This window comes from Barbus barbus, assembly GCF_936440315.1.
Source record: "Barbus barbus genome assembly, chromosome: 46".
NCBI lineage: Eukaryota > Metazoa > Chordata > Actinopteri > Cypriniformes > Cyprinidae > Barbus > Barbus barbus.
The window spans coordinates 19698087-19842265 of NC_136724.1; the positions used below are offsets into that span (position 1 = coordinate 19698087).

Sequence of the window (144179 nt, forward strand, 5' to 3'; positions counted from 1 at the left end):
ACCATAGTAGTATCATGGTATCATGATCAAATGCCATGGTAAAATGTAAAAAATACCATAGTAGATTCCATAGTACCATGGTGCCATGTTCAAAATACCATAGTAGTATCATGGTACTTACTATGTTCAAATGCCATGGCAAAATGTCCAAAATACCGTATTACCCCAGTTCTATGTTCAGAACACCATCGTAGTATCATGGTACCTCAAATACCATTGTAGTACTATGATAAAATGTCAAAAATAACATGGTACATTTTTTTGTTAGTGAAAGAAAGGCAGAAAAATACTGTGGCAGTACCATGGTAATACTATAGTGTTTTGATATATTGTGTGGCACTAAATGATTACCCTACTAAAATACTATGGTATTACCATGGTATTTGTGTTAGTTGAAAGAGTAGATGTTTATATTTTCCCAGACTGAATATGTATGTATAATAAATGTGAACAAATCGCTAAAAGGCATTTTAATCATATACTGATTAATTTATTAAGTCTGTCAGGACGGTTCGTCCCAAACCGAGTCATGAAATACATGAATTTGAAGAATGTCCCATTTTTTTTCCATTTTTTTCTTAAAACAATGAAAAAAGAAAGAAAATCTAGCATCAATACAGACACACATTCAAACACTGCTTGCCAGAAACACGCATATGGTTTCCTTTAGATCACGTACGTTTTTTTTTCTTTCTCGCATCTAAGGGAAACGTGCCGGATGACAGCTTAGCACTTAAAGTACCACTTTAAAGTTGAGGTTGAGACCATTTGATTTCAAATGTACCAAAAAAAAAGAAAAACAAACTTAAAAAATGCTAATCCAAGCAAATAACTATGTTCAAACATCCGTTCGATGCAAAGGACCGATCTAGAGTCAGACTGCAAGACATGAACTGAACCGAAAGTTCTGACTCCGTAAAAAAAAAATCATCTGATCCTTTCGCAGAAAATTCCGATCACAAGCAATGGTGAAACGTTACATGATATATCCTTGATTTTCTTCTCGGTTGATAGTAAAGACACAGGACTGGATGTGAAGGCTTGCATACACTTTGAATCAAGCGCTGTCCTGAGTTGCTCTGGTGATTCTGGTTCAAACGTCAAGGTTCTCGGATCCCATCCAGACCAAAAAACAAGGCAGTCCGAAGGAGATGACATGCTCTGTCTCGAACAGCAACCTTTCGGAAAAAGGGAAGAAACGAATTCGCAAATCTTTTTCCGTGTAAACACGACCAAACAAGTGAGCGTTAAGCACGATAAACGGTTCAAGCACTTCCTTTGCGTTGCAATTCTACCGTCGGACGGAAAAAACGCGATAAAGTATTTGTCGTTGCAGTGGCTTGGTCTTCCCTCTGCTTTGACTGATATGTTAGGCAGAGGTTAAGGAGTCCCGCCCCGTTGTAGTGCGGCCCCTGGCAAAAATGAGGTCTCAAATCGATCTCAAAGGGAGCAAAGCAATATTGCACTGCTGTTCCGACAGGACAAACGAAGCGGTGCATAAAAAAAACAAACGAATAAATGAAAACAAAAGAAACAACACAATCCATAATTAAGGCTATTAAAAATATTGCAGAATATTTTGGCCCCTGTTTTTGAGACAGACTGCCACAACAGTCAAAACTTCCCCCACTACATATCACTGCAAAATATTTAGAGCAGGGAGGGAAAAATAATAATAATAATAAAAATGTAAAAAGAAGAAAAAAGATCCTCTTTGGAGTCTTTATTTGGTTTGGGGTGCTTTAAAGGGAATCGTAAATATTTCTGTTTGAAAATAAATAGATCGGAGTCAAGCGAAAATTGGGAAAGTAAAAAAAAACGCGACTCCTGCAACATTTTCGTAAATTTTTTTCATGTTTTCAGCGTGCACTTGTAAAACCTAAAGGTATAGCAATCAGCGATTTCCACGTCGAGCGGTGGCACTGGATGGCGCAATGCACCATGGGATCCTTGCAATCCCGCAAGCCTCCCGCAAGTCCTACAGCGGGTGCACCGGGGCCAATGGGACAAGAGAAGGGAGTTTTAGAGGGAAATGCACCCCTCGTCTCCTAGAGGGGGGAGTCAAAGCAAAGGCCCTCGCTGTTCTTCTGGAGCGAGAAAGGTCAAGAGCCAAAGTCCGCAAGTTTAGGGTGTTTACGCAACCGTGTCTTGTGGCTGTGTGACTCACACCCACTCCTGCATGGAGCGTTTGCAGTACAGTATGTGTCGGGGCGTCCCCTTCCTCTTGAACTGAAAGACGGTGTAGATCAACACCACCAGGCAGAGCGCCAGGACGCAGGGAATGACGATGGCGACGGCTTTGACCGTGCTTGCTTCGTTGTCCAGTTTAATCACCACGTCCTCATCCTCCGTCGGCTGCATGTCAGGGTCGATGGGCGTGAGGTCGCATCCCATGAAGTCTTTGAGGATGGAGCGAGGGTAGCCGGGCTCCACCCGCAGTCTGTGGTTGTTGAACTTCCAGTACTCTCTGTCCTTGTAGAAGTAAGTGAAACCTGCAAAGCATCGACACGGGAAACATTTGTAAGTTGTTTTTGTATTTATATTGGATATTTAATTGTGCATGTGCGTTTCCACCTATATTTACATTTTTGATGTCTTTTGCAGTCATCTAAAACTCACTTAATCAAGTAAGTCTTGTTAAGTATAAACTTTAGCAAACCTCAAAGTGGATATCTGTTTTATAATATAATGATGCCTAAATTCACTTGTAGCATTTAAATTGATTCAGGGTTGTTAACTAAAATTAAAAACTTTTGTTACTTGAAATAAAACTTTGTTATCTGAAAAAAAAACTTTATCTGAAATATAATAATTTGAAAAAAGTTAAACATAATTTATATCAGCAACATATTCATTCTCATTTTCATTTAGTTTAACGTCACATACTAAAATAACTAAAACTAAAACTGCTATAAAAATTAATAAAAACTATACAGACATTTAAAAAGCTAATAAAAATGTCAAAAGCACACAGCAAAATTACTAAAATGAGAACAGAAAAACGATACAGACCTATTTAAAGGCTAATAAAAATGACAAAACACAACTACACAATTACTAAAACTAACTAAAATTAACATGAGAACAGAAAATATAAAAACAAAAATTAATTAAAAATATATTATAAAATTAAAAAATATATGTATTTTAGCTTTTTATATTTTATAATATCCCTATTATATTTTTATTAAATATAATATACACAATTTGTTGTTTTTTATTTAAAATCTAAAAATATATATTTTTATATAATTTAACATTTTTGTATTATTATTTTTCTATTCATTTTTCATATTTAGTATATTTGTATATACTATATATATGTAAAATGTATTTAAAATGTTTTTTCAATTACCAAAAAAAGTGACAAATAAATTTTGTTTGGTTTTGTAGTCCAAAGTGTCATCAGACTTGTCATCTATTTTTGGGTTGTTCAGGCCAACTGGCATTGACATTGAGCCATGGTGCACACGTGGGTGATGCAAGTTCCAGTCTGAGATTAATCCTGATCTCACATCTCCCTGCTAATTTCCTGTCACTCTCCACTAAATCTGTTGAACAAAGATTCTAAATTTGTTATTTATAAAACATATATAACATTTATAAAAATGTTCCAGACTGGAAGAGGGGCTAAGTGTGATCTAAAAAGTGTGATCTGAAAGGCTTATCATAAGACCACGGGTTATTGTAACATCGATACTTGCAGGACTAGAGCGCAGGAAAAAAAATATGCTATCCTTTCCCATCTCCCCATGATCGGCTGGCCATGATGACACATAATTAGGGTCAATTTTCTCAACTCAGTCTCGCCCACAGAAGCCTTTTGGGTAACGTGCAGAGACAGGGCTGAAAGAAAGCCCACAATCACTTTCAAAGTGTGGTTAGCCAAACAATTTCCCTGGAATATCAATCCACCCTTCACGCTCAGATGAGCGCCTGCGTCCACGGGCAAACCTGGCAGCGGGGCTGGGTACAGATGGCATGTGCGTGGCTGTCGACCTGCGCGCCTGAAGCTACGGACTGAACTCATGCAAGACGTCCCCACCCCGAGAACTCCTGCCAGCGACGTTCACACTCGCCCCGAAACACACAACCTTTCAGAACTGTGCTCTTGAGCAGAATGAAAATAGGCCAGTGTAAACGAGAATGACACTGCTTCTTAATGCACAGAAAAGATTCGGGGTCAAATGCAAGATAATTTCAGCTGCTGCATGGTCTGTTTGTAGTTTAAATTAGTTCACTAATGAGTCTTTATAAGTTTTGTATATGTTTAGAATCTTTACTTTTTCTGAAGTGCTTTTTATGTTGGTTCCGAATTGGGTTCAAAATTCCTTCTCTGCCATTGTTGCCTTTTTTATTCAGAATGTAGTAGAGAAACAACAGGAAATTATGGGAAGATGGTGAGGACATGAGGTTTGGAAATGTTGCGAGCGGGATTCAAACTTGTGTCGCCTGCATGAGCACCACAGCACTAACAACTAGCTGAAAAAAATTCTACTGAAAATACCAAGTTATGATCTAATTAAGGAGTTAGTTGGCTTAATATGACTGTTTTGCCACCATAAAAGTGGTCTATGTATAAAATTATTGTAAAGTAAAAAATTATTATAATAAAATTACCGTTAGCTTTGTCCACAAATGCTCCTTGTGGAGAATCTGGAACACCCTTCCATACAGTGATGGACTTGGGATAACCAGGATCTATCATCTTCAAGTCTTCATTATATCTCCAATACCTGCATATAGATAAAGAGAGAAAGTTAAAACACACACATGGCCAAGCGCACACACACACACACACGCGTGCTGTGCACATACCTGTCTCCTTTGAAGAAGTAGGTCTTGGCCACGTCCTCCCACCAGACGGCTGTCTCTATACTCTGCGCCGGCATGCCGTTTCCAAACATCGAGATGTCCTGCGGGTAGCCAGGCTGTAGCATTGTGTCCTTGAACACCCAGAACTGCTTGCCTAGAAAAAGCACAAGAACAAAGGAGAAATCAGGAGATTACAGTATTCAGCCCAAGGTAGATTTTGAGAACTTTCAGTCATTCAGCTCAGTCAAAGAGTGAAAATGTAAATCATGGTTTCTATAAATTCTTTAAGACTTGCTGATTTGTTCAAGTGTGGCTCCACATATTGCTGAGGGATTTGCTGACTTTGGACAATTTATTGATTATATATTGTGATGATTTCAATGCGATTTTTCGGCTGTTACATTCCCTAAAGTTTGTGTTATCAATGGCATAGTGATTTGTTGCATACTTTATGAATCATAATGGCTGTTTGGTTGAAATATTTTAATCCATTTAACAGCAAATACATAAATACATGAACATTATAAAATAAAAAAAGATTTTAAAAATCTATTGCAAACATTAAAGTAAACATTTATTTATTTTTATTTATTTATTTCTAAAATTAAATGCACTACTAGCTTAATATATAAATACTTTATATTATAATATATATAATACTTATATTAAAATAATTATTATAAGTATTAATATAAATTATTATAAATAAAATACATTTTATACATATTACAGTAAATACAGTCTTGCAGCAAATACATGTATATATATATATAGTATTCACTTATAAATACATTCTAAAATATTAAAATAAAATATTTTTTAAAATGATATATAGTATTATTTATTAATAATTATAATAATTATAATTTAGTAATTATTTATTTAATTTTATTGTTATTATATTTCCAATGCAGTAATGATTACTAAATATTATAATTAAATTAATTAATTAATTAAAATATAATATATATAGCCCTACTCCCACCGTATGCACATTTATCCAATGGAAAAAGTAACCATAATCACATTTCCTGTTTCTACCAGTGAAATTTACCTCAAATCACTGATAATCTGACACTGAGGTTATTGATACGGAATCCCCAATATTTACATCATTTCCAGATAAATGTCTGTTTCAGCAAAACCAAACATTGAATTTCACAGTTCAGGCACTTCCTGTTTGCCTTTAATTACCGTGAGCAGGCTTTTGGCCGCGTCTGCTACTGTTACTCAGACCTGACATGTTAATGCCTTCACTTTAAAATGTCAGTGTGCTTTAGGAGAACAGGGGCGCAGCGGGCCGGGTTAAAGGCTGTTGTGGTTTGTTTGGAGTCCGAGGGGTCAGAGGAGGACAGGTCTGTCATTCTTCCTCTGTAGGAGGAAATGCCTGTCACGTCACCTGCATCTTTCTCATGGCCCTCTCAGCGGGGTCAGGTCGGGGCCAAAGAGTGCGCGAGAGATCGCTGCAGACCCCTGGAGCATAGTGTGTGTGTGTTTGCTCATTTATGTCTGTGTTTTGTCAGTGATTGTGCGAGTATGTTTGTGAAAGTGAAATTGCAGGATGGTTTTATTATAAATGTTGGCTGGAGGTCAACGTTATCCAGAGCAACACATTTTAACATCCAGATTTGGCCATGCTTTCTGACCTACTTAACTGCTCAGAGGTCAGTGTAAGCGATCTTTCCACCAGCAATGAGTGTGAAAAAAAAGTGTTTATTTGCCTCCACATGGACCACACACACTGTGTACGAGCCCATGGGAAGAAATCACAAATGTGATGAGTTTATAAGCTCAATCATAATGAGCTCAGTGTGATTTCAAACATTTCTCATCAAAAAACACATTATATGAGAGTTATTTTATTCACATTCATTCATTATTTTACTTTGTGTTTCATATAATATATATATATTTTTATTTACATAATTTATTTTAGCATATTTATTCATCAGACCTAATAATTATTTTTATTTTGATAATATGTTATGTATAGAATTTAATAATAATAATAATTAGTATTATTATTGTTGTTGTTGTTATATTGTTAAAATATAGTATGTAATAATTATTTATTACATTAAATGTAGTAATAATTATTTATTATTATTATTATTTATAATGGCAATATAAAAATTCTATACATATATATATATATATATATATATATATATATATATATATATAATGACATACTGTAATATTAATATTAGATGTATTAATATTAATGTTTAAATTCTATTTCAATTAAATAATTCATTATCATAACTTTGTCTATAAAGTATTATTTAAATATATTATTTTAAAATATGCACAGCTGTGAGACCCCTTATATATATTTTTTTACCATATATTTATTCATGAGACCTAATAAGTATTATTTTTAGTTTGATAATACTACATCATTTATAATATGTTTATTATAATGTGATACCCCTTACTATACTGTATGTCAACTATTGCTTCATTTGTGTCTCATGTTTTTTTTCCTCCTAAAGAATTTTAGAAGAAAACTATTGAAGCCCATTTCTGCCTCAGAGTACAAAATCAAAAGGTAATTTTGACTTTATTTCTCACAGTTTAAGGAATTTTAGGAGAGCAATCTGAGACTAAGTTGATGCACAAAGTGCACAATCACACACCGATACACAGAAGCAACCTGTAATTGTTCCATCCATCCATAATTCAGTCATCCCTCCTGCTCTCTGATCTGATAGTGGAGATGTGAGGTGTGCAGGCAAATAAATAATTAAGATGACAGTGGTGGGCTAAAAAGGTTAATTAGGCTCTCTGAACACAGGAGACCATTTTGTCTAGTTGTTGAGGAACAAAATCATGTAAAACTGCTGTGTGTGTGTGTGTGTGTGTGTGTGTGTGTGTGTGTGTGTGTTTGTCATGATCTCATTTGGCCCAGCCTCTTCTTTTCCTCTTTAGCGATTTTCAACTCTCTCTTTCTCACACACACACAAACACTCTTTCTCCCCCATACGAATAATATAGCTAAATTACTTTTTTTCCCCTACATCAATCTACACTCCATACACCATAATGACAAAGCAAAGACAGAACTGTCACAACTTTGTAAATGTATTAAAAATAAAAATAACTGAAATAAGTGCATTGCATAAGTATTCAGTACTTAGCTGAAGCACCTTTACAGCCTCAAGTATTTTGGGGTATGATGCGACAAGCTTTGCACATCATAATTTGCCATTCTTCCCCTGCCTTTTTCACCTCTCAAGCTCTGTCAGGTTGGATGGGGCAGACACACATTTTCGAGTTTCTCCAGAAATATTTGACTGGGTTCAATCCCAGGCTGTGGCTGGGCCACTCAAGGACATCCACAGAGTTGTCTATAAGCCACTCTTGCTGTGTGCTTTGTCACTTAGTGCAAATAGCCGCTGCCAAAAAGTAACTGGCGTTACTTTTTTGAAAAAGTAACTCTGATATTTTCTTGTAAATTAAAAAGTAATGCGTTACTTTACTAGTTACTTGAAAAAAGTAATATTTTTCGTAACTCGCGTTACTTGTAATGCGTTACCCCCAACACTGATTAAGACTATCTCAATATTTTGGTACACTGAGCTTTTCTTCTACTCTGACGAGTCCCTCAGTCCCTGCTGCTGAAAAACAGCCCCACAGCATGAGGCTGCTACCACCACAATTTACTTTTGGGATGGTACTCTGCAGGTGATGAGCAGAGCCAGGTTTCCTTCAAACATTATGCTTGGAATTGAGGTTCATCAGACCAGAGAATATTGTTTCTCAGCGTCTAAGGGTCCTTTAGGTGCTTTTTTTTTTTGTTGCAAATTCCAAGTGGGTTTTCGTGTGTCTTCACTGAGGAGAAGTCTGGCCAATCTGCCATGAAACCCAGATCAGTGGAGTGTTGCAGTGATGTTTGTCCTTCTGTAAGTTTCTTCCATCTGCATATATGATCATGAAGCTCAACTAGAGTGACCATCAGCTTCTTGGTCACCAGTCTAGACAAGGCCCTTCTCCATCAATTGCTCAGTTTGGCCAGGAGGCCAGCTCTAGGAAGAGTCCTGGTTGTTTCAAACTTCTTCCATTATGGATAATGAAGGCTACATGATTCTGTGAACCTTCAATGAAGCAGATTTTTTTCTGAACTCTTCCCCAGATGTGTGGCTTGACGCAAACCTGTTTCTGAGCTCTACAGGCAGTTATTTTGACCTCAGGGCTTGGTTTTTGCTCTGATATGCATTATCAGCTGTTAGACCTTTTATTAAGATGTGTGAGCCTTTCCAAATCCTACCCATTCAATTTAATTTGCCACAGGTTAACTTCAGTTGAAATATAGTAACATCTACAAGCAATATGAATGCTCCTGAGCTAAATTTCAACTGTCCCAGAAAAGGGTATGAATACTTATGCAATGTAATCAATTAAGGTTTTTATTTTTAATAAATTTGCAAAGATGTTAAAAAACAGTTTTTTTGCTTTGCCATTATGGTGCATGGAGTGTAGAATGATATGGGAAAAAAGTAATTTAAAGCAATTTAACATAAGGCAGCAACATAAAACGTGAAAGAAATGAAGGGGTATGAATACTTTCGCAAGGCACTGTATATATATATATATATATGAAAAAAGCCTCTATTCTTTTTGTATTCTATCTATTCCTCTTCTTTTTACTTGTACAAATAACAAAAGCAAAAAAAGGCCTCTAGCACTAGCTTGCTCTATTCTTTTTCTGTTCTATCAGTTTTCTTTTTAGTTATTATATAATAAAAAAAAACCTTGCTACGTTTACGGCGTTAAGCTAACTGAGACTTGTTATAGCACTTGCGTATCATTGCTCTTTTGTTGATTTTGATTGCTTCCATTATCCTCATTTGTAAGTTGCTTTTGGATAAACTAAATGTAAATAAGATTAGCAATAAATACATCTTAGAGGCTCTCACACACATGCATTCTCTCACAGTCACTAGATGAACTCCTAACAGTGTTATATTCAGCGGCAAACTGCCACCCGCTCCATTAAAGCAGCGTAGATAAACCTGTGAGAGCCCTACAGCAGTTGACCTCTCTGTAGAAACAAGGTGAAGTCTCATCTTCATGCTGTTCCCTCACTACCTCTGAACTCAACTCTCCTCAAACTGTGCCGAGGGACGTCGAGCTGATGTGTAGAAATCTTACCTTTGAAGAACACAAATTTGCCCTTGCTGTTCTCATAGACGGCATCGATCTTGGGTGGCAGACCTCTCCAGAAGACATTGATGAGCATGGGGTAACCGGGCATAACAGTGTTATCTCTGACCCTCCAAAACCAGTGGTCCTTCATAGAGAGAAGATACAGACAAAGTATCCCATAAGGCTTTGCATGTTGTTTTTTGGAGCACATAGTGGTCAATACAAAGCTTTAGAATTTTAGTCTTATAAACAGCAGCTATTCTGTTGTTTGCAAGTCAATTTTTTAGGCCAAAAAAGTATATTTTATAAATAACTCAAACCCAAATGGGAATAGTTTGAGTTGTGGCATCCTGGCCTTCACCTACTGTTTGGCCGCAGCTGCTCTCACTTCCAGCTCTGGAAAATCCCATGTCACACATCTACAGCTTTGATGCCACTGCTTTGATGTCTCCAAAGCTTGTTTAAACATTGGTGGCAAAAACAGACAATCTCTCCGTCATCGCTCTGTGGTGGCCATAACAATCGTTCCCTCCTGGGAAGCTGTTACTTATGAGTCCAGAAATTTTAATTTATAAATTTGATTCATAAAATTCTCTCTTTTTTTAGTCGTAGTGAAGAGCAAAGGATGCACTTTAAGTGTGTAATTGATGTTTATCTGTGTGTTTTTATCATTCTTGTGCTCAAATCAAGCTTGTCGCCTCATAAACTGGATAAACTAGTAACATTTTCTGCCAAGCTTTATCTCCATTCGTTCCGAACCTGTATGACTTTTTTCTTCATTGAACTTAAAGTACTATTTTTGCAATGCTGCGATGATAATGGATCTCATATGTGTGCATATTTTAAATAGTATAAAATATTATTTATAACAATTTAAACTATATTTATTTATATACAAGTAGTAATATATATTACATTTAAATTTGAATAATTTCAATATAATTGAAAAAAGTGCAATATTTAATCTCTTCATTCCAAACCTGCATGACTTTTTTCCATATGCTGAACATAAAATGTTCAAAAATAACGTTGCTAAATATTTGCACTGTAGTAATGAAAATGGATCAGTAGCATTTTAAATAGAATGTAAATATTCTAAATTAATAATTCAATAATTAAAATTAAATATTTAATTGTTGATTTTTTAATTGTTAATTAATTAAATACTATAACGTTTGTGCATGATTATTAGTAAATGAGACCTAATGCATTTTTTGTACATTACAATAATAAACCTTGGGAAGTAAAATAACCTTAACGTCAGGAAAAAACTTTTAATGAGATTCTCAGAATGGTTCTCATGTTTGTGCATAATTTAAATAATATGTTATGTAATTAATATATCATATTAATTATTATATGTAATATTACATGATTTACTTTAAATACCTTATGTACATTTATTTATATAATAATAATTATTATTAAAATATGCAGTGCTGTCAAAGCAATGTTAATCGCGATTAATCGCATCCAAAATAAAGTTTGTGTTTAGAATAATATGTGTGTGTGTACTGATACATATTTCTATTTAAGAAATGGTGTGTGTGTGTGTGTATGTATATATATATATATATATATATATATATATATTATATTTTATATTAAATTGACCAATCAGCATCCAGAAGCACATCTCTTTTTTATGCAGTTCATTTGCTGTGCACCGTACGTCTGTTTCACCAGGACTGAATCTCTCAGAATGCAATTTAACAGCAAGTTTGAGCATAACATATGGTTCAAAGATGACAACTCAATTATTCTTCAAGCACACATTTGCTTCTCCTGACTAATCTTATGTAGCAAATTGAAGACTGTAATTTGACCATCATTATCTGTAAAACTGAAGACGTCTTTCATTTTATCCTGCAGTAAGGCGCTCAGATGACACTTCTTCAGCCTGCTCCTCGCTGACAGTATTTTGTACTCAATTATAGAGACGTCACTCCTCAGATTTTGCTTCACTACTTTAATTCCTTTTGTCCCTCATTGTAGCTAAAAATGTATCAAACAGAGCACAGGTATTTTGTTTATTAGTATTGTTTGCTAAATCCGACATCATTAATATTTGTACAGTAGAATTAACTTTGTTGTATAACTTGCCCATACTCACTTAAATAATACCTCAAATTTGATTGGGTCCTGTGAGCAGCCACCTAGCAACATTCTAGCAACCACTCAGAACACCTTAGCAACTGCATAACAATGCAAAAACAACACTCCAGTATTGTTGCTGTTTTTCTTCGCTTTTATACACACTCCTACTCCTCCTCATTCTTCTCTTACCAGCCTCTTCTATCCCAAAACCAGAGAAAGACAAACACATTTGCCTGCTACTCTGTAATCACAGGGAAGCCTACAGATACAACTATGCCCAACTAGCAAACGCCTGGTCCCTAGACGCACCGCATTCATCTGCGTTTCATTAGTGTCTGGCTATGAGAGAAGACACACTGTTGTGTCTGAATGAGTGAGAAATGACAGCCTCAGCATAGCTTGATTCCTTAGGGTCCTAAGTTGATATGATTCCTTAGGGTCTTAATAAAAACTCTATAACATACTTTGGTTAAAATGTCTCAATGGTAGTGTAAAAAACACCTTTTTTACCATGTCAAAATCGGCTCTGTTTTTAGCAAGCCATTCTAGTCCATGTTGCTTTAAATGCTAATGAGCTCTGCTGACCGCGCCCCTCTCTTCCGTGGGGTGAGAGCAGTACTGTTTACTTTAGCCGCGAAACTGGCTAATCAACACATTATTATGAAAGGTGATTTGCAAAGATTCATAAAAAACCCTTATACTCAATTCTTCTGTAGGTGAGGCTGGATCACGAATGATTTACGCGAACATAGACACATTTAGGCAGATCGGGGTCGCTCATTCCCTTCAAAAACGAAATTAACGTTAATCCTCTGTATCTTCAGCGGCTCAGATGTCGGGAGTAAAAGACGACTGCTATATTCATTATTACATCCAACAACTAAACACCTCAATCGCTTAATCGGAGACATTCTTGTCTTCCCCAGCACCAGAGTCGACACAATGGCGGACAGCTCACAGCTCACTCAGGGCTCACAGCTCACTCAGGGCGGGTCTAAGGTAAGACAGGCTTGTCAATCAAGGCTGGGAGGGGCCTGTACATTCTCAGAAATAAAGGTACAAAAGCTGTCACTGGGGCTTTTGTACCTAATAGGTTCAAATATGTACACTTTTAAGTACTAATAGGTACCTTTAAGGTGCCAAAAATGGACCCTTTAGGTACAAACATGTACCTTTTGAAAAGGCACCTCCCCAGTGACAGCCTTTGTACCTTTATTTCTGAGAGTGTACAGAACTACGTCATTCTGACAGGAATCTCAGAACGGCCTGATTTGAGAAAGGGGATTTTAAAATAGGGATTTAAAAAAAAAAAAAAACACTGGGTGGATTTTTATAATTATAGGATGGATGTGTACACACACTTTCAACACGCATTTATGTTCAAACAACTTGTAAAGTGAATTTTTCATCCGATGACCACTTTAAAATGGACTCATCACATTGAATTTTTAAATGATACTTTTAAAACTTTATTTTTTAATTTACTATTAATATAATTCTATTCTATTCTTTCATTCATTCATCCATTCATTCTTTTTTATTTCATCTTAAAACTAGGAGATAATAATCATTTAATAAAAAGGATCATAATTAATATTTGACAACCAACAATAATTGATGATAATTGATAATAAAATCATTTGGGGAAGTCGTGGCCTAATGGTTAGAGAGTCAGACTCGTAATCGAAAGGTTGCGGGTTCGAGTCCCCGGCCGGCAGGAATTGTAGGTGGGGGGAGTGAATGTCCAGCGCTCTCTCCACCCTCAATACCACGACTGAGGTGCCCTTGAGCAAGGCACCGAACCCCCAACTGCTCCCCGGGCGCCGCAGCATGGCTGCCCACTGCTCCGGGTGTGTGTTCACGGTGTGTGTGTGTGTGTGTGCGTTTGTTCACTACTCACTGCTGTGTGTGTGCACTTGGATGGGTTAAACGTAGAGCACCAATTTCGAGTATGGGTCACCATACTTGACAATACGTCACGACTTTACTTTACTTATCAGCATGATATAATTTATTTATTAATTTAATCTTAAAACTGGCAGATAATAATCATTTAATGAAAAGGAACACTATTAATATTTGACAACTAATAATATTTGATGATAATTGAGCAGCAAATCAGCATGTTAGAATGATTTCTGATCATGTGACACCAGAAACTGGAGTAATGCCTTCTGAAAATTCAGCTTTGCATCACAGATATAAATTTTATTTTAAAATATATAGAAATAAAAAAAACTTTACTTTAAATTGTAATAATATTTAACTTTTTTTTATTAATTTTACAGTATTTTTTATTAAATATATGCAGCCTTAGTGTGCCGAGGAGACTTTTTATAATTAATTATAATTATACTGTATATATAATTAAGGGCTGCCCGAATTATTTGCTAGTTCTTGTTACTCAGCAGCAATAAAATAAATTAAATATTGAATATCTCCACAAGACCTTAAAGTGAAGGCTATTTTTATTATATAGGTGGTGGTGTGGGGTTGCAAACATTTTGGAGCTTAAAAAATGGGTCACAGAGCAAAAATGTATTCTGCTTTATTCTGTAAGAAAGAGTGTCTTATGTGACCCTCCGTACTGCATTTTTGGGAACAGTCACTCTCAGAGAGACCATTATCTGGTACAAGTTGGACTGTCTTCAATTTAAAATATCTCTAATTTAGCTGTGTAACACAGAGGAGTGAAATGTTAAATATAATGTTATAGTACAGGAAGCAGCGGTAGGATTAAAGTAATTGAAGCTCACGCTGTTCTCTTATTAGGATCAGAGCTTCAGAACTTGTTCTGATGCCATTTAAAGAGCTTATAAAAACTTCTATATGTGCTTGTTTAAAATGTAATATTTCTTGTTTAAATATATATACACATGCACATTTATATTTATTTAAGGGTCATTAATTGTTAATGGAATCATTAAGGAAAAAGGAATGCAAATGGAAGCAAAATCTCGACATTTCTTATATTTCCCGACCCTACAGCTACATATCGATTCATTCAGATGTCAGAAAACAATCAATGAAAAATGATTTGATTTCACTAGTTTGTTTGATTTTGTAGGACGAAGCAGTAAGTTACGAGAGTTCAGATCCATGCAGAGGTTTAGATCACACTGTATCAGCCAGCCAGTACCGGACTCAGGGATGTGTGCGGGGAGATGCACTGGAAAGATGAAAGCACCGCGAGCAGTGTGGTGCTGGGCAGGTTGAGAACTCACTGCTGGGAGATCGGCCTCTATCTCTCTGTTTCACAGTCTACAGATCCCTCACTGGACTGGGCGGAAGAGATCTGTCACCGGGCACAGACATAAACCGCATCAAACAGCAGCGCTCAGGAGACGGCCAGTCAGTTGAGTGAGTGAGACACACTCTCAGACACACATACTTACTATAGAGAGAGGGAGAAGCGGCCTGACTGTTTCTATTACTGGAGAAATGATAGAGAACAAAGCATGCTTTTATTTACAACTGCAGAAAATGTACCTACGGGGTTTAGAGAATTTTCTTTTGAGAATTAAAAAACAACTTTAAAAAGATATAATTTTGTATTTTTACACTGTCAATTATTTACATTGCATTTTTATTATGAATACAATATATAATAAATATTAAACATTTACATATTTTTATATATTTATTTATTCATAGATTTATCATACATTATACAATATATATACAACTGTAAAATACTATATTTATATTATTGTTTATCTTATATAATATTTATATTATATGATTTGTTATAAATTATTTATATTGCATTTTTAATAAATAATATAAATATATTTTTTTAGTGCTGTCAAGGGATTAATCGCGATTAATCACATCCAAAATAAAAGTTTAGTTCACATAATATATGTGTATATTTATTATGTATATATAAATACACACACACACACATGCATGCATACATTTAAGAAAAATATGTCATGTTTATATATTAAATATATTTATATATAATATAAATTTATACATAAAAGTACATGTAAATATTTTCAAAATATATACAGTATTTGTGTGTATTTATATATACATAACAAATATATAGAGTACATATACATATATTGTGTAAACAAAAAAAATATTTTGAATGCGATTAATCGCGATTAATCATTTGACAGCACTACATTTTTTATATATTAATTTATTCATACATTTATCATGCATTTTAAAATATATAATTTAGTTGATATGTAGGTCAGTTATATATTTAATGGTACAGAAACTAAACAAATGTTTGGTATTTTAAGATATTTAATGGCCACAATAGTAAATTTGTGTCATTATCATTTGGGTTGTCTCAGCAAATAAATGTGATTATTAATCAGCATATCATGTAATTAATTTGATTGTTTTTCACATGATTGACAGCCCTAGTAATTATATTTTTAAGTGGCTGGAAGATTCTGTTCTCATATCAAACTTTCCTTAATGATCACGTGTCCCTCTGTAATTCTGATTGGTTGTCTGCAGATGAATATCTCTCCTCATCTCTCAGTCAATCAGCTGCCAGTTGCATAAACATAGCCACTATGTCAGCTTCTCAGATTTAAAATAGACCAGTCTACATCTCTATATAACTGACTTAAAGTTATGACCAGTCTTAAAGAAAAAATTCAATGACTAACATGTATAAACAGTCACAGGTTTTCCGTCCATAACCGTGAGCCGCCAATATGAGGATCTGACACTGATATTACTCTGGATACACTTCTGAGCTCAGATGGCAGACTTTAAGCATTTTACTGCACAGAAATATGTTTGTGTTATTGTCTAGCTGTGATGATAGACTGCTCCAGTTTACAGCATGCGAGAGAGCGAATAAATCTACACGTCAGCATGAGTTTGGCGAATTCAGAGAAAAGACACTTTCTGTAAAGTCTGACAAATTAATTCCATCTATTTTTACACAGAGAAAAATATACAGAAAACACTGGCTGTGTGTAAAGTAAGAGCACAGTAATTCTGTGCTGTAGCCTTCAGAGATGCAAGCTGTGCTTCACAAACACACACAGATCACAACTACTGGACCCGGTCTTTATTTATATCTGAACAAATATATCCATAAGTGAGCAAACTATACTTTCAGAGAGAATCAACTTTTTAAAGAGTTTCCGGTCCCACTTTATATTAAGTGGCCTTAACGTCTATGTACTTGCATCAAAAAATAAGTACAATGTACTTATTGTGGTCATATTGTATTGCAAAACACTTTTGCTGCTATTGAGGTGGGATACAGGTAAGGTTAGGGGCAGGTTTGGTGGTATGGGTAGGTTTAAGAGTGGGTTGAGGTGTAAGGGATGGGTCAACAGTGTAATTATAAATGTAATTACAGAAATTAATTACAGATGTATTTACATGCAGGTATTTTAAAAATATAAGTACAGTGTAATGTACACAATAAGTGCATTGTATTAAACGATTCATTTAAATGTAAGTGCATAGTCGTTAAGGCCACTTAATATAAAGTGGGACCGAGCTTCCATTGCTAATCTGTTGACGTTTTCTCACCAGCAAACCTCAAGTTTGTCAACTTTTTTACAGTTGGTGCACTTGCCATATGTCATTTTTGTATTTGTATTTATTTATTTATTGAGTCATGGATTTTGGAGTCATCGCCTCTTTGAAAACCTGAAATAATAAAAAACCTAAAATATTTATAAATTTTTCATACATTATATTTTATTTATATTGATAGTATATATAGATTAAAAATAATTCAAAAATAGTAAAAATTTTAAACAATGTATTTGTCATTTATATTTACCATTCAAAAGTATAGGGCTGGTAAGATTATTTCAATATTATTTATTTTCAATCATTTTGAAACAAGTGTCTTAATCTCATCAAGACTGCATTTACTTGATAAAAAAAGTATCAGTAAAAAAGTAAAATACAGTAAATAAACAGGCATATTATGAAATATTATTACATTTTAAAATGTAATTTATTCCTGTGATGCAAAGCTGAATTTTCAGCATCATTACTTCAGTCTTCAGTGTTACGTGATCCTTCAGAAATCATTCTAATATGCTGATTTGCTGCTGCTCAATAAACATTGCTATTATTATTAAAGTTGAAAACAGTTGTGCTGCTTAATATTTTTGTGAAAATGACATTTTTTGAATAGAAAGTTGAAACAACTGCATTTGTTATATTTTTTTTTTCAAAGTTAAATGTTTTTACTGTAACTTTTGACCAATATAATATTGACACCTGTTTTCACCACTGAATGAAAAATAAAAAAAACTTTTATTTAGACTTTTTATCTCACGATTCACTTTTTTTTTCTCTCAGAATTGTGAGTTATAAACTCGCAATTCTGAGACCATATCAGTCTTTTTTTATTCTCAGAATTGGACTTTATAAATTGCAATTGAGAAAAAAGTCAGAATTGCGAGTTTACATCTCACAGTTCTGAGGTGAAAAAAAGTCAGAATTGTGAGATAAAAATTCACAATTACCTTTTTTATTTTTTACTCACTGGCAGAAACGGGCTTCCATAATTTAATGTATCCTTGCTGAATAAAATCATGAATTTCTTTAAAAAAATAAAATAAAATACTGATCCCAAACTGTCAGTACTGCATATGTATGTATTTTAAAGTAATATTTAAAATACATTAAGCAATATTTGTTCATTTTTATAGATCCATAGGAGATGCAAATCTAACAGTAGACCTGTAATACTAACACTAATGCTTTGTCAATGTTCTTCAATACTGATCCTCGAGAAAAACACGTAAGAAGCCTTCTGTTGCTATGGCAACTTAAGAGTATAATTGGCACCATGTGTGTTCTGATTGACTTTTGATTACATAATATTACACAACATTACACAAAACTGCTGTTTCCTACGTTATAAGTAGAACTAAACCATGTAGTTTATCTCCTTTCCATGAGCCTCCCTTTATCTTTCTCTCACTGGTGAGGTTGAAGCTTTCATTAGCAGGGTCAGAGCTCTATAATCCGCACCCTGCCATCCTTACAGTGATTGCTAACGCTCAGCTATCCTGATACACTCGACTATCACACTAGAGGGTTACAGACTCGTTGAAGGCAGCTCTCAGGTTCAGCGAGCAAAGAAAAGCTCATTGGCTCTGTCTAATAGGTCACTTTCCTTCAGTACAAGCGCTGAGAGAACAAAGAGAAAACACCCACAGACAGGGAGGCGTAACGCTGGCTGAAACGCTTCCTGCGGCCGCCACGTGTGTGTGTGTGTTTGTCAGCTGAAGCTGCCAGCGCTCTAAACACAGCATTGAAGAGTGGCAGTTATGAGACCATAAGCTTGAAATGAGCTCGTTTCATATTGTAATCAAGACACATGAATCTGTTTGTTTTGTGTATTTCTGACAGGCACTGAATGTCTCATTCGTTGGCTTACCTTGAAGACAAACATCTCCCTCCTGAGGATGGCTAGCGTGTTGAAGCCACCGCCACAGATGTCTGGCTTGGCGTTGGGGTGCATTGGTTTGTCGCCGGTCGGTATTCGTGGGGGTCGCGTCTGCCTGTCGTTTTTGCGTGGATCTGCGGGAGGGTGCGAGCGGGCCGGTGGGACTGTCGGTAGAGGTCTCGTGGGCTGGTGAAGTTTATCTGGAGGTCCTGAAGAGAAGGAGAGAGAGAGACGAGGGTTATCAAAATGTTTTCCAGTTTTAGTGATTTTTATCATAATTAAGGGCGGTTGTAGTTAAAACCTCCTCATAAATGGCAAAATCTTGTCTCATAATACATACAGTCTAAATTCAATATTAATGTGCCATTAGCTTTGCAATAGTAAACAGCCTACAGTTAAGCTAATGCACTACACTACTTTGTGGAATAATACATTTTTAGGAATAATACATTTAATGATTCTATAAATATTGTGTTTTATCATGATGCGGTTTTATTATATTTTATAAAAGCAAGCTTAAAGGGGTTTTAGAGGTTAAATGCATTGTGTACAAACGCCCCTATTTCCGTTGACACTTTTACAAAGACATATAAAATAAATAATTCAGTAAGTATGTAAATTAAATAAATGATAATAATAAATAAATAAAATAATAAAATAATTCATAATTACATTGAAAAAATATTATTATTATTATAAATTGTATATTATAAAAATAATTTGTATTATTTATATATTTTTTATTTTAATTTAATTTCATTTTTTTTTTTGTAGCATATGTATATATCACAATTATTTCACCAAGTAATATATGTCATTAGCCTAACCTTATATTAGTTTATGATTATTGTGTTTATATAAAATTTATGAATACCCCTTACCCATTGTAAACTGGAATTCTAATTCATCATATTTCTGTTGTCACTTTTGTAAAGACATATAAATAAATCATTCAATAAGTGTCATTTAAATTTTTTTTTTTAAGATTACTTTTTATAAATTATTTATATTATATATTTAATGTATATATGTATATATATTTTTTTTTTTTTTTTTTTTTTTTTTTAAATCATACATTTGTCAGGAGTATGGACTGTTTTGTGTTCCCCATGTGTTCCCTGTGACCCAGTTTCTCCCTCATGTTGATTGTTAATTTGATTCCAGGTGTGTCTCATCTTCCTCCCTGATTACCCTGTGTTTATAAGCCCCAGTCCTTTCAGTTAGTGTTTGTCAGTTCTGAACGTCTCTCCATGTGTTCCTGTGTCTCCTATGTTCCCTGAGTACCCTGTTGGACATTAAACACTCTCGTTTTGAAGTACTCCTCGTTCCTTGCTCCCTAGTGAACTGTGACAACATTGTATAACATTTATTATAATATATATATTATTTTTATTGTATTAATTTGAAAATAAAGGTAAAAGAAGCTAGACAATTTTGTTGACCAAATAAATCGGTTTTATAATATTCATCTGGACTGTGGTATAAAAAAAGTGCTATCATGTGCTCTCCCATCAATTACAGTCCAGCATACACCTCGATTATCTGTGGACTCATTATCACAGCACAGCAGACGGCTGACCCACGCTGAAGAGTTCAAGCTGTTAGCACAATGAACTAAGATGTCAGATTTTTGGAAGAGCCGACAGAACGCTACGAGCCTGCAGATCAAGAGGTCAAGAAATCCTCTGTGATAATGAAAGGATAGGGGATTAAATAGCGAAAATAATGAATGATTTTAAGTATGAATCAGGCAGGAGGGCGGCCTGACAGGATTAGCCCTTTGGAGATGCAAGCAGCCCACAGAACCACAGAGAGGAGTGACCGTCTGAAATCAAATCTCCTGAAATAGAGCGAGGATTACAGCCCTTCATGTTACATAACACAGGGCTAACGAAACAGAGATCTGCTCTGGAGAGAGTGATGGATATTGAGAGAACGTTGTTGGGAATGTGTGCATGATACATAAGATGTATGAGTATCTCCACCCTCAGCGGTCTCATCCTGTGTCAGGAGGAGGAAAGAGGAAGACCAAAGGGTCGGATGTTGGACGGGGTCCAGGAAAGAGGATATGAACATCTCAGGAACGTGCATTTTAGTGTTTTTCTGGATGGGGGTGAAGGAGCAGAGGGAAACACAAAGCAGTAGATTTTTATATTTTATAAGAAAAGCATGAATGGTTGCCAGGGTGTTGCTATGTGGTTGCTAAGGGGGTTCTGATTTGAGCTACACACTGAGGTTTAATATTTAGTGTTACACTGTTAAAAAAAAAAAAAAAAAAAAAAAAAAAAAATTGGTGTAGGGTTTCCTTTTAAACATTTTACTAGACAATTTCACAAATAACTACAAAAAAACAAAACAAGTAAAGGCCACTGCACACCGAGTCCGAAATTTTCGTATGTGTTTTTCCGTTTTTTTCGTATTCGTCATCCTTCCCAATCAAAATGTTTGCTATGAAAATCGAACCTTATCCGAATTTTTTTATGACGGATGAAAGTTTTGGAGGCAGTGTGTAAACGTGATTGACACAACATGAGGTCATATTTATTTTTCAACGTGTGAAAATTTAGGACGAAAATTTTAGACTCAGTGTGCATTGACCTTAACTATAAAAACTTGTTTCCGCAATGGAATAAAAAAAGAAATAAGGTAACTGCAACTTTTTAAAATGTATTTTAACTTGACTCTTTTTTTAATCCAGAGTTTATATCTCAAAATTTACTTTTGTTTTTTTTAATAGGTTGCCACTTACAAATTCTTGGTCGCACAACTAAACAACATAAGACTGATGTCTTCACTTCCAGGTCAAGACGCTATCAATCAAAAACTCACCAGCCAATGAGAACTCACCGCTGCTAGCCCCACCCCATGAGGAATTTATGCCAGAATGGCGAACATAAACTCAGGTAACGTAAATGAAGACTTAGCAAAGCATGCAGCTTATTTGAATGCAAAGTCAAAAATTTTGCCTGCGATTCCTTTTTTTTTTTTTTTTGCAGTTTCAAAGATTCATTCGTTTCTTGAGAAGTTGCAGTCAGAATTAAATACCAAAATCTGATTCCATAAATAATTGTGACATGTAAACTCTGAGAAAGAAGTCTCAGTTGTCAGATGCAATTCTCAGAATTGCGACTTCAAGTCAGAATTGTAAGATTAAAAAGTTGAATTGACCTATTTTTATTCTGTGGTGGAAACAAACTTTCATGAGCAACACATGAAATTAAACAATACAAAAGACTGAAATAGCATTTTATTGTAAAATGTACTTCAATAATCCATCCCATCCGCACTTCAAGTTTTACTTACGTTGAAAAAAATAGTTTTTTTTCCCAGTGTAGAAAAAGTATGTTATGAATTGAATTATTCTGTGTGAATCTTACCGTAGATCTTCTGGATGCCCTGCAGATCATCATGTGGCAGTCTGAAGTTCTCTGTGTCCATGTACTGGTAGAAGGGGGCCATGATGGCAGTGGGGTCGTTGGAGTGCTCCAGGCCTAGCGCGTGACCCAGCTCATGTACCGCCACCAGGAAGAGGTCATTCCCTGTACACACAAAACACACACATATCACTGAGTCATACTGCAGCACACATAAACCCATTTATATCACTGTAAATTATTACGATGAAAGTACCATATCTTGGTTAAGATGTCGTTAAAATTCTCTGATGTCCCTTTATTGAGTTGTTGGAGCTTTTTTCTCAAAAACATGACATGTAACCATGCGGTCTGATTCCCAAATCAATTATTCTTATGAGTTGATTCATTTGAATGAATCAAAACACATTGACTCTTGTGAGCCATTTCATCTTTTAGTGAATCAAAATAAACAAATGATTCTTACGAGCGAGTTCTTTTTCAGTGTATCAAAACAAACAATTTCTACAAGCTGGTTCGTTTTTAGTGAGCTAAAAACATACAGTATGACCACTGTAGTCCCATTCCCAAATAAACAACTCTTAAAAGCTATTTATTATGTGAATTAAACTGTACCAAGGACACTTGAAAGCTATTTTTTCTTGTATGTTAATTTTTGTGAATCAAAACAAACACGATTCTTATGAGCTGGTTCTTTTTTTTTATCTAAAGTCACTTTTATCCAAAGTTGCTAAATGAATGTGAATGAAAGCAAACTAATTACTCTTATGAGTTGGTTTTAGCGAATTAAGAGTGAGTCCAGTAGTACAATTCTAAAATGATCAACTCAAATGAGTGTTTTTTTTTCAAAGCAGACATATCATTCTTATGAAATAGTTGGTACCAAATTGAAACTACAGAAATGAGACAAAACTACAGAATGTCACATTTTATTATTGGGTGATTCAACACATACATGTTTTACCAGCTAAGAAGTTCAGCACTTTTAGAGTTTCATCCCTCTATCTGATGTGAGCATAAGTATTGGAACAGTTGGCTCACAGGTCTTTCTAAGTGATCAGCTGTGTCCTGTTGCATTAATTCTTCAGATATTAAAAGCAGGGAATGTGTCGTATCAGTTATATCCATTACTTCTGTATTGTGAATCTTGCATTCGATGATGATACACACAAACCAGGATGAAGATGAGGGAGCTGACTTTGAGAGAAAAGCAAGCAATGTGGATGCTAAAAGAAAAGAGGAAGTCAGTTAGAGCTCTAGCAAAAACAAAGGGCATGGAGAAATCAAGAGTTTGGAAACCACCAGCAACCAACAACTACCTGATCGGCTGAGAAAACAACAGTAGTTGATGACAGACAAATCATAAAAGCTGTGAAAATTAATCCTAAAAGACGTGTCTGTAAAATCACCAACAACTACCAGAAAGCTGGGGTGATGCTCTGACAATCTACTGTCCTCAGGAGACTTTGACACAGAATTACAGATGCTACACAGCAAGATGCAAACCTCTGACCAGCACCAAAAATAGAAAGGCAAGATTAGAGTTTGCAAAAAAGCACAAATGTGAACCAGAAGAGATTTGGAACTGTGTTTATGGACCGATGAGACAAAGATGAACCTCTATCTAAGTGATAGGAAAGCAAAAATGTGGAGAAAAAAAGGGAACTGCAAATGATCCCAAGCATACAGCCTCATCTGTAAAGCATGGTGGAGGTGATGTCATGGCATGGGCATGCATGGCTGTCTCTGGAACAGGCCCTCTCAACTTTACTGATGACTTAATGTATGATGACAGTAGCAGAATGAATTTGGAAGGGTACAAAACCATCTTGCCTACCAATATTCAAGAAAATGTCTGGTGATGTCTATGGGTCACAGACTCACTGCTGTAATTGTGTGCAAGGGATATGCAACTAAATAATAGCTTTTAATATTTTATATCTGCCTTATGTTCAACTGTCCCAATACTTATGCTCACATCAATGAGTGGGATGAACTCTAAAAGTGCTGTTCTTTTTATTTGGTAAAACATGTATGTGTTGAAACGGCTAATAATAAAATGTGACATTCTGTAGTTTTGTCTCATATTCATCTTTTAATCATATTTGCAAATGTCTTGACTCCACAACCAACAGAGCAATTTTGTCTTTACTGTTCCAATACTTATGGAGGGCACTGTATGCAGTCAGAGCTAGTTCACACATGAGCTCTAAAAGAAAAAAAATTCCACAAAATTTACAGCAAATGTGACAGAGTGCATAAAGATATGTCAAAATCAAAGCTGCTGTCTGCCTGTGTGCGTGTGGTTGTTTGTGTGCATAATTGTTATCCATCTCTGTTTCCACTCCAGAATAACTCATCTGGAGTAACCACAGCTACTGCTGGGATTCATTACAGTATGAACCCTGTCACTACACACCCTCACATCAAACATCCACGCAGAGCATCTTCCCTCTGTGCACAAATGGAAAACCCCACCCTGCTCGCCCCGTGATGGTTTGGAGCGGGACTTTACGCCACAGGCCAGAAAACAGTCCAAACACCAAAGTAAGGCAGACGTTATGCGACGCTAAATGAGAACCGCAGAGGACAGAGCGGCCATGACGGCCACATCAGCAGCTACAGACCGACATCTGTCTTTTCTATTCTCCTTCAGTTGTGACTCGCTCTGTCTCGCTATCTTTCCCTCTTTTCTCTGCTGACACCAATGAATCTGACACATTTTTTATTCAGTCAACTTGTGTTTTATTTAAACTGCTCGGCTAAGGAGACGCAGATCAAATGACGCTTTTTGCATTCCTGGATATTTCGGTCTATTTCTGCGCATGGAACATCACCCTGGAGAATTTGCCGGCATCAAAGCTGACGGCTTTGAAACGCTGCAAAATACACAATTGACCAAACGCTACTGAGCGAACAAAACCCACAAGACCAATTTCAGTTCTGTTATCAGAGAAAAATATTAGTTTGGTAGGGTATTAGAAGGAAACAAACTGTACGTACAGTACACAACACAACACAAGTGATATTAAGAATTTAGGAGTAACGGGACAGCGGGAGTGCGAGATCTAAAGAGACTTTGTTGTAAGATAGAAAGTGGGCTGCATTGGAACTGTCTGAAATTAGGGAGATCACTAGTAGTATTTTTCAAAACTTTTCTGCATAAATCATCCCTCGCTGTTTACGCCACGGCCATAAATGACACTGAAATCCTAGACTTAAATATAAGCATGGATCTAAGCAATATACAGCCATCTGGGCTCTTTTGATTAAAGAGATTAGATCACCCATAAACTGTTTTCCAAGTAAATGATTTTTTTTGGGTGAACTGTCCTGTCCCTTTAAGGCAGGGTGTAACTACCCAGCAACCACATAGCAACATGCTAGTATCCACATAGCCATGGCCACCCCAAAGCAGGCAAAACACCATTTATATTTTGTGATAAAATGTAAAAATGTAGTTCATTTATGCTCTCTCCACAGAAAAATGAAAAACACAGCGCAGGCAGTGTATTTGAGAGAAAGAGCGGTATTTAAATTCCCAAGTGAATGACTCTGGTTTGAATGAGCCAGTTTCTTTTAGTGAATCAAAGAGTGCAACCAGTGTTGTCTGATTCACAAATGAACAACACAATTGATTCTTAGGAACTAGTTGTTCTTTTAGTGAATCAAAACAAGCAAATGATTCCTATGAACCAGTTCTTTTCCTAGTGAATCAAAACAAACAAATACCCCAAAATGAAAGTACACAGAAAATAGTAAGTGCATGAATTTAGAACAACTTGAGACTAAATGGTGACAATTTTTATTTCCAGGTAAACTGACCCTTTAAAGGGTTACTCCATGGAAAATCTCCAAAAACATGGTAGTACCATGGTGTTTGGATATATGCCTTGATTACATTGGTATTTCACGAGTTCACACTTACATATATTTAGCACGAGTTACGTAATGCGTATTTGGCGAGTATGGTAATACGTAGTTGGCGTGCTGTCCTGGGGAAGGGCTCTGAGCTCGGGAAGGGCCCGAACCCAGAGTATCCCCCCGTGGTATGGTGAGAACTTAGTGATATTGGTGGAGAAGGGGTGGTGGAGGGATGCTGATAGACCGTCAAATGAGTGGAGGTATGTCAGCTGTATTTATGTCCGTGAGTTGATTGACTGATTGCGTACCACTTGTGTTTAATTAGGCTAAGTATCTGACGTGCTCCTCCCGAACTTTGTTAATAAAACATCATTTAAATACCATTGTATTTATATGGTACTCAAAGGAACTTAAAATAATACTGGTATTACCATGGTGAATGTCCAATAAAACATGGTGACGCTATATGGTACATTGATATATACCAAGATGCTGAATGATTTCCATAATAATATATCATGGCACTCTAAGGTGCGGTAAAAATACTTAAAATATTACTATGATTTTACCACGGTAAATGCTTGCAAAAAGCACAAAGGCATTTTTTGGACATTTAGCATAACTGGACCATGCTATTCTTGGAAGTACCTTGGAGTATCATGTAAAAACCATGATACTTGCATTTCAGAATTTAGGCAAATTTCCAAGTACCATAGTATTATCATCTCTGCACCATGGTAAAATGAAAATGCAAAAATGCACTAGCATAGCATAGCAAAAAAACATTGCATTATCAATACCATGGTACACATTTTTGTTGAGATAGAAACACAAAAGTTGGTACATGTGTCCCATCATGCAGGAGAGACTAAGTAAAATGTTCCTCTCTCTCTCACACACACACACCTTCTTTCTAATGTCAGTTTCGCTTGTAGTCAAATGAGTGATGAATTTTTAATCCGCGTGATGAACTTCCTACTCGCACGGCCTCACACACACACACACAAACACATGACTCCAGAGACCTGGGCTCTGATTACAGATGATGGATCCATCCGCTTAATTCCAAACGCGAGATGGGAAATGTCGAAGTGGATCATCCCACACCACTGAATGACTGACAAGCGTTTCTGCCACGTGCACTGCCAGGAAATTATTTCCATAACAGCGAACGGCTTGATGAACTTTCAGGGATTCATTAGCCTTCAAAGGATATGACATCACTCGAGTGTTTCTGAAGGGAACGGGGAGCAATTCAGAAGGCAAGAACGTGTGAATGCGTGTGAACCTTTGTGACGCGGAGGCACCAGGCGTCTTCTAAACACAAAGACATCAGTCAGGATACCCTCGGGGCACGTTACACCCTTTTTATATCCCATTCGGATTTCCTCTCTGCTGGAGGACAAACGTCCTGTTCAACTAAAGATGGAAGCACTGGTATAAGAGGACAAGAACTCTATTTGATTAAATTACCTTCGTTATACTGTCTTCCTCTTTATAGTCTGGCTAGTACAATGCTAAATCTGTTTCTGCACTGGTGTAAAGCTATTGGTGGCCCACACTTACAGCCTTGTCAACAGGATTTCAGAGAAAATAGTAAACGCCCGAGGCATAACAGGTCTCTTTGAGAGAAATGCTTTTCCCGTCTTTTAAAGTGAACTGTGTTCAATTTTTTTTCCTTCTGCGCATTAAGTAGTATCTATTATATCATCACCATCACATGGAGATCATGAACAAAGCTGTGTGTAACAGTTATACAGGTGTGAATGTTTGACTAGTTTCAGCCAGTGTGCCAGTTTGTTGTGTTGCTGTTTTAGCAAATTCAGCCTTTCTACTAGGCTACATAAGGAAATTAAGTATATTTTTGACATTATGTGTAGCAGAAAGGCTAAATTATAGTACAAAATAGCACAGACCAGTGGTTCTCAACCATATACCCAGTTAACAGGGAACGGTATACACTATGCACCTATATTTACACTTACACTTATTTACACAATGCAATGTACTCAGCTGTGTAGTGTATGAATTTTATAAGGTTATTTTGTCATTTATTATAGGTATCTGACAGCCCCTCCCCTCTGCTACATAATTAAAGCTGTGATAGTAGAGTACATGAAGTGTCCAACATTTCACACTTCCATTGTTTTTTTGTTTTTTTTTGGTAAATTAACTGCATCATCCGGGTAAATTTAAATTGCACTATTTCTATTTGGAGTTTTCAGTGTGAACCCATTACTCGCACTATTTATACTACAAAATGGCATAGAATGCCCATTCTAATTTATCTTGTCTTAAATAATGTTCTAAAATATTAGCACAAAAACTTTAGAACGTGTTTTTATCTGAAACGTTTTAGTTGGATGTTCGTCTGACATCTTTTAAATGTTACTACTTGTTTTAGAATATTCAAAGAACATTCAAAAGTAACATTCTGATAATCTTTGCACTAGTCATGTTCCCTTAAACTTTGCATAGCTATTTACAAAACTGGATTTTTGTATGTTTAGAGAACTTTCAGAAATAATGTTTTCATGGGAACCATTTTGAATAGCAACACGTTCTTATTTTTTTGAATAGCAACACGTTCTTATTTTGTTAGCTGGTTGGCCGGGACCTACAAGGGAGCCTAAAAATGACTAAACAATATTTAATATATTAATATTAATATATTAAAATAATTATACATATATTTAAAAAATAAGGAAAATATTATTTTTTTTTCCACCTCAATAAGTATTGGTTTTAATGAAAGAACATATAATTTGAGAAACTTCTGAAATCACAAAATGAATCGTGGTTAATTACATAAATTGTAGAGAGAAATGCTTATAAGCCAGCTGGGATTTCTCCATGTTTTAACATTTAAAAATGTAAAAATAAAATAAAATAAATAATTGCATATTAATATATTATTTTTTATTAATTGTATTTTTTTATTATAATATTAGTTTTTTATACAAAATGTTACTTTATAATTATTTTATTTTGCTGTGAAATATTATATATCATTATATATAAGTTATATATCATGTTTTCTTTAATAATTTTACAAGTAATAATTATTATATATTTATAGGTATTATATTATACATTTGTGGTTAGTAACATATATCGAAACTCTCATTTTATGTAAAAAAAAATAGTCGAAAACAAGCAGTTATGTAATTAATGTTAAGAATCACTGGCACAGACAAGCGCAGCACTCTCTTTATTTTTTACCCAGCTTATAACTGCCTATATTCTGATCAGCGATGAGAAAAGTAGCATTCCGCAATGCTTGCTATGTGCTACTTTAGCAGCTGCATAGAAAATAATTTACACCTAAATAATTCAATTGAGAAAACACCGAATTGAAAAGACACAGCAACTATAAAGGCGTTCCACTAACTGAGACTCAAACAATAATGCATACAGAAACACAATAGCAACACTTAGCTTTGCAGGTGCAGTGTTAGCATTTGATTTGCAGGTGTACTATTAACAACAAAGAGTCTAATTTCTTACACAGCTGACTCTGAAAATGTTTGCTAAATGAGTTTAAGCAGCATATAAAGTAAGAAATTTGACTAATTGCTGTATTGTATTAGCTTAAAGTACATCGCTAACTGTTTGTTAGGTGTTGCTAGGTGTCATACATGTGCATCTCACACAAACTTTTGAAAGGTTTTCAAGTTGAATCGCTCTCATGCCTGTTCCGTTCCTCAGAAACAGTTTCATGCTAATCACTACTTTGTTGCTCTAGTTCTCTTCTTTACACCCTGCTAACACAAGTCATTACACCCTGCTAGCAAACCCTACAAATAGACCAGCTTAATGCTATTCTCTGCTAGCCAAATCCATTAGAGTTTGCTCGCATAACATTGCTATCGCACCTCACAAACAAACCATTGCTGATTCTGTACTCAGCAAACAGATGTTGCTAAGAACACAATGCTAACAGTGGAAAAATCATTACGGTGGACCATAAAAACAGTAGGCCTAGCATCAGCACAGCTCATAAAGCACACGCAGTTGAACTGCAAATCAGACGAATCATGGATGAGAAACATTATTAGTCTTCATTTTAACATGAGTGGTGATTTAAAAACATGGGAAAGTTGAGAACAAGAGGGCTTTTGTTAGACCTTCGCTGGATAATTGGATCAGGAATGGAGAACGAGGGAGCGAGAGAGACAGAGAGCGCTGAGTACTCGGATTCCTGGCGTTCTTCTGTTACCCGTGGCTGATTCCAGGAGAGATCAGGTTCAGGTTCATTCTTGGGTGTGAAGAAACGAGCTGGTGCCCGCGAACAGATGAAGCATTGTGGAGAGAACAGCTGCTCGGCCATCTCTCTTTCTCTCTCCGGCTCTCTTTTCTCTTCATCTGTCCAAACCCCCCTCTCTTCCTCTTGTTCAGCTCTCACGTCTAGACTTACGCCCTTTACTTTGGCTCTACCGCTGCTTTTTCTGTTTCAAATTCAGATCTATATCCTGACCAATAAATATGCTGACCTTGAACACAAACCATCTTAAAAACGCAGTGCTATTGTAGAATATTTATGCTTGCCCATGGCTAAAGATTTGTTAAAAAATATTTAGATTAGTTATAAAGCTGAAATCGCAATCATGCAATTATCAAATCGCAAAGTCGGCAATGTCATTTAAATAAATATATGCCCTTCATGTTCTTTTGGATATTATAATCTGCTTATGGTATCTCAAAATGTGCCAACCATCTTCGCAATCTTCGCAGACAGAAATGCTTATAAGCCAACTGGACTTCCTACATGTTTTAACCTTTAAAAAAATAAAAAATAAGACAGCCATAAATTTTAGCATTGTATATTTAAATTATTAATATAATATAATTTTTTATTAATTGTATTATTTTATTAATATTATTACTATTTTATTTATTAATAATAATAATAATAGTTTTATTTAAATACATACTTTACTAAAAATTATTTTATTTTGCAGTGAAATATTGCAATAGTAATATTTCTTGGTTTGTTTAATTATTTTACTAGTAATAACAATTATTATATAATTATAATTATTATATAATATTTATTATAGTTGATAATTTTTTTAGCCAAATTTGATTTTCCCCAGTGAAATATTGCAATAGCAATGTATCTTGTTTTCTTTAATAATTTTACTAGGTATAATAATTATCATTATTGCATAATAGTTATTATATTCTAGTTGATAAATAAACAATTTTTTGCCAAATTGTGCAGCACTACAGACAACCTTTTTTTTTTTTTTTAATCGCAATCACAATTTTTATCATAAAAATTGCAATTAGATTTTTCACACAGATCACAGTTTTACCCTATTAAACTTTGCTTTTTTTTTTTTCTTCATCATTTTTTTTTTCTTTTACGCTTGTCACAGCCTTTTTGTTAGCGTCAAATTCCATACAGCAGCATTTCCAGTACAGCTTAATGAGAATCCATATTTATGAGCTCACTTTGCACTAAATTCACATAAGTTGCTGTAATAAGACGAAAGACAGAATCTAAGTTTGCATTTCAAGACTCCTTTGAGTTTAGCAAGATAACAAGGGATGAATAAAAACACGCTGCTCGGAATCCAGAGGAAGTGGATTTGAGATAGACACTCACAAGAGAGAGGAGAGATTAAGGACAGTGTTTAAACACACACACACGTCAAGTTATCCAAGCCTTACTCACAATGCTGTGTGAGGCAAATTTTGAATGGAAAGTGAGGGACAAAGTGAGAGATGCAGAGAGCGAGGCAGGCTGTGCCGGCGGAAGGTGCTGCTGCTACCCACATGGAATGCTAATGCTCCAGTCGGTGGGTGAGAGCCTATTTTGAGAGCATGCCTGGTGTGTACCAGCATGAGTCGCTCTCCTTACACATACAGGATATGGATCACATACAGTACAGTCTGCAGGCCATTCAAATCACATATTATTCATAAATGCTAATTCTGACATATACACTACCCTCCAAAAGTTTGGAAACGCCCTAGAAAAGTGGGGTTTTGGACAATATTTGCATGAATAATTTTTTAATTTTAATTAATCATTTTGCACTGATAAGGGACAACACAAACTACAAAAACATATTTTATTACCTAAACAGTTTATACATAGAAAAAAATTAAATTTTCGATTCATCAAAATATCCACCTCTGCATAATCTGGGCATCCGAGCTGTCAGTTTATTCAAACATTGACTTGATACTGTATATTACTCCAAGCCTCCTGAAAGATTTCCCAAAGATGATTCACACTGGTTGGACACTTCTTACGGACATCATGGTCCAGTTCCTCCCATAGTAGCTCAATTGGGTTGAGGTCGGGTGATTGGGGAGGCCATTCCATGACAGACATGATGCCAGCTGACTGTTTCCTCTCCAAATAGGATTTGCACAGCTTGGAAGTGTGCTTGGGGTCATTGATAAGGATTTATGCTGATATCGTCCAAAACCACACTTTGCCAGGGGTGTTTCCAAACTTTTGGAGGGCAGTGTACTGTATTATATTATGTGTGTATTTTGGATTGGCTCTTCAGCTGCTGTTTTTGGCATCACAGACCGGTCACATGACAGAAATTCTATCATTATGAGGTTGCAAGTGGTAAAAAAAAAAACATTCACATTTTTGTTGAACTATGAAAACGCCAAATTCTCTTGTCAATATTATTTGATGCAATTTGTTTATTCTTCAATGTTTTTAGAAGTGAATTAATGTAGTGATTACGTTTGGATGTCATCAGGAACAAAGCCGCACATGCATCTGTTTTGCCGTTATAAGAGTTGCCATAGAAATGAATAATTTCAGCGTCTGAGGATGTGAAAAGCTCAGAGTCTCAGAGTTGTCATTTCATAATTACAGTAATTCTGACACAACATGAATGGAGCAGTTTGAAGACAGCATTAAACTGCATTTGCATTTAACTTCTATAATGTGTTGTATTCATCAGGATTTGATTAGATTGTGAATCTTTGGCAAACGATTCACGATTTAAAATAGTTTGCTGATTTTTTTTATTTAATTTTTTTTACTGCCACCATGGTGATAAATAGTGTTGATTCTATCTATATGTGTTTCTATCATTAATATATATGTGTGTGTGTGTGTGTGTGTGTCTATACATAAAATCTTTTTTGCTGATGTCAGATAAAATTATATGTTTTTCTTTCTTTTTTTTGTATATGAAAATAACAATAGATAAATGTGACCCTGGAGCACAAAACCAGTCATAAGTAACACAGATATATTTGTACTAATAGCCAAAAGCCAAAATTATTGCTTTTAATTTACTTGATGAAAAAAAATATATATATTATCGTGAAATATGGAAATTTTAAATAACTGGTTTCAATTTGAATATATTTTAAATTTTATTTATTCCAGTGATCGATCTATCTATCTATCTATCTATCTATCTATCTATCTATCTATCTATCTATCTATCTATCTATCTATCTATCTATCTATCTATCTATCTATCTATCTATCTATCTATCTATCTATCTATCTATCTATCTATCTATCTTATGATTATTGAGTCAACAAACAACCCACTGACTGGTCGATTTTGAAAATGTCATTTTGCACATCTCTAATCCATATTTCTACACACACACTGCTCTTTCTCGACGCTGACAGCCAACTGACCCATGTGGATTTGCAATACAAAAGTTCCTCTTTACATTTATTTTATCATCCACTCTTATCTTGCCAGTTATTCTCTTCCAGCAGAGCTTGTTCTTTTCAGATGTTCCTCCCTCCCACCGCTCTGACACGTGCCATGGTTCCTGCCTACTCTTGTGCACGGCCCCACACGTGTGACTAAATGTGTTCATCAGAAATGTAGGAGAAATTTTTCAACTCTTTAGGCATGTCTCCTGATTCACGAAACATTCAGGGCATTCTTCACTCTCGATTGTTTTTCTAACCTGGCAAACCCCGTCTCACCCTGATTTGGGTGAGGGAGAGAAAATATCACTCTGGAATTTTAATTTCCTGCATGAGTGCAGCCACATGAATGTTCCATATTTTCACTGTAGCCGATGTTATCGCATCAACATAAGAGTGCGAGAAACTTCAAAATCTGTCAGAATCTGTGTTCGCCTGTGCGTATCCCTCCCTGGGGACATTTTGGTGAAAAACAAAACATGCTTATCTTTTCAAGAGCATAATGTGCAGGTATGGTGCCTGTATGAGTAGCTGGAAATATTAGAGGTTTTCTTGTTACATACAGGTTCTTTGATGGCTGAAGGCAGATCTGAATTTTGCAAATCTTGATGACATGGCATGGGTTTTCGAACTAGGATCTGGTTTCTATTAAGTTATAAATTATGATTTGTTTTGTTATTATTAGGGATGTCAATTAAAGTGTTAACATACTGTACTATTTGTATTTATTTTTAAAAAAATATTTAAAAATTTAAAATATAATGCCTCACACGCCTGAATCGTATTGTATGTGCGTTTGTATATTTCATCTAAGAGTATATTAAAAAGCAAATTTTTATATAATATTATAATTAAACATAAATCATTTAATTCATATAATATTTTAATATTTTTGCTTTAATACAATGACAATATAAAAGGCAGTTATTTAATTTGGGAAACATCTGAATAATATCACACTTATTTTTTTTTATTAAATGTATTATTTATTTTATTATTGATTTATTGAATGTATTAATATTCATTTTTATTTCATTTATTTTATTAAAATGACAAAAATACACATCCTTTACAAATGTATATTTGAGGAAGAGGGATCCTAATATTTGGGGGTCTTTGGCACTAAAAAGTAAAAAAAAAAAACTGTTAAGTAATAATAATATTGACAGTTAAGTTTGGATGTTTAAAACTAATTTTGGAATGGTCTTCAATAGATTTAGATGTAGTTGTGGCATCTACTAGCACAGGTTATTGGTTTGAGCCTACAACCGTTTGGATCATTTTAAACCACCTCACCATGATGTCCATAGCAGCAGGAAAGAAGCAACATAGCTTCATCTGTTGACTATTTTGATGCTAACGTGTAGCTGCAGTTATAAACAAATGGTTTTCTCGCTCTATTCTGTGTATTTCACCTTTATCATCCCAGAAATCTCTCTTTCTCTCAGCCTAGAACGAGACCAGGAGATTGTTCCTGCTGTGAGGTCTAACTGCTCTCCTTCACACACACACACACACACACACACACACACACACAGACAGAGACAGGGACAGTTCCACAGCCCAGCCAAAATGTTCTGTCTGTTTGTTAAACCAAGCAGGGTGATAAAAGTGAAAGGGAAGGTAAGAATTTGAAAATAGCCATAAAATCCCATTTTTCTGTGTAGTCTGTCCCCCTAACCCAGACTAAACATCTTATGAGCTGTGTCCCCCTTATTATGCTCCCAGAGTCCCTGTTACTTACTGCTTTACACACTGGCTGACCTACTTACAGCTAAACTCTGTGACAAGACAGAGAGACAGAGGAGAGGTAGAGAGTATGTCCACAACCAGAGAGTGGAAGGCCCACGTGAGGCTTCAGAGAGCTGTAATCCCTCAACAAAACAAACACAACAACTGCACCCGCAACGGATCGCCACCTCCCCGGCAACAGGCAGGGGACTGATTTGACAGAGTGTTGTCTCCTGTTGACTGTGTGCTTTGTGAGTGTATGCAAGTAGGGCTATTAGGATAGATGGTAGAAATGGCAACAATTTTTAAATGTGGTGAATGAGATTCCTAAAGGTTACCTGTAATAGCAGGATGGCAAGTGTAGAAAATATAGAAAATACTGTAGATAGCTAGTAATGAGTGCAGGGGAAATGAAGGGTGAGAGGGCAGATTTAAAGGAGACAATATAGAAGTATGGAGGCCTTTTTTCTGCCTTGGAGTAAAAATAAATAAAATTGCAAGGTTACTAGGTTTTTTGTTTGCTGAATTTTGAGTTTGTCAATTGTGACTTTGTATCTCATAATTTCAACTTTACATATCACAATTGTGACTTTTTTGTCACAAATAAATATATATTTTAAAATGTGATTTTATATCTTACAGTTGCAACGTTATATCTCACAATATTTTATATAATCTTAAAAATGTAACTTAATATCTCCTAATTGTGACTAGTTTCTTGTTTTAACTTTATTTCTCACAATTGTTTTTCTCCCTATATAGTCAAAGGTGGCAGTTTTTGGGGGTTATTTTCAGCTGGGGATTTAGGTTTGTTAGATTTTGGCTCCCAAAATCTTCAGATTAGCTGGAGAAACAGTTTTTATCCCATACAACAATTAACACAGTCAGCCCACACACATGCTTATTTTGGCATATCTTGTAAGCTGACTTGCGTAAATTGGGCTTTGTTTGTCAGACTGGGTTTCTTATTTTTTCTAGAGCTCTGGCAACACTGGACAGAGACAAGCTGGTCTTGCAGAGACCAGCTTTGGCATAATGTCTGATACACTGCAGCTTATTCTGGTCAAGAACTGCCCACCAAGACAGAACGAGACCATCTGACCAGCATGCCTTTATGTAAAGAGTCCACAGTTTGTATTTGTTTGTACACACTGTTTAAATCTGAAATCAGTGCAATAACAATAATAGGTCAGCATGGAAAAGCTTAAATTATGATGCGACAGAAAAATAGTAGAACATTTATCCATAAGTCGTAAGTACTGATTATTTCACAAACAGAAAACCAAACAAATATACAGTTATGCTGTTGAATATCTAGTTTGCTTGATACAAATTCCCTAGAACCAGTTCCCCTCTCAAAATGTCAATTGCTTTACATTTAAAGTAATGTAGTTAAAATTGACCAAATACATATACACTTCATGTAAGACTCCATCATTTTCTAGAGCAGTCCAGAAAAGCAGAGCTCATATGAAGTTATTTGCTTTAATGGAGAGTGTGCTGAGATTTACTCTCCAATAAAGCTGGCGACCAATATAACCAGGTTTACGTACCGTCATGGTTAGGGTTCCCCAGAGTCCAGGGCTCATCCGAATCGAAGTGTGTGTCTCCTCCAATCCCCGGACCGGGAAAGTAGGCATGTGCAAGGAAACCCCCTTCTCCATCGAAGGGGGAGCTATCGCCGTGGAAACCTGAGGCGAAAATGATAGTAATATCCACATCTTTCTTGTTGCGCTCCAGGTCGCTGTAGGGCACTGCCTCGAAACGCAGTGGCGTGACGTTCTGCCACACGTCGAACGCCCGGCGAATGGCGTTGTGGGTCTCCTCCGCTCCCACCTTAGGCGTGACGTTTTTTATACTGGAAAAAGGATAAGAGGACAATCAGAAAGTTTATATTTTACATATAATGACCAAATAAACAACTTTGTGTTGCACATAAATATGAAATGCACAGGACATTTGACTGCAATACAGTTTGCTATTTGCATATTTTTGATCAATACATTTTTGTGTTGAATTAAATTATATTTATATGTCTCTTTGTTTAATAATTATCTGTGAGGCAGTGTTGTTAAATATAATTTTTTAAATTTAAATAAAGCTAAAGTATAGTATATAAGTATAATAAACAAAAAAGTTATAAAATGAATAATAAATTAGTAATACATATATAATTAGTAGTAATATTACCATCATTTTAGAAATTACTATTACTAAAATGACTGGTTTCACTTTATTTTAAGCTGTCCTTGTTACAGTGTAATTATATATTGAAGTAATGAGTAATATTAATTAACTACATGTACTTTATGGTTAGGGTTAGGATTAGGATTTAGGGTTACTTGCATGTAATCATGCATAATTAATTGTTATTATAATAGTAATTGGATGTAACGTGTAACAAGGACAAGTTTTTACCAAATTACTGGAATAGAAATATTTACAAATGAATAAAAATGACAAAAGCACATCAAATTACTCAAACCTAAACTTAAATTAAAATGGAAATAAAACAAAGTATAAAATTGAAACTAAATTCAAAATATTAATAAATACTGAAATGATATACAACTACTAAAGTACCGCATGGTCACATTTAAATTTGACCAAAATGCACCTTATAAGGCAGCTTAACAAAGCTGGCATTTTGGAACAATTTTTACTTTGAAAATTATTTAAAATGCTGTATATAGACAGCTCACTGGGTTTTGGAACAGAGCGAGTGTATCTCACTCCATGAAATCTTGCAGAAAGAAAGAAAAACAGGAACCGCTGCTTCTCCTGCTCCTCTGCTGGAGGTGCTACTGGTGAAGCAGGGGTTTTTTCTCACTGAGGGTTACCAACAGCTCACTGCACTACAAAAGCTGCCTGATGTGGGCATATTTTCAAACCTCATATTTTTTAATGATGTGCATGCTATGTTTCAAATGTGTTTTTAAGCTCTTTACCAAACCACATTTTCTTTTGCCTCTGTTCAAAATCACATTAGAAAATTGCTAAAACTTAAAAGAAAATGAAACTGGAAATACAAATTAAAGCACATTCAAAATATTAATTAATAATAATAATTATATATATTCACTTTTACTTGACAACATTTACAAAAGAGCACAGTTGTGAATAAATCATTCTTTTGAGACAGTTCTATTGAATTATTGAATCGTTTACTGGTTTACAGTTTATTTGAACGATTCATTCACAAACCAATCTGAAACAAAAGCAGTTGGTTAAAATTCTGACTCACTTTCTGATTCATCTTCTTACACAGACTCTGATGCTTAAGTACATACACTATCATTTACTTTAGAACTTCTATCTGATATGTTTCCCACGGGTTACTTTAACATTTACTCGAGGTACCTTCATGAGGGTATCTTTTCTTGTACAGGTACTACAGTATAGTGCTTGTGTCTATAGTGTATTAGCCAAAACTCTCAATCAACTCAGTAGCAGCTGTTTTCTCAAATGTGCTGAGGAATTTAAACTGTATTAAAGCTGTGCCTCTTAAAATATTTACAAGACATGATATCTCATGGAAACCTAAGCTCTCTATCTCTATTTCTCTCTCTTATTCCCTTCAGGTGGTGCAGGATGGGGTTTGGATATCATCCGCATACAGTTGTTCTGTCTGTGAGCGCAAACTATTAGATCAACATCTGGCTTCCACTGTTCATGTATTCTTCTTGTCTTTCTCAGCTGTACTTCCCAGAAATCATAATCCTGTCTTTGAACTTCATGACCCTTCAGATATTTATTTTCCTCTTTAGGCTTAGATTTTCAGCTCAGCTGCTGTGAAGGCTGCTTGTTAGAGCCGTGTGAGAATTTATTCAGTTGAAAAAAAATCACTGAGAAAAGAAGCATAAATTTGCATCAAGTCTGGATGCCAGAAAGCACTTGGTTGATGACCAGAGCCAGTGGAAATCGTTTCCACAATCTAACCGCGTTAAATCACAGTGACAGGTAGGGGTTAAGTGTTTGTCAAGAGGGCACAATGGTTATAATTCATAGATCACGTCTTTTGGGGTTTGAACCTGTAACTGTTTGGCTATCAGTCCAGCTCTTTAACCACAAGGCTACACCACCAGAAGGAAATCTTTTCATGGAAAATCCAACAGCAAGGATATTGACCAGTAAACTAAGCAAGGTTGTGTACCTTTCAGAATTAAATTGAGGGTATGTTTACATGACAGTTATGTACTAAAAACGGAAACATTTTTCCTTTGTGTTTTTAAAACGTTTCACGTATAGATGGCCAAGTTGTCAAACTGATTCCCGTTCACATGAATCCGCAAAAACGACCAAAAATTTTGACCAGACCAGTTGGCGATGCCACTTTGTAAATACTACACGCCTGCGCACATAGGTACTAAACACATTATATGCACAAATTTGACGAATTTTGCATTTTTAGTTAACACGGAGATGGTAACGGTATCGTTTTCAAAAGTTTGCATTTTCAGTCCCATAAAATGTAGTTGTCGTGTAAATTAATGGCCAAAACACGTAAAACGTTTTCCATTTTTAGTTGAAAACAGAGTTGTGTGAACACCCCCTCAGAATACTTTTAAATTCCTGAATTGAGGTAGCAATCAGCAAGTGGAATTAAAATAAATCGAACGTTTGTTTGTTTAAAAGTTTTGAAAGCCATCAATAAAATTATAAATATAAATAATTTATAAATCAAAAAAGAATTTAAATAAATAAGTAGATTTAGCCCATTTACAACTCAATTTAAGATTAAATCGTAAATGTAGTTTTACTAAACAAATCATGACGGCGCAAACATACGTTATAATAATAATATTTATAACGTATATTGATATATATATTTTTTATTAAAAAAAATATTTAAATTTATTAAAAATATTATTTTTATATTAAATGTTAAAATAATATTAATAAATATAGAATGGATTAAAAATGTATATTTGTTAAAAAATACGCTGGCCTAGTTTACTTCCAACGAAAGAATGAAACGTATGCATTTAGCAGACACTTTTATCCAAAGTGACTTTCAAAAGAGGAACAAAAGAAAACTATTATTTTGCCACAAATGCTTTCCACAGAGCTCGTACTGAACCCTGGCATCATTTAAGCCACTAAATTGTGAATTCAGATGAGAAAATTTTATTTTCAAAAACACAGGACGGCCCAAACTGGCTTCTGCCAAATCAATAGTTAACAACAGTGAACATTACATATGCTGTTAAATCAAAAATTGTGGTATTATACCATGTAAACACAAGGGCTCACACGAAAGAGTCACTGAATACACAACACCTCGCTTTGTTCTTTCAAGTCCTTTGCTCGCGATATTGAAACTATGTCAGTTATGTGAATGACTGCGTGTGTGTCACTGGTTATGAGAACACAGACTGCTTTGAGACCAACTCAATTAGCCCAGACTAACACACACACACACACACACACATACAGTGATGCTATTTGTGCTTGTTAAAGCATAAGGATGAGGAGAGACCTTTGTGTGTGTGTGTGTGTGTGTGTGTGTGTGTAAGTTCACATGGTATGATCCAGGGTTGGGGGAAGGTGAAGGGTGGTACAGTCTGGATCAAGACAGACTGTACCACCCTTCACCTTCCCCCAACCCTGGATCATACCATGTGAACTTACACATTGTTGTGTTGGGGGAAGGTGAAGGGTGGTACAGTCTGGATCAAGACAGAGAGCAGGGATTGCTGAGGGGAACATCTGCCTACCCATCTGCTCAGCCTGGCTACACACACACACACACACACACACACTCCTGCCTAAAGCCACCATTACATAATCATAATCTCTCTCTATCGCGCTCTTTTTTTCTCTCTCTCAGTGGGCTGTATTGTTTGACTTATGTCATATCAAAAGATACACTGATCTTTTGTAATTTTGTCTTGTCCATCAGCTTGCAAAAACACTTTTACTGTACATGAACACAATCAGAGCAGGCCAGAGAGTTTAAAAGCAGAAATGTGAAGCTTGAGTATTTTGTTAAAGCACTTACATGAATTATTCAGTAACAATATTTGTTATTTGAGCTGTTCAGCTGTCTAAATCATCCTTCTGAGGTGGGTCTGTTTCTAGGTGGATAAACTTCTGCTTATGTTCTACAGTGGTGTGAGTTTATCTGTCACAGCCGTCATACAAACCCACCGACACAATACTGTCAAGCAGATTATTTTGAGGCAAATGTAACAGTTATATTTGAATATAGGTCATACATGCATAAGCTGTGGGATTATCAAAGAAATATTGTATTTATAGAGAGCATCATGTTAGTATAATACATGTCACAACAATTCAAATCACTTGTTGCTGAGGATATATAAGAAAAATAACTCATTATAAGAATATAGGTAAAAAAAGATGCTGCATATGCCAAAAACTGTTTTCAATTTATAATAATCAGAAATGTATCTTCAGTGATTTCTGTAATGACACTGAGTAATGACACTGAAAATTCAGCTTTGCCTCACAGGAATAAATTACATTTAAAAATATTAAAATAGAAAACATTGTAATAATATTTCACATGCGTTTACTGCATTTTAACAAAAGAAAAGCATCTTTAGTGAACATAAGAGACTTCTTTTAAAAACTTGTGAGGCATAGTACTGTATGCATATAAGAGTTGAAGTATTTGAAAAATAATTTGGCTTGAATAATTCAGAGCAACTAGATCCTTTAATCTAGTCATTCCAATAAAGGTTTGTAAAGACCGAGGGAACGAGATGAGAATGTTGGACGGAGTGGTTTAGGACGAGTGAAGGGAGTTTGGCAGGCGGACAGTGAGGTGAGGGAGAAGAATCTGACAGCCTAATTATCTCAGCACTGCTGCTGGCACAGCAAAAATCATTTCCTTAATCAGTATTAGTGTCATCTTCCAGTAAATATATTTAAACATCCTTAAAACAAGACACATTTATACTTGAGAAACAAAATTGCATAAAATATTAAAACTTGTTTTCAGAGAATATATTTTGAATTAAGTGTGTTTTTCTTACCCCATTGGCAAAACGTTTTTTCTTGATTCAAGCATATACCTCACCAAATAATGTTGGATTTATGCTTAAAAGAAAACTAAGAAAAATACACTTTCTCTGAAATCAAGCCTTTTGATTTCTTTTTTGCTTCTAAACAAAATGCGTCTTGTTTTGAGGATGTTTACATATTTTACTGGGAAATGTCATAACACACACACACATATATACACACACACACACATACACAAATTAAGTGTGGTTTTGTAACTAACCTGTATGTGATATGCTTATGTTGCCATTTCTGCCCTGTTAGGGCGTAACGTCTTTTTCGGACGCTAAATTTCGAGGCACCGCCGAACTGGTCTGGCACCCCACATCGTGGCTTCTTCATCCAGCTGAGAGAGAAAAATAAGTAGATTCATTAATATTTCATTGCTTCCCACTCGTGACATTCAGCCCAGCCTGTCTGAGCTTCTACACAACACTAAAATGTTCATAGATTAATTGGCATTCTGGAATAACCTCTCAAAATACACGAGGTTTCCAAAATATAAAGCATATTTACATCATATCAACCTCATATAAATGAACTTTATTATACTGTATTAATAAAACTGATCCTTCTCAATCCCCTTCACTTAGAGTTCACACAGAGAAAGAGAAGCCAAGAACAGTTTGGTTTTGAAAGCAAGAAACAAATCACAAGAGAAAAGTCAGCCTCACCTTATGGTGATATCACTATGCCGAAGCAAAAAGGAAACAAAAAGATCACATAAGAGTTATGACATCACCAGGATCCTAGCGGCCAGATGTTGTACATCAGTGTTTCCCATCCGTTTTTGACGTTTGCAGACAGGTTTGAGTGTCTTTCAATAATGCCAAACTAGAAAAATGTCTTAAATAAAGGTTCCAAGAGACGCCATAGAAGAACCATTTCCCCAAAGAACAGTTCTTAAAATAAAATGTGAAATTTTTTTATGATTTTAAAAAATTTAATACATTTTCTCCACTATAAAGAACCTTTTCTGGAATGGAAATATTCCATGCATGTTAAAAGTTCTTCATGGAACCATAGATGCCAATAAAGTACCTTTATTTTTTAAGAGTGTGGCTGGGAATCACTGCTGTACACCATATTCAGTATGCACAGACATACATTTATCGTATTGTGTTTTTTTGAGCAGTTTGTGAAGGCAGTTCTGAAATAAAATCAGGCAATTCCCCAATTCATTACTCTTCAGAAATCAGTTTTCAAGCTAGTCCGGGGTGGTTTATGCTGATCTCGCTGGTGGTTTAGCAATTTACATTCATACATTTCACAGATGTTTTAACCCAAAATGACTTTGCACTCAAGATATAAACTGTAGTCAGGTTAGACGCCATATTGAATTTAATGCGGATGAAAACGAGTCTGCGAGAGATAGATTTTACAACGGCACACGCTGTATAGAGGTCCCAGATCACTTAATTTTCACCACTTTCCAAACTGTTTTATGGTTTCGGCATCAAATCAAAATGGGCTTTATTTACTTTACTATCGCACATTGCTAGTCTTGATGTTAACGATTAATCATGCAATTTAATCTGATGAATAAAATAGTTTGTTTTGGTAATCTTCAATCAAAATCTGAAAATGCTCCTCCCCTCTAAAATGATGGCCCTTCTCTGATGACATCAGTTTGAGCGTGACATCCTTAACCACGCCCCTCCAACGTTTAGTTAATTTCTGAATGAAACGCCTACTTTACTACATCCAATCAATTCGCAGTCAAAAAAAAAAAGCCATGCCCTCTATTTTCCTCATTCAATATTCTGTTTCTCTTGGAAGTACGTCACAATACGGAAATAAAAACGGTTGCAAACTTCCGGTTCACGCGGACTTCAACTAGAAGGTTTTTCATCCACTGAACAGTCGGTATGTAGTTAAACAACAGTGCAATCCACTGACTGCACAGTACTTCTATCCCTCACAGTCTCATTTTCATTCCTGTCAAAAATTTAATATGACACTACCCTGACTAAGGTCTATTAGGTCTATATTCCCTGGGAATTGAACCCATGACTTTGGCATTATTAGTGCTGTTGTCGGTAGAGACAGTCCATGATGGGAACTAAACATGCTGGCAACCGTCTGTCTCTGAGAAGAACAACATCACGTTAAACTTCTGACCCAGAATCTTGATATTGGATTGAGTGACCGTGTGAGAGTGTAACTGCTACTCACTCAATGGTGTTCTTATCCAGTTCACCGGTGATGTTAAGGCCGTAGAGACGCTGCATGGCAGCGATAGCAGACTGCATGGTCTGTTCTGACCGCAGGACGGACATTCTGGGGTCTGTGAGAGGGAGGTAGCCATACCTCTGCAGCCAAGCCTGAGAGTGAGAGAGACTTTTGTTTAATCATTACATGTTACTTCTGTGGGAACATATATGCTTTTAACATTCTTCGCATGCTGAGTGTAACATATAATCAGCTTTACATGCAAGGCTGAACTACCTCCTATGTTTCTAATTAATGTGTAATTATTATAATTCATGTCTCACATTTATGTATATAAATAGTATAATATAATAAAATAGCTTTGCATTATGTATATATAATACATGAATGTATAATTGATTTGTAATTTGTCAAATGAAATATATATATATATATATATATATATAACATTTCACAGCAGAATTAAACAATCCACCAATCAAAATTATGTAATAATAAACCTTGCAATAATAATTTTTATTTTTATTTGTACACCACTAAACTGAAAACACTTGAAACTGTAAACATTTTGATATTATAATATAAAAGTACATATAATTTAATATAACTGAATTATTATTTTTTCTTAACATAGCTAAAATAACGTTTCTTGGGAAAGCATATGAAATTGAGAGGATGACAAGTAATATGCAAGTAATAAGTAAATATCTAGACAACCAGACAGAACTGTATTCTCTTAGAATAGCTAAATTAACCCATACTGACAGAGTTTTCTGTAGAAACATGGCCACTGCTACCGTTACTGCCATTAGCAGATTAAAAAGAAGGTTGAGTTTGTTTTGAAGTGGTTTTCTCATTAATGCCGGAGAGAAGCAGTAGGAAGTGCTTACACGGATCCTCTGCTGACCCATCTGCTGCCTTCAGCCAACAGCCAAATGCATCACAACTCTACAACACTCATCATGGCACTGAGAGTGTGTGTGTGTGTGTGTGTGTGTGTGTGTGTGTGTGTGTGTGTGTGTGAATTATCATCTCTCCTCTAGCTATAAGACAATCCCAGTCCTAACGTGCCCTTTTCTAAAGTCACTGTGGCTGTGCTAAAGAGAAGTCCACTAGATAAACACACAAACTCACACAAAGAGAGGTCAAATCACTGCTGTACATGAAGCTCATCTGTCATAGAAAATCATATTTCACCCCAAAAACACAAGAAAAAGAAATCTGAGAGTTGCAATTATTTGGGTCCAAGGACACATGACCAAAACTGGTCCTGTAGATGTAGTTTGGTTTCAAATTTCAGCTTCTTTGATCTCGGCTTTGTAAACTGCTGAATTTTGATTGGCTGTTGATGGTCATTTTAGTTGCTTTGTCCAATTAATAATGCTATGATTTAAAAGTATCAAAGAATTAACATGATAAACTTCAACTTCTTCAATCAAATGGTATTATCTTAGCTAAAGGGGGCGTTCTTGGAACTTTTACTACAGTAATGTGGTAAGGTTCTCTAAAAGTTATTAACAAATGCTCTTTCAGTAACGTTAAGAGAATGTTAATTCAGAGTTCTCTGGTCTTTATTAATGTTCTCAAAATGTTAGCACAAAAACATTCATAGAACATTTTTCTTCTAAAACTTAAAAAAATCTCCAAGTTAGTACAACTTACTTACTAAGTTTAAGTTGACTAAACTTTAAAAAAAAAAAAAAAAATAAGTTGAAAGAAAATGTATTTATTTATTTATTTATTTATTTACAGTGTGGTTTTGTTAGCTGGGATATTGCTTTTTTAGTAATTTGACAAAATACTAACTAGTATAGTATAATATAGTTTAGTATACTAACTTTGATAAAACGACTGTGCATTAAGAAAAAAAAAAACTGTTCAATTAGACATTATATACCACATGCAAAGAAATAACTGGCTTATACTTTTGAAAATCTAAATAAAATACTGTGTTCCTGTTCCTTCCTCGCTTGGACATCTAATTCATTGTATTTGCATACAGAAAATGAAGCTTTTTTGCATTGCATTTGCACAGCAATGAGAATGATATTTATTTAGCATTACTGTAATGAGGAGGATATTTCTGCAAAGTATAATTTTCATATGCTAAAGAAAATTTCTGTTTGGGGTGAAATATGAGCTAGACATTTCTATGCGGGATTCACCATTGTTGTTTTTTAAAGGTCCCGCAGCTGGCAAACTTAATTTGATGACATACTAAACTAAAATGCATAACACGATTTACCCAAGTACGACATGTTCCTGGATCAACACTGTTTATTTGTCCTGGAATAACTTTCCTAGCAAACAATCATTGACCAAACCATGTCCCTAAAGTTAAACCTAATCCTAATCCACCTTTACAATCAATGGGAATGATTGCACTAATTTTAACCATAAGCTTTAAACAAATGTTGTTTGTGGTTGGCAAGAAAATTGATCCAGGAACAGGGGCTACTCAAGTAAATCATGTTAAGGAGTTTAATACAGAAGTATGTACTTATACTTTAAAGTGCTGAAGATCGCTTAAGGCACAGACGTCCTTCAAAACAACAGCACACAGCTGTTTTGGGTTATTTACCAGGAATGTTAAGTGTTAATCAAGCCCAGTTAAAGACCTTTTCAGGTTGGTCTGTGAGGCAGGCCTACATGACAGAAAGCTTAATATATAACAGGTCACATGAATATATCTCTGTTACACTCTCACAGCGATCAGAGGACTTGATTCACTTAGGATGTTTTATGTGTTAAGCATCACAAGGATAATTAGTTGTGGTGTGAACACGTACATGTGATACCCATATGAAAGAAAAAGCCCAAATGTGTCTCTTATCTCCAAGTCGATGTTATTTTAGTAGTATTTTTAAACTATTATAGTATTTATTTCTATTTTTAAAAATATTTTATTTACATATTTATATTTTATAAATATTTTTATATAAATTAAATTTTTTATATGCATGAGTTTTCATTTTCATATATGTTTTAGTGATTTTGTTATGTGCTTTTGTCATATTTGTACATATTTTTATGTTTTTTTAGTAATTTTGATACTTGAGCTTCAAATTATTTATTTCAGGTTAGCTTCAAGTTGAAGTTTTCCATCTAATATTTAGATTTATATTATAAATAATTATATAAATTAGACTTTTGTATTTGTATAAGATTTCATTTTACTTTGTTTACATTTTAGTAATTTTGTTATGTATTTTGTCTTTTGTTTTTTTATGTTTCTTATGTTTTGTTTTTTGTTATATTATGTTTTTGTGTTTTTATGTTATTTATTTTTGTCATATTTCTATATATAGGTTTTTTATTTATTTTTATTTTAGTTTTAGTAATTGTTGTACTTCAAAATCAAATGATTTATTTTAGGTTTCCAAAGCAACATATCTTAGATTAAGTTGAATTTTTTTTTTTTTTTTTATGTAATATTTAGATTTTTTATTTATAATTATATTTAGATTTAGATTTTAATATGTATACGTTTTCATTTTAGGTTTAGTTTATATTTTAGTATTTTGCTATTCATATTTTGTTTTTTGTGTGTTTATTTTTGTCATCTTTGTTCTTTTTATATTTCTTTATAGAAATATTTATTTTGGTTTTAGTTTTAGTAATTTTGGTATTTCAACTTCAAATTATTTATTTTAGGTTAGTTTCCAAAGCAACTGGTCTTAAGTTTTTCATCAAAATTTTATTTTATTTTATTTTTAATAAATGTGTGTAGTTTCAAAACTGATCTCAACAATGTCTCAAACAATTCACCAAGATACAAAGTCTGCAATCAAAAGTCAGAGATTTTAATATCAACTCAAACATTTCCAAAGTCCAAAAGATCAAATTTGCTATTCACATTCATTTTATAGTTGTTCAACAATGTCACATTTTTTTCTATTTTTTTCTTTCTACAAATTAATTTCAGTAGAATCATCTGACAATGTTCAAACTTGAATGGAGAACTCAGATTTACTGAGCTATGAAAGAGCAATATCGTATCTAGGGTCAGCTAAAATATGTATAACACATTTAGACCTGCCAACTAGGCGATTTAATTCAGAATTTCCTCACAGAATTCTTACTGGTCGACCTTCAGCCCGGCTAATGGCATGTCTGGTCAGGAAAGTGTAACTCTGTGCTAAAATATCCTGTATTTGCATTCACTCACAGCATGCTGTTAGCTAAACAGCGATCTGTTATCTTCAGATGTTTTCCCTGCACAGGAATCATGCTTTTAACTGGCACAGGCGTTTGGCACTGAAAGTCAGACTTCATGAATAAAAACTGTAACCTAATTTGATGTTGGAACGGGATCCAAGGGGATCTATGGTGGTTCGGGTTTACAGACACATATGGGATGAGGTGTTGCATAATGCACAGACCTGAAGTGAGTGAGGAAACCAAACCAGAGAAGCAAATGTGTCATGTTTTTGTAGGCGGCATTGTGCAGAGGTGCTATTATTCCATTGCACAACTCAACACAGTTATTGCTGCCCAGCATCTACGCCCAACACTTCACGTTCCTCTGTTTGTTTAGGGTGCTGAAGGACATTTTTCCATAAAGAAGAATGACAAACTATTTGTTTCAAAACCTCAACCAAACCCCAAAGGTTGCAAAACACCTAAAATCCTGGCAAAAACCATCAGTATGAACAAACACATTGAAGCTCAACATAATCAGTGGGAGGTATGGTGCGTTGTTGCGTTAAGTACTGGCAATGTTTTAAACACGCTGTATTATTTAAACCAGTAATCTTAAAAGTGAAGTGTGCCATTTCTGTGCCACTAATGGACCAAATGGAATTGCAATCTGTTTGTTTGAAAGGCCTGACTGGTTTAGCCATAACTTCATTAGCTTAACCAGTGTTGTGTGTCCAAACTTTGTGGAAATCATTATTTTTGCTATTCTGTTTAGTTCCAGTAGTGAAGCAGAAATTACAAACCACAGGACTTTTAATGGCTAAATAGCTCTATACATAGCTAAATATTACTGTAGCTAATTTAGACAATATGTTCCTAACCCTTGTGGTGTCCACAGACAAAAATAAATTTGTTTATTATTGTTATTAATAATAACAATTATACATTTGTTTAAAGTTTAATTTAATGCCATTAAATGGAATTGAATTAATTATTTTGACAATTGTTTTTGCATTCTGCTTTCTAAAGACATTGTGTATAATATAATAATATAATATAATACGTTTAAAGTTTAATTTAATTCCTTTGACATATTTTGACCATTTTTTAAATAACATGTTTTGAGAAAAAGCTTTGCTATTATTAATAATAATAATAATAATAATAGCAAAGGTTTTCTCAAAACATATTTTAAAAAATTGTCAAAATATGTAAACATGTATTTATTATTAGTAATTATTGTTATTAATAATACATTTAAACATGTATTATTATTATTATTATTATTAATAATAATAATACATGTTTAAAGTTTAATGTCATTAAATTTAATTTAATTGATTTATTTGACAGATTTTTACAATTATTTTTGCATTCTGCTTTCTATAAACTCTTTTTAGAGACAAGACAAATTGTGTAATAATATAATATAATAATACATGTTTAAAGTTCAATTTAAAGCAGTTTAATTTAATTTATTTACAAATTTTGACAGAATTATTTTGCATTCTTATTCTATCCTCTTGAGAGCCATCTACTTTACATTTATAGTATGCTAGCTGGCATCCAAACGTTCACATAATTAGCGAGGAACACGAAACAGTGGAAATGACGATAAATCCGAGGCGTTTGGCACTTTAGGTTCATCCTCGTGTTCCCTGGTGTCTAAACTCATTTCTTCTTCCAGCTTTCCTGTGATATATACCCTCTTTTATCTGTTGATGATAGACAGCTGAGCTCCACACAGCAGGTCAATGTTTTCTAACACCTCTCTGTCAATCACTTCATATCAGAGCAGAAACACATTTAATACAGTAAAGACCAGATGCATGCGTGTTATGTAAGTAGAGAAATGACCAGAAAAGGTCTCCTCTGAGCTATGGATTATTCAGTGTATGACTTATACATTTGGCCGTATCTACGTTAATGTGCCTTTAAGACAGGGAAGAGGTTTTTTTTGTGAGGACTGAAGTTACCCCAGGGGACCTCTAGATGGAGAGAGAGCGTTCTGAGGTGGTTTTGGATTTGGGAACACTTGGCATGTTTGGTGCGGCTTCAAGAAGATTGAGGCCATTAAAAACCACAACCAGGATACAAGATACGCTGGCTCCTTGGATGTGGACTGCATGCCAAATGAACAAAGGGCTTTGGGCCTACAGGTGTATTTTGGTGAGACTGATTTATTTACTTGGCAGATGCTGTTGTCAAAAGCACTTTACTGTACTTTCAAGTGTCTTGCTGAAAGACACTTTGGGCTACAAGCTTTAAGTTATAAGCCCGGATATTTAACCATTTAGTGTCCCAACCTGTTTATTCCTTGTTTGTTATTTTTTGCTGAAAACTGTTAGCTAACTGTTGTTTCTTTGTTAATGCATCTTGATCTTTGAAACCCATCATTCATGTATAATTATGGATGTGTTCCAAATAACAAACTAGTCAATGTGATTAGAAATTGCATACAAATGTTTTATTTTGTCAGAGTCCATAACAATTTTTCAAAAGTTTTTTTTAATAGTACATAACATATGCTAGTATTCTCTTTTTGAACACAATAGTGTTATTTATATACTATTATAGCATTTATTAGTATTTTAAATTAGTTAAATTAATTAATTAATTTTTTGTCTTTTTGTGCAATTTTAATTATTATTATTAATATTTATTTTTATTAAAATTTTAGTTTGAGTAATTTATTTTGTGTATATATATATATATATATATATATATCATTTGTTTTTTATTTTTATTTTTTACATATTTTTTATCTAATATTTATATTCTTAGAAAATAAAATATTTTAATTTGTAATTTTTATATTTTGCAAAACCTTTTCATTTTTAATAGTTTTATTTTTAGTTATAAAACTATAAAAACAACACTGGAACATAGCCATTGCTGAACTCCAAAAAGGTCAACCAGCATCACACAATATGATTTAGACCAGGGCAGACCTGACTCCGTACTCTGTTTGCCAAACCACGCCACTGAACTTTCAGAGCTGATGCGCTTCATGGATCACTTGCTAATAAGCCAAACGAGGCCTAATTAGCCTCATAGAAACATCAAAGCTGAACCCTAAAGGCCGTCCGTACGCTTCATTAGCAATGAAACACCCTCAGAGAGAAGATGTGACCATGGCAACACGTACAGATGGAGTATAGATCACAGATAAATAAGTGACTGTTGAGCTTGGCTAGTCAAAAATACTTCAAATTCCATCCTGTAAAATCCTTTATTCATCTTTAGAAGTGAAGTTAAAAAACTAAAAATATAAACATTTGGATCTGGGGTGCTTTCAAAACATTGTTTGAGAATCCAGACATGCCTAGCAACAGCAACACTTGCTCAACCACTATATATTTGTCAGACCAATGACAGACAAGGGGTGTGTTCATGGAAACCTGTGTAAAAACAGTCACTATTTTGGCAAGTCCAAGTGAGGCTAGAACTCATAACCTTTATAGATGGGCTTTTGGAAAGCTTTGCAATGCTAATGCATTTTAATGTGTAATTTAACCTTCATCCCAGCATGCAATTTGAGTTGCCATAACTGTTTTGCTGCCTCTATATATCTGTATATAATATATGTGTGTGTGTTTAGCACATAGTGTAGCTTATATTAAAAACTGACCTTTTCACACAATGGCGCTTAACTGCTGTCTGTTTTGGGATCTCTTGCGTCACTTGTGCTTAAATGAGTGTAAGAGTGTGTGGGTAAAGGCTATCGCTCTCTGGTATCGGTTTTCACACGCACTAAATTATTCATCCGGACACATACCAAAGCGTCATATCACACATGGGATCTTCATGGCTACCCCCTCCGTCTCATGCCCTCCATCAACCGCTGCCGACTGTTTTGGCCAAATGTCAGAGAATGTCACAACGGATCTAGCACGCTTTTAACCTCTCAACCCAGTTCCAAACAAAACATTTTCATTCATTCGCAGTTCATTCCCTCCAGAGAGAGCTTTGAGTCTGTTGCTACAGTACATGTTCAGAATGGAGTACTAATGCATATTGCTCTGTATGTACTGGTACACAGCCTAGTATTTTGTAGTATGTGAAGCACATCTTATGGTATCCTAAAGTGTTGTTCATTATGTTGCATCTTTAATTTAGTTAGTGGCATCATTTTGCATCTTTAATCCACTGCCTTATGTTATGACTTCTTAAATGTATAATGAAACATGAATTAGATATTAACGTTATGCTTCTATTTCATTCGTTGCATTTCAAATGGAAGGAAAAAAATACCCAATACATAAATAACGTTTTTCTTGGATTATGACATTATTTACATGTTACTATAAAAATACAGTATATAGAAGTTTAAAAGTTTGTTTGATGACTAAATCCTTTTTAATAATGTAAAAGTATTTTACTGTAAATTTAATGTGTCCTTGCTAAATAAAAGTATTCGTTTAAAAAAAAAATCATACTGACCCTAAACGTTTGAATGGTAGTGTATACATTTTACACACACGAAAAATGCAAAAATCACACATTGCATTACACATTTTTGGTAATATAAATGGACTACTTTTTGATTACTTTTAGATTACTTTTTAGATTTTGACTTAACTTGTTGATCACATTGATTTAAATAATATCATCTTAATAATATTAATCTAATACTTTTAATATACAGTACACTGTAAAACACAGTTGATTTCAAATTATTTTGATTTGTTTAAAGTCAAAAATACGATTTAATATGACTGAATCAACCAAACTACCTTAGGTTACACCAACAAAAGTCATCAACAAAGGGCCAGGCTATGTTGAAATTGCATTTTATAGTATAGTCAGAGTCTGTGGCATGTAGAAGTGAGCTTGGCATCAAGTCATCACTGGATTTTTTGCAAGGACATTTTTCCAGGTCCCCGTGGTGTCAACAGAAAACCCCAAAGATCTCAAGAGAGCTGATAGTGTCATGTGCGTCTGTTCAACACCAGCAATCACCCGTGCCATTAAAGATTGAAGAGCAACAGTCTCTTTCGGCACACTAACATTACGCCAAGGAAAACAGCAAGAGACTGAGCGAGCGAGACAAAAAAGAAAGAAAATAATGTCCGGGGAGTAAGAAAGCTAGAAATAGACATTGCATACAGACAGAACCACGCGTTTGGGTTGCGCTGGTGTGCTCGCTTCTCGCAGGACAGATAAACAGACGGATGAGTCCTCCCCTCCACGGTGAAAATCTGCTCGCCGTACAGAGCCAAACTGACATCAGAGAGACCATGTGTGAACGCAACATGCTACATGAAGCATAGAGCACTACAATTTTGCCTGGAAATGCACACGATGACACAATGTACAAACAGAATGCATGCATGCATTGATGCTTGCACAAGCATGCAAACGCATAGTATGACGTTGTGCACAAATGCAACAACCGTTAACAAATAAGAGCTGAGGAAAAGTCAACAATCTACTCATGTCCTCAGTAGGCCTCAAGACAGAAAGTGGTGCTCAGAAACACTGCAAAAGCATAAACACATGATAAAGGGAACGATCTAATAAACATTTGAGCTCCTGTTCATTCATGAGCCTTCAAAAGAGACTTTCATGTTGTACTCAGGAACAAAACCGACCTAGTCAAATGGCTCCATTATTCAAAGTGTTCTTGTGATCGAATCTGACGGCTGGTGAGAAAGACAGAACTGAACCCATTCAGTTGGGCCGTCACGGACTCTGTGCTCAGCAGGACGCAACCTCACTGCCTCTAGTACACATATAAAGTTAAAGCGAAGGGCTTATGGGATGGATTGCGCATTGTGTATTCTCTTTGAAGCTGTGTGTTGCGTTGAGTGCAGAGTGAGAGAGAATATTATATGTGCAAGTGGGACAAAACCCAAAGCATGGCTCAGAATAATGTGATTTTGCATCTGATACTCAGAACAGATTAGCTAAATATAGGCCTAATATGACCTGTCCAACCCAAAACACTGGCATACAATTACGACTGGGTGGTATTTTGAATCTTTTTTAAATATCTGAGATGACGATCCTTCCTTTCTCATAGGTATGCGAGCATTTTAACAGTGTTTTTGATTAAAAAATCATTAGTCAGGTTTGTTTCGATTCATTTACATGAATCAGTTCAAATGGTCCATTTAAATCGATTTGATCAACCCCAAAATGCTGCTGTACATTTAGGGATGGGCAATATAATGAACAGTTATGAAATATTTGAGATGATGATCCTTCCTTGTCTTACAACTCTCAATTATGAGAGCTTTGAAAACATTTTTAGTATCATCTTTAATTTATCAAAGTAGCATTTAGAGTTTGTTCAATGTGTCTGAATCAGTTCAAACTGTCCATTTATATGAATCAGTTCAACTGATTCAGTGATTCATTTGCACCATTGCTCAAAAGTGTTCATGGATGTCTCAGCATAATAAAATGTTTTAATAAAATAAATATGGCAGTTTATGATATGTGATGTTATATTGGTAATGAAAGCTTAGTATTTTTATACAGATTTTTAATAATTACAAATAAATTTTACTGTATTTTAATTTTAATTATTTATCTATGTTTTTCTAAGTTATTTCAAAAAGTGAAATTTTCATATATTTTAGATTCATTGCATGTAAAGTAAAACATTTCAAAAGTTTTTTTGTTTTAATTTTGATGATTAGAGCTTACAGCTCATGAAAGTCAAAAATCAGTATCTCAAAACATTAGAATATTTACATTTGAGTTTCAATTAATGACCATCCCTACAGGATAAATTCAGGGTATCTCTTGTTCTTTGAAACCACAATAATGGAGAAGACTGCTGACTTGGCAATGATCCAGAAGACGAACATTGACGCCCTCCACAAAGAGGGTAAGTCACAGAGGGTCATTACTGAAAGCTGTGGCTGTTTACAGAGTGCTGTATCAAAGCATATTAAATGCAAAGTTGACTGGAAGGAAGAATTTGGGTAGGAAAAGGTGCACAAACAACAGGGATGACTGCAGGCTTGAGAATACTGTCAAGCAAAGCGGATTCAAACACTTGTGAGAGCTTCACAAGGAGTGAACTGAAGCTGGAGTCAGTGCATCAAGAGTCACCACGCTCAGATGTCTTCAGGAAAAGGGCTACCAAGCCACTTCTGAACCAGAGACAACGTCAGAAGCGTCTTACCTGGGCTGTGGAGAAAAAGAACTGGACTGTTGCTCAGCAGTCCAAAGTCCTCTTTTCAGATGAAAGTAAATTTTGCATTTCATTTGGAAATCAATGTCCCAGAGTCTGGAGGAAGAGTGGAGAGGCACAGAATCAATGTTGCTTGAAGTCCATTGTGAAGTTTCCACAGTCAGAGATGATTTGAGCTGCCATGTCATCTGCTGGTGTTGGTCCACTGTGTTTTCTGAAGTCTACAGTCAACGCAGCCATCTACCAGGAAATTTTAGAGCACTTCAGGCTTCCTTCTGCTGACAAGCTTTATGGAGACGCTGATTTCATTTTCCAGCAGGACTTGGCACCTGCCCACACTGCCAAAAGTACCAAAAGCTGGTTCAATGACCATGGTGTTACTGTGCTTGATTGGCCAGCAAACTCGCCTGACCTGAACCCCATAGAGAATCTATGGGGTATTGTCAAGAGGAAGATGAGAGACACCAGACCCAACAATGCAGATGACCTGAAGGCCTCTATCAAAGCAACCTGGGCTTCCATACCACCTGAGCAGTGCCACAGGCTGATTGCCTCCATGCCACGCCGAATTGAGGCAGTAATTAAAGCAAAAGGAGCCCCTATCAAGTATTGAGTACATATACAGTAAATGAACATACTTTCCAGAAGGCCAACAATTCACAATTTTTTTTTTATTATTGGTCTTATGAAGTATTCTAATTTGTTGAGATGTTTGAGTTGAATTACTGAAATAAATGAACTTTTCCATGACATTCTAATTTATTGAGATGCACCTGTATATTATAATATCATGGATTCTTCAGTTACGTCATCCAGTGCATGCATGTGTATTTTGGGGGTGATTCACTGTAGCCATGGTGGTAAAAATAACATTCGCTCGTTTTAATGTAAGATTAGCAAAATGATAGAAACTGCAATACAAAGATGGAGGCTGAACTCCATCTGACTCCTATTCACGCACACACATAATTTTATACGAAGTGACAAACATCATCCAAACATGTCATTCTGGAGAGAATACGCCTTTGTTGGAGAGATGCGACAGAGCTTTATCTGTTCACAGTGACGTTTTTCTGTAGACTGACAGCGCTGGCGCTATTTTACAGCTTGCTGCGTGCGTTTTCGCAAGACGTGACGACTTAAATCTATACAATTAATGAAATAACGCTTCCATAATCCAAACGATTTATATTAATACAACTTTTTCCATTTAATAAATCTTACTTTCTTAATTAAAAAATAAATCAGTTGTGTCCCCAGGAGATAATTTCTCGGCTGGTTCTGGGAGGCCATTCTTCAACTGAAAGCCTCGTAAAGACCTCCAGAGAGCAATATGTATGGAGAGCGTGAGAACTGCCAAGAAAAGATTACATGTCCATTGTCAGCTCTTAATAATTTGGCTTTCTGAAAGACTAAATAGTTTGTCAATGGTTTCTATTATAACACACCTCGCTGCCTTCGCCGCACACTAGTTAAATCCCTCTTTTGTCTGTCACACACTATTAATAATGTCTCTCTCCAAAACACACATACACATGGAGACAGAAAGCGAGTGAGAGAGAGAGAGAGACCTTGTCTACTGTACTGAGTGTGTACATTGTACGTTTGAATAGATATTGAACCATAACACAATAAAACTTGTTTAATGTGTCTGGTAAAACAGTGTTAATCATGCGGAACTGCAAGGAAGGGAGGAAATTGAGGTGATGCTGTGGCCCAGTGACCAATCAGCTCCTGACCTCAGTCCCACAGAAATGGTCATAATATCAAAACCTGGATGGATTTAGGTTAAACTACTGATCTGTCATTTAGAAAGACAGAGACTTGTCTTATCCCTCCAAAGCCAATGTATTTGTGTGCACAGGAAGCTACCAATATAACCCTCTGCCACTGCCACACCAGCAGAGCATGTAAGCCAAACCGCACCAATAAACTTAAATGTTTTACATCAGTGTCCTTTTATAACCTCAGACAAGTGGAAAATGCATTCTGTCTGTCTCCTTGATGCTTTTTTACCCTGGCAGATTGAATGTTTGATTCACACCAGGCTTTCTTAAAGGGACAGTTCACCTAAAATCAGAGTTCTGTCATCATTTACTTGCCCTCATGTCATTCCAAACCTGCATTCTTAAAAATTAGGGTTTTTAAAGGTGGTTTTTGCAGCAATGGAACATTTTGTTAATCTAAAGAACTTTTTTCCCCTATAAAGAACCTTTTGTGGAATGGAAAGAACTTAAAAGTTCTTCATCAATGCCAATAAAGAGAATTAATTTTTTTTAAGAGTGTGTATGACTTTGAGGAACACAAAACAAGATATTTTGAAGAACGTCGAGGTCCAAAAAACATTGGAACCCATTGGCTTTCATTGTTTGGACAAATTTTGTGGACAGTCTATTGGTTTTAGTGAGTAAATGATGACCGAATTTTCATTTTTAAATAAACTATCCTTTTCACTCTTGAAATTAAAGGTTCCAAAAGAGTGTTTTTGCAACAGTGCCATAGAAGAACCATTTTTGGTTCCCCAACGAACCATTTTCTTTCACTCTTAAAAATAAAGACTCTTTATCGGCATCTGTAGTGTCATGAAGAACCTATAATATTCATGGAAACTTTCAATTGCACACTGATTCTTTATGGTGAAAAAAGGTTCTTCAGATCGTTGAAAGGCTCAAAAAAGAACTGTTTCTTTGAATAACTGTTCCCTGAAAGGCCATGAAAGCCAATTTTTTTGGAACCTTTATTTTTAAGAGTGTACAATCTTGAAAATAAACGTTCTTTATTGGCATCAAGTCATGAAACCTTTCCAAATCACAAAATGATCTTTTATATGTTTCTTTAGGTGTTTCTTTTAAGTATTGTTCATTAAACGGTTGGGGAACCTAAAACGGTTCTTCTACTTGGAAACTTTATTTTTAAGAGTGTTGTATGAAGAATATTTGAAGAACCTGTGCAATGGAAAGTTTCCATATTAAAGCTTCTGCATGAAACCATTGATGCCACTGGTGCTTTCTTCTAAAAAGAAATCCAAATCAGTCCAGTGAAGAAGTTTGTATCAAGCTGATCTGATTCATTTATCTACTCTGTATTCCACTTTGCTTCCCACTAATTTATACAATGGGATGCTTAAATACATGGTGACTGGGGACTTTAAAGTACATGGTACTGTAAAATGTTATTGAATTGCAGCTGTCCTGAGAAAGCCTCTAATCTCAAAGGGTCTAAAATAGCAATCTTCCAAGAGACAGAAAGAATAACGGTTGTCAGGATGAAAATGTAGGGCGTCTCAAGCTATTGTTTGCTTTACCGCAGATTTTAGGCTCCTTAAAGACATAAAGTGCATCTGACACAACTGTCAAGCTCATAAACAGTCGGTCAGCCTCTGCAAACACCGTCCAGCGCTTGAGGAGAAAAACTTTGTCCTGAACACATTTCACTATTCCAAACAACACAAACAGCTCTCTCATTTGAGCATAACTTCTGACCGACTGTAAATTCACAGCGGACTTTTATAATGTTGGCACGTTTCGAAGGCAAAAGCTTTCTTTGCTGCTTTGCATGAAATGCCGCTGCATTTCTAATAAAAATGAAAAGCTGAACTGTAACAGCATGTTTACCGTAACAATATTGAGGCTGTAATGACAGGTTGACTTCTTTGGTTACTGGCCGGATATCAAGTCATGTCGAGTTGATTTATTCCACCCTTTGGTGAATCAGATTGTGCCAATAGAACAAACCTCTCTCTCTCTCTCTCTCTTTGTGTGTGTGTGTGTCCAAAACAGCAGGAAAAGAGAACACAAGCTTTTGGAGCGGTATAATGGAAGTGTATGGACTAAACTCCTCTTTCCTCTGAAGGGACACTTATTGTGCACAGAAAGTCAAAGGTGCAACTACATAAGCACTTCGCTGTATTTTTGTACAAATTAGCTATAGGCTGAAGTAGCAACATCATTTTATGCATAAATGCATTACAATAGTGATAATACAAACAAAAGTGTATTTGCTTCACAACACAAGCTGCATGCTGCTTTTTATTTACTAAGCAACTGCACTGTCACTTGAACACTAATTTCGACTGTGATCCCTTGTGTGATACATTAGCATATTTAACATTGATTTTATTCATAAGTTTCTGTCTTAACAGTAAACATTCACCAACAAGTCTCAGAAAAAACGATGCAAGCCATTCATCTGCATTGTTGTCATTTGATAAACTTTAATTTGGCGTGTTATAAAGACGTGCAAAGCTTGAATCGGTGAACTGCATTAGTAGTTTGCATGCAAAATGGCTCAATCCAAGCAGAGTTTGTTATGTATATAGAGATGTGAAGGACATCATCATCATCTCTTCTGTGGATCTCTTACCTCCACACTGAATTGCTGCTCCTCACCGTCCACAGCACATACAATCCACAGCAAGAACTGCGCGCACAAGCAATTCAACCCTCTTCTATTATGCAGTGTTAACAAAACCATCATGACCCGTATTTATTCGTTTTGGCTGCTTTTATTAATAGTCAATAAAAAAAGCAAAGAACAAAAGAAGGAATAAATCCCCCTGGTCTCAGTGGGTTGGAAACATTAGAGGCAGACAAACAGTCGTCACGTCGAGAGATATAATAATAATGATATCATATCACTCCGGGAGACTCTGATCGCGTTGTTTGCTCCTTCAGAGTTCGTCTCTTCTCTGTCTCCCGGAGGCGCAGATGCGATGATGATGCTGAGATAAGTCACATTTAGTTGTGCTGCTCCTCTTCTGCTCAGCGCGATGGACTGCGAGTTTTCAACCATACCTCTCCCCTCTGCGCATGCGCACTGGGCTCCGCTCGAATCCCACCTCAGCGGAGAACCCACGGAGAGCAACGTCACGGAATCTTGGATCAGAAACCCAACACCAAACTGGAGTAAAGAAACAGATACTGTACTATAATAAATAATAATTATTACTACTACTACTACTACTACTACTACTACTTATTATTATTATTATTATTATAACTAAAATAATACATGTATATTTTATTGCCTTTATTACATTTTACATATATATATATGTGTGTGTGTGTGTGTGTGTGTGTTTATAAAACATTAATGCATAAAATTGTGATTTAGTCTTCATTCTTTTGTATTAAGGTTAATTTTAATATAATATATATTTAGTAAACTAGTTTAACAATATTTAGTAAAATATAATTATATCTAAATTAGCTTAAATAATAAATATTACATTAATATATATATATATATATATATATATATATATATATATATATATATATATATATATATATATGTGTGTGTGTGTGTGTGTTTATATATATGTAATTTATAACAAATTAATAAATAATATTTTGATTTCATCTTTGAACTTTTGTATTAATGTTAATTTTTATGACATATTTAGTAAGATAGTTCAGTAATATTTTGTAAGTAATAAAATAAATATTTATATTCATTTAAATAAAATAAAAAAATCGATAATATTTAGATTTATTTGTTCTATTGTCTTACGTCTAGTTTGGATGCCTTTTAACATGCAGTGTACCGTTCATCTCCACTAGAGGGCATCTCTCATGTTCTCTTGCTGTATAAAAAGACGGGACAGTACAATTTCCTCACTTTTATATACATAAGTCTTCCCAGCTGTTTTTATACAGTTCCAACAGCCAGCCTTCTCTGACTGAATCATCCAGAACCTGAAAAGCACATACTTTTGTTTATGTGTTACATTTATCATTTGCTTGGCACAATTTATTAACACTCTTACAAAAGTGCAAAGTGTGTGTTCCTCTCACACAGGGAACAGTCCAAAAATATGAGTGCAAAACAATCTCAGTGTGAACACACATCAAAGCCGAAAAAGAAAAGAAAATCCGATTAAATGTCGCAAATCAATGATTTTCTACTTAGAGGCAAATGCGATGGAAAAAAGCAGAGCAGCAGGGTACGGCCATGGCCTTCTGATGAGGTTTCAATTTGCACGGGGGCCGCAGGGAATCTGCTCTTCTCTCTAAACAGACAGACCACTAACATCTGTTAAACTACAACCGTTGATCTCACACATCACTGACCGCAGCAAAGATGGAGGGTTTCCACTGACCAATAACAGCTTTCCTTCAAAACACACTCACCTCAAATCATGCAGCTTATTGAGAAAGGTGTGATATTAAAAAAAACACTCAAACATTTGAACAGCAGAAGTACAAAAACAGCATGTATTTGGGTTAAAAGTGGTCAGCATTGTGTTTTGTGCTGTTTTTGATTTGTAGTTGATGATTGCTCTGTTTCAACTCCACAAACTCTGCCAGCTGGATCTATGTATCTGTCACATTTCAGCCACATGAGCGGAGATCAGCCAGTGAAGATGAACATCAAAGTGGTCCTGCAAAAGGTCCTCTGAGGTAAACTGAGAAACACCCAGCAAGCACAAACATTTATTTAAGTTGTTAAAAGGTTGTTTGTAATAATGTTATATGTAAATGTATTGTTAATGTAATACTGATTAATATTATTCTGCATCCTTAATATTTCAGAATTGTTTTAATTTTTTTTACAAAAATATATTTTATTATTAGGTATAGTTTAATTTTTTTAGTATGTAATTCCAAGTAATTTTAGTATTACACTATTATAGCATTTATTAATTATGTCTTATGTACATGTTAGGTCTTATGTATTATTCTTTTTTAATTATTAAGTTTTAATTTATTTTTACTTTAAATTAGTGCTGTCAAACGATTAATCGCATCCAAAATAAAAGTTTTTTTTTTACATAATATATGCATGTATACTGTGTATTTTTATTATGTATATATATAAATACACACATTCATGTATATTTTTAAGAAAAAGATTTTATGAATATAATACACAAATACATGTAAAAATTTTCAAACTATATGCTGTATGTGTGTATGTACACACATATTATATAAACAAAAACTTAATCGAGATTAATCGTTTGACAGTTTAATTTTATTTTAGTACCTCATCTTTAACTTGTTTCATTTCAGTTTCATTTAATTTCATTTCATTTTTGTTTATTATTTGAAGGACTCTGTGTTATGTTAGTATTATTTATATTTATTAATATTATGCTTATATTTTCTCACACACTGCTTTGTCATCTTTTTATATTTCAAGTTAGTACATTCTATTAAAAATAGCTTTCGTTTATTTCTATTTCAGTTTTAGCTTTAGTCAGTTTAATATACTTTTATTTCAGTTAAATCTTTTTTTAGTCATTTCTATTTTGGTTTAATTTATGCATTTTATTTTATTTCAATTATTGAAAGTGATAGTAGTTTTTAATTTTAGTTTTATTTTTAGTTAATAGCAACAGTAACACTGACAGAGACAAATAATATTCTAATGTGACCTGGATGTATTATGTTATTTTCACTTCGTAACAGTGAAACATACAGACAGACATATAACATACATATAACATCTCACAAACATTGCCATATAGTCAGTTTTTAAGAACGTGTTATAAAAGCACTTAAAGAAATCTGACCAAGTAGCTATTTTCAAAATGTTTCTTCAGTTGTTTTATTCTAGTTATGTTTAAATTTAGCTGTAGAGTGTTTTAAAAAAGGTTCTGTAATGTTACTGTACCATGACTGCAACCAAAATGCAAAGCTGTTGAAATGTTTTATGCTTGCTGGGCAGTTGCGTTGGAGAAATGAGCAGGTGCCATATTTTCAGTTCTGGCATTTATCGTTGACACGTAATAATGATGACATCCTAAACTAGAGCACTCACACATTTCAGCAACCATCTGTGCCTCTTTCTCTTTCTCTGTCCATCTCTCATTCTCTTTTTGCTGGTTCTGTTTGTAGTCTCTCTCGCTCTCTTGCGTTTTTGAGAGATCGAAGAGTTTGTAGTTCCTCTGTTGCAGCACTGGGTAGTGGGTACTGCTAACTTTCCCTCTCAGTATCACTTCTAGTGCTGTAACTGCATCTGCTCCCCCCATTCAGAAAGCTCCTCTTTGGCTGCCTGCTTCAAAACCTTCCTTCTGCTTCCTTCACAGACCAGCCAAAAACACTCTGAACAGATTCAAACTTCACATTTGTGGGTTAAGCATTTGGCCATTTCTCCTGGCGACCCATCATGCATCACTTTCTCCCTCTCTCGCCATCCTATTCTTCATTTCCCTCTCCGTTCCAACTCTTTTCTCCTCAATTATTGAACATAAGTCATATCACTAACCTCCGATCCATTTGTGTATAGTTCAGAGAACTGTGTTAAATGATAGTTTTAATAATAATACAAAATATTATATGATAATTAGAATTTTCTAAGTAATAATTTATTGTAATTAATAATAATTATTACAATTTATTATATAGAGGATTATAATTTATTGTATAATTTATTATAATTATATATGCTGGGTCTGAAAGATGCTAAAATTTGTAAATAATACAGTAAGTGATATTGTGAGATATTGTTACAAGTTTTCTATTGAAATGTATTTTAAAGTGGAATTTATTCCTGTGATGAAAGCTGAATTTTTAGCATCACTACTCCAGTCTTTAGTGTCACATGATCCTTCAGAAATCATTCTAATATGCTATTTTATTGTATATTAAGTAATCAAGTGTAAATAATTAAATCATTTATTTTTTTATATAATTGCATAAAATGTATAATTATATAATTACATAATTAAAAATGTTCTGCATAAATGATTTCTCCCGTTTCATCACCCTCTAGGCAAATATCATAAGTCTAAATAATAGCACACCTGTTCAAGTCACATCATTTGATTTTCCATCCACAAACGTGAGAGACTATTTGTATGCTAAAGTTTAATATTTGGCTTAGGAGTTTTGAAGAATCCCTAGGATGAAGCAGCACCAAAACCTTTTTTTTATTTTATTTATTTATTTATTTTTTTGATGATGGCAGGCAGGCTTATGTTTAGAAGCATGCAGATCCAGCAATGGCTCAGACTGGCTGACAGTTATAAAATGCAGTCAGACCACAGGGTCAGATTGAGGTCAGACCTTACAGACGCTTAAGAAAGCCAGAACTCGCTCACGGCTCCAGTGCGGGTGCCTTAAACATCAGTGTTCCGATAATGTCCCTCTTAAAATCACAATACAGCCTCTGATTTAAATTGCCTTTTTTAATGAAAAAAAAATCATTTTTTTCCCCATGAAAGTCTGGTTTTAAGTCCAGCTGTGGTGATACGACGACTCTAGAGGACAGATGGAGCATAAAAATAACCTAATACCAGTGAACATGTGCACAATGGCACGACAAACACGATATTTACATAATGCGATTAAACATGCAAGCAGGGTCGCACATGACATCCGTCTCAAAAAAAAATTAAAATCAACTGCGGTCTATAGGGTGTCTGTCGTCGGTTGTGTTTGTGCGCCATGCATCCATGTGTCCCTATGCATGTGTCAGCGGGAGAGCTCCGGTCATGTTGTCATGACCGGAGACGTCAAAAGACGGATGGCCAGAGTTCCGAAAAATGACACTGACTCGGTCGTTCCGGTGCTTGTGGATGTCATCCAGGTTCCTGAACCATCTGTGAGGGGGGAAGAAGGCCTCCTGCTGGGGCAAGTGAGGGTAATGAGAAGCATTGTCCCCAGGGCCTGTCAGGGCCCTGCTGGAAGTGCCAGGGTGGGTTTGGCCAAAATATCAAGTGCGTGCCATCATTCTAAATGTTAAATGCGTAATCAGAGCCGTTAAAAACAGGACACAGGATGACACATATTTCCCCGCTGTGGCCCAGGGGAAGGATTCTGTCCGTGTCAGACAACAGATAAAGTTCACTCTCATCCACTTCTAGAACAACGGTGAGCTTTATTGTTGAGTTTTGGATTGCATTTTAACTTGATTCAAAGTAAAGTTTGCAGCCGCAACAATTTCACCAAACTCATTTTGCAAATGTAGATATCTTGTAATTGTGTAATATCTGCATCTCTAGTGGCACTAGTATTGCAATCTGTTTTTACCAACCTGACACTATGTTTCCATCACCCTGTTGTTTTTATGCGCATTTTGAAGTATCGCATCAGAAATTAGCAGTGCTGGGAAGTAACAAGTAATGTGGGTTACGTAATCATATTTCAAAAATGAAGTACTTGCAATTAGATTATATTTTAAAGTGCTCATAATCATAAAAATAAGATATAAAAATAATCAAAAATAAGGTTACTTTTATATAGATTACATGATTACATATTATTTACACAATTGCAGTAAATTATTCATATGTATTGACTTGCCCTAACTCTTCTTTTTTCTCTTTTAAACCGTTTTTGGGAATTTGGAAAGTTTTCCAGTTTTATGGAACTGCACACAGCAGCCACTAATCAGGTGACTGTAATAACACAGAAAATGGAAAGGGCACACAATTATCTTAATTTGGCATTTTGATTTAATTAAGTATTATCTTTTCATCACCTTATGAACCCCAGTATGGGAAACTTTGATGTAATGTACCGTTTAATGCACTTTTTGATGTTGATAACAAAGAATGGAAAATATTTTCTTAGATCAAAGAGTTAGATCAAACAATGATCTGAAAGTAATCCAAAAGTACTCTGAACACATTACCTAATGTGTAATCCACCAGATTATGTTAACTACAATTTCAATTATGTAATTTGTAGTCAGTAGTGAAAATGGCTAATTTTGAAAAGAGAAAAAAAATTACTCTCGCTTGAGGTGGTGTTTGATTTGTGAGAAAAAAGAGATAATTCAAATAGTGGGAGATGGAAATGCATTTGCTGAAAAAATGTTGATGTTGCGAACATTAAACCCACGTATTCGCCTTTTTCTACCAATGGTGTCTTTCTGTTTTTTATTTAAATTTTTTTGTTTACTGTTGGTTACCAATACCACCGTCATCCGCTTGAACAACTTTATGGAAGCACACCTAATTTATATTTGTTTGTTTTTTTCTTTTTGGCGAACTTTGAAAAGATTCACTTCATGTTTGGATGAAAACCCAGCTATTGACTCAACCAATGGTGTTTGGGGACATGATGATCATCAGTTTTGCATTTGCTTGCACAAGTTTTGCAAGGGAATGCAAAAGCATTTAAATACATTGTCACTGAATCCTTACATCTTATTTTATTTCCATCATCAGTTCACCATTTGCCCACAAATGTTTTGCCAGTGAAAGCAAAAGCACAAAAATGTTTAAATTGTCATTTTACCCCCTTCCATCACATATTATTTCCATCATTTTGCATTTGCTTACAAATGTTTTAGAAGCAAACACCAAAAATTTGAACAAAAAAGTATATATCACCAGTTTTACATTTGCTCACAAATGTTTTGCAAAAGAACACACAAAAAAACATTGAAACATGATTTTTTTAATCTTCCTATCTTATGTTAATTTCCATCACCACGTTTGATTTTGTTTACAAAAGTATTAAAAATGAATACAAACCTGTGCAAGAGAATGCAAAAGCAATGATATATTCCCATTTTTTCCCCCTCTTATCACCATGTCCCCATTGGTCCTGCATAGCTGTGTCTGATAGACATGGGAAATCTGTTTGTAAATTAAAATAGTTTTTATATTTCCGTTTGTTGTTGCTAATGATGCAGAAATTATAAATTGCACCTTTAAACTTGCAGTTTCTGTAGAAAAAGAATGCTTTTTGTGGACAAATTAGCTTTATCTCATCTTAAACATATATTTTTCAAGTGGAAAAATACTTAGTGCAACCTTTGAAGTGTTGAAATGATTTGGCCATTTCCACTAAATTGCTGAGTGATTAGAGATTAAATATGGTCTGCAGACTCAATAGCCTGGCAATGTTTGCAGACTCAGGCTTTTAATAAGTGGAGTGAGCTTGTTACATTACAACTACACGCATACTGAACTGAAATACCCGGTCTTGTAAATCACAAGTCAACATTTAATGGCAGCCAGTGTGATTATACATTAGTGTCATAGCTCATGAAATCTGATTTGAGCGGAGAGGAAATCAAGGCAGAGAAGGTGTGATGAACAGTCTGACCCGTGTGTTTGTGGAATCAGTCCACACTGATCAATAATTCAGTCAGAGTTTAATATTTGCATTCAAAATCAGAATCCACTAGGATTATTATAAGAACTGTGTTAGCAGTGCTTAAGAAAATGAACAGACTCAAAGTCAAAATATATACAGTATATATACAGTAGTTGCAGGAAAAAGGATTTCTGCATGAATTTGATCTGATTTTCACAGCAATTGAAAAGCACACAAACAATACATTTTCATGCCTTATTATTAAATGTATTGAATGAAAAAAGCTGGAAGGGTGAACTGGGTTGGATTCAAGAAAATACTGTATTGTTGTTCACATACACTTTTTTTTAGTTGCATGAAAAGTATCATGTTGACCTAGTTCTGGTTTTGTGAGTTTGACCATTGGTGTCCAACACAGATCGCTACTGAGATCTAAACTTGCAGCCAATTACTCCCACGCTTATGCTGTTGTTTTTAGAGACTGTATTGATGTATTGTTTGTCTTGCGCAATGGTGAAATAAAGGAGTTTACTGTTGTAAATGATCATATGAACAGAACAGGATTATGTCATACCTATAAATCTGACTCTACTGTATATGAAGGAGACCTAACTATAAACTTTATCTATAGAAAAATAACAAAATCTATCTATCTATCTATCTATCTATCTATCTATCTATCTATCTATCTATCTATCTATCTATCTATCTATCTATCTATCTGTCTATCTGTCTGTCTATCTGTCTATCTGTCTGTCTGTCTGTCTATCTGTCTATCTGTCTGTCTGTCTGTCTATCTATCAATCCTGTATATGTATATGTGTGTATATATATATATCGTATATGTATATGTATGTGTGTATGTGTGTGTGTGTGCATACATGCTCTTATTCTCAGTTTGTTAATGTTGATTTAGGATTTATATTAAAATAAATAGCTATAAAATAGAGCTCAGATCATTTGGTCTTGAGGTGAGAAAAAATTGTAATATTAATACATTGTGATATGATTTTTCATTGCAGATTTGAAATGCCTGACATATATACAATAAACTAATTATAATAAATATGTAAGTATATAAGCAAAATGTCTAACTTGATACTTTTGATCTTATGTATATAACTTTGAACTGTTGAACTCTCTCTCTCTCTCTCTCTCTCTCTCTCTCTCTATAAACAATAGTAAACATATGCGCAACAGTCCTTTATATATCAAATAACATGTATTATTGTTTAATAATATATAATTTTATTATTTAAATTTATTTTTTAATTTTATTAATTATTTAATTTTGCTTCCTAAAGACTGGTCGGAAAGTATAATATTGAAATAATTATTTTCATTTAATTCTGTTGAGAGGTAATATTCTTAAATTTTTTCTTTTTACGTTGAAAGTATTTATGGATAGAAAAAGATAATATTTTAGACATGTATAATATTTTTCATAGAATGTATTTATTTATTTAGATTTTATTATTGTTTTTCTTTTCATTATATTATTTATTTAATTTTTTTGCTTTGTTTTTATTTTATTTTATTTTATTTTATTTTATTTTATTTTATTTTATTTTATTTTATTTTTGAGGGTCCATGGCATCAGAAATTTTGAAAACCCCAATAGGAGAAATCATTTTCTATGGGTTCTCATTGTCATTTTGCCACTGCTAGGTTTGTACATGTCTTCACGGTGCCAAATAAATATCTTTCTAACTTTCTAACCACAGACACCAAGAAAGATATGCTATTACATCCAGGCCATCTTTCTCCCATGAGAAATGGAATGGTTTGGGCTCTTGTCACATTTCACATCTCTGAGAGGCTGATTACGGCCTGGGAGCAGCATGACTAAGCCATGCGACCTGAGGGATGACGGTTCCCGTGTGCGCACACGAGCAAGATATTTGGGGAGGTATTTCAGCTCTCTTACATAAACACAGACAGGTTGCAGGATTATACGGGATTCAAGAGGCAAACCTGTCTCTGCTGGAGATTTCCACAGCGCAGGATTGTTTTATGCCATATCTGTGTGGTGATGATTACAACATCAGTGATATAACTACAAATCCTGGCACACAATGTCACATGAGATTTTTAATAAAGAGATTCAACACAATGTCAGGTAGACTGAAAATTTCTTATGTGGTGGGGCTTAAGGATCTCTACTTTATATGTGTAAGTCTATACAATTTATTAATCATAATATTTGTTGGACAAAACAAAGATGCAATGTTTTTCTTTTACTTGTTTCAATTCACGGGTTCCATTGTGACAACATGCCCCGCTGGTATTCAATGGAGTAAAAAGTGTGATAACTAGCCTCGAGTTCCCCTATTAGAACCAAAAATGACAATGGGCTCATTAAAAATAATGTATGACAGGTCCATTAATGTGCACAGTCTACTCGCTAATGGTGACCCTGAGGATTCTGGGACACGGCCAGATGAAAGAGAATATTAAGCTATTGTTGCTCTCATGATTGAATCTCAAATGAGATTTGGAGAACCCCCGGTGATAAATTCTGCCCTTTAATATCGTCATCTACCACACAGGACAGGAAACGTGAGAGAGCTGATTGGAGATCTCCATTGCCATGACAACTCACTCTAATCTGGTTATGAGTGGTGAGCAAGAGGTAATAATTGGATTGTTTGGAGTGAGGGGGAAATATGATATAAATGTTATCGCTCACCCCTCTATCTTCTGTGTTCCCTGAGGAACTTCCATTGTGAGTCACATAACCACATATTTTGCCATGTGGACTGTGTTGTATGGACTTTCTGCCACGGGATAAGTGTTGTAAGACATAGAAGACTGGATTTACTCTTTTATGCTCCACAAGATGTTAAAGGAATAGTTTATTTAACCTAAAAATTACCCAGTTGGCAAGGTTCGGCTGGTTTGCATGACCCAGTTAGCCCCTGTTGGTAGATTCCATAACTACACCATTTGATACAACAAGCATGTATATTTTGACTAAACTTTTTTGCGTGCAACATTATCACTAATATGTTGTTGGTGTTTTTGACATACCTTTCTTGACGTTCGATTCTCGTACATGCCAAGTTCTGTCATGAAACTCTAGATGGCGTAAGCTGATGGGTCCTTACCATAAACTGATGACATTCACAGTGTTAAACTACGTGCCACAAGCTGATTGGTTCATGTTGCATACACAGCCAATGAGCTTACTGCTTTACATCTAAATGGCTGGTTAGCAGTTGTTAGAGCATTTTCGCAGTGTGCTTTCAGATTTCCTCTGAAACCCCCCAGCTTCCCCAGCTCCACCTGTATATGCTATTTGTGCAGCAGCAGTATGTATTAAATGCTCACAGCACCATATCAGTGTATATTGGCAGTAGCAAGTTCCTGTACTTGCTTTTCAGCAGCAGCAATAATCTACAACAGCAGCAATAACTAACAGCAGAAGCAATTCAGCAGCGTATAGCTTTTTTTTTCCGCCAAGACCAGTGTAGTCTGATTCCCCAGTGAATAACTCTTCTAAAACAGTTCTTCTTAGCGAATCAAAAACATACAGCGTGACCAGTGTAGTCTGATTCCCCAGCGAATAACTATTATGAAATAGTTATTCTTAGTGAACCAGAAACATACATCGTGGCCAGTGTAGTCTGATGAATGAACTTGCCAAATGAATGAACTTCCTTTGTGTTCAGCAGAAGAGCAGTTCTGGGGCACCACTGACTTCCATAGTATTGTTTTTCCTACTATGGAAGTCAATGGTGCCCCAAAACAGCCTGGTTATAAACTTTCTTCAAAATATCTTCCTTTGTGTTTGCCAGAACAAAGAAATTCATACAGGTTTGGAACTACTTGAGGGTGAGTAAATGATGACAGAATTTTCATTTTTGGGTGAACTATCCCTTTAATGGAATGGTTAAGGAATCAAAATCCTTAAATTCTTTTTTCAGTTCATCTCCTCATATTCTTTGTTTATTTACTGTTTGTTTTGCTCCACTTTTCAAGTCTACCCATGAGACATAATGCTGATTTTGGATGTGAGATTATGTCACTTTGCTCTGTTATTGTTGTTGTGAATGTGTGTGTGTGTGCTACTCAGAAATTAATCAGAAATGGCACAAATCTACTCCCACTGCAGTCTGTACTCAGTCCACTGCTGCTCTCCTAACACAGCTCATGCTAAAAGCTCCACCCACACTGAGCCTTTGCCGTCCAGATGGAGTTTTAGTTCAGCACAAACCACACAAGGAAAACTCAGTGCTTCTTACGCCTGGCAGGAGAGAGGTGTCTCTGGAAAAAAAAGTTTTCATTACATCATACATAAATTTTAAACAGTACTTGTAGGGTTAAAGGTCAGCTTGACTTTGAGTGATCCGAGCAAATTTTGTGAACGTGCAGTGTATGAATGTATAAAATATGAGAGAATAGGAAGAAGTGTTACTTTTTTTTAACGTTTTGCTGGCCGATGCAACAAAGGGGGTCAATGTTTGGCTAGTCTCAGCCTCAGACCGCCCACAGTCCTTTACCTGACCATCTGATGCAAATTGCGCACAAAAAATGGCAGGTTCTGTCTGAAATCACCAGTTACAATTTTGATTGGCTGGTTTTACACAATTTCCACAAAAAAAATGTAAAGTGTTTTTTTATATATTATTATTCTGCCTGAGAACCAAGTTGTTTAACAAGTTTAAAGCTAGTGCTTTTGAAGATGAAACAATCCATAGATGTTCTAAAAATTGGAAAGTTTAGCAACATCAAATCTCTAGATAATCAGAAGTTATCGCTTATGTGCTCTTAACCCTCTGATGGTTTTGGTAGCAATTTTGACCAATATATATATATTTTTAAATGTTATTATTTTAGATTATTTTGTTTAATTTTTTATTATTATTATAAGTTTTTTTTTATTTTTTTATTATTTATTTATTTGTTCAGAGTGGATTGAAACTTGGTGACTTTTGTAACATTTTGCTACATATATTACATATATTAGTTTATTTAAATTTATATTAATTATTAATTTATATAATATATTTCACATACATATATATATATATATATATATAAAAGACAGTCAACTTCAATATATATAGTGAAGTTGACTGTCTTTTTTCTCTCTGCAACTAGTGCTTTAAGATGTATACATCTAAAGAGTAACATAAAACATAAAATAATATGAATATATATAAATAAATAAATAAATTCTGTCAGCAAAAATTAATTGGGATTAATGTCAGGATTTCTGACTAGATTAGAAAGCAGAATGAAAGAGTAATAATGTAATTAAACATTTTTATTATATATATTTTAAAACATTAGTTTTGTATTAAATTGCATTTATTTATTTATAGTTTGTTTGTATTTTTTCTCTATTTTTTTTCGGTGACCCACTAGCATTCGCTTGCGGCGGACTTCAGTTTGAAAACCCCTGTATTAAAGATTGCAAATCAGTTACTTATGAGGATCCATTTCAGTAAGCATGCTGTTATGTTTCCTATAGTCTGTAGGCAGCAAAGCAGCTTACTAGGGTTTGAAACAGAGCCTATCTTCTATCTTCTGTGGCAGGTGGGCGGGGCAAAATGCATCTGTAATGAGCTCTGGTGCTGGTTTGGTGCCCAGTGGAACTGGCAGGATTTGGGAGCATCAATGCCAGGGCGTTTCGCAGCAGTCTGGCTTACTTGCACAACAGAAGAGCACATATATACACCTGAGATACACCACACATATACTGTATATAAGCACACCCAGAGACAAACCTCAGATAAACCTAAACAAACACAGTCCAAAAATTAGCACTGACAGCTCGGCTTAGCCCAAAAAGACTGAGAACAGGGATATTTGTGTAAATACAGCTGGGCACTTTTAGCCCAATGTTCTGCCCTGTCATTCAGCGAGATATGACCGTTGGAGGATCAAAGTCTCAGCCATAATGAAGGAAAAAGAAACAAGGTGGCTTCGCAAAGTCTCTTTTGTTTTACGAAACTCCAAAATCAGAACAGAATCGTAACCTGATGGACCACACAGCTTCAGCTCAGATTGATGTTACAAATACTGTCTGCTGCTGAAGAAACGAACACATGTATGATCACTTCTTCAAAGGGTTCTTGAAAAGCCATCGTCTGAAGCAAATGCATTATTTGCAGGACTTGTGTTCCCTCAGTAAAAGAAAGCAGTGCATTTGTCTCAAAAGTAATAAACACACAAAAAAATTTAAATGAGTTTAGAGAAATAGTTTATGAAACAGAGATAATCACACCGATGCCCTGGAGTGCTATTGCATTGGTTGTAAAAGATGCTTTGATGCGAATTACTCGCCCCAAATTCAAACCGAGGCAGGTGAAGCACGTTTCATCTGCTCACTACATTGGTTTGGTTTCTATGGTCTTAAAATGTAGCAGACGTATAGGTCTCAACAAAGCTGAATATAGAAACCATTCACACAAGAGAAGATATTTTGATGAATGTTGGTAACCAAACAGGTGGTAGATGGCTGGTAGCCACTGATTTCTATTGTATGGAAAAAAAATACTACAAGTCAATGGCTACCAGTAAATGTTTGGTTAAAAATATTTTCTTTTGTGTTCAAGGTTTGAAACAACTCGAGGGGGAGTAAATGATGACAGAATTGGGTGAACTATTCATTTTATTATATAAAATAATAGATGAGAAGAGGTGAAATGTGGCTAAAATAAAGCTTTGACCAGAATACTCTTTTATTGGAAGTGTTGTGTTGCAAGATAACAGTGAATAAGGCATCAAAAAAGTTTACTTTCACTTAATGTCTTTTTATATTTTTTGCCTTACTTTTGATTTATCCAGGCTCTTATTTCTGCATCACAAACCTGAAACCTCTTCTCATATCCGTTAAGGACTCTAGACGGTGATCTGGTGATCATAAAGCTTAGATGCGTTCATGGAAATACAACCATTTAATCGAGCAGTTACTGTCCTGCACCCCTGGCAATTTCTGCAGAGACAGTAAGCACAGCACAATCTTTCATCATTAATAAAAATACCCTGACTATCCTGCTGATGTTTTGCTCTGAGAGGATGTGTAGGTTTATGGATACTGACTCAATTTGCAATAAAAAAGAAATCTTAAACTATTTCCTGCAGTGCTGGTCTGATAGAAGGAAATAAATGCGTATTGTACCCTCTGAAAGCAGGCATGCCAGCACAGTGAGTTGGGAAAAATAAGGTGAACCTTTAACAAGTGAGGTTTCCTCAATTGTATTTGTATTTTACCTGAACAGTGAAGTAAACGTGGCTTAGAGGAGCTTTTCTGTGCGTGCAGTAAGATGGTGAAGGTGTCAGGTGTTGTGGTCCGGTGTAAAGTGTAACGCGAATTCCTTGAAATTCCTAGAGCAGGTGGGGAGGATGAAAGAGAAATATTAGTGGTTTCCTCTCAAGGTTACTTATCTGGGTAGCTAGTGCTGTTTTCCACTGACTCCACCATTGTTGGACGTCATGTGGCTTCAGACATGCAGTATGTGGTTTGCTGGCCCTGCCTGCTAAACGTGGAGTTTATTTGGAGTTCCTATGTGCACATGAGATGAGAGAGATTTTTAAAAAATAGTTTTGTAGTCTTTATGCCTTATCTTGAATGTTACAGTAAAACTATAACTGGGCAAAAAAACTATTAATATCACAATAGTCTTTAAAACGGTTGGCTGATAACAATATACAGTATACCACAACGTACCAGTGTTGTTTTGTAATCATTTACATACTATTATGATTTATTCTTAATGTTAATAGTAATTTTTAGTGATTTATAAAATTTAGGCTATTTAAGTTAGTTGTCAAAGCAACATTTCAAATTTTCATTAATTTAAGTTTTTCTTATTTCAAATTTATTTCAGTTAACAAAATGTTTAAATTAACAAAAAAGTGATAGCATGTTTTTAGAACAGTCATGCATTTTACAATGAAACCTAATCGGTAAATAAATGGTAAAACTTTACAATAGTAGTTAATCAGTTGGTTAACATTATATGTATCAGGAGCTAACAGTTTTTGAAAGAGGGCACAAAACATGCATGAATGCTACCGTCTTGAATCATTTGCTCCATGCAGCAAGACAACGTTAATCTGTCTGAATCAAAGGTTTGGGCTGCGATTTATGACAGAGATGACCTACATGTGCTGCTATCTCATTAGCACATATTATACCTGCTAATGAAGCAAGACCTTACAAGATGTTGCAGTGGTTCTTCCTGTCTAAACCCCGCACATATGTACTTGGCCCATTTACGGTCAACAGATGAATAATTAGTGCTGTTTTACACGCTGACTTAGCAAATAAGGTGAAGTTAATTGCATACTCAGGTGTTTGTGTAGAAGCTAATTGCTAATTTGTCATTTAGTGGATGCTTTTATCCAAAGCAATTACAGGGTATTCAAAGTATGCATTTGGCGTGTGTGTTCTTGAACCCATGACTTGCTATTGTTATTGCCAGTGTACATACATACCTGCTATATTTATTTATCCATCCATCCATGGTTTCAGTTTTAGTTATATATAACCCTTATCTATAACCCTGGTGGAATGGATGGCCACTTTGTTATCCCAAAGCATCATACTTCAAAAAAGGTAAATAGTGGGACAATCATGGACTGTGGATGCTTAACAGGGAGTTTTGGCTGCTTCCCAATATATTAATTTATCGGAATGACCAATAGTACTGCAATAAAGCCCTCCAGACAAGAGCAGACGTAGAGTTAGCATTTTCATGCAATGCTCAATGCTGCATTGGGAACTCGATTACTAGATACTTTTACAGCAGATTAAAAGAGCCCATTCAGTCCCATCCTCACTAGATTATTGACTGCTAGTGATCAGTCATCAGCTTTCAATGAAGCCAGTAGGGTTTGTGCCGGTAGACAGCTGGGCTCAGACTCAAAGGCAGTTTGGATAGACTCCATCAGGAGTGCTGAACATGTAATATCCATTTCTAAACACTACATTCCTGGAATGGAACAGATTAGCCTTGTTCTTCCTTTTGGAGCAACAGGGAATTCTGTGTTTGCAAAACTTCGGAAGCATTTTATAAAACTAGCTCTAAAGGAAGCAATTGCGCACATTTACTTTAGGTAATTTTGTACCGTTAATTTCTGACTCATTATGCTATAGTTAGCACTAATAACCTGATTTAATCGTAAGTTAAAATGTACAAGCACAGCATTGCAGCTAATCGACCTAAATGGAAGGCGAAAGTCCATCAGGAATCATTTGTTAAAGTCTATCGTAGACGTTTCTGAGTGCTGGCATCTGCCCAATCCTGGGACTTTAGTCCAGATCGATCCATCTCGTTCTGCGGATCTTTCATCAACGGCTGAACTCTGTCTCTTTTTCTGCCAACAACTCTCCTCCCACTCCTCTGATCCTCTCCACCTCTTTCTATCATTCTCCTACCATCTGTAGCTCCTGGAACGACTCTGCATGACAATAAAGAGAATTAAGACCATTTCTACATTACTGTGACTTAAAGGAATAGTTCACATAAAAATTTTAATTTTGTCATTATTTACAGTACTAACCTCCAAACCCATATGGTTTTCTTTCTATGCAAGACAAATTTAGCAATTACGAATAATATGTGACCCTGGACCACAAAACCAGTCTTAAGTGTCAATTTTTCGAAATTGAGATTTCTACATCACCTGAAAGCTGAATAAATAAGCTTTCCATTGATGTATTGTTTGTTAGGATCGGACAATATTTGGCCGAGATACAACTATTGGAAAATCTGTAATCTGAGGGTGCAAAAAAATCGAAATATTGAGAAAATCGCCTTTAAAGTTGTCCAAAAAAAGTTCTTAGCAATGCATATTACTAATCAAAAATGAAGTTTTGATATATTTACAGTACGAAATTTACAAAATATATTCATGGAACATGATCTTTACTTAATATCCTAATGATTTTTGGTATAAAATTTTTTATAATTTTGACCCATACAATGTATTTTTGGCTATTGCTATAAATATACCCCAGCGACTATTGATTACTCTCTTACATGCATTTACAATAAATGGTGATGGGCACTTTTAAGATTGAAAAACTGCACAAAAGCACCTTTAGTTTTGTGTGACAAACAGAACAAACTTTAAGTTGCAGTTCTGTTCGGTATACTGTTAATCACGGCAAAGTTATCATTAGCTGCATTTCCATTATACTTCAAATTGCGCAAATTGAAATTGCAAATTGAATATACGCCCAATGTAAACACTTACATTTCACAAAAACTCCCATATGCTATATCGTAAAAAAGTTTTAATGCTCACATGAGGTGGTTTTTCAAGCAATTTGAAAAAGGAATATTTTGCAAAACTGCAATGGAAACATTTTTTTCCCATTTACAGGTCACCTGGCATATGTAAAAGTCATGATTATTCTTTAATGTACTATAACCTCCAAGAAACACCTCATACGTGACCGTTCTCAAGTATAAGGGGCTCTCCGCGTTACTTCGCTAAAGATATGCGCCTGCATGCTTTGATTATAAATAATGGCTAGTGCGGTAAAGGGAAACCTACCAACATCTGTCGCCATGACTTATCATGAGAGGAAAATACGCCGGTCCCATAACATCGGTTAAAAGAAAAGTCAGTCTGGTTTGTGAACAAACCGTTTCATGAATGGTTTTGGGAACTCAATAACCTGATTAACTGAAAAGATACAAGTTCAAAAGATGATTTGTTCACAAATGGGCTGCAAGATTTGCAAGATAGCTGCAAGATTTGAGGAAAAATTACAATGGTTATATTTATAATTGTTTTAAGTTCTTGATTTGAAGCTTTTATTATAGTGTCTTAATTCCTTATAGTGTCTTCTCTTTTTTCTGACAACAGATGGTTTATAAGCACTGACTTCTTATTACAAGTTTGGGAAGATGGTTGGTGCACATAAGGCCATATCACAATTTGTTTTATTTCAATTAATTGTACAGCCACAAAAGTTACATATAGTTTTTGAAGATTAGGAATAAGACTCAGTAGATATTGTCAAAATAGTGTAGTTTCACTTCAGAAGAAAGGGAGTCCACCTGTGGAGCGGAATGTTGACTTTCACATGTGATTTTACGTCTGGAAATGTTTTTTTTTTTAATGTGCTGAGTGCATGTTTATAGAGAGTATGGACTATTTTGTCACGTGTGTTTCATTAGTCTATGTGTACATATGTATGGGCGACTGGGGCGAACAGGAGGTTGAGGCATAAATTCCAAGGGCACCCGACAGTGACATGCAGAAGGAAACATCAATGGACGCTGCATGAGCGTTTTTTTTCTTCTTCGTTTTTCACTGGCATGCAATGCTAAGCACGAACAGGATGGAAATCAACCCCCACCATCTTCAATGAAAAGGTTATGAAGGATTTGGACGGCTTGAGGTCACAAACACAACGGTGTTTGAGGAGGAACCAGGTTGTATCTTCTGGAAACTCATTTCCCTGAGCCAGGACACACCCCGTCAGCAGAGCAAAATATATTCTGGCTTCCTTCCGATATAGCTATTATCCTCTATTAGGAATAGGAAAACAAGAACATTTCTGCTGAACAATACCCTAGTTCTGCAGTTATTTTTCATACTTACTCACAGACCAAAAGGCTTTCTCTAATTACTTTGGAGGAAAAACTTATAGTGAAAGCAGACACTCGGTCCAAAGGGGCCTCTGGCAGGTGTTTCAGTTTAAAACTTCAGACAGAACAATAGTATAGGATGTTTTACCCAGACAAAAGGTTCTAGCATGAGGAATGGCATTTCCTTTGCTTTTCAAGGCTGGAATCAATTTAACTGCAAGTACATAGACGCAACCCACACCCCCAGCACAGCTCCCCCTGTTGGCTCTGAGGAAATCCCAGCTGGCATGTTTCCTCCACCTTTGCCCTGTATTCTAGGAATCCCACAGAAGTCCTGTCCCAGCTGGTGTTTTCCCTTGAGAGGAGATTTTCATTTCCTCCCGAGGGCAGACGTTTGCTGTCACAGGAGCATTTGGTCAGTGCTGTATGGTTCGCAAGGTCAGCTGTCAATGGACCAACACTGTACAGTTCCAATGAGACTCTGCATCTTCCTGATTAAAGTCACAGTTCTGCCATCAATTATTTACCCTCATTGTGTTCCAAACCCATACAACTTCATTTCAGTTCTTTTCCATTCAAAGAAAATTAATAGGGTGCTGTTGAGCTCCCAAAAGCACTATTGTTCTGTACGATGTGCTCCATTCCAAGACTAAAAAAATTAAATTTGCGTGCATATACGTTAAAATGCAATGGCCTCCTTTCAGTTTAGTTTAGTTTCTGTTAGTTTTCACTCTTGGACTGTTGGTTTTAGTTACAGGGTTTTTTTTTGTATTTTTGTAGTTCCAGTTTATTTAGTTGATTTTAAAGGGATACATTTACATTTACATTTAGTCATTTGGCAGACGCTTTTATCCAAAGCGACTTACAATTGGGGAATACAAAAAGCGATTCATCTTGAAGAGGCAGTCAGACAGAGGAAGTGCTCGTAACACCAAGTCTCAGTCATTGTTCAAATAAGTACAAGCTAGTAGGTGGAGAGAAAGATAGAGGGAAATTTTTATTTATTTATTTATTTTTTTTTTTTTGATAGTTCACCCAAAAATGAAAATTACCCCATGATTAGCCATCCTAGGTGTATATAACTTTCTTCTGAATAAAGGATTACTAACTACTATACACTAACTACGCTAACTGTCGTACAATCGTTCACGAAAGAGTGGCGTCCGGCGGATAATGTAGTCAAACGTGGTGACGAACGCAAGTGATGAATGTGAAAGCGCAGAAGAGAGGGCAAAACAAAACACTGGTTACGAATTAGAAGTACAAAACAAGGATTTGTAAAGAAAATTGTCAGGGATTTCAGTATAAGCCAAGAGGAGACTGATTTTCATTTTCTGTAAACAAAACTTCACTGTAAAAAGTGATGTTGACTTAACTTAAAAAAATTGAGGAAACGCGTTGCCTTAAAATTATTAAGTAAATAATAATTAAAGAAAATAAGTATAGTGAATTGTCAAGCAAATCAGCAAATTGAGCAGCAAATCAATATATTAGAATGATTTCTGAAGGATCATGTGACACTGAAGACTGGAGTAATGATGCTGAAAATTCAATTTTTCCTTCACAGGAATAAATTACATTTTAAAATGTTAAAATAGTGTTATATTTCTATTGTATTTTTGACCAAATAAATGCAAACCTCGTGAGCTTTCATAATATTTCAAAAATCTTACAGACCCCACATTTTTGAACTTGTATTTATTTAATTTAGTAATACACCACTATGTGAGAACAATTTTGTACCAATGATATTTCACCCTTATGACCCTCAGCACAATGCTACAGAAAACCGTGGATGCGCTTGTTGGTTTATCACGTCACATCTGGTCAGGACATGGTGTAAACCTGCACAGGAAATGGAGCAAATAGAAGACAGGAGGACTGGCTAGTATAACAATCACGATGACATCAAGAGTTTAATGAACAACAGAAGGACCGTGTGTTGTTTTCTTAAGAGGAACGTGATATCTGAAACCCAGTCCTGGCCATTTGTCAGAGCAGAACTGGTGCATGTTAGAAATCCACGTGTTTCCAGCTGAAACACAGACCTTTAGCTGACCCCTTCTGATCGGACCACGTCTACACACGAGATGGTCCATATCCATAAACATATTCTTAATATGCATATCATTGCATTTATATTTCTGTGCGTGTTTGTGTGTGTTTTATAGAGCTTATTGTTTACTCACATGAGCTTTTGCTGCTTGCAGCATTTTTTATTATTATTAAAAATGAGGTAATGCAGCATAATGTTTGAGTTTTTGTCCCTAATTAATCAATTACAATGTCTGAAAAAAAAATAGTTTGGACAAGAAGGGATTTCCAGATGAAGAGAGTAAATGCTGAAATGTTATTTTAAGTATATTTGATTAAGATGGAAAAAAAAAGCAATAGACTTTCTCTAATGTTGGGTTTCAGAAGAAGATAAAAGCTTTTGGTTAGGTTTATGACAAGTTATTATGAGTTATGTTATTTCACTGTGTTCCTTTAGTCAGAAAAGGTAGTTTGCATTTAGCTGATAGAATACATTTTAGGCCAGTGTTATTTTAGTATTAGTATTACATGCATTTATTAATATTTGTAATTACTTAGATTTTACGTATATATAATTATATTTCATCTTTTTAACTGTAATAAAAGTGCCTCTCTCTTTCACATGTGCAGGTTTAGGTGACAGTGGATTGTTTTGTAAGGGTTCAGTGTCGCATAAATGTATATTTCATAAGTACATTTATTTAATAGTTTTCTGCACATGTTGGCCAAATGTAGCCCATTTACCACAAGAGCCTCTCTGGATGTGTCTACCTCTGTCCTTTATGCAGGTGTGTGTGTGTGTGTGTGTGTGTGTGTGTGTGTGTGTGTGTGTGTGTGTGTGTGTGTGTGTGTGCGTGTGTGTGTGTGTGCGTGAGTGTCGACTGAAGCTTTTCAAAAGTAGGGAATCAAAATGTGTATTTTATTATTTTATTTTGATGTCTATAGTGTTGCTCAAGCTTTCTCTTTTGCACTCTTGAAGCAATCCCACCGTCACATGTGAGGATTTCCTTGACTTTACTCCACACCTACTCCTCTTTCTCCTCTTTTTTTTCCATTCTTCAATTTTCTTTCCCCTTCTTGTACTCCTCATTCCTTTTATGCTCTTTGTTTCTGAGTTCACTCTTTCTGTACTTCTCTCTCACACTCATCTTCTCCTCTGATATCTTAGTTTTTGTACTAACCGTCTCTTCATCTCAGCTTCTAGCTGTCCTCTTTCTTTTCATCTGTCTCAATTTCTATCAGATCTCTCTCTAAATTGGTAATCTTTCTCTTTCTCTCTCTCACAGGAGATAGCTGGCATCTTTACCTCTTTCTCTCTGTGTGATCAATGGCTGGTGATGTTCTGGCTGTTTCTCTCAAAATTCTCCCTCTGATGCATCTAATTTCACCGGGGGGGGGGTTCTTTCTTTGTCTGGGCCTCCATTACCCCTTCATCCTTTTTGCTCAATTTTCTAGTACTTTTGTTGGCATGACAGTATTATCATTACATGGCACCTATTATGCTTTTTTTTTATTTCACCATTCCTTTAGTGTGTAATATACACTATTGTGTAAATGTGCACACTGTTTGTGCATGTAAACAGTCTGTGAAGTTACAAAGCCTGAAAGAAAAAAGGGATTCCTTCCAGCACAAAACACTTGACTGAAATGCCTCGTTTGTAGTCCTGCATTTATTTTCATGACTACGTCTCCATATTACATATTTTCTAAAATAAATGTTTTATATATATATATATATATATATATATATATATATATATATATATATATATATATATATATATATATATATATATATTGTGGCACTTTTTTATCAAATATTTTTATGTTTGATACTTGTAATTAATTATTTATTTATTTGATTAATATTTTAGTTGGCCAGATCATTTATTTATATAGCACCTTATTTTTCCCTGTAACTTTGTTTGTGGTCTGGTGCTTTAGCACAAAATATAAGTCACACAACAATGCTCTTGTGATTTTTCATTAACTAGTGATCTGGCAAGAACAGATGCATGTTTGCCCCATAGTAGCACTTCTCTCTCTCTCTCTCTCTTTTGTTTATCATGCTGTTTTTTTCACATAGTCGAGGTTTAAGTGCAGTAAGCCCCATGGGCACGCTTGCTGCACAAACATCATGACTGATATCCTTGTGAGGCATCACAACAGACACACTCTCCTCTGTTCCACGTCGTCAAAGCCTGTATTATCCAAGCATGAGGTCCACACAAACATTGCAACATCATGTCCAGCCACACAGCTCTCATTCAAACCCTTTTCAATCCGTCACACTGTTGAAGTCTGCATGAGGGTTTTGTGTTCTCAGGGTTATGGCACACAGGCTCCATTTAGACCCGCTGAAACTCATGTCAGTAAACTTCTCAACCTGGAGAGGGTGGTTCTGTCTGGTTCTGTGGGGACCAGGAGCCCTGACAGGGGGAATCAAAGTTTATTTCACATGCAGAACTGGGCTGGGTGGACCAGACTGAGCAGGAAGCCAATCAGCCCTGCTTGATATTGGGTTTATTTACACAATGGGCAAATGGAGGGATGGAGTTAAAGAAATGTGAGAGGTGGAAGAAAGGAAAAGGAAGAGCACATGCTTTTGGTTTGGGCCAGATTTGATCTGAATAGTGGCTAGAAAACCTTAAAGGGATAGTTCAACCAAAACTGCAAACATTCTTTTGAGAATCTTTGAAGATTCGTGTTCCATGAATTCTGTAAGTCTTGCAGGTTAGGAATGACATGAGGGTGAGTAAATGATTACAGAATTTTTTATTTTTTTTGGTGAACTGTCACTTTAAGACAAAAGTAAAGCCACACAAACTGCAGCATGTACTCGAATCAAAAATGAACCACTATCATTTAATTTGATTTGAGTATGCTGACTGCATTTCTTATTTACTGGCTGTTATTGATAAGGAGAAGAGAAGTATGTTCGGGGAAGATGACCCAGCTTCAGGCTTCAACCATCTGCCACCTCTTTTGACATAGCTATGTCACATGTAAATCAGAGCATAATTTCTTTATCAAGAGCTTCCGATGCCCTGAACAACTAACCTCAACTTGTTATGAACAATGCAGGCTTTTTTCCTTATTGAAAGCAATAATAAAAAAAAAAAGGATTTGACTATTATCAATGCATAGCTACCCCCCCCCCCATTCATTTTTTAAAATATATATTATGATTTTAGTAGAAAAAAAATTAAATAATATTTATTTATTCATATTTTATGAAAAAATAATACAGTATTTTAGTAAAATTATTAATTAAAATTAAGTTATAAACATTAAATAAAAAAATAAATTTTGCTTAATAAAAAGTTACTTTGGATAAAATATTTTCATTATTTAAAAAATATAAAATAATATTACTCATTTTAAGTATTATTCATATTTTATGAAATTAAACATTATTTTATAAAAAATAAACTTGTTAAAAAAATTTATATAAGAAAATTAATATAACTAAAATATTTTAATTATTTAAAAAGTAATATTTTTTTATTTTTTTTTATTTGTCATTACCTATCTAAAATAATATATTTATATGTATTTATTTGTATTTTATGAAATAAATATTTTTTATATAAAAAAATAACATTTTATTAAAAATGTAATTTAACAAAAAAATAAATATAAAAATATCACCTTAAAAATATTACTTTGTATAAAATATTTTCATTATTTAAAAAGCAATATACTCATTTTATTTGTCATATAGTGATCTCTTTACACTTTACTATAATCAATTTTGTGTCCAATTACAAGAACTTTTTGCATTGGCATGCAGTTTTAATATACAGCTATGTGGGCGACAGTAATAGACATCAAGAAGTCATGGATTATTAGGAAATAGACAGCTGAGATGAATTGCTTCTTGCATTGCCATGTGGTGGAACTGCCATTAAAACAAATAAATAATAGCTGCACATTTAGGTTTCCTTTTCAAATACTCACAAATTTCTATTGGTGATTAAACAATGGTCACAATTTTCATACTTTAATAAGGTTTCCATACATTAGCATATTGTTGAGAAGCTTTTCTTTCTAAGCTTTCTAAGCTTTGTTTTGTATTAATGAGACCTTTATTGCTTTAGGAACATTGTACCAAGTTACACTTGGTTTATTTCATTGCCGTTTAGCTAAAACGTTTTGGACTTTGGCACTGGTTTCTCTGTTCTCAGACATCATCCAGAGACGCTGCATTAAGGGTTTGTTCCTGTAAGACGCTCAAGGTCTCTAAATCAGACCTCTCACTCACTGTTCCTGCGCTAACGGACGGCCGAGCCAAGACTCTCTTTGGCAGCATCCTCTGTTTTTTTTCCATTACTTTAATTGCCTTTAACCTATAATCAATGTTCATACAGTGAGGAAAAGAACTAAGCATTCTGTGTCAGTCACTTTGATTAAATTTAGTCCCAGCCGCTTTGACATGCACAGAAGCTTTCTCTGCTTGTCTTTCAAAAGTTTCTTAACTCGTTGAACGAGCAAGTTATTGGAGTTAGGCAGAGGCAGTGTCCTTGTTCAGCTCCTGTAAATCTGCTTAAAATGTATTAGTCATTAGCTGGAAGTGAGTATGTTCATGTCGGCCTTTTAGATGTTATTTACAGGGTTGGGGAAGCAACTTTGAAGCCTGCCAAGATAAGTAATAATGTAAAGTAGTTTAACTACAGTCAGATACACCGCCGTTCAAAAGTTTGGAGGTTTTTTTTGAAAATGTATTAAGAAAGAATGCATTAAATGGATCAAAGTGACAGTAAAACATTTATATTGTCACAAAATATTTATATTTTAAATGAATGCTCTTCTATTCTACAAAGATTTCTGAACAAAATGCATCCTAAAAAATTTCAAGCAGCACAACTGTTTTTTTTCAACATTGATAATAATAAGAAATGTTTCTTAACCAACATATGTGACCCTGGACCACAAAACCAGTCATAAGGGTCAATTTTTTGAAATTGGGATTTATACATCACCTGAAAGTCGAATAAATAAGCTTTCCATTGATGTATTGTTATGATAGGACGACATTTGGTCGAGATACAACTATTTGAAAATCTGGAATCTGAAGTTGCAAAAAAATCTAAATATTGAGAAAGCCACCTTTAAAGTTGTCCAAATTAAGTTCTTTGCAATGCATATTACTAATCAACAATTAAGTTTTGATATATTTATGGTAGGAAATTTTCAAAATACCTTCATGGAACCTGATCTCTACTTAATATCCTAATGATTTTTTGGCATAAAAGAAAAATCGATAATTTTGACCCATACAATGTATTGTTGGCTATGGCTTCAAATATACCTGTGCTGTTGTGACTGGGTTTGTGGTCCAGGGTCATATATAAGAACGATTTCTGAAGGATCATGTGACACTGAGGACTGGAGTAATGATGCTGAAAATTCAGCTTTGCGTCACAGGAATAAATTTAAAATGTGTTAAAATAGAAATCAGGCATTTTAAAATGTAATAATTGTTCACAAGATTACTGTTTTTACTGTGTTTTGTTAAAATAAATGCAAAAGTCAGAGTAAAAAAAAATTTTTGAATGGTATAGTATATATTTATAATTTTCATAATTTATTTATTTGGATTCTGTTTTGCTCTGCCCCCAAAACAAGAGTGTTCATTCATTTAAAAATTTCAGTAAGGGTGACCACATTAAACTTGAATACACCCTAATTGAGTCAAAAACATGTGAACAACAGGGGAATCTGTGAATCATATTTTATGAACTGTCCAAACTAACTGATTCTCTAGAATGAAACAAATGTTTCACTAGAATGATTCAGACCAATGCGACATATGAGAGAGAGGATCATCTAATGCTACATAAAAGGCAGAGGACTGTTTAGAATTATTTGTTCAGTAACAAATGATTCATCATAATGAATCAGACATTAAAATGTTACATATTTGCTTATTTTTTGTCAGTAAAACAGTGTGTGAATTAAAATGACATTAATTAGTGACATTAGCGACATTAATGTGACATTAGTGTTTAGTGGGAAAGTTAAAGTACTCCCACTCTACAGATTAATATATAGAAGTTAGTAGAATTGCTACTTTTAGTTAGATATTTCCCAACACTGTTTATAGATTATAAGAGACAGAAAGCATTGAGTCCTCACTCCTGCATAGTCAAGAGAAGAAGAAACCAATGGAACAGAGAGTGTGTTATGAACTCAGAGTTAAAGACGAAACGCTCACGCAGTGCCGTCCATCTGGTCTGCTTGGTCAGTACCGGTTCATTGCCCAATGGAGGTGAGAAAACATAGTCTGTATCTTTCCAAAGAGTCAGCAAACATGCATTCACACACAAACATGCACACGCACATACACACACATATATACACACATATAAATATATATACATACATGCATACACACACACGCACACATATATACACATATATATATATATTTATATACATAGACATACACACACACACACACACACACTCCGAGTTATTTATTTTGCAGCTTTATAGGCCTTGAATGGTCAAATACACACACTTGTTTGTGTCAAAATGCCTGTCTTTGCAAGTATCCTCATAAACACAGTAATTAGGGTCTTAAGTGAAAGCAAATAGATGAGAAAGAAAACACATGTGTAACAGTATATTGGATCCGGGCAGCTCTTAAAGTGACAGCAGTCCAATATTCCAGCTGTCTGTCATTCATATTAATCAAACAACAAAATCTCACACTAAATCACTTTTCTAACTTTATCAGACGAAATATATATTTAATTTACACAGTGAAGAATATGCAGTGTTTTTTATACATTTGATTACTTTATACAATGCATGTAGCATTTCTTATTTATTTGTTCTACTGTAGGTTTTTTGTCCTATAGCTTGTATTTAGTTTCTTATTTAATCACTGACTGTTTACTTGTTTTCACTGAGTGTTATGGCTTTTAAAAAAGTGTGTGTGTGTGTGTGTGTGTGTGTGCGTGTGAATGAGAGAGGTTTGTATTTTCCATAGATTTTTCCTAAGAGTCTACTGACCCATTTTATATCAAATTTCGCATCGAACTATTTATAGAGTCTTACATAAGCATTTAATCTTAGAGGTAAAAGGGTCTGACGGTGCTGTGGGACTGATATCAGCTTTAGAGAGATTCCAGAAACCTTCTATTGTATTTATGTAGAGTGTGATAACGCACAGGCACTGAGACAAAAGCTTTCATGGGCAGAAAATTAACAGCAAATGTATGCAAATCAAACTTTAATTCATTCTCAGCTGCTAAAAGGCCAAAGCTAAGGACATAAATCAAAACTGAAACCAACAAAATGGCCTTAAAAGCATGCATGGATACAAAAGCAGTAAATTACCCAGGATGCTCTGTGGGAATGATGCAGTGCCCAGTGTGTCACTCGATCGCCCAACTAGAATAATGCCAGACTCGCCTTCTAACCCAACGCTCACTCTCGATATCTGTCTCTGTCTTTCCCTACGCTCTTATTTTGGCTGTGTGGAAATCATTTGTGGTACAAAAAAATACTGCATTTACAGGAATTATTCTAGACACTTTATATAAACGGCAAGGAATAAATTTACAAAACAGTGGCACAGCTTTTGCACTCACTGAGTGTAATGTTTTTGTGTGTGTATATGTGTGTGGTGTTTTGTAAGACTGATAATAACCGGATAAAGGATTGGAACATTTATCAGTGAAAAATAATCTAGTCATACTCAAGCAAGCACAGCATTCCTCTAACATTTCTCAATGTTGTTTTGGTTGCAGTTAGGTTGTTTCAGAAAATAGTTTTAAAATGTTCTGAAAACCAAATAAAACAAGTATGCACTTACATATATGTAGAATTACCAAAAAGCCTTAAAAAAGAAATAGTCCCCCCCCAAAAAAATCATATGCAATGTACTCCCCTTCAGGCCATCCTAGGGTTTATTTCTGTATTGTAACAGACTTGGAGAATCTGCTCACCAGTGGATCCTCTGCAGTGAATGGGTGTTTGGACCCTCATTCTGACGGCACCCATTCACTGCAGAGGATCCATTGGTGAGCAAGTGACATAATGCTAAATTTCTCCAAATCTGTTCTGATGAAGAAACAAACTCATCTACATCTTAGATGGCCTATAGGTGCGTACATTTAAAGCACATTTTCTTTTTGGGGGGAACTATCTCCAAGTGTGTATTTATCTTAATATTGTACAAACAAAACAAAATGTTGTGAAAGGACTGCTCTAAGAATGTATGTAAGATGTAAGACTTTTTGGCAGTAAAAACATTCCACATTCAGTTTTAGTCAGAGGTTAGAGAAATAAGATTACTGCTTGAGTCATAGAGATGAAAAATCATGTTGCCATGTCTGCCTTTGTTATTTAATGCACAAGAAATCAATTCTTGCACAGGGGTCTGTGTCACTCATGGGCCGTCCAGACAGAGTGAGATTCTGTGTGTGTATGTCTGAGAGGGAGAAAGAAAAAAGTCAGAGACGGCGAGCGCAGGAGTCTGCGTGTGTGTATCTTTATCACCTGCACTTTGCAAATGAAGTTGGCTCGGCTGCATGGCTTTAGGCTTGAATCTAATTTATGAGCTCTGCAGCAACACTTGCATTAAGAATATCAGACTCACCATTTGCTGACACTCATCACACTGGCCACTGAGCACAAGAGCCAATGTCTCCAACAGCAGTGTGTCTGGGATGCTAAACTATTGGCTTAGTTAAAAGTGTGTGTGCTCGGAATGTAATGTACTTCTCGCATGCTGCTTACTGTGCAGTGTATATACTGTATTATGATTATGGATGTATTTACAAAAAAAAAAAAAGATTTCTCGCAAAGAAATAGTATGCAGTAATATGGTTATTTTATGTAAAAGAAAAGACACACTGGAAATAAAAGGTCAAGTCAAGTGCATTGCGGGATAGTGAAATACTAGCATACTGTTTATATATTGTTTGTATTGTATATGACCTACTCTTTAAAAAAAATAGTATGTGATGTTTTATGTAATAGTATGTAACTCTAAATGTTTAAACAGTTGTTGTTACATGACTTCATTATGTTGTATGTTTTAATTTAGCGAGTGGTGTCGAGTAATTATTTTTGAATATGGTTATTTTACATTTTATAACCCAGTGTGTGTTTAAAAAAACACTTCTGCAGTTTGATTGAATAATGAATCAAGAAAATGGTAAAAACTGCTGTTTACATTAGTTCCACATCATTTGCAACACTGGAAATAAAAGGTTAAAAAGTCGAGCACATTGCATTAGTTACAGTAATATGAAATTCTGGTTAATAAACTCAGTCATCCACTGATTGTATGTATATAGAAACATATTTTTTAAACACATAATATACATAAATACGTAATTCATAATCTTTTATAGAAGCTTCCATAAAGATTAGTTTTATACTCTATTTTCTATATTTTTCTGTATCTTTTATACCCATAAAAAGGTTATTGCAAGTTTTTATCTCACAGTTCTGACTTTTTTCCTACATTTTTTCTTGCATTTATGAGATATAAACTCAGAAGAAAAAAGCTAGAATTCTGAGTTATAATCTTGGAATTGCAGGGGGGGGGGGGGGATCTCACAATTTTAATTCAAGTTTTTTTGTTTTTTGGCAATTTTGAATTTACTGTATATGTCATAATTAAGACTTTTCTGAGTTAACATTTCAGTTTCCTGACTTTCCTTTTTTTTTCCTTTTTTTCAATTCTAAATTTATGCCTCGCAGTCATTCATTTTCTTAAATATTTTTTCAGAATTTTCTGACTTCTAATAATTGTGATGGAAAAAAACTCTGAATTGTGAGATATAATCTATATAATCCTTTTTTTTTCATTCCATAGCAGAAATAAGATTCCATACTATTTTGTGTCTGTGTGTTTGTGTGTGTATCGAAACCACAAATGATAGTATTGTTTGATAGTATTGTGTCTCCATTTATGATTTGCAGACTGCATTTTGGAAGATTTGGTGCATTTTGGAGATTTCGGTAACTGTTTTAGACACAGTGTGCTTTGATAAACCTCTTTAAGGGGCGGGTTTGCCTGATTTCCCAGATTATAGGTGCCGATTGTGTGGAGTGGAATAATCTCCCGCCCGCAGCTGTCAAAACAATGCTGTTATTGACTGCTGATGAAAATGAGCCCACCATCTGTGAGAGGAATTATTCCCTCACAAAAATTCACTCCAGATTCTGCAATAAGCATCTCCAGCCAGGCGGCACATTCTGATACCCCATGCATTTCTGCCTCCATTTCAAACGGAGCATGGCATGAATGCCTCTTTGAGCATTTTAATGTAAACCGCTGATAGGTGGTGGGAAACACGGTGAAGGAGGAGCATAATGGATAAGAGCTGGAAAAGAGGTGGATGAAAGATAGATAGAGGGAAAGAGAGAGGTGGCCGGTGGGACTGATGGTAAAGTAATGGCTCTCATGATGTGATGTTCCATTAGCAAAAGCAGCAGTGACACTCTTAATACAGCCATCAATCAAAAGCAACGGCACATCGTAAGGTCAAAATCTCCTCTGGTCATGATGAACTGACAGAACATCATCGTTTGAGTCACGATTGCTCTTATGGCACATCTCAAAAAGCATATAAAATAGTGAAGACCAAATAAAAAAAATAATATAATGGTGTATTAAAAAAAGTATACACTATTGTTGAAATGTTTGGGGTCATTAACTCTTTCCCTGCTAGTGTTTTTTTTTTTTTTTAAGCTGATCATTTTCACAACATTTAAACATTTAAATGTGGGTTAAAAAAATATTTATTTATTTAATTTATTTCATACTTCATAAGTATAGTTCATCAGACTATAGTTTTATATCAGACTTACTAATAACATCGAAACTGCTATTTTCTCTAACAAACAAACCAAACAGGAGAGTAGATTAATGTCGGTGGACTTAAACTTTAAAAAATGGTGTGCATTGACATCCTTCCGCAGTTGAAACAAGATACCCTCTGATGTTCATTCATGTTTATTTTGTGCTATAACTAGTAAAGAGGTTGAACTGAGATGCTACAGCGATCTATCACAACACATTAAAGAGCCACAAAATGGTATTTATTGTTTGAATTTCTTAAAAATGACCAAATTTGAAAATTGAGACTTTTTCATACCGTGGTGAAGAGTAGATTGCATTAGTTTTCAGTTGAATCTCCTTGTTTGTTTGATTCCTTGTTGGTCACAAAGTCCCCAGTGGTGTCAGACTTCAATAAAACAAACAAAAAAAAACATATCTGCACTTATTTGCTGTGGATCAGAGAGGCAGACCTGACATCAGTTCTGATAAACAGATGATCCGAGTCATTGTGCATCTGTATCTGGATGAGGTCACTTCTGGGACCTGCTGCCAAACATAAGCTGGGATGAAATATCATCATACCTGTGATTGTTTGTCCTGAAATAAGCATGATCTAACTGTTAGGGCGTAGCAGAGAGGGATCTGTCTCTGCTATATTGTCAGCCAACTCTGACCTTTACTGCATCAATATTACCAAATATCATCATGGCGATTGTTGCTAGGGCGATGACACAAGACTGACCCACCTCCTTCTGCTTTAATGAGGCGCTGGAAATTTCAGCGCTAGAATAAATCAGCCTGCCTCAATAAAACGCCTAGCTAACACACAGGTGAATCTCAACATGACAAGAACATTTCCATCTCACATTTCAGCATAAAATCAAAAGAAGGAAAGTAAAATGATGCCTATTTTTAGGGAAATTAATGTTTTTTTTGGGGGGGGGTTACATTATTTTAATGACGATTGATTGCTTGATTGTAGTATTTGTTTACCATTTACCCTGATTTAAATATTTTGTGCCCATTTATTTATTGTTTGTTTGTTTGTTTGTAGTATTTGTTTCACTGTCTTTATGCCATTTACTCTGATTAAAAGGTTTTGTCCCCTTTTTGTTTGTTTGTAGTATTTGTTTAATTTTCTTTGTCATTGATTTAAATATTTTGTCCCATTGCTGTTTTTTTGTTTGTTTGTTTTCTTTCTTTCTTTCTTTCTTTCTTTCTTTCTTTCTTTCTTTCTTTCTTTCTTTCTTTCTTTCTTTCTTTCTTTCTTTCTTTACTGCATTTGTCATTTAACCTGATATAAATATCCCCTTCCTTTTCCATTGCTGCTTTATTTATTTGTTACACTGTTTTAATTATATAATTTTTTAGGGATGCACTAAAATGAATTTATTTATTTTTAACATTATTCATATTTATTTATTTATTTATCTTCAGTAAGGATGCAACAATATTAAAATTCTGACCAATACTGATACCGGCCAATATTATAAATGGAAACTATAATAATTTGATATAATTTTTTCTAAATAAAATAAATTAATAAATACAAAAAACACTAAATATTGCAATACATTTGAACTGATTTGAGTAAATTAAGCCATCCCATCATTATAATGACTAATATGAAAATGTGATTACATTACATGAATCATTGTTAAATTATTGTGAGTGTTAGATGACTGCAAAGGGTTAAAAATAGGCGAAATATAATATTGTGCATCACTAATAATTGTATCACAATTTTATTTTGTTGTTGCATCAAGATGATCATTCAGTTTATACTTTTCCATAATCACAGACATAAGTGGTATTGTCACGTATTGATTTGTGTTTAGTTCCGTTTTGCCCTTATTTGGTTGGTTTCCTGTCATTAGTTAATCATCGTTTATTCCATTCACCTGTTTTGTATTAATCATCTTGTTTGTTCCTTTGTTCCAGTCCCTTTATAAGTCCTCAGTTCTCTCTTTGTCTTGGTTTAATGTTTATAATGGTCAATGTGTGTTGAAGCCTATTAAATACTCTTTTTACGTCTACTCCTGTCTCCGTGCGATTCTCCACAACCACGTACCGTTACAGGTATATTGTTTACCAGCAAATTTTCCCAAAGCTGAAATTTTCCTGCAATTGACCTTAATTGCCAAGCATGAATCCCCCAGCATGCCATGCACTTGATTTACATCTATGTGGCTCCTTTTTCATATCCCCCTCCTGACAGAGATGGAACTGATTTGTTTCTCAGTGTCACTCATGCAATCAATCTCCGTTGTCAATCAAACTGTAGAAAGCTACCTGTAAGCGTGTGACAAATGTTTGTTTTTTACGCAGTAACTGAAATAGAGATGAGGTCAAATTGCTCAGCTAGTGATTGACAGCTGCTGTATCAGTGCCTCCTCTCATGTGTTAGAGCGACGGCGGCTGATTCATTTCACTCACACTGCACCTCAGAGCTGATGTGATCAGCTTTGCAGGGAACTGTGGCTGTGACTCACAGGGCTAAAGGTCTGTTATCCTGAATCCCCTGCTGATTGCCTGGAACCAAAGTCATCACTAAATGACGCAAATCATCAAACATAAACACTGAGATGGCAATAAGACTCAAATATCAGCATGCTTCAGTCATTCTGCTCATCAGAAATAACAGCATTCCAATAAAATCCACCAGACATCCATGAAATAGTAAATCACTTCATGCTGAGAAACAGGAGAGGAAAATTGCTATTAAACATTTACACTTAATTTCAACAGAGTTAGTGATCATTAATCGACCTTTGAAGCAGAAATGATGCCAGAGATATATAGCATTAAATTAGGCAAGCTGATCAGATGAATAAATATTGAACAAAGCTAATGATGATAGATTTTTGACATCTGCATAAGATATTATAGTTTCTTTTTCTTTCTAGCTCTTGCACAAATTACAGTTTTTCACATTTGCTAAGACACTAAACCCCATTCTTAGAACCAAATTCTCAATAGCCTAAACCAATTTGTCAAATAAATCGCTCTTTCTGCAAAACCTTAAACAAGTTCAGGCAGTTTAGACAACACTTAGTAACACCCTGACAAGAGCCTAGAATACCTTAGCAACCACATAGTAACACCCTGACAACCATCCATAACACCTTAACAACTGCATACTGTAGCAACACCTTGACAACCACAAACAATACCTTAGCAATTGCATAACATCATCTGACAACCACATAGAAGACCATAGAAACACCTTGACAACTGCACAGAACACCTTAGCAATCACATAGCAACACTAACAACTTTACAGAACTCCTTAGCAACCACATACTATGGCAACACCTTTACAACCACCCACAACACCTTAAAGGTCCCATGACATGCTGTTTTTGGATGCTTTTATATAGGCCTAAGTGGTCCCTAGTACTGTATCTGAAGTCTCGTTCCTGAAATTCAGCCTTGGTGCAGAATTTCAGCCACTACGAGCCAGACCCATAATGAGCTTTCCTTATGACGTGCCATTTCTGTGTCTGTAGCTTTAAATGCTAATGAGGAGGAGAGAGGCGGGGCAAAGTGGAGGGTGGGTGTGTGGCCTTAACCAGCATGCTGCCATGGTACCATGCGTCAAGCTTTTTAGTTTGACCCAGAATCTGATCCGGATGGAGAAGCACAGGATGAAGAAGTTGCAATTCAGCAGCTACAGCAGGACGTCTCCGAATGGTTAGTTTCTGGATACGCTCAGTGTTCGGGTACATAACGGGTACATACTAACAAACCTAGCGACTTTTTTTTTTTTTTAAAACCTTAGCTATCATTCAGTTGGAAGATGTCTCCAGTACTGCCCCGCAAGCGCAAGGTCTGACTCTCCCGGCGTAGTGTCGCCTCTCTCAGCGTCTGTTCTGAGCAACGAGCGGCAGAGAAGCAGCGCTTTCAGTTTGCCTTAAAGCAGCAGACTAATCAAAAAATCATTTACAAAACAGCGTTTACAAGCACTTGTCACTTACTGACTGTTTGGACTTTTAAATATGAACATAATTTGTCTGTTAATATGCGCATAGTTTATTACTCAGACTCAAAACAGTAATATAGCAAAAACCACTGCATATAGTCGCTTTTTAGTGTAAGTTAGATGTATATTGATTTTATCAGACAATGTTGCGATTATAAATCAGGATTTAAGGAGTAAAGTGTGAGTGATTCAGGGTTAACATGTATTATTAATGGGTCGTGTTTACTATTTATACTTGTTTTATATATGACAACAGAAAATATGTAAATGTGAACAGCTTTATTGGGCATTAGGTTGTATTACAGTATGTGACAGTTCATAGAGTAGAACAGATCTGAAGTGCCAAAAAACAATGCTTCGCTCGTTTGCAAGCCATGATGTCTCTCGCTCTCCTCGCACGGCCGTAGCTCATTTTCTCATGGGCGGGCAAAGCAGAGAAAGGGGAGGTAACCTTTCCCCGTATGACGACATAAAGGGAAGATTCCAGATTGGGCCATCTGAGCAGGATACCCAGGGCTCGGGTTACACCTATCGCCATTTCTAGCCACTGGGGGAGGGGCTAGGGGAACTCATATTAATGTTACAAAACCTCATAAAGTGACATTTTCATGCCATGGCACCTTTAATAAAAGCACCTTAGCAACTGCATAGCAACACCTCGACAACTGTCCACAACACCTTAGCAACTGCATACTGTAGCAACACTTTGACAACCACCCACATCACCTTAGCAACTCCATAGCATCTCCCTGAAAACCACCGCAACACGTTAACAACAATCCAGAACACCTTAGCAACTGCATAGTAACAATGCATAGTAACATTGATAATGACGGAAATTGTGACAACAGTTGCTTTTGGGAAATGCACCCCAGAACACAAGCGAATAGCAACACCTTGACAACCACCCTCAACACCTTAGCATTGTGGTAGTTTGCTCACATTTCCTTCAGCTGCATGGCTGCTATTTAAAGTAGCAATATTTGTGTTTCTGACACTGTACAGCAGAATCTTGTTCAGTTTGTCCGTGTTCCAGGTGAGCAGCTGTGCTGAGATGTGAAACGGGATTGCGTAACAGTCAGCCTTGTAAAGATGGCTTGCACAATGACCTTTTGCTTTTTTTCACACGGTTCTGAGTGAATGTGGGTGGGATGGTGGAGAGAGAGAGGCATTTCTAAATGTAACTGTGCTCCATGATACGGGGACGGCTCCCACACCATCGTTGGTGAATACAGACGTTTCCATCTCCGCGCAGGCGGGTGGGTGTGATGTAGTCAGTGGGACAGGGGACCCGAGGATGCCAGTATCCAGAGAGTGTACTCTACCAATAGCCTGTAAAACACACACTGACGAGACAGTAAATGCCGACTTACACAGTCAACCAGTACTTATGATAAACACACACCACGCACCTCTCAAATTAGCAGGGACAGAACAAACATTGTAACCAAACAGAAAAACAAAAGGGAAGAAAGGAACTTGTGGCTCTTTGTCTTTTTGCCAAATTAGTTCTCTCAAAGACGTAAGGATGCTGCATTAAATTTGCTAAGAACTGGGATTTATTAAACATTTATGGGTTTAGAGAGACATTATAAGCTTTGCTCCAAAAACTAGTAAGCTGTCTCACCTCCTACATGGGTAGCTACCTTCTATGCTGTACATAAATAACAGTAGTGCTCTGCTTAGGGTGTTTTGACAATAAATGTCAACAGATCTTAACGTAATAATGTTGCCAAAATAAAACTATATTGTACTAATATAAGTAATATATATTGCTTATTAATGCAATGTGGATAATACATATTTAATCAATATTTAACCACACTATTTTTTATATCAATATTTTCCAGTATTGAATGAAATAAAAATAATATTTAATGATAAAATATGATGCATATCAGCTTATATCCAATTAAATTCACATCCATCACACCTCTATCACACATCCATTCATCCATTTTTCATTTAAACCATTCCATCTATCTGTCTTTTTCAGTTCCATCTATCGATCCATCCATCCATTTTTCCATTCCATCCATCCATTTTTCAATTCCATCCATCCATTTTTCATTTCCATCCATTTTTCAATTCCATTTATCCATCCATCCATCAACCATCCATCCATTTTTCAATTCCGTCCTTCCATTTTTCTTTTCATCCATCCATCCATTTTTCAGTTCCATCCATTTTTCAATTCCATCCATCCATCAACCATTCATCCATTTTTCAGTTCCATCCATCTATCCATGCATTTTCAATTACATCCATCCATCCATTTTTCAATTCCATCCATCCATCTTTCATTTCATCCATTCATTCATTTTTCAGTTCCATCTATCCATTCATTTTTCAATTTCATCCATCCATTCATCCATTTTTCAGTTTGATCCATCCATCAACAATCCATCCATTTTTCCAATTCCATCCATTTCTCAGTTTCATCCATCTATCCATGCATTTTCAATTCCATCCATCCATTTTTTATTGTTATATTTATTGTCACCTTGTCTGTGTCACAGGTTGATGCGGCACAATCACACGAAGGAAATAAATTAAAGGTATTTCAATTAGTAAATCCAGGAAACAGGCAAGTATAACAGCATAATATGGACGAGAACAGACGAAGACTAAGGGAAAACTGAGGACTTATAAAGCATGAACCAAACAAAGGAAACTAATGAGATAATTAAGACAACAGGTGAACTGAATAACTAATTAAACAGAATGGGGAAAACTATGTCACAGGAAAAACAGAAAACCACAGACATATAACAGTCTGGCATATTGGATTAATTTTTTTTCACTGAGCTCTCCTATTGAAGGTAATTTAACCTCTAAACATAATAAAACAAAACAAAAACAATTACTGTTGGCTTAATATATCAAGCGCCTCATGCAGTTTGTGGCCAGAATGAGCAGCAAACTGAATCAGACTTTGAGCCAGTATTCAAAAGCCAGACTACACAAGACTAAGAGAGACATTCAGATTGCATCACTGTCTGGATTCTCTGCTATCTGCGCTTTCAAACTGGACTGAACTCACACCTTTACATTATCAATAATAGAGTGAAATGGAAAAGGATTCTTGTCGTGATATATTCTGATATGAAGACAGTAAAGAGCTGAGTGGGAGAGAGTGATTTAGCCAGAAATAAAGAGAGAGAGGGAGTGATATATCCTGAAATAAAGAGAACGGAGGGAGTGAGATATCTTAAAATAAAAAGAGAGAGGAAGGAATATATCTCAAACTAAAACAACCCAGTCATTTGCGCTATAAAAACATTGATCATTAAGCTCTGCCAGGTAATTTGACGAGAATGGCTTTCTAAAGTCAGCCTTTCTCTCAGACAGACGGAGCGTGAGGGAGGAGAAGTCCGATTGTAAATAATGAAGAGGAAATTTGTCTGTGTGTCTGCTGTGAAATCTGTTTTAACCACAGAGATACGATGATGTTTGTCTTTGGGTGCATGTCTCTGCTAATGGAGAGGGAACTGAACTGCCCTGAGGATGGACAGTTTTGTGGAGTGTTTCTAGAAATAAAAAAGTTAATAAAATTAAATACTTAAATAAATACTAAATCCATCCATCCATTTGTCAATTCCATCTATCTGTCCATCACATCATCCATTTTTCAATTCTATCTATCCATCCATCCATTTTTCAATTCCATCCATCCATTTGTCAATTCCATCTATCTGTCCATCATATCATCCATTTTTCATTTCCATCCATCCATCCATCCATTTTTCAGTTCCATCCACCCATTTTTCAATTTTGTCCATCCATCCATCCATTTTTCAATTCCATTCATCCATTTTTCAATTCCATCCATCCATTGTATGTGTGTGCGCAAATTGTATGTATGTGTACATATACTTGCATGTATGTTTATGAATGTATATGTGTACATGTATAATTTAGTTTGCTTTAGTCCACCTTTAAAAGCAATAGAAGTGCAAGTAAGCCTGCGTGTGTTTAAAAGAATGAAACTCATCAATTACATGTAGGTTCTTGAGGTTGGGACGTCTCTCCAGAGAATCTGAAGGCACTCAGTCTAATAAACCAGAGACCAGACATTTGGCTCGCAGGCTAGATTGTCTGGGTTCTACCTTACATCAAAGTCCAAGCAATTGGTGTGTGTGTGTGTGTGTGTGTGTGTGCATGTCTATGTGGTTTATGAGGACACAAATTTGTATAATGACATGGGTATGACAGAGGTATTACAATATGAAGGTGGTTTATGAGGACACTGCCTATGTCCCCGTGATTCAAAAGGCTTAAAAAACATACTAAATGGTGTTTTTTTTGAAAATCTAAAAATGCACAAAGTCTCCTGTGAGGGCTAAGTTTAGGTGTAGGGTTGGTGTAGGGCAATAGCACACACAGTTTGTTCAGTATAAAAGCCATTACGCCTATGGAGAGCCCCCATAAACCACAAAAAACAATGTGTGTGTGTGTGTGTGTGTGTGTGTGTGTGTGTGTGTGTGTGTTTAAGTGTGTATATACTCACTAAAAATGTCTAAAACAAAAAAGTCCCTCTTTGTTTTACTCTGATTACTCTTTATTTTAAGACAAACTGCAGGTGGGGAAGTAGGGATGTCAATTACACAATCCAAAACTGCAGCATTTCTGCCATCAAATCATGTCGGAATAATCATATTTATGAGGTGAGAGCACATGAACACCATCACAATGTTATAATTTTCTTTGAGGCCCAACTAAAATGCAATGGTGCACTGTAAAAAAAAAAAAAAAAAAGTTGGGCAAACTTAAAAGTTTAAGGCAACCAGCTTCAGCAGATTTTTGAGTTTTCTCAACTTTTTGTTTTATAAACTTAAAACAACAATTTGAGTAAACTCAAAAATCTGCTGAAGCTGGTTGCCTTAAACTTTTTTTTTTTTTTTTACTGTGTGGAAGTGTTATTGGTTTAACAAAGTTTTAATTATGGAATTTGTCCGTCAAGTTAAGTTTGTACATGTTTTATGTGCTGTTGATGAAGAATAGCACAAAAATCTACAAGAAAATACAAGTCATAAAGTCAGTTTATGTGGCAACACTACATTTCCCATCATGCAGTGTGGAAAATGCACCAATTGCGCATCTAAATAACATCTTTTGTAACTAGACAACAAAATCAAAAACAAAATCATTTTAAATCACAATTGCAAATTTTGCGTCATTTCTGTTTTGAAGGCAGTTTGTCAAAAAAACGTTTATAAGTATTTATAAGTAAGGTACTTTATAAGTATCATTGGTCATTCACTATGGCTTGTGACCCTTCCTTTGCAGAAGTTCATGCTGTGGCAATTCATTACCATTTCTGGTGGTTTCAGGACGCCCTGATATCTGAACATTTGGCCTCTCTTGTGCTGTTCAAAAGTATGTCATACAGAACTGTGAATGATTCACATTGAAAACACAGATGGTGCTTGCTGGGTCTTTTTTTATGCTTCCCAACAACACACAGTCCAAGTCTCCTTATATGACTGTGATATTTTTCGTCAGTGCCAGCAAAAGAACCAAACAACACATTTCCAGTGCCAGTTTTGACCGGTTTTGGGACGGTCCGCGCAGTGTACGGGCCAGAAAGGAACTGCTATTTCAGAGCTGCACTGAATATACGAGAGGAAGCAGCAAGATAAATCAAGACAGAACTCCATCCTCTTTCCAGTGAAAATCCCCTTTCTAAGAGGCCAGAGAAACGTGGATTAGCCACAATAAAATTGTGAATTTAATTTGTTTTAATTGTATTCTTTTAAATTATAATGTATAATTCTGTATATTTTCAAATATATGTATAATATTTTATATGAAATATTATGTCATTATATATACCATCAAATAATTTATTAATTAAATGAAAATGAATTATATTTGTATTATTTATATTTAATATGTGTGCAACTGGGAAAAAATTATATATTTTATGAAATATATTTTATTCAATTTATATTTATATGTGTTAATATTAATATAATTTTTCACTGTCTGTGTGGCTTTGCATACAACAGCTGAAAAAAATTGTTGCAGAGGGGGACAGTGTCATTCTGATGAAAGATTATAAAAACGTTATTTTCTTTATAATGTTTACTCATAAATTGTGGAAGTTCTCTCTGATTCACTTCTGTGATGAATTTGATTTATTTGGAGAGTATACTGTATGTTGTTCTGTACGTTGACTGTTCTTCTCGGTTGAGCTGTGTTGAGATCTGCTGCTGGTCCTGCTGGGTCTTGTTTCGGTGTTCAATGTTGCTGTATGTTTTGTGAATTAATATGCTCTGATTCTTTGCTCTACTGAACTGTGTTGTGCTGCCATATGCTACAAACACGAGCATGTATGAAAACACGCACTCACTGCAGATCTCTTCCAAAGCCTCGTGAGCTGCCTCGCTGTCTACTACTGACACAGGCAGCAGGTTCTCATAAGTGAACCTCGTAAGTAAATGATTTGGAACGTTCTGCAAACTCAGCAACCCCAGGAGTGCTCTTCACAGGAGACTCGATTTACAATGGATTCCAGTAGTGTCAGACATTGGCATTTTGCTCAATTTTTAATGCCAAAAAAATAAGCATTTATTTTAGCAATATTTTCAGTATTGATTAGAAAGTATTGTGTCTGTATTTATTACAACCATTTCATATAATATTTTATATATAAACATTATCGTATTATACGTTTATATAAATAAGATTCTCTCAATAATATTTTTGTAAGTATTTCCAGCAAAGCATAAGTTATATTATCCAGCTAGATAATGTTCTCATATTAGCAGAACTCTACAAACAGCAGTTTTCAGAACATGCATGTTTGTGATGCATTAAAACATGCACATGATGAATTAAAATAATGTGGATATTTGGAATATTATTTAAACAGAATCCCACATTGGAAGAACTCCAGGACTTAAAGGCATTTTTATTCAATGTCAGTTAATTTCACTGAAATGTTTTTTTGAAATGCTCATTTAAGGTGCATTTTGTCCCAAGTCCTTTTAGCCCAGTGTGTCCGGCGTCTAAACATCGAAATCCATTGAGTTATTGGCAGATCTTTTAAAAGCTTGCTGTGTGCATAAAATCTTCTGCACATACAGTAATACAGCATTTGACCCAACATTTGTCTGGCTTGGAAAGGGCAGCTAAACGTCTCTGTCTGCAGAGAAAATACAAATGTAACTGCTCTTTTAGTAAACCTGCACATCCCTCTGTCCTGTCAGATACAATCCCCACTAAATGATAACCCATCATGCTTTGCATTCTCAGCTCTGATTGGAGGGTCGATGGCAGATTTAGGCAGAGGTGAAGGAAAGCAGCAGGAAACATGAATCAGCTGAGCGATTGGGCTCTATATCTCCTGCTGTCCGGCAGTGTGTGATGCTCTCCAATGGGACGCACTGCTGCTCTTCTGCTCGATAGAGCAACTGCTGAGACACCAGGCTCTCGCTGGAGATCGATGCTAGCTGGACTGTTCTGCTCACACAGGATTTTACATCCCATCTAACTTCGAGGATGCGTTCCAATCGGATCAAGCGGCACATTTTATCAGAATCCACAAAGGGAGGATGATTGTTTTGCTCTGTGACTGAGAGATAAACTTTAGATGGATGCTAATGTTTCCTGACCACTCCAGAGAGACTCTCATAATCACATAAAACATTAGCGATAACCAGCCCGTCTTATCAGTGTGTTACTGAATAACCCTCTCAGCATAGGATGCTGTTATACGATACGAGAGCAAAATCAGACCATGTCAGACAGTACGTTTGCTGTTGCGATTTCCCCTGTGTCGCATTCTGACGTATATACTGTATATCTGTACTGAAATCAAAGACACTTCTCCACTTTTCAGGACAGAACAATATATTGGCTATTTGGAGTGAAATGCTACTCCTTACAAAGTAGTATATATATTGTGTAATGGCTGTAATAAAAAAGTAGTACCAGTATGTGAAATAGTGCACTATATTTACCGGTAAATGGATAAAATAATTGTATGCCATATATTGTCACAATCTCATTCTGTTGCATGTTCAGTTTAGCAAGTGGCATCCAGTAGTCATACTGGAAATAAACATGCTTATTTTTCATTTATTTGATTGTATTTTAGTTTCTTTTAGTTTAGTTGTATTTATTTAGTTTAATATATTTTAAATATTAATATTTATTTATCTACAAATTCAAAGAAAGACATGTTTAAAATCAGCTGCTATTACTTCATCACACTGGAAATGGAAGCACATTGCATTGTGGGATACAGTAGTAGGCTACTGTGTATATGTAATGTGCTTTTATTGTGTATCACATACTACTACGGCAAAAACACTGAAAATTGGTATACTTTGCACAATAAACATACTACAAACCTCACAAATATAGTACAAGCAGAATGCCATTCTGATCAAATATTATGTTCCAAATACTACCATACTGTTCTTACTGTTCCTGCAGTATATACTGTAGCATGCATACTGTTTTCTAAAACCATTAAATACCAGCATGAACTACAAAATGTACAATTTCCAATACATTTTTACACAGAAAAATTGAATTTCTATGATAACCATTGGCGTTTTAGTATTATATACCATGTATTGCATACACAAATTTTGAATTGGCTTTAATTTTTAGATTTTGTTTTTGGTTTTAGTATTTATTTGTGCTTTCGTCATTTCGATTATATTTATTTTAATATTTCTGTTTAGCTTTAATTTATTTTATATTTTCTGCTTATTTTTATTTCAACATTAACATTTCTATTTTTGGTTTTTCATCTATTATTTAAAACGATTGAATATTTTAATATATTTTAATGCCACCACTGATGATAACTGGATGTCACTTATCAACATAATGCCTGCAGTTCCACTTCCTAGTTGGCAGTCTTTATTCAGGGCCGTTACCACCAGTGTGAGAGACACTCAAATGAGCAGGTTAATGATCTGGACTGGAGTATAAGGCTGGCTTTGCTCTTTGTGTGGGCCGACGGTGGCAAGATTTCAGCGGTTTGACTATAAAATGACCTGGGGAAACAGTACATGAACAAAGTCGACCTTAAAGAAGCGGAAGCTGGACAGGACGCATCTTACTGCGTGGGAAAAGAAATCCCACAGTTCTCCAGGACGAATGATGAGTTAAACTTTTTGAAGTTAGGCAGAGATACAGTCGATTGGCTCGGTAAAAGGATTCTCTCCATCTGGTTCAGTGATGAAGCCAAAAGCAGCTCTGTCAGATGAAGAGATGAAAGCTTATTATGTTTGATAGATGCTTCGCGTTTAAAGCCTCCGGAATAACATGACCAGCCTGAAAGGGTCATCAATGGGTCTTGTAAAGTACTAGTGGTCATTGTAGATCATCTGTGAGCCTGAAAGAGCTCATGAGTGCACTTTGTCTAGTGTGAGAGCAGCATCAAATAGGGTTTTTCGCCTGGTCTGATCACATCTGCTACTGTTTCCGCCCTGCTCTTTCCGACAAATAAACTGAGCCAAGATTTGATGGAGCATTTTGCCCTGAAACGACTAACGAGGGCCATTCAGAATTGAAGAATCACCTCCGTTCTCCTGTCCAACAAGATGCTGAATTGGAATTTAATTTGGAAATATATGAAGAGGATTTTACCAAATTAAAATTCAATGAAGTACAGCAGTTGTACAACAAAGTCTTTTTCTTGGAGGTCACCAGATCGCTTTATGGTTGTTCACTAGTGGACAACTACTGTTGGATACACGTGTGTGAAAGACTTGCCAAAATCATATCACAAATTATGTACTGTATATTGCTTTTGTGGCTATAAAAATTGTTTATATATATATATATATATGTGTGTGTGTGTACACACATTTGTGTTTTAAAGATATTTATAGATATTTTTAACAAATATTTGAAAACAAATGTGTGAAAATTTCTGTGACATTACAAAATAACACACATACGCAAACAAATTATATAATTAATGTCAGATTGGGAAAGTCGTGGCCTAATGGTTAGAGAGTCACACTTGTAATCCAAAGGTTGCGGGTTCGAGTCTCAGGCCGGCAGGGATTGTAGGTGGGGGGAGTGAATGTCCAGCGCTCTCTCCACCCTCAATACCACGACTGAGGTGCCCTTGAGCAAGGCACCGAACCCCCAACTGCTCCCCGGGCGCCGCAGCATAAATGGCTGCCCACTGCTCCGGGTGTGTGTTCACGCTGTGTGTGTGTTCACTGCTGTGTGTGTGTTCACTGCTGTGTGTGTGCACATTGGATGGGTTAAATGCAGAGCACGAATTCCGAGTATGGGTCACCATACTTGGCAGTATGTCACTTCACTTCAGATTATATTATATTGTTACGGAGCTCCATGGAGGAAGATGAGATCAGGCAAAGATAATCCAAAATAACAGTCTTTAATAACAGTCCACTCAAAAACGTGTAACATAGACAATAACTAGCAACTGAAATGGGGAAAACTCAGGACTTATAAACCCAGGGGCTAATGGGATAATTAATGAAACAACAGGTGGTGACGATGAACTTAACAAGACAGGCAAAAACTAGGTCAAAAACAGAAACTCAACACAGACATGTGACTATTATATTATATTATATTATATTATATTATATTATATTATATTAATCATGTCCTTGATATATATAGTGGTGGCCAAAATTATTAGAACACTAGCTATTAGTGTGACTACTAGCTACTAGTATTTTCACCAGCTAAAAATGGTTTTAAGTCCGTTATTTCTATCTTTTGCTGTAAAGTGTCAGTAGGAAATATCAGTTTACAATATCCAAACATTCATTTTGACATTATTATAATCCAGTGAATCTTTTGTTTGCACAAGGAGTCTGACAACAGCCAGTGCTCCACACAGAGATCTGATCTGATCATCATCCATTCTGTCTGGAATGACATGAAGAAACTGAACAAACTGAGACAGACTAAATCCAGAAGAACTGTGGCAATGTCTTCAAAATGCTTTAAGAAACCTACCTGCAAAACAAAAATCTCACTGGATTATTACAATTAATGGCAAAATTATTGTTATGTGTGTATGTTTGTGTGTGTGTGTGTATACTGTATGTATATATATATTATATAAAGACCCGAGTTGTATTTTCAATTTCCCATCAATCCCGTCTGCAGTCTCCATGTCAAATGAGAGTCAGGCTAGTGAGAAACACAACATGCCATTCTTATCTCTGTGGCAACATATCAAGCAGATTTCAGGACTGTGTTTCCATCAGCTTAGATCTCTGCCATTCTCAGGTTCAAGATCCTTCTCAGACACAACACATTTGAGGATATTTCATCCGGTTTGTGGTAAAAGTAATAGGGGAAATTATATTTCATTGCTTTTGAGTTATTTGAAAGATAAGCACATTGTTCTTTGGCTGACCTGAATGTTCGTCTTTGGTTGAACAGAAACATTGGTCCGGGTTGTCAGGCAGACCAACCTGTTCGTCTCAGAGAGCTGGATTCTGATTGGATGACGGGGTGGATGCAGGTGATTGATTGGCTGGAGCGTGCTGATGAAAGGTGCACTGCAGCTGCGTGATTTATGCAGGGATTATCTCTATCTGTCACAGCCTTATGTGGAAAACTAATCGCACATGTGGACATCGATCCTGTCACCTTTCCGCTGGGACATGTGGAGGACGGACAGGCGGCCTGTTACCCTCATGTGTGGTGAATGCATCAATGAGTCTCTTTATGATGATGTCTTTACAAAAAATCCACCATGACTACCAAAGTTTATGACAAAACACCATAATTGCTACTAGGAATTTGATAATTTATTGTCAAACTTCTTCAGTTAGTCCGATTTTTAAAAAGGACCATGTTTACCAATGTGCAAATGGAAAGCTATATAAAAACACACCCACACATACATATGTACATTTTAATAATATATATAAATTATAGCAATTATATTTTATTAGTATATTAATATATATTAAATGACATTAGAATAGTATAAGAAGAGATGTAATATTTACATATATATATATATATATATATATATGTATGTGTGTGTGTGTGTGTGTGTGTGTGTGTGTGTGTGTGTGTGTATATATATATATATATATATATATATATAATGATAATACAATAAATATATTATTATTATTATTTTATGTGCGTGTGTATGTATGTGTGTGAATTTTAATAATATATATATATATTATAGTAATTATATTGTATTATATATATATATATATATACAGTATATGTTGTTAACGATATTAGAATATAATGAGATATTAGAAAAAATTATCTGTATATATGATAGTTATTAATAATAATATTATATTATATATTATGTTATATTATATTATAATTTATATGTATACACACACATACAGACAGCAAACAGCAGTTTCCAAGCTGCAGGATATAATATTATTATAATATTATATTAATATTGGTATATTACAATATATTACTATATTAGAATATTATGTGTTATAATATGTATATGTTGTAATATATGTGTATATATTAATATATTATTTCAATATTATGTTTATATTATAATACTAATTATTCACACAAAGCAAACAGCCGTTTTAAAGCTGCAGAAATATGTAGGATATATTTTTTGTTAATATTTACATTCTCCCTCATTTTTTTTTACATGTAATTAAAGAATATAGATGGAGGACGTGTTTGCCCGAGATCGAATTGATATTGATCAAGAACATAATTGCATTGTCTTCAGTAAATACACGTAAATGTCATTCTATATTTATCATGCGCTATACTCAGTACTAGCATGCTAATAACCTTCTTTAACGCAATCCTCGCAGATGGACGTAAGAGGGAAAACAGAAACAGCCTGGACAGGAAGACAGGATGGAGGAAGAGCAAATCAAGAACATTCTGTTTGCTTTCTGTGAAAGGGCACAGTAATCTTAATCAAATCTTAATGAGGGAAGCTGGCAGTCCAGTCAGGCCCACTCATTCCCCGGCAGGCTGCACGTCTCAGCTGTCCCTCCCACGCCGCAGGTCACTGGACCAGCAAAGCCCCTCTCAAAATATTTTTTACAGTTTACATCTGATTCCATGTAGCAGCTTTGTTATTGACTAATCAATGCACTTCATTTGCTGTTGCCTGCTCTATTCTTTTCTGTTCTGTTCTGATTTTTTTTATTTGAAAGTAATTAATACTTTTATTCATCAAGGATCCATTAAGTTGATCAGAAATGACATTTATTGTGTTACCACAAAAATATTAAAAAGCGCTGTTTTCAAAATTGATAATAGGGCTAATAAGAAATATTTAAGTTATCAAGCTGAAAATTCTGCTTTGATCACAGGAATAAATTACATTTTAAAATACATTAAAATAGAAAACCGTTATATTAAATTGTAATAATATTTCACAACATTGCTGTTTTTACCATAAAATCACAAGATAGATTTGAGAATAAGATACTTTTTTCAAATATATTACAAATTTTTAAAGACTCCAAACAGTAGTGAATACTAGAAAACAAATTAATAAAATAATAATATATTATTATATAATAACAATTATTATAATGTTTTTTTTTGTTGTTGTTTTTTTACATGGGGTATTTCGTTTGTTTATTTATTTATTCATTTTTTCAAAAAAAATTTAAAAATCTTACTGATCCCGGAATTTTTAAACAGCAGTGAATATAATAAAGTGGTTCTCCAGCTTTCAATTCAACTATATTATTTCAACATATTTGACATGAATTAAGGATAATTTGAAAGATGTACAATTACGCTTAAATTATGTTGAATTTAATATAATTATTTTCTTAAAATCTTGCAAACCACCTGGAATCCTTAATAGACCACTGATATAATATATAAATGTATCAGTCCTGCTCCATTCTATTCTGTTAAATTCTATTCTGCGGTCTTTTCAATTGCACTTTATTCTGTTTCTGCGTGTGTAGTTAATACATTCCAATTCTTTTCTTTCTTGTTCTTTTATTGAGTTCTATTTCCCCCTTCTCTTCTATTCTGTTCTTCTCTGCTCTTTACTATTCTCTCCTGCTGTTCTAATCTATCTAGTCTGCTCTGCTCTGATTCTAATTTGTTTTGTTTTATCCTCTCTGAGATGAATCCTAACCGTTTTCTAAGTGTCGTTTTGCTATGTTCTTCTCTGATGAATCTCGCAGACTCTTTTTTTCTCTCTCTCTGTGCTGTTTTGCAGCCTCAGGCCCCGGCTACGCTCTGATTGGTTTTATTGGCAGTGGTTCAACACTTGGATGTCGGCTTTCTGGTGGCTTTCATAATGAAGATGGTTCTGCACATAAATGATAATGGAGCAATTTCCTTTTCATTTAATCGGGAGGAAAGCAGAGTGCCTCCATAAGTGTATCATTCCATGTCAGAATGACCAGCACTTGTATATTCATCACAACATCCCCTTTTGAGGTTAAAACAGAACAAGGCTGAACAGAGCAACTTAAGGACACTCTTAAGAGTGTAATATATAACTCCACAAAAAAGAAAGAAAGACAAGATGTTAGGAGATATTTTTCACAGTAGCACTGAACAGCTTTTTGTTAGTTAAAATGATTGTTCACCCCAAAATGAAAGTTCTGTCATCATTTACTCATCTTCATGTCTTTCCAAACCAGTATGACTTTCTTTCTTCTGCTTTTTTGTCAATTTTACAGCTTGACAGCTTCTGACGACATTCACTTGCATTGTAAGGGAAGAAAAGACATTGTGCTTGACATCGCCAATTGTGTTTCACGGAAGAAGGAAAATCATAGGGTTTGGAACGACATGAGGGTGAGTAAATGATGACAGCATTTTTATCTTTAGGTTTACATTTCTTTAAAGCAAGGTGCACCTTAAAGGAATAGTTCACACAAAAAGGAAAATTGCTAAAAATTTACTCACCCTCAGTCTATCCAAGATTTAGATGAGTTTGTTTCTTCATCGGAACAGGCTTGAATGAAAATTAGCATTATATCACTTGCTCACCAATGGATCCTCTGCAGTGAATGGGTGCCGTCAGAATGAGAGTCCAAACAGCTGATAAAAACATCACAATAATCCACACGACTCCAGGCCATCAGTTATTTTGTTTTGTCCATCAGCTATTAAAGCTTTTTAAACTTAAACTGTTGATTCTGGCCAAACCACGAGTCCATAATCCATTATAACGCTTTCTCCAGTGGAAAAAGTCCATTCCTTGTTGTCCCCTCACATCAAAATCCAACTGATATATTTGGTTAGAACTGTTTTGGACTGTTTTCTCTTGTAAACGGAGTCATGTGGATTATTTGTGGATTATTGATATGGTTTAATCAGCTGTTTGGACTCTCATTCTGACGGCACCCATTCACTGAAGAGGGTCCATCGGTGAGCAAGTGATGTAATGCTAAATTTCTCCCAATCTGTTCTGATGAAGAAACAAACTCATCTACATCTTGGATGGCTTGAGGGTGAGTACATTTTCAGTAAATTTTCATTTTTGAGTGAACTATTGCTTTAATAAGATGAAGTATGTGCGACTTTTTCCCTGTCATACCATCAGTTACTACTGTACCACAGGAACCACAGGCAGCATGGCAGATCTTCACACATGTAGAGTGGAAGCCATTTTCATATTTTAATAGGAAGATTATGCAATCAGTGAGAGGAGGATGAGTCGTTCGGGTCTTCTAGTGAGAGGAGTAGAAAAGGCAATCGATAGGAGAGAGAAAGGGAGGGATTGAATGCAAAATGAAAAATTGAGAGAATACTTATTCAACACCTACAATCGAGAATCACTGAAACCAGCGCTCTCTCCAAATCAACAAAAACCCTAATCACTTTGGGCAGAAGTTTGGATGAGCAAAGAACAGAGAAACATTGATTATAGTTGCAAAAATTACTTATAGTTGACCCAAACATCATTTTATCATATTTATTCACATTCATGTCATTTCAAACTTGTTTGGCTTTCTTTATTCTGTGAAACTCAAAAGAAGATCTTTAGAAGAATGTTCATGCTGCTCTCTTTCATATGAAATAGTGACCTGTCATGACAGGTCAAAAATTACCATAAAATTCGTTCTTATGACCTGTGTAATAATAATAATAATAATAGCATTATGGTAATTGTTATTATGTAATATAATATTTTATTCCTTTTTTTTTTTGTAGTGGTGCATTCCTATACACTACCGTTTGGAGTCTTTAAAATTTTGTAACCATGAACAAAAATCTTTTGTATCATTTTAAATATTTTTACTTTCACTTTTGATTTTAATTGGTCCTTACTGAAAAAAAGAGAAATCTTAAAAAAAAATTAAATAAATTTAACAACCCCAAACTTTTAAACCGTAGTGTATAGATATTTTTTTTCAGTCTTCATGTCCTCTATTTGTTTTATTAACCAGGTTGTTTTAGATTGCTTCCTTGTGTCTGTTATGCAACAAAAGCGTAATGTTCCTCCCGAACACCACTGAGGAACCCACCATAAAAATATTAAGAAGCAAATGAGGCAGAGTGTTTTATTTATGAGCCCACGCTGGCCACACACTCTCCTAAACTGCAGTTTTTACTCTCCCCTGCAATTAACACAGCTGTTTTGATGAAAGACATCAGCATGAAGTAGATGTAAGTTTGTGGGGCCATTACGGTTCGGGGTGATAACCTGTACGGGAGTATAATAAGCAGACAATTTCTCCTTGTTTGTTGATCATTAGTGGTAATTAAGACTAATCTCTCTCCATCTTTCAAGCTTAGCAGGAAGTGCATTTGTAGTCATGGTGACTGTTACGATCTCAGCATGACGTGAGAAGTGTCTCTGTCTTGGATTTGCAGTGATTTCTGGGAGGTTTCCTAGTAAATGCTTGGCAGTGACACTTATAGAGGCTCAAGGTCCGGTCCAAACAAAACACCCTCGTGACATTTCATCGAAACATCGGAGGACCTTCCGTCCAGGTCGACGCTTTGGCTCCCTTCAGTGATAATGGCTTAATAAAAGATTTAACAGGCTTTAGCATTGCAGTCCTGCGGCCATAGAGACAGACTCTCTGCTCATCTCATCACGCTAATGGATATTATTATGTGTCCAGAGCTTCAGGAGATCTTTAAGGGTTTAGATACGCCTGCTGAGATCTAAACTGAATATTTTGGGGGATGAAGAGATTACATTTTATCTCATGACGAACTGGTGGTGGGCAGCACTAGACACCCACAGCTTGGCGAGTTTACCCATAATGCTCTGTTTGAGAGGGAGAGGTGCACCATCTGCTGGTGAATGTGTTTATTGTGGTGCTAAATGTGTGGAAAACTGTAGGTAATGAGGTGAAAAGTCAGAGTGATTTTAGAAGCCCACCACAATTCCAGCAGGACTGATGTGGGGTGATACTATAATTCAATGCCTTTTGTGCCAAAATATGTCATAAAAACATTTTATTCTACTTTTTTTGTTGTTGTTGTTTTTTTGGAGTAAATATCTTCAACTGAGTGAACAGATACATTTGCCACATAACTATCTGAGGGAAAATTTTCAACTATGTAAGTTTATGTAATATACTGCAGTCAAAAAAAAATTATTAATATTTTTGTAAAACAACATTTTTGTTTTTTAATTATTTTCAACCTTCAATCTTCTATGCATACTAAAAAATGTCTTTTTGGACATGATACCATGACAATATCATCCCTGTTTAGTCACGTAATGTGGTATTACCATGGTATTTTTCAAAAATACATTACCAAAATATTTTTTGAAAGTAATTAATACTTCTTTTCAGCAAGGATGCATTAAATTGATCATAAGTGATAGTAAAGACTTGTACATTGTTACAAAAAAGTATTTTTAAAATATATAATAAATAAATGAAAAAAAAGTTCTTTGAGCAGCAAATCAGCACATTAGAATGATTTCTGAAAGATCATGTGACTTTGCATCACAGGAATAAATTATATTTTAAAATATATTCAACACAGTTATTTTAAATTGTAATAATATTTTACTGTTTTTACTGTATTTTTCATCAAATAAATGCAGCCTTGGTAAGTAAAAGTCTTCTTTAAAAATCATTAAAAAAGTCTTACCAACCCCAAACTTGGAGTAAGTATTGTACTTGTTTGTATGGGAAGGTAAAATCAGATAAAAATGAATGTCTTGGAGAGATATTCTGTACATTTGTATTTATTGATACTCACAGTGAGGCACAGGAGTTGGAGTGTTCACACTGCTACCAAACAACACACTGGAGGCAGATAGCGCTGTGTAACAAGACAAGTGATACAAAACAGTTTCACAGGAAGCAGTGTAGAAACGAGCTGTCTGTTAGCATGAGATGTTTAGCAGTGAGTCTGTGCAGGTCATTTCCAGTGACTGAACATGTCATGGTACTGTTTTGCCTGTACAGATGTTAAAACAGATTCGGCGTGACACTATCATGACATATGTCTGTCATATGAACCATCAAATCTCACAGTGTTGTCAATGCAGTTAGTCCAATGTTTAAAAATTATACTAAAGTCAACATGAAATGACATTCACAACCCATTTAACTTCTGTGATAGGGGAGCGCGGGGCACAAAGTAACACGGGGGTTAGTTGTAACAATATTTCCACACATGCTAGCATAACCAAATTTACTAGTTACCATATCAACATTATATAGAGAAAAAAAGTGCTTTTGAAGATATCGCTGAACATTTATTTTACCACAGTAAAATTATATTTCTGGCTTAAGTCAATTTTTCATCTCAGTTTGTATTACTAATTTAAAAAGAGACAAATCTGCTATTATTTTAATCTCCAATCTGTTATTTATCAGTTGTGCCAGGCTGTGCAATGTGTTCATTGTCAAACTCAAAAATCTGATTACTTTTAATTATTAAAAAACACCATTATTTTATTTAAAATAAATAATAATTTTATTTTACTGACAAAATATTTTAGTTTATCTTGTATATTTTTTTCATAAGATCAGATAACATTTTAGGGTGTCATATGGTCATGTTACAACGTGCCCCTCAGCTGTTACAATGTACCCCACCTACGGGGCATGTTGTCACATTTCACTTCCAATTTTTGAGGGTAAATAAAGAAAAACGTATACACTGTATTTATGAAACAAAGCGACATATTTGTACTAGACAAGTGTGAAATTACTGTGGATAAAAAATTATACTCACAAACTGGATTTACACAATTTGAGAAAGTCAAAAAGTGTTACTTTGTGCCCCGCTCTCCCCTATATTTCTCAGTGAAACAGGGCAGAACTTCAGGGAGTCCCATTGGGAAAGAGAAAAGAGGGTGTTTCTGTACCAGAATGAAGCCCGGGATATGAACGTTAGGAGCATTTTGATCACAAAGGTAATACTTTTATTTCCCCCAAAACAATAGTTATGTGTTATTTTGGCCATAATCTTTGCACATTTCCCTTGTGGATAAAGTTACATGTTGATGAAAGATTGCAAAGACAATCTTTCATGTTGACGTAAAGACATAAGGCAGAGTTTTGGCATGAGATTTAATCAAACTGCACATTTATATGTGCTCAAATCTTTGGGGTCAGTAAGAGTTTACTTAAAAAAAAAAAAAAAGGAATATGTAATTCATCAAGGATGCATTAAATTGATCAAAAATGAGAGTAAAGACATTTATGATGTTACAAAAGATTTCTAATCTCAAATCAGTGCTGTTCTTTTGAACATTCTATTCATGAAAGAACATTTATCTAATTTCCACAAATTAAGTAGCACAACTATTTTTATTAATAATAATTAGAAATGTTTCTTGAGCAGCAAATCAGCATTTTAGAATGATTTCTGAAGGATCGTGTGACACTGAAGATTGGAGTAATGATGCTGAAAATTCAGCTTTGCATAACAGGAATAAATTACATTTTAAAATATATTTAAATATAAACACTGATTTTAAATTGTAATAATATTTCACAATGGTCCTGTTTTTTTTAATCAAACAAAAGCAGCCTTGGTGACAATTAAAACATTACACATTCAAAAACCTCTTACTGATCCCAAATTTTCGAACAGCAGTGTGCATAAATAACATTATTTTTAATAAGATTTGGTATACAATAGACACAAGTCATCCAGTCACATGACATCCTCCTTTGAAGGGGTCAGTGAGGTCACATGACCGTTGCCACAACTCCTATTCATTAAAGAAAACAGGACTGGAGCCAAATACTAACTGCCAATAAATCTTTTCGAGTCCAATAAAGCAGCTGAAATGTCAACTTATAGATAGGCTGTATGCTGGCCAGGTATTATGTGCATGATTAGAAACAAAAAGCTGAGAGTTAACCGTTACTGTGACATTAAAAACTGCGGTGCAGTTACATGATGGTGACCCTCTCAGGTGAAACGTGGGCAGCTGGTCTCTCGTGGTTGGTGCGGCTCTGATTGGAGTCTAATCCACGCCTGATCCGCTTCAGCTTCCGGCTCACACAGGGAAGCAGCAACACCACTTTTCCGATTATCACCGTGACGGGCAGAACTAGGGCCAGGACAAAATTGGGCGGCATGTAGAAGCGATAAGACTCCTCCAGAAACGCCCGCTGCCAGCCGAAGAGCAGAGCGTGGAACGTGGAAATGAGCAGGGCGATGTAACCTAGAGTGGACTGACAGGATATAGACGCCCGTTTGACATCTTATTTGTCTGAGGACCAAAGAACACTGAAGCTGCAAGATTGGAGGATGGAGATTGTCTTACCTGGATAAAGCTAAACTCTCGCCAGTTGAGTGCGTTGTGCACCGATGGAATGGAAGTGACAGCTAATAGAGAGAGGAGCCCCAAAGCCATGATGCCAAAGGAAACATACATCTCCACTCTCCAAACTTCCTCTTCATTCCATGAGTTCTCTATGTTGGCATGCACCTACAGAGAAAGAAAAAAATAAGATCTGTTTATAGGATATTTTTAATATCATTAATATCATTTAATATCATTGCTCTAGGTATTTTACATTCATACTACTATACTATATACTTATACTACACTTATATAACTATAAATGTACATATGAAATTATTTAGATGTATATTAAACATCTATTTTACATAAATAATTATTTTAAATGTACACTTATTTATGAAATTTTATAAGTTTTATAGGGTTTGGTGCATAACAAATATATAAAGCCAGGGAAACATATTTTCATCATCATCATCACTATTATTATTATTATTATTGTTGTTGTTATTATTATTACTACTACTACTGTGGATGATAGGTTGATATAATGCTTATATAATAAAAAATGTTTTCGTATCAGTATGTATTTATATATTTATTTACATATGATAATTATCATAGTTATTAATTAACAATGATTATTAATTAGGCTTAGTATTAATATTCTATTAATTAATCTCTATATGTATTTATTTACTTTTTATGATTATTATTTATTAATTAACAATGATTCATAATATTAATAATGCTGTTTCTTTTAATATCATTGTATCTCTATGTATTTATTTTATTAACTACTACTGTTATTATTATTATTATTGTGGATGATAGGCTGATATAATGCTTATATAATCAAAATAAATCTGAACTACAAAAAACGAAATTGCTAAAACATATATAATTAATAACCGGTAAAATAATACTACTAATAATAACAATAATAATAATAGTGTAGTTTCTATTCATATCTCTGTGTATGTATTTATGCATTTGTATATTTATTTTATATTTTATTAACAATATTAGTTAATAAAAATATAGTATCAGTTTCTATAAATATAATTGTATCTTTATGTATATGCATGTATTCATATATTTGTTATATTGTATTAACTATAATTATTATTATTATTGTAACATTAGCCAAACCCTCAAAATGTAAAGTCCAGAATAAAAGTTTGAACAAAACAAAACAAAAAACACTTCCACCACAGTGGAACTGCTGGATGTCTCTGGTGTAGAACACACTCAGACCTGCTGATAGGCCATGTTGAGCATCAGGTATCTCTCTGAGCGTCTCATGGGCAGGCAGAGGCTGTACAGCACGTGAATGCAGCCAAAGAAGAAGCTCAGCAAGCCCAGCTGTTTGCGGCTCTCCAGCCAGCCCTCCAGCCAGGGCGGGAAGCGGCGATACTTTGTCCCGTAGATGAGCTGGTACACAGCAGCAAGCTGTCCTGCTAAATACACCAGCGCTAGCAGAACTATAGCCACTACAGGCAGCGTCCTGTTCACTATTTCCATAGGAATCTTGTAGAAAAAACTCTGTCTGGTCTTCATGTAAGGATGGATAATGTCCCGCACAAAGGAGTAAGCGAAAAAGAAGATGGACAAGGCGACCGCGGTCAGAACAGGTCCTTTCCAGGCGGTGAAGAGATGCAGTGGCATATTCTCGATTTCTTTGGCAGAGGAGAGCGCACCCATGTCCACAGGGATGAAAGTGAGCTGTCGGGCCATTTCAATGAGCTGCTGTCGAGCGTCCACTGAATTACTGCAAATATAGACCTGTAGAAAGAGATTACAATCAATCAGCTCCTTTCAAAACCTTCATCATTCACAGCAGCAATTAGGCTGATATATTGGTGACCAAATCATTGTTGGCCAATTTCAGGTTTAAATTATTTTCGATGTGGTCTCAGACCTACTATATATATATATATATATGCATTCCCTAGAACCCATAACTAGAGTGGAATTAATTCACCGACTTTATAAGGTTTCAAAATTAGACTGTGAGATAAAAGCAAGTTTATGGCACGGCTGTAATGGATGTTTCATTGAGTTAATAAAATCTTTTCCTCTTTCAGCTCATAGAGTTTCTCATTTGTTCATCTGTAAATAAGGCATTTGCTTTCACTGCTGGCTGGAAGAGCCATGGGTCTCTGCTAATACGAGGAGACATAATCCTCGTCATCATCTTCCTCATCATCATCAACATTCCTTGGACACCAAGTCACTTCACGATTGTCATTAGCATACCGAGAGCTATATTTTGTTTTTGACCCACAGTATTTAGCACACTGTTGAACACAACAGGGTCTGTAATATTTTATTTTTGTTTTATTTTATTTTGCATATACTGCAGTTATAGAGCAGTAAATCTGTGTTCTTTAGTAAAACTAAAACTAAAAAAACAAAACTAAAAGTAACTTTATAAGATTTATATTTATAAGTTTAAGTACTAAAATTGCTAAACATAAAACTAAAATAAAATGTTTAAAATTAAAGCTGAACAGAAATATTTATAGTAATAATTACAAAGGCACATAACAGAACTAAAGCTAAAATTGAAAAATGAAAACTAAAAAGCTACTTCAAAATATTAATAAATAAGTTTAAGTACTTAACTAAAAATTTAAGCTTACTAGAAATATTTAAAATAATAATAATAATTACAAAAGCACATAACAGAATTACTAAAACTAAAAAATTAAAACTAAAAAAAATTAAGCTACTTCAAAATATTAAGAAATATGTTTAAGTGCTAAAATATTCTAAATAAAACTATAATAAACAGATTAAAGCTGAACAGAAATATTTATAATAATAATAATAATAATTACAAAAGCACGTAACAGAATTAATAAAACTAAAATTATAAAATGAAAACATAAAAACTATTTCTATAGACTGCGAATGAGTCAGATACACCTTGCACAGACTGTTCTGAAGCTCTGCCAAAAGATCTGAACAGAAACATTTTGAACTGTGTGTTTTAATTGGCCAAGCTTGCTAAGTGAGATTATTTGGCTCAGCATGTTTAAAACCTTTAGACTTTCCTGAGTCTTGTGGCTATAGAAGTACACTGAATTTTGTACAACGTACCTGTCGACTGGAGTCTCTGGGGCCTGACTGCATGGCCCAGGACGAGATCACATTGAAGCCTTTGACCACAATGGATTCTGGGAATAGAGAGGCCAGGTATTCGGCATTTGATTCTGGATACTGGTTGACCCGTCTGTTGTTGCTGACATCCACCAGCATTTTTCCAGCCAACAGGTGTTTGATGTCCCAGAGGGAGGAATAGTGCTCTCGCCGAATGGCCAGGAACACGATGTTGGCCTTCCCCACTGCGTCCTCGTGATGGGTCACGTCTACCACGTGTGGGAATGACTCGGCTGCTCTCTTGGGCTGTCGGCTCCCCACCACCACGTGAAAGCCGCTGTGGAGCAGCCGCAGGGTCAGACTTTTGGAGAAGTCTCCAGAACCGATGATGGCGACCGTGGGCTTGCCCGATCCCTCTTTGGACCCGTTCTTCAGCCCGTTTGGTAGGAAGCAGAATTTGGTGCTGGCCGGGCTGCTGCCCAGCAGGGAAATAGAGTCCATTTTCAGGCCCAAAGCACCTCGTACTGGATCTTAAGACACTAATGGAATAATGTTTGTTAAAATTTATCTCAGAATCAGATGCCTATTTTGTGCAATTCAGCTAAAAGACAATCTCTTTAAACTTGTCATGAAGTAATATTTCACCCCACAATTAAAAGACAAAAATATTTTATATATTTTATTTTAAGATGAACTATCACTGGAAACATCCTTTCCAGACATATTTAAAAAAAAAATAAGAAAAAAAGACAGTACAACAAATACTACTATGATTTTAAAATACTTATTTCAATTACTGTATATATATATATACATACACACACACACACACACATATATATATATATATATATATATATATATATATACAGTGCCCTCTATAAGTATTGGAACAGTAAAGACAAAATTGCTCTGTTGGCTGTGGAGTCAAGACATTTGCAAATATGATTAAAAGATGAATATGAAACAAAAAGACAGAATGTCACATTTTATTATTAGGCGTTTCAACACATACATGTTTTACCAAATAAAAAGAACAGCACTTTTAGAGTTCATCCCACTCATTGATGTGAGCAAAAGTATTGGGACAGTTGAACATAAGGCAGATATAAAAGATTAAAAGCTATTATTTAGTTGCAGATCCCTTGCACACAATCACAGCAGTGAGTCTGTGACCCATAGACATCACCAGACTCTTGGTCTCATCCTTTGAAATACATTCCCCAGCCTTTAATGCAGCCAATTCCAATTGTTGCTTGTTTTGGGGAGTTTCTGCCTTTACTCTCCTCTCCAGCTGGTGAAATTCATGTTCAATTAGATTTAAATCTGGAGATTGACTTGGGCAATCTAAGACTTTCCATTTCTTTGCCCTTATAAATTCCTTAACTGAACTGGCAGGGTGTTTTGGGTCATTGTCCTGATGCAATATGAAGCACTTCCCAATGAATCTGGTGGCATTTTCTTGAATATTGGTAGGCAAGATGGTTTTGTGCCCTTTCAAATTCATTCTGCTACTGTCATCATACATTAAGTCATCAGTAAAGTTGAGAGGGCCTGTTCCAGAGACAGCCATGCATGCCCATGCCATGACACCACCTCCACCATGCTTTACAGATGAGGCTGTATGCTTGGGATCATTGCAGTTCCTTTTTTCTCCACATTTTTGCTTTCCTAACACTTAGATAAAGGTTCATCTTTGTATCATCGGTCCATAAACACAGTTCCAAAACTCTTCTGGCTCACCTTTGTGCTTTTTTGCAAACTCTAATCTTGCCTTTCTATTTTTGGTGCTGGTCAGAGGTTTGCATCTTGCTGTGTAGCATCTGTAATTCTGTGTCAAAGTCTCCTGAGGACAGTAGATTGTCAGAGCATCGCCCCAGCTTTCTGGAAGTTGTTGGTGATTTTACAGACACGTCTTTTAGGATTCATTTTCACAGCTTTTATGATTTGTCTGTCATCAATTACTGTTGTTTTCTTAGCCGATCAGGTCGTTGTTAGTTGCTGGTGTCGCTGGTGGACACCAGCAACATTTTCTCTCAAAGTTATCTCCCTCATCTTCATCCTGGTTTGTGAGTGTCATCATCGAATGCAAGATTCAGAATACAGAAGTAATGGATATAACTGATACGACACATTCCCTGCTTTTAATATCTGAAGAATGAATGCAACAGGACACAGCTGATCACTTAGAAAGACCTGTTAGGCAACTGTTCCAATACTTATGCTCACATCAGATAGAGGGATGAAACTCTAAAAGTGCTGAACTTCTTAGCTGGTAAAACATGTATGTGTTGAAATGGCTAATAATAAAATGTGACATTCTGTAGTTTTGTCTCATATTCATCTTTTAATCATATTTGACTCCACAGCCAACAGAGCAATTTTGTCTTTACTGTTCCAATACTTTTGGAGGGCACTGTATTTGTGTATATAATATATATATATATATATATATATATATATATATATATATATATTTATATAATCACGTCTTTTATTTTGTAGAAATGTGTCTGGATTACATTATTTCCATTATTGTATTACACTAATGAGAATCTGATGACAATCATTATTGAGAATAATGACCATTTAAACTCGCAAATAAACTATCTGGACGCATTATAGTACTTAGAATTGGGTGGGAAATATGCCTAATTGTTATTAAAATAACAATGTAAATATAATAATAATTGTAATAAAAATACCAATAATAATTCAATATTAACTATAGAAACAATAATAAGATTATATTTAACAGCTTCATTATTTAAAATAATAATAATTAAGATCCACAGGTTGGATGCATGTAGTGTTTCGTCATAAAAACCTGTTTTAAAATGTAAAAAGGCATCGCAACAATGAATACAGAATAGAATGTGGAATCAAATTACAGTATGTATTCTTTAATGCCATGACTTTGAAATCTCAGACAAGCTGTGTGACCTGTTAGAGTACCAAAGGTGATTGTTTGCTCGTATTGACACGATATATATCATTCTTTATTCATCAAAGAAGAACAGAAGCAATATCTAGCCTATATATTTATATAATATCAGGGGCAGGTTGCTGTGTAAATCATGCATGATGATGGTAGAATAGAAAATGACGCACCGATGTATATGTAATTGCCAAAAACATCTCAAGGTTATAACGTTACCTGTAATGGAATCTGCCTTGGCACCATCGAGCAAACAGATAAGATGTGTATGTCCCTCACCGGTGACTGTTTCCCCGCCCTCTGTCCGTTTGATCTGCACTGACCCACACGGAGAAACAGCGAATCTCTTCATTGGACGGCAGCTGGTACTAAACACTAGCTGCAGTTTTCCTCTAGAGGACGCGTGGAGGCTCAAAAGCCCAATTCTTCACTGAGTCATTAATTAATCACTAACGAACGTGGTTGGTTCATCCTGAACGGCGCTGAGAAAAACAACACTTTCCACGTGACAACTGTCGTCATGTACAATAATTTAATCCTAAAAAATAAACTGATATTGTTTAACAACCCTTGTGTTAAATACACCCAGTTAAGAAAAAAAGTAAAATAATTTTTAATTAGCCCGGTTGTTTTTGACCATTTATTAATAACTTCATCTTCCAGCCATCATAAGAAATGGTTCATGATAATCTGCCTCTCTTGTTTATTCTGTTTCTATGCTCTTACATGTTGGAGTGCTGCAGCATGTCTCTGATCTGCTGTGTGAAGACAGCCCTCTGATGCACCTCTGTGTTGATCTAGGCTGGTAACTCTATATTATAGATAATAATAAAGCACCATCACCGAGCAAGACATGTTTAAAGGATGTTTAGATAGGCCAAGATGCTGATTTTGAAGTAGTACAGGTAATTAGACCATGTTCATTTGCTTACATGAAAATGAAATTATTAGAAGCTTTTAGACTAGAGTTAGTGCACATAAAATAGTCTACTCTTTATTTATCAAATTATGCAATATCATATTAAATATAAGTGATAGCGACCCCACATAAAATGACTTATTTTTGTTATAATGTGATAAATAATTCACAACCTCTTCTCATAATATTGTTTATCTAACCATATTTAATATGCATTTGGGGAAATGCACTAGTTTTGTGCCCGTTTTAAACAAAACACCGATGACATTTTCACGGGATTGAAACAATTCATTAAAATTTAAAAAAACCTGCTATTATGGGCTGTACAACAGATTACTGGAAAAAACCTGATAATAATGACACATTCCAACATATCTCAATGCTGGTACACAGAAAGGTTTAATTTAAAAGACAGTCAGACAGACAGACACTATAAATTAGGGACCATACAAATAGACTGTGACATTTACTGCTTGACTTTTGTGTTAAAATCTGTGATACCTTAAGGTCCTATCTTCAGCAGGAGTGTGGACCGAGAGAGAGCCAGCAGGAAGAGCATGCTGACGACAACGTGTCAATTTCTCCAAAAATAGCCTCTTTGCTATTTCCTCCAGTCCTCCGATGAGTTCACACTGCTGTTTACCCCTCTTCTTCTTCAGCAGCTTCAGGCCTGCAGATACAGCATGTTGTAAAGCTGCACAACATCCTGGAGGAGTGTGTATGGAGGTCAGAGGAATATCATATGACTTGCTGAAGATGTTAGGAGGATGTTAGTGTACACTTTGTGCTTTGCATTGGTTTGAGGCTGTGATTATTAAAGTGCCCCTATTATGGATGTTTGAAAATGACCTTTCATGCAGTGTGTAACACAGCTCTAAGTGAAGGAAAACATCCTGCCGAGTTTTAAATCTGAAAGTGCACCGTGTATAAAGTTTTTGTCTCTCAAAAGAAAGAGTCAACTCTGAATCATTGAAACTAGTCGTTTTTAAAAACGAATCCCAAGCTGAAACATTAGCATATAGCCCGTGCACTTGTTGGTCTTTTCGTGTTGGTCTGAATGAAAATGTGAATTCATTTTTTGCCACTAGGTTCCGCTGCAACTTCAGAAAACACATGCAAATAAAGAAAAACATCTTTATCAGTTTGACAGCACATAATTGCAGAGCGTATAAATGCTCACAGTGCAAACAAATAAAGAAATGCGCTTCAAATGCTCACAACAACCAAATAAAGAATTTTATTTGCAGCGTGTTTCTTTTTTGGTTGTGTTGTGAGTGTTTGCAGTGCGTTTCTTTATTTGGTTGTGTTGTGAGCATTTGCAGCGCGTGTTGCCAAGTTGATTTTGTTTCATTTTGTTTAGTTGTTTTCTTAATTTGCAGGTGCTTTTTTTCTGTTTGCAGCACGTTGCGGTCTCTCGGCCACCGTAGGTTTCCCCAGTAACGCTGTACACAAAGCAGCACTGCGCTCACAAACGCTGCTTTATCACGCAAGCAAGATGAAATGGAAATGAGACCAATCAAACCAATTAGCGTCACGCAAAGGAGGGATTTGGAAAAATGAATCGTTGAGCGAATCGTTTGGCAGTGGTTGAGCAAATAAGGTAAAAAATAAATGCATATTAAGACAATGAAAGTGTTTTTGACCTTGCATGCATGTCAACCTGTTGTTGGGGACTCCCAAAACTAAAATATGAAACTTTCATAACCCATGGGGCACTTTAAACTGTGTAAAAATGCACTAAAATCTTCCAAAAATGTAGAATCTGTTGTATCTGCACATCTACAAAATATATTTTGAAGAACATCGATGTGTGCTCCATAAATGAAAGTTGGTCATACAGTTTTGGAGCAACATGAGTAAATGATGACTGAATTTTCCTGTTTGGATGTTTCTTCCTTATCTGTCTTGTCCAGACTGTCCTACAAAAATTCACCATGCTTTGTTTTTCCCAAATCCCTAGTGTTTGTTCTAGTTGTTCTGATCCTCAATTTAAATAGGACTGTTAAGAATATGAGTAGTTTTTGTCCTCAGGGGGGAGGGGGGGGGGGGGCATCAGGGAAAGAGTGACTTTAATTCTATGTCTGAAAACTCACTTTAAAAAAACGTAATCGTTCTTACTTCACACTGAGCTCAGCGCTCACACACCCTGTAGGCCTGTTTCTTTTTCAGTTGATGTTTTAATTAAATTTATCAATTTCCCTTTCAGCCTCACTCATGACCATCCTATGATTCTGTTTGTGTCCTGTAAAGACCTCTGGAAAACTTTCAGCTCTGACTGAACTAGTTGCAGCTACGAGACTGAGAATAATCATGCGTTTCTCTAACTTGCTCTTTATTGGTATTGTGACATTAGGAACATCTCAATTCTGCTCTGCTGGACCTCTTCATGCACAGTGCAAAGTCGAGTGGTAAAGTTCTCATTTGTGTTACTTTTTAATATATATATATATATATATATATATATATATATATATATATATATATATATATATATATATATATATATATAAATATGCATTAAAGAATATGACATCTTTAGCATTGGATTTGCATACAGAATTTAAAGTTATGTTTGAGAGGAAACTTAAATAATGCATGTGTATTTGTTTATATTATAATTATAAAATATATATGTAAATGTATTTGTTTAAATTTAGTTAGTGTTTGTGCATATTTATATTTGTTACAGGGTTATTATAGTTAAGTAAAACTAAATCTAAAACCATATAAAAACTGGTACTTAAAATAAAATATTTAAAAAATTAAACATTTTATTTTTATATGAAAAAGACAATTTAAATTATTTTTTAAAAATGTATTTTAACTTTCGCTGAGTTTTGTTTACCTTGATGTACTAAAACAATTAATACTGAAATAAAATTAATAAAAACGATTTAAATATTTTTTTTAAATAATAAACATGACAAAACACAACAAAATTACTAAAACTTTAACTATAATTTAAAATGAAAAAGTAAATATTGAATAACTATTTCAAAAAAAAAATATTGAGGTTTGATTAGTTAACCAAAAAGTTATGTTTTTTTTTTTTTAAATCTTAAATCTTTAAGTTTATCACTATTTTTCCTTGATAATTTTCCACTATTTAAAATATTTATATTTGGTTAATGTTTATACAATGTTTAATGTATTTAATTTCTAAGTATTCTTATTATGAATTTATTTGAATTTCGATTTTGGAGAAAATAGTTCAATTTTATAGTTTTATTGTACAAAACTATAGTTCTAAAGATTTATAAAGTAGAAGTGGAGTTTGGGAAAAGTAGTCAGTTTTAAGCAGTCAGTGCAATAGCTTCTGTTTCCACTAGATGGTAGCATATATTGTATATATAGTTATTGCTATACAGTTCATTGAGAACTTGTGTTTGTCTTTTCCCAGGTATTTGGGTCTCCCTTGCAGGAGTGTGTATGAAGCTCTGGTCACACAAATTAAAAAGTGGAGGACAGTCTCAACCTGTGCCACGGGAGGAGAGAAATGTCTCTACAAGGTGTGTGAGTTGATGTAAAGAGATGCGTTTATGTATCATCAGTGTAAATTAAATGAATATTTTGCTCTTTCTCTTTCTCTTGTAGTTGCAGTCTGCATCTGTGCACTTCATATCAGCCAAGCACACAACTCCAGTAAAGAAATACGTTGATGACATCAACTTCAGACTCGTCTCCTATGGATTTTTCACACACTGCCATGTATCTGTAAGTGTTTATGCAAACAGTCACCTAAATTTGACTTAATTTATATAAGAATATAAATTCTGACCAAGCAAATAAGCTATTTAAACTGGTTCCCCAGGCCATGTCGGTGTCAGAGACCTGGTATGCTGTCACAGATCACGGCACCAATTACTGTAACCTCTACAACTTAATGGAAGGTAAAATTGGACAAAACAGCAGAGTGATTTTGATTGAAACATCATTAATGTAAAGACATAACCAGCTCCTGAGGTTTATTGTCTGTGTGCAGGAAGTGGACTTACTGAAGCTCCAGGATACAAAGAGATCACCAGTGACTTCCTGTGCACCCAGCGCTCATCTGCTAACTGTACTGTGTACTAGCACGGTTCATACTTTTTTATATGCAAATTTTTATATTGACTTTTGTGGCTTTTAATTGTCTTTATTAGATTTGTGAGCATATGTAATCTACTTAAAATTGTCAAAACAAGCTTTTAACCGACATACACATTCCTGGGAACATGAACCAGAACTACTGATGATTTCTTTATTTTGTTTTAAGAAATTAATGCTTTTATTCAGGAGGGACACATTCAGTTACTCAAAAGAAATACGTTTATATTGATATACTGTAAAATAATTCTGTTTCAAATAAATGCTGTTCTTTTGAAGTTTTAAAGAATTCTGAAAGAAATACGTCACAAAAATATTAATCAGCACAACTTTTTCAAACGTTTTGAATGTTTCTTGAGCAGCAAATCAGCTTATTATAAAGATTTCTGAAGGATCATGTGACACTGAAGACTGGTGTAATGATGCTAAAAATTAAAGGAATAAATTACATTTTAAAATTATTCAAATAGAAATCTGTTATGTTTTATTGTAATAATATTTCATAATATTACAGTTTTTACTATATTTGTGACCCTGGACCACAAAACCAGCCTTAAGGGTCAAAATTGAGATTTAGTCATAATATGCAAACTGAATAAATAAGCTTTCCATTGATGTATGGTTTGTTAGGATCGGACAATATTTGGCTGAGATACAATTATTTGAAAATCTGGAATCTGAGGGAGCAAAAAAATCTAAATATTGAGAAAATCGCCTTTTAAAGTTGTCCAAATGAAGTCCTTAGCAATGCATATTACTAATCAAAAATTAAGTTTTATGAAAAGATATATTTATGGTACGAAATTTACATTTACATGATCTTAACTTAATGTCCTAATGATTTTTGGCATACAAGAAAAATCTATAAATTTGACCCTACAATGTATTTTTGGCTATTGCTACAAATATACTCCAGCGACTTAAGACTGGTTTTGTGCTCCAGGGTCACATTTCTGATCAAATAAATGCAGATATTGGTAAGCATAAGAGACTTCTTTCAAACACACAAAAAATATTGTTGTTTTTTTTCCCCCTCTGTCCAATCAAATGCTCTATAGAAGGAGAATGTCCCACCCTCTAGCAAAAGCAAAAGCTTTAAAATGTCTTATTTTAGGAAATACAAAAAAGGAAACTGCACTTATCAAGGTTTTTTTTAAGCTGGCTTTCATTGTGCATTAACTGCATAAGAACTCAATAGTTTAAAAATAAAACGTATAGTTCTAAAGTTGTTGCTATTGTGAAACTCTTCTAAAAAAAAGACTTATTCTGTTTTATTCTTTGCTTGAGTTTTGTGCTCCTGCTCAGTATTTTCCTCATTCAATACGGATGAGGGTGACATTTCATATGCTGTTCTTAGCACAATGTTTGGAGACAAATATAGCAGTTCTCAATGGTGTTAGGCTCAGTGTTCTGCACAGACATTTTCTCTCTAAGGGCAGCAATATGCTCCGGTGGGTGCAGCCATCCATCATGGATGTCTTGCGCTCATCACTGAAGTCCTTCTGGCTGATGCCATCAGTCTCTGTCTGCTACAGTGGCGCTCTGGCACCAGAAGAGGGAACTGTCTGCAAGTGTTTTTTAGTACAGTCGGTGCAACGTTTTGATTAGATAAACAATGTCTAAAAATGACTTCAATTATATATTTTTAATGGTTTTCATTTTCTCCACTATCGTAGCTAATATTTTACATAACATTTTTTGAAGCATACTTCTTTTTATAAACAAGCATATTTGTATTTTCTCCGTTTTCTCAACTTAGTATTATTTTTTGGTTTCTTTTATTATTAATAAAAATGTTGTGACTTCCCACATAAATACTGGTGGTCAAAAAATGTAACCCATATATTCAATATTCAGGGTTAACCAAAGGTAAAATATGATGAGGTTAACACTAGTACAGCAGCGATGAGAGTTCATGAAAGAGATTGGACAGTCTCTTGAGTGAAAGACTGAAATGGTCGCTCTCAGGTGTGAGAAGTTTAAGTAGCTGAAAGAAGAAAGGTACTCCATTACAGCCCAGAATATTGCAGAGATTTTTCACATTTACTGAACCATTACTGTAGACTGAGAGACACAGTATTAAATAATGTCACACTGGAACCCACACAAACCTTTTATAAAACTGCAGGATCTGTTGATCTGCGCCAGGAGGAGTAGACAATGCTGTGCCTGTAAACAAGAGATATACAATTAGGGAAAACAGCGAATTTTGTGAGGCGTATTTAGCTCAAATTAACGTTTCTTTGAAGCTAGATCAAGTTTATTTAATTAATGTTATCTGTGTCATTTCTGCTTATTCTCGGTTTCTCTTTTCCTACTGTAATTTCTACACTGGGAGCATTCTGAATCTCTCTCAGAACCGAGTTAGCTGAATTTAAGCACTCCAGCCCTCAACATTACAAAGTATATCATTGATGAAAGGGTGCACAATTTCCTTTCAAAACCAATTAAAGAGGCCTTAGCCCGCAGGGGTGGTGAGTGAAGGGCTGACAGGAGACTACAGAGGAACTCAGAGAGGTAATCAGTGCCTTGCTTTTGAACAATATTGAAAAGCACAACAGTATCGCACAATAAATCACGTTGAACGGTGCAGGTTCTCAAGGACAAACAGGTCGTCTCCTTAAATACACCTTGTGACATGTTCACCTTTCTGTCTGCTGTCAGATTGTTTACTTATTTACAGTGTGTGTCAATAGCAGCCTTTCGCTAGTTATTAAAGCATGGAGTTCAGTAGCTAAGTTATTTTATAGCACTGACAAACATTACAACATTAGATTTTCCTTGACAATTTTTAGTAATGAAATCGCACGTGTGTATTTTCTGCCAGCTGGTGAGAATTCCAACCCAGAGATGTCCGATTTGCAAATGGCTCACTGTTTTGAGTCAGTTCTGTTCATTGAATTGAACAAAGCAATCTGAATCAGTTTGCAATTTAGTCTGAATCTTGAAACTGCAGCTTAAAGAATTGTTCCACCCAAAAGAGTTTCAAAACACTTACAATAGGCTACACGAAAGCAAATTAAAAACTTATGGAGCAAAAAAGTATTAAATGCTTTAAAACACATTCATTAAATGTGCAAAAAGGATAAATTAAAAGACATTTTTGTTTACCTTTAGCTCAGCGTACGGTGGTAGACAGCCGTTGGTATCTGGCAGCCCTGATTTGTCCAACCAAGTTTCCAAAGTTTCAACACAGAGGAAATGTTATGATTTCAACTGAATGGGTCGGTGATACATGTTGAGTCAGCCTTATTTCAACTTTGAATGGATGTTTTATTTTCAACCCAATAAAGTTACGATTAACCGACCAAATAGTGAATGTTGATTAAACAATGAAAATTGATTGACAACTTATACTTACCTTTACAACTAAAAATCGACGGTGAATTGACATCTGCTTGCTACCTGGGTATGTACCATGGAATTATTTGAAGTGCCATATGTAAAAATAGTGTACATGGATTTGGTAGTCATTACATATTTTATTTTCTATGACAAAATATACCACCACTTGTTGTTTGCATTTTTTGTTTCTATATATATATATATACATATATATATGGTGTGACAGCAAAAATGTAAAAAAATAAATAAAAAAAAAACTCTAACACTGAAGATAAACCTCTGCAAAGAGAAAAATATCTGCATAATTAAAATTCATATAACAGTAATTTTGCATTTAAATTTACACCTATATTTCTAGTCAATGTCTATGTGACAGTGCAATGTTGTAGGGGTCCAAACACTGAACCTTGTGGCACCCCAGTGTTGAGAGTACAATCTGAAGTGATTCAGTCTTTCAAGCTGACTAGTTACGACCTGTTACCCAGGTAGGAATCCAAGACATTGAAGTTGCACCTGAGGCACATCTGTGAGTTTTGTTATTGGTGCTGTTCAGGTTCTTTTCAAGTGACGTAGTGAATATCACCCCACTTCTTTACCACACCACTTTTGCCCTCCAATTTGGCCTTCTCCTACTTACACTTTATAATACCATCATCTGAAAATCTCTCTTGCACAATCAGACCTGCAGATGTCGTTATACTATCAACACAGATTAAATTCTACTAGCATCATTGAGCAGCATGCATATCCTGAGGGCACATCGGCAGAGAGCGCTACCTGACAGCATTTGGCCTGTCACCAGCACCCCTCTGACATCTCTTCCCCCTCACTAGGCCTGTCATCACCAATCTTGTCCCCTTCTCACAGAAAAAAAATCAGAGGGAGAAACTCAACGTGTTCTCTGATTGTGATGTGTGAACTCGGAATCGAGACTATTAATCTGTTGAACCCAAGGTCCCCTCAACTTAAAATAAATTGGTTTACTTGTTCTTTATTTGGTCATAAATCAGTTGCTGACCATTTGCCAGTTTTTACTTTATTATTGTTGTTATATTTATTTTGTGCTGCTTTATTTGAATGTATGTATATTTTATTATCATTTCATTTATTGTGCATTTATTTATTTCACTGAATCATATGGAAGCCCATTTCTGTCACATAAGAAAAAAAACGTGGTTTGGTAAATCATAATTATGACATAAGTCATAATTATAAGAAAAAAAAATAGAAAAACATAAAAATTCAAGAAGAAATTATAAGATACTGAGTCATAATACTGGCGTAAAACGTTGAAATTATGAAATACTATGTCGTAATTAAGACATAAAAGCAAAGTTAGGAGATAATAATGTCAAAAAAGTAAAAACTATGATATACTAAGTAATAATTCTGATTTAAAAAAATCGAAATTAGAAGATACAAAATTATGAAATAAAATTTGAAATTATGAGATACTACATCGTAATTATGACAAAAAGCTAAATTATGAGATACTAAGTCATAATACTAACATAAAAACTCAAAATTATGAGATATGTCATAATTACGACATAAAAAGCACAATTAGGTAATACTAAGTCATAATAATAAAATAGTATACAAAGTTGAAACTATGAGATACTAAGTCATTATGATAAAAAAATCTAAATTAGATACGAAAGCATAATAATGACAAAATGTTGAAATTATGTATAAAATAATTTCATATAATTATATATAAATTAAGAAATATACACTAAGTCAGAGATGAAAAGTAAAAATTATGAGATCAAACGTTTTTACAAACATAAAAATCATAAAGTCTGTTTTATTTCACCAAATAACTTTTCATGTCATGATGACTTTTTATCTAAATTTTTACTTATGTTAATTTCGACTTTATCTCGTAAATTTGTCTCTTTGTCTCATAATTATGATTACCTCATAATTTTGGCTTTTTATTTCATAATGTTTACATTTTATCTCATAATTATGACTTTACATGATTTTTATTTATTTATTTACTGAAATGTGCTTCCATAATATTTGGTTAAGTTGGAAAACTGTAAAAAAAAGGGTGTAGTAAGCCAGATTAAAACACCAATTATGTGTGATCTGATCTGAATGTGTCAGATCATATGCACAAATGCTAGGCCGCATCTTAAACAGTTTATGTTGTAATTTATAGATTTAAATAAGTAAAATGGTTTAAATCCCCTTACTCTTTCATTGTAAAAAGCCTACGGTCTGTCCTTTGATACTGATTCATGCGAGCATGCGGTGCAGTAAAATGTCTTAGCCTTTTCATCTCTTTATGAGGTTCTGCACGAATCATCCTCCATTAGAATGTTCAACAGATTGTCTATTTAAAGCATCCAGCCACTCATTTGCAGGGGTGGTTTGCCTGTGATATTATTTTTCTTTTAGATTCTCAGTGCATTAATGAAATCCTCACTCACATGATTTCATTTGGCCTGTGCGTTAATGGCAGAGGAAGTAATAATTACATTCAAATATTAATTTGGGCCCCGAGACAGAACCATGAATCATTAGCGCGCTCACTATGTCGAACACAAGCGCCTGTCCCTTTTCTTGTCCCACTTTCTGACCAGACGAATTAAAATGATAAATAATTGCAATTCCCTTGTGGAGGGTGTTTAAAAAAACACTTTTGGTAGAATTGGTTGAGCGAAGAGGGCGAGTGATGAGACTCATTTGTTATGCGGTGTTCTGAACACGCTCAAGCTTAATTACGACGAAGAGAGACAGAGATCAAGGACGATATCGGGATTGCAGTAATGGCCGTGATAATAGCCATGGAGATAGAGCTATAGGACTCAAATGTGTCGTCTGTTTGAGAGATCCGGTGACAAGATTTTGGGGAAAAAAATTATAAGAGGAGGAATGTTGCTCATTTAAACTTCAGGAGCATCAAATTTGTAACATGTTTCTATAGCTATAAAATAAATGTAGATAACATATCTGAGGTGAATTGATCTTTTAAGAACAGTTTGAATTCTTTGAGTCTTTTTATTGCAGTCTTTGGGAGTTTAGGTAAATTTGAGCACAGTTTGAGACATTTTTGAGATATTCTCTCTTTTTTTAAAATAGATTTTTGCAGGGGTTTTTTTATAGCAGAATAGATTGAGTACATTTGAGACTTGTGTACAGTTGAAACACCTTAAATAACTTGCGTACACATGAACCCTGAGCCGTGATTTTTGCCCCACACATGTGTATTAGTGTTCTATTTGATCGTTGGAAATTTGAGATGTGTGCCTCTTTAGATATATAAGATATCGGCAAAAGTTTTTTTTTTCCAAGGTGAGATTTTCATTTCACCATGTCCCTTCCACAATGAATAGCTTATAAATCTTTTATGACTGTTAAACGTAACATATATCATTGCAAACGTTAATCTGTGCTCTAAAAATAGACATATTTTATGACATTGTGCCATGCATGGTCTTTTCATTATCTGGAGAAACGTGCAAGCATGTCAGTGGGGTACGGTTGAGACAAAGTGTATCAACTGTGCCCGGATTGGTGTCCTATTGCTTCACATGATGTTTAGTTGTACAGTGTTATGATAATAGGATAAAAGTCATATTTACACATATGCTATGCAAATTCTGTTAAAAAATGATATTTGTGATATTTCAACTGTCTATTATTAATGGACATATTTTCTAACATGAATGTTAAAAGGATTACATAGCATTTTAAGAAATATACAAGGTGGTAAAGTGGGTACAGTTGAGACACCCTTTAGGTTGCTATGTACTGTATACAGTAACAGTTCAATCATAGAAAATAAAATGCATACAGAGGCTGTGTGTGTTTTGTGTACTGGTATTACCTACATTATGGGGACCAAATGTCCCCGCAAGTACAGTAATGCCAGTAAAGTCACCTTATGGGAACATTTTTTAGGTCCCCATGATGAAAGAAGCTTATAAATCGTACAGAATGATTGAAAATGTAAAAATGCAGAAAGTTTTGAGTAATGTGTAGGTTTAGGGGTATGTATATTGTTATTTTTTACTGTTATGTTTACATTTGTACTGTTTACCATATATGTTTGTAGTGTTAAATATTTGTTCCTGTTTTGTTTAACTGAATCTGAATTAAATAAAGCAAATAAATAAGTTTATTTTTAAACTGTAATTATTTAAAACTGTAATTTTGTAATTTATTACATTTGCTATAAATGGTTAGCCAGCTTTACAGCATTAAGAATGGGTGTCTCAACTGTACCATGCTAATGTTTCAACTGTACACCGTATGGGTACAGTTGAGACAAAAATGCACCTCATATTTATGAGCTAATTGTGGAAAATATGAACTACTTATGGCTATTATCAATTTATTATATTTTAGTACACAAGCAAAATAAATATCATGTGAAAAATCACTTAATTTAAGCATCTAGTTTTTGTGTAGTGATGAAAAAAGCAAAAAGTGTCTCTACTGTACTCAGTCTACCCCACTATAGTAATAGTATTTAATAATCCTCAAAAACAGACACTTATGTTCAACATACAATCTATGAAAAGGTCTTAATATCTTACACAATGTTGCTTCTTAGGAAAAATGTATCTTGTTTTAAGGATTTTCTTTATTTACTTGCTTTCTAATAATCCTCAAAATACACACACACACACACATATACATATATATATATATTTTTTCTTTTTTTTAAGAGAATATATATATATAACCATAAACCATTTATACCTGAACACACACACTTTTTAGATTAGAAAATAAAAATAAAATAATAAAAGATAACCATTATTTAAATATAAATATATACTGTATATATATATATATATATATATATATATATATATATATATATATATATATATATAAACATATTTTTCCAAACCTGTAGGAGTTTCTTTCTTCTGTTGAACATAAAGTTATGAAGAATGTTGATAACTACACAGTTGCTATTAGCCGTTGACTTCCATAAAATGAAAAAGAAAAAAAACTAAATACTATGGAAGTCAATGGGGATCAGCAATTGTGTGGTTGGCCACATTTTATGTTCAACAGAAAAAAAGAAACTCATACAGGTTTGGAACAACTTGGTGAGTAAATTATTATTTTTATTTTTTTCTAAACTATTCCTTTAATTCACGCCGAATACAAATTATGAGCAATCGCCAATGTGCCCTTGAGCAAGGCAGGTTTCTCCAGGGCGCTCGTTTCATGTGTTAAGTGTATTGTAAGTTATCTTGGATAAAAGTGACAGCTGTATGACTACTTACCACTTACAAACACATGTGTCATTGCTTAAAGAGAATGCAAAGCCACTCTACAGCATTCCAGCAGTTGATTCAGCTTTAAACGCATACTTGAGCTCAATCTGTTCAACACAACTCAGGTCCTTTAAAGAGCTCTCGTCCTAATTACTTTACTGTTTGCAATGCCATGGGATAAATCTATATCTTGGCCTCCCCAACAAAGAACAGCAGCCAATTACTGATAAATGTGTTTTCAGTATAACACCGTAAACAAGTCTGAAGTGAGCATCTAATTGTGGGTGGACAGGACCTTCGCTGTGCCATTTAATTTAATGAAAAATAACCATTACGACCCTGTGATGTCCACTAAATGCTCAGGGCGGGTCGCTCCAGTGTGTTTTCGAATGTCCTTTCATGACATGAATTCAGTGCTTGCTTATTCTGTTAGAATTTACCTGATTATTAATTTAAATAAATGTGAAAGGGCGATTTTACTGACTGCCTCTCACTTTATCTCTCTTTCTCCTCAGGTAATCTCTTCCTCATTCTTCCATGTCTTCCTCCATCACAGTGGATCGTGGAGCTGATATCCTTCTTTTGTCAACATTTCTTGTTGGTGTGTGTGTGTGTGCGTGTGTGCGTGTGTGTGTTTGTTTATTTATTTATTTGTTTATTTATTTCATTTTTGAGTGAGAGAATGGTTGTGTGGTCAATACCTCTTGATTTTTACCCAGGGTGAGTTCCAAACTGCATTTTTATTTTATTTAATTTTTTAATTTTTTTCTGAATGACATGGAAGGAAGGAAACACTTTCCTGGGTTATTCTGAAGAAAATGAAACAATGCAGTCCATTCATAGCTGAAATTCCATTCAAATATGAGCATCACTTTGCTCTTCTAACTCTTTTTAATTTTATAAGGATTAATAAAGGATTTTATAAATTTCTTTAATATATGTATGTATATATTATATATATATAAGTCGAAATTAAATTATTTTTATTTTCATTTATATATATATATATATATATATATATATATATATATATATATATGCACAAATAATTATAATTACATAAATAATAATCTATTTCAAATTACAGTTTTCTTTTAACACTACACAGACCGACATGCATTTTGAGTTAACAGGACACTAAAATAAGACACATACAGGCTACATTTCTAAGAATTTTTATTTTCCAAAGCAATCTTAACAGCTATAAACATGAATTCGGCTGTCACAAAAAGCAATTTTACAATTTAACATAGTGGCAGTGATGTATGTCTTCATATGTGTACAAAACACAGATGAGCCTGTAAGGCCCTGCACCCTTTATAGCGCTCTGCCCCGGGACACACTGACGCTCCCTTTCACTCTCCCCTGGTCCGTAATGAAGAGACACAGAGCGAACTATAATCCTTTACAGTGCTTTGTAAACACCCTCGACCACAAACAAGCCCTTGCTCCTGATTGGAGTGATGTATTATGTAATAAGAAATTGGTGCCAAAGATCACATTGAGAACGACAAAGCCACTGCGGTGCCCTTCAAATAACCCCATAACCCATTCAATTTCTTTACTTCTCCCTCTCTTTCTCCCGCGGTCGTTCTCTCTGTTAATCTAAGGTGAGTTATGAAGTCACTCTCTTCACACCCAAGCCCTATAGGCAAACGGATGTTGTATCAGTGCTTTAAATACAGGTCGGGATGAAATAAAGAATAAAAATGAGCACAGAGGAACTGTCATTTTTCAGGCCTCGACTCAGACCTGGGAGAAAAGGGCCAGTTAGATTTATGGGATGGAGAGAGAGATCAGCGCTTGACATTTATTGGTGCAAGGGGAGATGGGCCAAGCTGTCAGGCATTGGGCGGCTCCACGGCCCAGTTTGAAGGTTATTTGAAGTCCCACTCATTAAGAGACAGACCCCCTGACAGGAAGATAATCCTCTGTGGGCAGCCTCCTATCTCAGACCGAGAAAAAGCATTGTCTCTCATTGGTGGCGGGAGAAAAAGAGAGAAAGAGTGCAAGGGAGGTTTATTAAGACATAAAAGAGAGTTCTCAGGCCTGCCATTAGCACTTCATTCTGTCAGCTGTGTGGCTGCAACCGCTGATCAGAATAGACACTCGGTTCAGGAAATCTTTAAAATCGGACTCTTAAATTTAAGGCATTTCAGCTTTTTTTCAGAGGAAGCCAGAGCATTCACACAGGACCAGTCAGGCCAATCAGTTAGAGCAATTAGCGGTGGTTGCTAAGTCAAGCATACACTACCAATCAAATGATTTTTTTGTTTTGAAAAATAAATACTTTAATTCAGCAGGATGTATGATATAGATCAAAAGTGACAAAGACGTTTATAATTTTACAAAAAATTATACTTCAAATAGGCTAAATTCTGTTCTTTTGAGGAGATGAATTGTTGAATAAAGTCGTAATTTCTATTTTCCTTGCGTACAAAAAGTATTCTCGTCGCTTCATAACATTCAGATTGAACCACTGATGGCAGATGGACTATTTTGACGAAGTCTTTCATACTTTTCTGTGCCTTGACAGTGTTATTTACTTGGCAGTCAATGGGACAGTCACAAGCCTCCTGGTTTTCATCCAAAATCTTAAATTGTGTTCTGAAGACGAACAAAGCTTTTGGAACTAAATGGGAGTAAGTGATTAATGACAAAATATTAATTTTGGGGTGGAGTAACCCTTTAAGTAATTTTTTTGTTGTTGTTTTTTTCCTTAAAAATACCAAACCTTTGTGCTACTTTTCTAACCTATTGGACTAATAAAATAAAAAAATAAAAAAACATTTATTTTTTTAAAGTACAATTCTACAGTAAAAACCTGTTCATTTGTTCACTGTACCTTAAAAAAAATAAAACAATATGTTAAATTCGATTTTCCATGCATACTGTGATTTTACTGAAAAATGGGGGGTGGAATCCCCCTTACCGTCCAAACCATTGCCAGAAGTCCCTCTGTGTCACATCACATTTAAATACGTATGCTTCCTTTTAATTTTTAATGCCTATGCTTCCTTTTTCATTCCAAAAAAGTTGGGACAGGTATCAATAAGAGGCCGGAAAAGTTAAATGTACATATAAGAAAAAGCTGGAGGACAAATTTGCAACTTATTAGGTCAATTGGCAACATGATTGGGTATAAAAAGAGCCTCTCAGAGTAGCAGTGTCTCTCAGAAGTCAAGATGGCAAGAGGATCACCAATTCCCCCAATGCTGCGGCGAAAAATAGTGGAGCAATATCAGAAAGGAGTTTCTCAGAGAAAAATTGCAAAGAGTTTGAAGTTATCATCATCTACAGTGCATAATATCATCCAAAGATTCAGAGAATATGGAACAATCTCTGTGCGTAAGGGTCAAGGCCGGAAAACCATACTGGATGCCCATGATCTTCGGGCCCTTAGATGGCACTGCATCACATACAGGAATGCTACTGTAATGGAAATCACAACATGGGCTCAGGAATACTTCCAGAAAACATTGTCGGTGAACACAATACACCGTGCCATTCGCCATTGCCGGCTAAAACTCTATAGGTCAAAAAGAAGCCATATCTAAACATGATCCAGAAGCGCAGGCGTTTTCTCTGGGCCAAGGCTTATTTAAAATGGACTGTGGCAAAGTGGAAAACTGTTCTGTGGTCAGACAAATCAAAATTTGAAGTTCTTTTTGGAAAATTGGGACGCCATGTCATCCGGACTAAAGAGGACAAGGACAACCCAAGTTGTTATCAGCGCTCAGTTGAGAATCCTGCATCTCTGATGGTATGGGGTTGCATGAGTGTGTGTGGCATGGGCAGCTCACACATCTGGAAAGGCACCATCAATGCTGAAAGGTATATCCAAGTTCTAGAACAACATATGCTCCCATCCAGACGTTGTCTCTTTCAGGGAAGACCTTGCATTTTCCAACATGACAATGCCAGACCACATACTGCATCAATTACAACATCATGGCATGGCTCCCTTTCCCTTAGAAGGAGGATCCGGGTACTGAAATGGCCAGCCTGCAGTCCAGATCTTGCACCCATAGAAAACATTTGGCGCATCATAAAGAGGAAGATGCGACAAAGAAGACCTAAGACAGTTGAGCAACTAGAAGCCTGTATTAGACAAGATTGGGACAACATTCCTATTCCTAAACTTGAGCAACTTGTCTCCTCAGTCCCCAAACGTTTGCAGACTGTTATAAAAAGAAGAGGGGATGCCACACAGTGGTAAACATGGCCTTGTCCCAACTTTTTTGAGATGTGTTGATGCCATGAAATTTTAAATAAACTTATTATTCCCTTAAAATTATACATTTTCTCAGTTTAAACATTTGATATGTCATCTATGTTGTATTCTGAATAAAATATTGAAATTTGAAACTTCCACATCATTGCATTCTGTTTTTATTCACAATTTGTACAGTGTCCCAACTTTTTTGGTATCGGGTTTGTATATTCCTTTGGATTTGAGGAGTTAGATTATGAATATATTTTATATATATATATATTTATATATATTATTCAGCACAGGGATCGGAGACGGGCTCCCCTTTCTCCTCCCTCACTCTCACATACAGTGCTCTCTTGGGATAAAATTCTTGAGTGAGAGCACCGTGTTTTCTCTCTTCCTCCAAGGAGGTTGATGTGGTCATCATGTTATGGAAAAAAATAAAATAAAAAAATAGACTCATGAGGAGTTGGTGGAGGTTGTAACTAGAAGAAGTGTTCTGAAAGAAATAAATAGTATTCTACCACAATCTCCATGTGAGGTGAGGTGTTGAGAGCATGGGTTTAACCATTTTTTGACCTTTTACCCTTAATTAGGGGGCTGAATGAGTAGGTTATAGGGCAATGTCTAAGGTGGGACACACGCTTACAGGCTATCTGTTCCATTGCAGCATCAGCAGCGGTTTCCCGCAAGCGCTTCTCTCAGTCTCCGCCCGGAAACGGAAAGGCTCGCTACCTCTTCTGAAGTCTCTAGAGTAGCTAGATCGGCCGTCCCCTGCCGGTCCTCCGCTTCAGGGCACTGAGCTAGCAGCTCTAAGTATACCAGAGGCCAGTCTCGAGAGACTGGTTCCCTTAGCAAGTCACCTGGCGGTGTAGAAGCCCCTGCCAAGTGTTTCTCATTGGGTCCTGCCTAGCAGGCTCTGGTTCTACCAGTTTACATTTACATTTATGCATTTTATCCAAAATGCATTTACATTTATGCATTTTATCCAAAGCGACTTACATTGCATTCAAGTTACAGTTTTTACATTTTTATCAGCTCTTGCTTTCCCTGGGAATCGAACCCATGTCCTTGGCGTTGCTAGCGCCATGCTCTACTATTTGAGCTAAAGGAGGAAAGCCTCCTTTAGAAGAAAGTTTAGTCTTCCTGGGAGATGACACGGGTCTGAGGACCATTGTTTCAATAGAAGACTTCAGTAAGAGGGTCCGGATGCTTATGGCTTAGGACTTCGGGGGGGGGCAGGTGTACTCCTCATTATACGGTGCCCGTCTCTCCTCAGTGCCCTCAGGAGATCGTTCTGCCAACCCTGCCGGTGTTCAGGGCGCAGCGGTTTCCTCTTGCGCGCTTCTCTCAGTCTCCGCCCAGAAACGTAGCAGTACTGGGAGGCTCACGACCTCTTCGGAGGTCTCTAGAGCAGCTAAATTGGCCGTCCCCTGCTGGTCCTCCTCTTCAGGGCACCGAGCTAGCCGCACTAGTACACCAGAGGCCAGTCTCGAGAGATTGGTTCCCTTAGGAGACTATTTGGCAGCATGGTAACTACTGCCAAATGTATCTCGATGGGCCCTGCACACTGTAGAAAGTAGGCTGTGGTAATGGAAATTAATCCTCTCTTGAGGAAGGAGCCCATCGAGGTGGTCCCTCCTCTTGACAGAGAATCTGGGTTCTACAGCCATATTTCATTGTTCCCGGTTTCGTCCTATTTTAGATCTAAGTCAACTGAACCGCTCGTTCATATGATTGAAGTTCAGGATGCTCTCTTCGAGCAGGTCGTGTCTCAGACCAGGTCCGAGGAATGGTTTGTCATGATCGATCTAAAAGATGCATACTTCTCATCTCCATCCTTCCCCATCACAGGAAGTTCCTGAGGTTTGCTTTGGGGGCAAAGCGTACCAATATCTGGTTCTTCTCTTCGGCCTTGCACTCTCACCCCGCACTGTCACGGAGTGTGTAGATGCTGCGCTGGCTCCTCTGGGACTCCAGGGCATCCGCATACTCAACCACATCGATTGCGGTTCGGCATCGAGATGTCGTTCTCGCTCGCACGAAAGAGCTGGGGTTAAGACTTAACTCCTGAAAAGTGTGCTTTCTCCAGTACAGAGAATCACTTAGCTAGGCGTGGTGTGGGCTTCGACCACGATGCAGGCACGAATGTCCCCTGCTCAGATCGAGTCGATCCTCACGGCAGTCAAGAGAGTGAGAGAAGGCCAGTCACTAACTGTCAAGCAGTTTCAGAAACTGTTGGGTCTGATGGCAGCTGTGCCAACGTGATATCTTTTGGCCTGCTGTATATGAGACCCTTGCAGTGGTGGCTCAGGACCAAAGGGTTTTCCCCGAGGGGCAACCTGTTTCGCATGATCAAGGTCACACGGCGATGCTTCCGTGCCTTGGACATGTGGGAAAAAATGTTGTTTCCTGTCACAAGGCCCGTGTTGGGGGTTCCACATCGTCGTGTAACGTTACCGTCACCTGGATGAGCCCCAGGGACATATCCCCAGTCACCGTAGCCACCCTATCCGGTCCGTATCCAGCCCAGATGGTCACTGCAGTCACCAGATCCAGTCCGTATCCAGATCAGATGGTGGATCAGCACCCAGAGACAACCTCTACAGCCCTGAACGTCAGCGGAGACCAGGACACCGAGATGAGCGCCAGAGAGAGATCCCCAGTGAGGACCCCGCAACTTAGACTTGCTTAGTTAGGGACACTTCATTACCAGCGATATTGTCGACC

The 144179-nt window shown here is 35.3% G+C and overlaps 3 protein-coding genes across 4 annotated transcripts; 1 reads left to right on the forward strand and 2 right to left on the reverse strand.

Moving 5' to 3' along the window:
• Nucleotides 1-472: 472 nt before the first annotated feature.
• On the reverse strand, nucleotides 473-61387 carry LOC306865272 (matrix metalloproteinase-16-like). Of its 2 annotated transcripts, XM_079409794.1 has the most exons (11): nucleotides 60936-61377; nucleotides 45290-45438; nucleotides 43789-43803; nucleotides 43338-43460; nucleotides 37639-37943; nucleotides 22837-22998; nucleotides 19451-19668; nucleotides 9970-10108; nucleotides 4819-4969; nucleotides 4621-4736; nucleotides 473-2492 (listed from the first exon to the last, which is right to left on the reverse strand). In XM_079409794.1, exons 1-11 carry the CDS (start codon nucleotides 61047-61049, stop codon nucleotides 2164-2166), a joined length of 1821 nt encoding a protein of 606 aa, XP_079265920.1. In that variant the 5' UTR covers nucleotides 61050-61377; the 3' UTR covers nucleotides 473-2163. The 2 variants fall into 2 exon arrangements, with proteins under 2 accessions (XP_079265920.1, XP_079265921.1); XM_079409795.1 differs by lacking the exon at nucleotides 43789-43803 and having other exon boundaries at nucleotides 60936-61387.
• A 55851-nt stretch (nucleotides 61388-117238) lies between these two features.
• On the reverse strand, nucleotides 117239-121224 carry LOC306865275 (metalloreductase STEAP2-like; the record flags this gene model as incomplete). Its single annotated transcript, XM_079409798.1, has 4 exons — nucleotides 120700-121224; nucleotides 118852-119379; nucleotides 117616-117780; nucleotides 117239-117523 (listed from the first exon to the last, which is right to left on the reverse strand). Exons 1-4 carry the CDS (start codon nucleotides 121198-121200, stop codon nucleotides 117239-117241), a joined length of 1479 nt encoding a protein of 492 aa, XP_079265924.1. The 5' UTR covers nucleotides 121201-121224.
• A 5605-nt stretch (nucleotides 121225-126829) lies between these two features.
• On the forward strand, nucleotides 126830-129096 carry LOC306865278 (uncharacterized protein). Its single transcript, XM_079409801.1, has 5 exons — nucleotides 126830-126964; nucleotides 127957-128065; nucleotides 128151-128270; nucleotides 128368-128446; nucleotides 128539-129096. The coding sequence occupies exons 1-5, from the start codon at nucleotides 126867-126869 to the stop codon at nucleotides 128628-128630; spliced, it is 498 nt and encodes a 165-aa protein (XP_079265927.1). The 5' UTR covers nucleotides 126830-126866; the 3' UTR covers nucleotides 128631-129096.
• The last annotated feature ends 15083 nt before the right edge of the window (nucleotides 129097-144179 follow it).

What these genes read in the sequence shown, in the direction of transcription:
- LOC306865272 (XM_079409794.1), bottom strand. Translation starts at nt 61,049, where the DNA reads ATGATGGTTTTGTTAACACTGCATAATAGAAGAGGGTTGAATTGCTTG. An exon ending in AGCAGCAATTCAGTGTGGAG is followed by an intron (nt 45,439 to 60,935) that starts GTAAGAGATCCA and finishes TCTCACTCTCAG; the next exon opens with GCTTGGCTGCAGAGGTATGG. An exon ending in CAAATTTGTGTTCTTCAAAG is followed by an intron (nt 4,970 to 9,969) that starts GTAAGATTTCTA and finishes TGCTTTTTCTAG; the next exon opens with GCAAGCAGTTCTGGGTGTTC.
- LOC306865278 (XM_079409801.1), top strand. Translation starts at nt 126,867, where the DNA reads ATGCGTTTCTCTAACTTGCTCTTTATTGGTATTGTGACATTAGGAACA. An exon ending in GAGAGAAATGTCTCTACAAG is followed by an intron (nt 128,066 to 128,150) that starts GTGTGTGAGTTG and finishes TTTCTCTTGTAG; the next exon opens with TTGCAGTCTGCATCTGTGCA. An exon ending in CCTCTACAACTTAATGGAAG is followed by an intron (nt 128,447 to 128,538) that starts GTAAAATTGGAC and finishes GTCTGTGTGCAG; the next exon opens with GAAGTGGACTTACTGAAGCT.